This window comes from Castor canadensis, chromosome X (assembly GCF_047511655.1).
Source record: "Castor canadensis chromosome X, mCasCan1.hap1v2, whole genome shotgun sequence".
NCBI lineage: Eukaryota > Metazoa > Chordata > Mammalia > Rodentia > Castoridae > Castor > Castor canadensis.
This window is the reverse complement of record NC_133405.1, coordinates 121,464,377-121,601,408: the sequence shown is the minus strand read 5'-3', so window position 1 is coordinate 121,601,408 and position 137,032 is coordinate 121,464,377. Positions and strand designations below refer to the sequence as shown.

The following is a 137,032-nucleotide window of genomic DNA, read 5'->3' as shown; positions in this document are numbered from 1 at the left end:
GTCAATGTAATTTAGATATTTAGGGCTAGCTCACTGAATTCTTTATACTCCTTCCTTCCTTCCTTTCCTTCCTTCCTTCCTTCCCTCCTCCAATTATTCACTCATTTATTTAACATTGAGTTAATATGCCAGGTTCTATTCTAGACCTGGGGATGGAAAGCAAAATAAAACCCAGACCCTTTTCTCCAGGTTTCCTCAGCCTCTTCAATGCATTATTAATCCAGATAAAACATTAATCCAGACAAAACAGTTTCCTGACATAGAACAGAGTTTCAAGAAACAGGCAACACTGCTAGAAAGGCCTTTGACTTAAGTTAATCTCTTACATAGTGGTTGTGGTATATTTATTAGAACTTACCCATTGTTTCTCAAGTTACTATAAAGACAGCTCAGCTAACTTTCTATCAGATACATTACAGGAATATTTATCAACTGTGACAGGGCGATTGTGAGATATTTCACAATATTTACTGTCAAGTCTCATTCAATAGTGAAATTGTTGCTGAAAATGTTACTTTTGGGAAATGCTATTTTGTCAGGCTGAATTTCTTGTTCTATAACATCTTGTGTTAAATGATGTACCTGAAAATAATAAAAGAATATTCAAAATAAATCTGAATAATTTTTTTGGTGGCACTGGGGTTTGAACTCAGGATCTCATACTTGCTAGGCAGGCACTCTTATCTCTTGAGCCACTCTATCATTCCTTTTTTGTGATGGGTATTTTTGAGATGGGGTCTTGAGAACTATTTTGCCTGGGCTGGCTTTGAACTGAGATCCTCCTGATCTCTGCCTCCTGTGTAGCTAGTATTACAGGTGTGAGCCACTGGTGCCCAGCCAGTAATTTTTCTTTTATCAGTATTAATTACATCTTTTCAAGTGAACATTTTAAAACATCTAATTTTTGAGCAGAAATATTTAAAATATAAATTGTATGATTGTTTAAAACATGAATTACTTTTAAATGGTTGGTTTAGATTAAGAGCATCTTTATTCATCATAAGTTTTCCAGGGATTTGACTTTGAAGTTTTATTTCCTATTTTTATTAGCTATTAGAAAAGAAGAATTATGTATTTAACCATTTTGTTTTTGAGCCAAGATCTTGCTTGTTGTTCAGCTGGTCTCAAATTCCTGAGCTTACGTGATCCTCCTCCTGCTTGATCTTCTCAAGTAGCTGGGACAGTAGGCATGTGCCACTTTACCTGGTTTTTTAACTGTTCTTTTTTTTGGCGGTACTGATGTTTGAACTCAGGGCTTTGTGCTTGCTAGGCAGGCACTCTACCACATAAGCCACATCCCCAACATTTCAACCACACAGAGGCGCCTTGTTTGGGGAAACAGACACTCTTAGTGCAAAGCAAATTATTTATATGATCATTTTGCCTAAACGAAATTTCTGTTAATTGAATGTTATTTCAAAATTTATTAGAGAGGGCTGGCGAAATGATCTCTGCTTCCTGAGTAGCTAAGATTACAGATGTAAGCCACCAGTGCCTGGTTTCTACATTTTATTTTTAAGAATCTGTGTGTTTGATCATAAAAAAGAATTGCATCAGTTATCTATTGCTAATATTATCACAAACTTCGAGGCTTAAAACAAGACATATTATCTCACACTTTCTGTGGGTCAGGAGTCTGAACATGGTTTAGTTAGATGCTCTGTTTCTGGATCTCACAAAGCTTCAAAGCATTGGCTGAGGGCTGGGGGTATAGCTTAGAAGTAGAGCGTGTGCTTAGCATGCATGAAGGCCTGGGTTCAAGCCACAGTACAAAACAAGGAAGGAAGGAAGGAAGGGAGGGAGGGAGGGAAGGAAAGAAAAAAGAGGAAGAAAAGAAGGAAAAGAAGAAAAAATAGGAAGAAGAAAGGGAAAGGAAGAAAGGAAGGAAGGGAAAGAAAAGAAGGAAGGAAGAAAGAAAAGAAGGGAAAGAAAGGGAAAGGAAGAAAGAGAAAGAAAGGTAAGGAAGGAAGGGAAAGAAAAAGAATATGAAGAAAGAAAAGAAAAAGGGAGGAAGGAAGGAAAAGAAGGGAAGGGAAGGGAAAAAGTGAAAGGAAGGAAGAAAAGAAAGAATGAAAAGAGAAATAGAAAGACAAGTAAGGAAAGAAGAAAAGAAAGAAAATGGAAAGAAGGGAAAGAAAAAGACAAAGAGGAAAGAAAGGAAGGAAGGGAGGGAAAGAAAGGAAAAGGAAGGAGTGGAAAGAGAAAAAGAAAGGTAAGGAAAGAAGAGAAAGGAACAAAGAGCGAGGAAAGAAAGAAAAGGAAGGGAGGGAAGGAAGAGGGAAGTGGGGAGGGAGGGAGGGAAGGAGGGAAAAAAGGGAGGAAGGGAATTTTATCTGCTTCCTAGCCCGTGTGGTGGCTGGCAGGCTGCTGCCCTACGGGCCTCAATTTCTCTCTGGCTAACAGCCAGAGGCTACCCCCAGTTCCTTCTATGTGACGCTGTCCTGAGGCACCTCACTTCTATAAAGCCAGCAAGGGAGAAAGTCATCATGCAATCATGTGCGTAATATAATCGTATATATGCAATCATGTACATCCTGTCACTTTTGCCATATGCTACTGATTAGAAACAAGCTATAGTTCCTCCTACTTTCAAGTGGAGGGGACATGAACACCAGAGGGCAGGAATTATGGGGACACCCTAGAGTTTGTCTGACACAAATGTATATATTTTTTCTGGCTCTGACCATTAGTGCCCTAAAAGCAATGCCACTCGGTAATAATAAATACCATTAGTTCTCAAGTTGTAGCTTCTTAATCCATTTCTCATTGAAGCATAGCTGGGCTCTTGAAGGAATGAGTGGTTTATTCCAGGTATGGGGTAGGGGAGAGCCAGAGATATATATTTTTTAATTTATTTTTTATTATCATATGATAGCTGTACATGGGGATACATTGTGATATTTGCATATGTGCTTACATTATATCTTAATTAGATTTACCCCTTCCATCGTTCTCCCTCATCCCTCCTTCTCCACTTCTTAGAACAATTTCAACAAGTTTCATTCTTCTATTTTCATACATGAATACAAAATACATTCACCATCTTCACCCTCATTCACCCTTTCTTTATGCCCTCCACCCTTCCACTGGTACCCACCCCTGGAAAGGACTTGTTTTATCTTCCTGCTCTTCATTTTTTATAGTATATATTGATAGTCCAAGGGGGTTTCACCTTGACATTTTAAAACAAGTATATATTTTGCTTTAATCAGATTAAATTCCCCACTGCTTCTTTCTCTGTCGCCCTGCTCCCCTGTTATTCAATAGCTTATAGTTATATTATATTCATATATAGATGCAGTGTTTCAGTATTTTTCACTCTTTTAACATTCTCTTTCCCTCTCCTGCCTCCTGTAGTCCTCTAGGACAGTTCCACTATTATAATCATCTCTCTCTCTCTCTCTCTCTCCTCTCTTTTTCTCCTCTCTCTCTTTCTCACCTCTCTCTATCTCTCCCTCCCTCCCTTCTTCCCTCCCTCCCTCCCCCTTCTCTGTCTCATACATACATGTATGTATATAAGATCACATATGTATTTATGTTTATATTTATCTTATAGATCTAGCTTTCATATATGAGGGAAAACATGCCACCTTTGGCTTTTTGAACCTGGCTTACTTCACTTAGCATGATGTTCTCCAGTTATTTTCATTTACCTGCAAACAACATGATTTCATTTTTCTTTATGGCCGAATGATACTCCATTGTATAAATACCACATTTTCTTAATTCATGCATCAGTTGTGGGCATCTGGGCTGTTTTCCATAGCTTAGCTATTATGAATAGTGCTGCAATAAACATGGATGTGCAAGTGTCTTTATTGTATCCTGGAGCACATTCTTTCAGGTATATGCCCAGGAATGGTATTGCTGGATCATGTGGTAGTCTAGTTTTAGTTTTTTGAGGAATCTCCATACTGCTTTCCATAGCAGTTGTACTAATATACACTCCTACCAACAGTGTAGAATTATTTTTATTGTGCTAGAAATTGGTAAAGTTCTTAAAGATGAATGGGGTCATATTCCATTGGACATAGTCATGACATTTAGAACAAGTAAAGGCTAATGGTGGTAGTGAAGTGAAACAGATGGAATTTATGAAAAGCCATCATTTAATAATGATGCTCGAAATAGGGAAAGTCTGAAAATGTTTGTCACTATTTCAGAAAGATTGTAAATTAAGTATTAGTGTTAAATGTAGTAATTAATAGTTTAAAAGTAAGCATTTTATCCAACCTTTCCAGTAGAGTCTACCCTTCAAGTAACTGAATAGCCCCAGTAGGTGGGGGAAAACTGCACTTCATAGATGAATGCCAGTTAATAAATGTAGAAGGGATGATAGATTTAGAAAAACATTACTTCTCAAGCTTTGCATGCTTGTCATCATATCAGAGCATGATTATCGACTGGTGTTAAAATGGTTAATGAGGCATACAGACACAGTGGCACACAGTTGTAATCTCAGCACTCAAGAGGTGGAGACAGGGACTGGAAGCATGGTTCAAGTGATAAAGTGCCTGCCTAGCAAGCCTGAGACCCTGAGTTCAAGCCTCAGTACTACCAGAGAGAGAGAGAGAGAGAGAGAGAGAGAGAGAGAGAGAGAGAGAGAGAGAGAGAGAGAGATATGTGTGAAGGCAAGAGGATCACAAGTTCCATGTAGCTCAGTGGTAAAGCATGCTTGCTTAGCATGTGCAAGGCCTGGGTTTGATCCCCCCTCCAAAAAAATAAGATTGATGAGAATGGGATATTTTTTAAATGCAAAAGTGATAATGATAGAGCACTTCTTAGTTTCAGAACAAAAATATCACTATAAACTAAGTTGGGTGCCATGGTTCACACCTGTAATCCCAGCTACCTGGGAGGCTGAGATCAGGAGGTCAACTCAAATCAAATAGTTCAAGAGACCCCATCTCCAAAATAACCAGACCAAAATGGACTGGAGGTGTGGTTCAAGCAGTAGAGCACCTGCCTTTGCAAGCACAAAACCCTGAGTTCAAACCCCAGTCCTACCAAAAGCAATTTATATATATATGTCACTGTAAAGTGACAGATTAGTCACTCATCACCTTGATCTTAAAATCATTAATGGATTAACTGTATATAATGTATCTTCTGAGGTTATTCAACATGAATACTCATCATCTATAGAGCATTCAAACAAAAAAAACAAATTTCAGGGAATAGAATAAACTTCTACCCAAGAGGTAGTATCTAAACAAAAGGTGGCACATTGCTCAGAACAACTATAGACAATTTCTTTGATAGTGAACATCACCACAAAAGGGACAAATAATCAGATGTTATGTGTGATTCTCAAATAAATCCTGGTTTGGACCAGCAAGCATGAAGGGCATTTTTGTGTCATCTGGGAAATTTTTAATAGTGTAGGTATTTGATCAAATGGACAGGGGACAGGTGGAGTTTGGGTATATACTCCAAAGAATCAAAGTCAGCTTGTTATAAAGGTACCTGCACACCCACATTTAAAAAAAATTTTTGTGGGACTGGGATTTGAACTCAGAACTTCATATTGGCAAAGCAGGCAGTCTACCTCTTGAACCACACCTCCAGTTCCACACCCACATTTATCTGGGCACACTACTCACAATAGCTAAGTTATGGAATCAGTCTGGGTGCCCATCAACTGAAGAATGGACAAACAAAATGTGGTACAATACATAATGGAGTTTTATTTTGCTGTAAAGAAGAATGATATTCTGTTATTTGCAGGAAAATGGATAAACTAGAGATCATCCTGTTAAGTAAAATGAGCCAGACTCACAAAGTTGAGTATTGTATGTTTTCTCTCATGTGAATTTTTTTTCTTTTTTGTTTTTCTCACGTGAAATTTTAGGGGGAAAAAAGGCGACATGAAAGTAAAAGGGGGACTATGAAGGATGTGGAAGGGGAAAAGGGGGAGGGGTGGAGAGACAATAAAGGGGATGACTATGATCAAAGTTTGGGTGTATAAAAATGTGATAATGAAACAGATTACTTTGTACAATCAATATATGCTTTGAAAAGAGCCCATACTTCAGAAAAAAAGCAGTTTATATGATAGTATGTACACTGTGATCTATTTTTGCAAAAATACACATACACACACAATAATAGAGGAGGAGATCTGGAAGTGTAAGTGCTTAGGCATTAACAGTGGGAAACTTCTGGGAAGTGAGACTGTGTATTAGTTTCCTACTGCTGCTGTAACAAATTACCAAAAATATAGTAGCTGAAAACAAGACAAATTGATTATCTTACAGTTTTAGAAGTGAGAAGTCGAAAATGAGTCTTTTGGGACTGCAATCAAGGTATCAGCAGGACTAGTTCCATCTGGCAGCTACATCCAGGGGAGATCCATTCCTGGCCTCTTCCAACTTGTAGAAGCTGCTGGCATTCCCTGACTGATATATACTATAATCGCTGTTTCTGTCATTGCATCCTCTCTGTCTCCTGACTCTTATGCTTCTCTTTTGTAAGGAACTTTGTGATTATATCCTGGCAATCTGGATAACCCAGGATAATTGTCCCACCTCAAAATCTTCAATGTAGTCATATCTGCAAAGTCACCCCACTCTTTTTTTTTTGAGACAAGGTCTCGATAGGCCTGAAGCTTTCTATTCTGTCTCAGCCTCCCAAGTGCTCTAAGGAGGTTTGCAAAATCCCTTTTTGTCATGAAAAAGGTTCTAAGGATTAGGTTGTAGATATTTTTAGGGGGTCATTATTCTGTCTACCACAAACTATGTTTTTGCTCTCTTTTTGTACCTGCATTTTTGAATTTTATGTGATGTACATGAATTATTTGAAATGTGTAAGTTCAAGATAGAAAAGTATTGTAGCTTAGGGCTGGGGGGCATGGCTCAAGTGGTAGAATGCTTGCCTAATAACTGTGATGCTCTGAGTTCAAACTCTAGTACAGAAAAAAATATATATATTACATATATATACATATATATATATATAATATATATATATATATAAAACAGCTCAATGTTATAGTTTCAAGTGACCTGAAATATGGGTATTAACTTTTATGTGGCTCAATGTGAAGCTTGAGTGTCACATCCAGACAGTTGTTTTCTTTTTCTTTATACTAAATCAGAAAATTTTAAGTCACACTGATGCATTGCCAGAAATGGCAGCAAGGTTTTGTCAGAAGTTTCTGTATGTTGGATTGAATAAGGACTGATAAACTGAGAAGTCATTTCTTCCATTTGGTATGGCCCCAAACACTAAGTAGATGAAATTTCACAAACAAATTTTGACAATTTGAATGTTTTACATTAGGAGAGTGGGTATCACTGGGGGGCAGGACGTCCTCCACCCAACAAGTGTGCTTTGAAAACATGGGGACTATTTTAGTCATTACAGTGGATCTCCTGGAATTTAGAGGGCAGGAACCAGCAGAGCATGGTGGCTTATGCCTGTAATCCTAGCTACTTGGGAGGCAGAGATCAGGAGGATCATGGTTCGAGGCCAGTCCAGGCAAATATTTTGTGAGACCCTATCTTTTTTTTTTTTTTTCATTTTTCTTTTATTATTCATATGTGCATACAAGGCTTGGTTTATTTCTCCCCCCTGCCCCCACCCCCTCCCTTACCACCCACTCCACCCCCTCCCGCTCCCCCCCTCAATACCCAGCAGAAACTATTTTGCCCTTATCTCTAATTTTGTTGTAGAGAGAGTATAAGCAATAATAGGAAGGAACAAGGGGTTTTGCTGGTTGAGATAAGGATAGCTATACAGGGCATTGACTCACATTGATTTCCTGTGCGTGGGTGTTACCTTCTAGGTTAATTCTTTTTGATCTAACCTTTTCTCTAGTTCCTGGTCCCCTTTTCCTATTGGCCTCAGTTGCTTTAAGGTATCTGCTTTAGTTTCTGTGAGACCCTATCTTGAAAATACCCAACACAAAACAGGGTTGGTGGAGTGCCTCAAGTGCCCACCTGCCTAGCAAGGATGAGGCCCTGAGTTCAAACCCCAGTACCATAAAAAAAAAATAGAGGGCAGGAACCAAGAATGTCATATGTCCTTTAATGCATGTGACATTCCTGCAGAGAAGACTTTTACTACATCTTCCATAATTTTCTAATAACCCCCAAACATTCCTGTATATGAAAAACTGATTTGTAATTATCTGACCCTAAACCTAACCTCATTTTACATGTAAATGCAACATTTTTTTATTTTTATAAAATTTATTTTTTAAAATAAGGAGTGTTTTCACAAATTTGTACATCATTAGAGTGCAGGGCTCCACTTCTTTGTATAATTCCAATTTTAGTATATTGCTGCTGAAGCAAGCATAACTCAAAGTATTTTAGTATGGCTTTAATACACATGGGATTTTCCAGGAATGGAACTACTATGTAAATTGAAAGGAGTGTGTGTTTTCTTTGGAACTTAGTCAAGAATGGCATAATGTTTTAGCAAACCATGCCAATGACATCAATGCCATTTGTGAATTATGCTGGATGTCTGCCATTTTCCCTTCAAAACTCACTCTAGCCTTCGTTACCTGCTCTGTGCCCCCAGGAAGGGACTATATCAACAGGGTTCCTCCCTACAGCTTCTGAAAGGGTTCCCTCAATGGTAAGCATGGGAAGGTGGTCTGGAAATGGGCATCAGGAGGTAGGTCGAGTGTGCACGTCAGTATTGCATTTGAAAATAATGATAATGTATAAGTTTGGGCACAAATAACTGCTTGAAAAGGTAGTTCAGACTCCCATTGTATTTGCTCCTACTTGTTTATTTTTCCTTTAGCCTACACTTATGGGTTTCTGGAAAGTTCCCTATGACTGCTCAGCAGAGAAAAGTACTGGCCTGGTTTGTGCACTGTTACCTGGTATCATCTGAAAGCCCACAGTAGCTGCATTCTAGCCCCTGAAAGACAGTGGTGAAGGGAGATACTCCTAAGGGTGAACCTGTAGGCAGAGTGCATCTTGACCACTTCATGTGGAAGGAGAGATAGCCTATTTTCTCTCCAGGCATAATGATATGGCTGGGAGATACAATCTCCCATGGCCCAGAGTGTCCCCTCCTTGTTCTTTTGGGGTATGCCAAGAATGTGAGGCCCTGACTGCGCTTTACCTGGGCGATTTCCCAGGGCAGCATTGAAGGAGCCGCCTTGAGGGATGAAGTGATATCTCCTCTGGGATAAAGAGCAGGCTTGCTAAAAAAAGATGTTGATTCCTCAAGGCCAATATTTCTTGCCTGTGATGCAATTGTGCACTATGTCCGTAGCATGTACACCCAGGCTCCTTTGCATGGCCCTGTGGGAGTTGGAGACGTGGGGAACCGAGGCAACACACTGATGCCAGTGCTGCTTGCTGTGCCTCTAGCATCCATGAAATGGATAAATAGATTTGTGAAAGGCAAACTCATAAGTGGGGTAATCCCAGATCCCAACAAATATTTGTAATACACTTTACAGTTGGTTTTACAAGCTTTTAGACATTGTGTGATGTACCTGATTTCACACAGAATTATTCCTTTATAGTTTTGGTCTCTTAGGGAAAACTTTGGTCACTTTTGTGTTTAAGTGACTTGTTTTTCCTTTGTTCAGGCAAAAACTCACTGGCAGAGACATCATTACACATCTATTAGAAAAAACAGGTAAGTTGTTAGTGTGTTTTGAGATAGGGTCTCACTATGTAGCTCAGGCTGGCCTCAAATTATTGCCTCAGCCTCTCAAGTGCTGGGATTACAGGTGTGCCCCACCAGGCCTAGCTCCAAAACAAGTAAGTTTTAATGGCTTTGTGAATGTATTTGCAAAGTTTCATAGCATACAATGGTGAATAGGCTGTCAATATAATAAATTGCAAAAAGAAGCATTCATTGTCACTTTTTCTATTCATACTGTAAATGGATGACATTACAGATCTCATATTCCAATTGTTTATAATACTATTTTGCCCCTTTTCATAAGCTTCTGAGATTTGTGTTTCTTTCTCTCAGTTCTGAATAATGGAATTCTAGCCCTTGGGCCAGAAAACTGCAGAGCTTCTTATTGCTATGCAGAAGCCCCAGCACCAGAGTAAAGAGAAGATGATTTTCTGGTCTCTTAAAATGTCCTTGAGAGGCTGAGCATGGTGGTTCGTGCCTATAATCCAAGCTACTCAATGGAGATTGGGAGGATTGTGGTTTGAGGCAGCATGGGCAAAAAAGTTAGTGAGACCCCCATCTCAAAAAACAAGCTGGGGGCTGGTTGGAGTGACTCAAGTGATAGAGTACCTGCCTAGCAAGCATGATGCCCTGAGTTCAAACCTCAGTAGCAGCAAAAAACAAAAAACAAAAAACACGCTGGGTCTGATGGTGCACAGCTGTATTCCCAGCTATGTGGGAGGCAGAGGTAGGAGGATCATAGTTCAAGGTTGACCTGGGCAACAGCATGAGACCCTAACTGAAAAGCCAGCTAAAGCAAAAAGGGCTGGGGATGGGGCTGAAATACTAGAGTGCTTGTCTAGTAAGCTTGAGGCCCTGAGTTCAAACCCCACTACAAGAGAGAGGAGAGGAAAAGAGAGGAGAGAAAAAGGAAAGGAGGAGGAGAAGGAAAAGGAGGAAGAAGAAGATGGGAGAAGAAATTTCTTGAAAATATTATTTCTTGGTACAGTGCTTTCCTAGCAAGTACAAGGTCCTGAGTTCAAGTCCACAAAAAACACATGTTGAATTCAGTGGTTGTGGCTTGTTTTATAAATATAACTTTGGTCTTAAGAAGCCTGTAATTCTTTTTGTGTTACTTAATAGTCTGTTTCCCTGATAATGGCATTTAAGTTGTTATTTGCATATTATAAGAGCTTTGATATTTATGAGTTTGCGTGAGTTAAAAATTTATGTGCACACAAAAACCTGTCTATATATGTTTATAGCAGCCTTATCCATCAAAACAATGAACAACCAAGATGTCCTTCAATGAGTGGATAAGCAATCTGTGGTACTATGCACAATTTAATACTCATCAGCAATAAAAAGGAAATATTTATTGATTCACTCGACAATTAGGTAAAACTTGTTTTTATTGGTAAAATATGTGTAATAAAACATTGACAAGCTGGGTGCTGGTGGCTCACGCCTGTAATCCTAGATACACAGGAGGCAGAGATCAGGAGGATTGCGGTTTGAAGCAAGCCAGGGCAAATAGTTTGTGAAACCTTATCTCCAAAATACTCAACATAAAAGAGGGCTGGTGGAGTGGCTCAAGTGGTAGAACATCTGCTTAGCAAGCATGAGGCTCTGTGTTCAAACCCCAGAGAACCACCAATAAAAAAAAATCGATGAGTCTTACATGAATGCATTTTGCCAACTGAAAGAAGCCAGACCCCAAAGACCCAAATGTGTTCTATGATTCCTCATATATGACATTCTGGAAAGGGCAAGACCATAGGGATGTGTGCTAATTTCTAATTGCTGCAGTAACAAAGTACTACAAACTTAGTGGCTTATAGCAACACATATTTATTCTTTAAGAGTTCTGGAGGCCAGAAGTCTACAGTCAGTTTCATTAGGATAAAGTCAAAGTGTTGTCAGGATTGGATCCTTCTGGAAGTTCCAGAGGGCATTTGTTTCTTTGCCTTTTCTAGCTTTGGAAGCCATGTGCATCCTTAGCGTGTTATTCCTACTTCCCATCATCCTCTTGTTTCCATCCTCACCTCTTCAACTACAACACATGGAGAAAATAAGGGGGAGGTTAAACAAATCCCTAGAATCTAATGTCAATGAAAACACAATTTACTAGACCCTTTGGGATACAGCAAAGGCAGGACTAAAAGAAAAGTTCATAGCTATGAATGCATACATAAAAAAACAGAGGTATGATAAATAAATAACCTAATGATGCACCTCAAGCTCCTAGAAAAATGAGAACAAGTCAAACCCCAAATCAGTAGATGGAAAGAAATAATGAAGATTGGACAGAAACTAATGAAATAGAGACTTAACAAATCACCAAACGCTGTTTGAAAGGGGGAAAGTGGGAGAGGGGCAATGAGAATTTAATGGAGGGGGTACACTTGTTCAAGGTGCACTGTATGTATGTATGGAATTATCACAGCGAAATCCCCTTATATTATTAATGTGTGATAAATCAAAAATAAAAAATTTAAAGTTACATTTGTATGTGTGTGTGTGTGTGTGTGTATTTTGGTGGAACTGGGGTTTGAACTCAGGGCTTCATATTTGCAAGGCAGGCACTCTATAGCTTGAGCCACACCTCCAGCTCAAAAGTAATATAAAATTTTAAAAAGAATCAATAAACAAAAAACTGGTTCCTTGAAAATATAAATGAGATTTTTAAGCCCTTAGTCAAACTAATCAAAAGAATTAATTTGGGAAATACCCAAATTAATAAAATTAGAGATGAAAAAGGGGATGCTACAACAAATACCAATGAAATTCAGAGGATCATTGGGGAAAGTTTCAAAAACTTATATTCTAATAAACTAGAAAATCGAGAAGAAATGGATAAATTTCTAGATGCATTTGACCAACCAAAATTGAACCAAGAGAATATAAACGACTTAAACATCTATAACAAGCAATGAGATTGAAGCAATACTAGTGACTTGCTGGGCTTGGCTCAAATCTGTAACCCTAGCTACTTGGGAGGCTGACATTGGTAGGATTGAGGGTTACAGTCAGCCCAGGCTGTTGCACGTTTTTTGCTTATATGTGGAATCTAGACCTAAAATGATAATGGTAATAATAGTAATAATAATCTTGGGACATGAGTGTAAAAGGGGGACTGCTGGAAGGGGGCGGGGTGGTGAATCAACAGGAGGGTAGAGGGGAAAAGGAGAGGGTACTGGGGGATGAGCAGGATGAATAAGGTATGTTCCATATATATATCGATAGCATAACCAACCCAATACTGTTTGAAAAGGGGGGGCAGAATGTAATAAAGGGGTGAATTATTCAAAGTAGTACACTGTATGCATCTATGGAATTATCACAATGAAACCCCCTTGTACTATTAATGTATGCTAATAAACAGTGAAAAAAACCTATTAAAAAAAGTAATAACCTGTTTAAACAGCAGACAATATGTACCCAAATAAAACTATTACATATCATTAAGTTAACACTTAAGAATCAAGGCAGGGCTGGTGGAGTGGCTCAAGTGGTAGAGAGCCTACCTGGCAAGCGTGAGGCCCTGAGTTCAAACCCCAGTACCATGAAAACAAAATCAAGGCAAATGGATGTCCTATTAACTGCCAGAGCATGGTACAGTTAATAATTTCAAGAGTAGTAACAGTCAATAGTAATCTCCAAAATAGTATCAATTCTGCCATCATTTTCAAGAACATTCAGTTGATTGAAATATTTAGCTAAACCATGATTCTGTGCTCTGATTATTGTAAACATATAATAAACCAGTAAATGCATAATCCATAACCCCTGAAAAATATAACTATAACTACAGCGAAGGGTGAGGGAAAGCTATTGATTGAATAACTGTTTGTTTATTTATTTAGCAGTGTTGGGAATTAAAGATTAAGTAACTGAACAAAAATGTTTCTGCTAGATTATATAAGACTAAAGACAAAAATAATTATACATAAACACCATCCTCTAGGTGGAAGATAGGTATAGAAATACACACATTAGAAGCTAGGTGCCAGTGGCTCATGCCTGTGATCCTAGCTACTCAAGAGGCAGAGATTAGGCAGATTACAGTTCGAAACCAGCCTGGACAAATAGTTTGCAAGACCCTATCTCGAAAAACTCCATCATAAAAAAGGGTTGGCAGAGTGGCTCAAGGTGTAGACCCTGAGTTCAAACCCCAAACTGCCAAAAAAAAAAAGAAAGAAAGAAAGAAAAAGAAATACACATATCAGGCTGGGGTATGGCTCAAGTGGTAGAGCATCTGCCTAGCAAGGGTGAAGTCCTGAGTTCAAACCCCAGTACTGCCAAAAAAAGAAAGAAATACAGATATCCATGTATACATACATAATTGCATTTCCTGGTTCTGACTGACGACCATAGCCTAACAACCCCAGCAGCAATGTCCACCTATCACCCAAATCTCATTCCCAAATACCATTCCCTAATAAATAGAACCAGGGCTTGTTGAAGACATGGCTGGCTGTAGAGATGGGGCAGGAAAAATACAGGATGTGTGTGAAACATCTGGTTGTACCAGAAAGAAAAAACAGGAAGAACCCACATCTGGCTTCTCTAGCCTGTGGCTGGGAGTCATCTGCTATGACATGTAGCCTGACTTTCATGCTCTTGCCATAGGGTGTATCCTTTCCCTGTAATGAGGCAGGGGTCCTGTCAGTGCAGATATATGTTCAATTTTATAAACATTGCACTAGGAAAAGGCATACTGTCTGTTACACAGGTTTCTTTGCAGGAAGCTATTAATGGAGACTTACTAATCCTTCATATTTTCATTTTTTGATTTATTTATATTTGTTTTGTATATTTCTCCTTACATTACTCTTTTTGTTTAAACTGTGCTTTTTGTTTTGACAGGGTCTTGCTTTGTAGCCCAGGCTGGCTTGGAACTCAGCCCAGGCTGGTCTCAAACCTCTATCCTCCCTATCTCCACTTCCCAAATAGCTGGGATTAATAGGTGTGAGCTACCAAACCTAAAATCAAATTCTTAGTGCAATTTGAGAATCTTGCCAGGCGCCAGTGTCTCACTCCTGTAATCCTAGCTACTTGGGAGGCAGAGATCAGGAGGATTGTGGTTTGAAGCCAGTTCTGGGCAAATAGCTCATGAGACCCTATCTTGAAAACACCTAACACAAAAAAAGGGATGACAGAGTGGCTCAAGTGGCAGAGTGCCTACCTAGCAAGCACAAAGCCCCGAGTTCAAGTCCCAGTACGAAAAAGGCAAAAAAGACAAAATAAAAAAGAGAACCTTAATTTTCAATAGGAGAGCAGATTGCATTAAATTTATCATCACTAATATATTTGTTTGGTTACTTGTGTCATACATTTCTATGTTATTTTTAATGCTTTCTTGTCACTTTTTTTTGTGGGACTGTGATTTGAACTCGGGGCTTCTGTTTGCAAAGCAGGTGTTTTACCGCTTGAGCCATACCACCACTCTATTTGCTTTGGTTATTTTGGAGGTGGGGTCAGGCTGGCCTGGAACTGTAATGCTCCAGATCTCAGCCTCCTAAGTAGCTAGGATTACAGGCATGAGCACCTGTGCCCAGTGTCTTGTCACTTTTTAGTTATGATTTTCTTTTAATTTTTGCAGTGCTGGGAATTGAGCCCAGGGCCTTGTGCCTTCCAGGTCATCACTGGACTATTGAGCTACACCTTTCCAGGCACTGATTTTTAAAATTTGGTTTTTCTCACTATTGAGTGCTTGCTTTTGTCTTCTTCAGTTCTTTGGAAGGCATATAAACTCGTTTTAATACTGCTAAATGTGACTGTACAATTTTCAAAAACATTCTGTGGCTTTAGGTAACGTAATGTGCAAGGTTTATTTATTTATTTATTTATTTATTTTGGTGGCACTGGGGTTTGAACTCAGGGCCTCATGCTTGCAAAGTAGGCACTCTACCACTTGAGCCATTTTGCCAGCCATTTTTAAAAATGTTTTTAAGATGGGGGTCTACAGAAGTTGCATAGGCTAATCTTGAACAGGTGCCTCAGCCTCCCAACTAGCTGAAATTATAGGCATGCACCACTGCTCCTGGCATGTACAAGGTATTTTAACTTCAGGAAAGCTATGCTAGGTTCCTATCAAAAGGACTCAGGAGTCAAATCAAAGAAGTTCCCACTAGCCAAAATTGAGGTAATTTTAGCATTAATAAAACTAATTACAGGGCTGGAGCCATGGCTCAAGTGGTAGAGCACTTGCCTGGCAAGTGCAAAGGCCCTGAGTTCAAACCCCAGTACTGCTAAAAATAAATTGCAGTGGATTGAAATATATCAAAATAAGTTTGGAGGCATGAATTTTTAATATTACCATACTTTTTTTAACCTTAAAAAACACTTGGCTGAGATAGATGGCTTACAAATTGGTGAGATGAGGAAATTGGTAGATACACTCCTCAATGAAAAAGGCATTTAACTGGTGAAATTTGTTTTAACAACCATTGCCAGATGTGATTTCACACATCTGTAATCTCAGCACTTGCAAGGCTGAGGCAGGAGGATGGTGAGTTCAAAGCTAGCCTGAGCTATACAGTGAGACCCTGTCAAAAACAATGCAAAACCCAATCATCCTTATGTCTCTGAAATTGTTCCTAAGTACGTACATCAGATGAATATATTCTTATTCAAGAAAATTTGCTACTAAACCTTGGTTAAAACAATGGGAGTCTGTGGCATTTGGGTCACAAACTGCTTCCTACTCCCCCACTTCCAGCTCAGTGTGGTGGAAGCTCTCCTCTGGGAAGATAAGACAAGAACATGAGGCTCATTCTGTTCTTCAGAATTTCAGGGTGGGGCTGTGGTTTCACTCCATCAACATCTTTTATCACAGCAGTGTTACAGAGTTTTATTCCGGCTAACTCCTGGGCAGAAGATTAGATCTCCTTTCCCCCTCCAGCCTCCACCTTAGGGTAGGAGTCCTATTACATGGAGGGTAGGCGGTAATACTAAGTCCTGACCACTCCCACTCCAACTTGCTCACAGGGTGAAGCTTCCACACCAGGAGGAGCAAAACAAGAAGACCAGGGGCTAATTTCCTCACCCCAAGATCCCTCTTGTAAAGCAAGCAAGTCACTCTGGAAGAAGCAGGCCACCATCCTCTGCCCTCCACCCAGCTCAGGTAAGTGGTGCAAATTCTGCCCAGCAGAAGAGGCAGACCAAAGATCAGAAAGCTGTAAGAGGACTAACTTTACTTGTGATAGAGTGTGGGAAAGTTCATGCAAATCTTGATGGTGAGCAGTCAAAAGGCCATTTTAGCTCTGTGATATTAGTAGTATCAAGTGGAATTGGTAGACAGGCTCTAACTTTAATACAGATAACCAAGAAGAGACAGCTATCGGATGCCTGTGGCTTATGTCTGTAATCCTAATTACTCAGGAAGCAGAGATCAGGAAGACCATGGTTCGAAGCCAGCCCCTGGCAAATAGTACTTGAGACCCTATCTTGAAAAAGAAATCACAAAAAAGGGCTGGTGGAGTGGCTCAAGTGGTAAGAGCACGTTAAACCCTGAGTTCAAACTCCAGTTACCTCCCACCGCCCCCCTAAAAAAGAGACAGCTAAGAAATGTCCTGGGGTGGGAGCAAGCCTCAAAGATTGACAACATCCTGCCCCTAAAAAGGGGACTGACTTTAATTGGATCAAACTGTGGAGCAATTTATGCTCCCTTGCAATATCAAAACAGAATAATCAGCTAGAAATTAGTGAAGGCTAACAGCTGGGTATGATACCATTAAAGGCATTACAGGTAAATCAGCTAGAATCTTAACAGGGAAACAGCTCAGCTGTTGCTGGTGCTATGGAGACTGTGATTGTGTGGGAACCAAGACTTTATCGAACTGCCCAGTCAAGTCACTAAACAAATAACAAGCAAATAACAGGCCCTGGAGGTAGAGGAGAATCAGAACCCAGAATTGCTACAACAATCTCTAAAACGCCCAGTTTTCAGCAAAAAGGTACGAGACATGCAAGAAAAATCAAAATGTGATCCATACGTAGGGGGAAAAATGCCTTTGAGGGACTGTCTTAATCTGTTTTCTGTTGCTATACAGAAGAGAACAGATAATTTATAAACAATAGAAGTTTATTTGATTTCCAGTTCTGGAGGTGGGAAGTCCCAAAACTATGGCACCAGCATCTGGTGAGGACCTTCTTACTGCAAAGTAACATGGCAGAGGGCAGCACATGGCAAGACAGAGCAAATGTGTGTCAGCTCAGGTTTCTCTATTCTTATAAAGCCACTGATGTCATCATGGGGACCCCACCCAGGTGAACTTTAATCCTGATTATCTTCCAATGCCTGGCCCCTAAATACCACCAAAACAAATTTGGAATTAAGTTTCCAACACATAAACTAATTTGCACAAAGCACCAAGTAGCACCAAATCCAAGTCAGCCCTGAGAAAGGATGATTTTCTCCTGTCTTAATGGTCACAGGAGTTTTCTCCTTGTCAAACATGTCTATGTGTAGGCAGTGAATACTCCCTGAAGCATGGCGAGTTCTTTCAGCCTGCAGATACAGATCTTTCTCGAGCTTAGGAAAATCTTTTTCTAAAATATGTCACTGTTGCCTCCTGTGGCTAGAACAGCAAGTACCATCTCTGTGCGGGTGCCGTGCTCTCTGCTCCCCTATCTCTCATCTCTCTCCCCACCTTGCATTGCTGGCGCTCCTCAGGCTTGGCCTTGGCTGAATTCAGGTGCTCAGCAGAAGAGCAAGGGGACTAAGCCTTGTGTTGCTCCCAGCCTTCCTGGGCTTCCTGAGGCACGGGGAGGGGTCTGAGCCACTGGCTGTCATGAGCCCGGCCCCTTTTTCCAGGCCACCTGAGGAAGAAGGTTCTGCCATTTCCTGCCTCCCCACCCCCACCTTATCTGTCTAGCAGCAGCGCTGGCCAGTGCTTGCAATGTGTGACTTACAGGTGACACAGACTCCATGCAGGAGAAGCAAAGCTCTGCAGGATCCCAGAAACCCCTACTGCTCAGACCAGTGCGGCCAAGGGCATCCCTGGGTGCTGCTGGAATGCAGATTCTTGGGCTCCATCCTGGACCCTCTGAATTGGAATAACTGTCCTTGCAGCACCTGGGGACATCGTGTGACCTCCAACAGTGCAGAGCTCTGGTCCAGATCACAGCTCAGTTTACCCCTTTTACTCATAATCCAGTTTTTTTCTGCCCACAAAGTCATTCCTCACAGTGAAAAACCCCAACTTCTCACCAGACCAGATCACGGAAGCTCTGACTCTTTTTATATTGCATTTTCATGTGAAATTTCCCCTTAATACAATGATATTGCTAAAAAGCAGGGGCTCTGTTGCCAGGCACCTAGAAATCTTGTATGCACAATCCAGACTTCATTGAAATACTCTGTCAGGCTCCTGCTGTATCCTTGGCTTGTCTCACCTTTGGGAGAATTACGAAACTTCCACGGTTCTGCCAGATGCATCTTCCTGTTTTGTTCTTAATTTGGGGTGTTTATTTCTTTTGCTTGATGTTGTATGCTAAAAGAAATAAATAATGAGAAAACATTTGTGGTTCATTCAAGAACAGGACACAATCCAAATTTATTCCATATGATGTTCTCTGGAGAGGAATTCTTACGTCCTGTAATTAGTGACCACATTTTTTGCCTTAAAGCGTGATGTTAAATTATCACATTCATTTTGGCATATTTATTTAATATATTTTTTTTGAAAAGTCATTTTGTCTTAAAAAAGGAGGCTTTAATCAAAAAGTGGTATAATTTTCAAGAGCTCCTTTGGCAAAAGTTGCTAACTAAAGGGTCATGTAACTTATGCATTAATGCTATATATCGTATGTAAACCAGTGCTATTACAAATTTGGTTTGTGGAGTGATGCCAGTTGACAAGCTCTTTGTTACCTGTCTGCGACATGATAAATACAGAAACTGATAGTGTTTAAAAACTTTTATAACATTTGACCAAGTAATTTTGTCTGCTGCCTCTATTATAAAAAAAAAAACCAAACAAGCCCCCAAACCAAAAAACCAAAAACTGGCTTTGTATTTTTTATGTCACTTAAATTTTAAATTTTTCTAATAATTTGTTATATTTTATAGAAATATCGGTGTACAATAGACTGGAAAAAGCACTCTCTGTGTTTAAGAAATCAAAGTTGATGTAAATAATATGAAAACACACCTTGCTTTGTAACTAGTATGATATAGGTATTGATATACAGATACAGATTTTTTGTGTGTGTGTGGTACTAAGACTTGAACTCAGGGCCTACACCTTGAGCCACTCCACCGGCCCATTTTTGTGAAGGGTTTTTTCGAGATAATGTTATGCAAACTATTTGCCCAGGCTGGCTTGGAGCCATGCTCCTCTTGATCTCTGTCTCCAGAGTAGCTAGGATTATAGATGTGAGCCACTGGCACTCGGCAGATTTATTTTTGAGACTTGTTCTTCCTATGTTACCTAGGTTGCCCTTGATCTCCTGGGTTCAAGCAATTCTCTTGCCTCAGTCTCCTGAGTAGTTGAGATGACACTGGCACATCACTGGGCCCAGCTTTTTCTGTTGAGATGGGATCTTGTGAACTTTTTACCTAGGTTGGTTTGGAACAGCAATCCTCCCAATCTCAGCCTCTGAAGTAGCTAGGATTATAGGTATGAGCCACTAGCGCCTGGCTTTTTAAAAAAAATTGTACTGTGTTTATAAATTTGGAAAATCTGAATTTGGAAATACATCTGCCCTAAGGCTTTTTTGGTTGTCCTTATACATTATCAATACCAATTAAAGAATATAGACCAAAATATCTCATTTATAACAAACCGTTAGCCAGGTGCCGGTGATTCACACCTGTAATCCTAGCTACTCAAGAAGCAGAGATCAGGAGGATCATGGTTCAAAACCAGTCCAGGCAAATAGTTCTCTGTACTCTTTCTTGAAAATACCCCATGTATGTTGAAGGAAAGATGCCCAATATAGAAAAAAAGGGCTGGTAGAGTAACTGAAGTGGTAGACCACTGCCTAGCAAGCATAAGGCTCTGAGTTCCAGCCCCAGTACCACCAAAGCAAAACAAAACCCAAACCTTTAAGATACATTGAAATAAGTCCAACCATGATGTTGGAGAATTTTACTTTTGAGATGGAGTCTTGATGTATTGCCCAGGCTGGCCTCCTGAGTTTGGGATTACAGGCCTGTACCACCATACCCACCTAGAGATGGTCTTTAACCTTTCTGCAGGCACAGCTATGACTGACCTTTTTATACCATAAACTTTTATTGTTTTCATTTTATTTTGTTTTGTTTTTTGAGACAAAGTCTTGTTTATGTTGGACCAGGGCTGACCTTGAACTTGAGATCTTCTTGCCTCAGCCTCCTATGGTCTGCCCGGTATGGTAGTACACTTTGTAATCCCAGCATTTGGGAGGCTGAGGCAGGCGGATTTCAAGTTTGAGGCAAGCCTGGGGTACATAGCAAGAGACTGTCTCACAAAACAAACAAACAAAAAGTTTGACATCTACCTCTAGCAAGAAAGAAATTGGGGCCTGTTGTGTTTCTGTATGTATGAAACGCAACTTCACCAAAAATACTCTTACTACTCATGATGCACTCACTTTTCTATTTTAGTTTCAATTCACCAAATTCATGGTTCTGAAATTTGCCTGAATATTACCTGTAGAACTTTTTATTTATTTATTTGTTTTTCTGAGACAAGGTCTTGTTATGTAGCCCAGGCTGGCTTAGATCTTACTAGGTAGGCCAGGCTGGCCTTGAACTCTCCATCCTGCCTCAGCCTCTCAAGTGCTAGGATTACAGGCATGTACCACCATGCTCAGCCCACACCTGGAGAACTTCTGAAAAATATGCCAGTGTTAGGGGCTCACCCACGTAAAATTAGAGTCTCTGGAAGTGGTCAGGCATTGTGGGAACATGCCTGTAATTCTAGAACTCAGGAGGTCAAGGCAGGAAGATTTCAAGTTCTAGGCCAGCCTGGGGTACATAGCGAGACCCTGTCTTAAGAGACAAACACTCTGGGCTGGCAGAGTAGCTCAAATGGTAGAGCACCTGCCTAGCAAGTGTGAGGCCCTGAGTTCAAGCCCCAGTACTGCCAAAACCAAAAACAACAAAACAAAACAAAACCAGAATTTCTAGAAGTAGGACCTAGTCCTTGGTATTTTTTAAAAGTCCCTCAGGTTATTTTAATTACTTGCAACTTGACATGCAACTTGAAAAAGTACCCTAGACAACGTTCAAAGACAAACAGTTAGGGAGATGATATTTGTAATGTGTATAACAAGCAAAGGATTAATATTCCCAATGTATAAAGTACCTCTACAAATGAATAAGAAAAAGGGTACTCGAACTCGATAGAAACATGAATGAAGATTATTCCAAGGCAATTTCCAGATGAGGAAAACTACCTAATAAAGATTCAAAGATACCCTGAACTTTGCTTGTTACCAAGGAAATGTAAATTGAACAGTTTTGCCATTTCTCACTTATCAGATTGGCAAAAATTAAAAGTATGAGCACATCCAGCATTGAACCAAGTTTACGGTAATGGAATTTCTTATTCTCCTGGGGGATTGAACATCAGTATAGTCATTTTGGGGAGTAAAATTGAAAACCTGCCATACCTAGCAATCTTACTTTTTTTTGTGAGACTGGGGTTTGAACTCAGGACTTCACACTTGCAAAGCAGGAGCTCTACAGCTTGAGTCACTCCTCCCCTAGTCCATTTTGCTGGTTATTTAGGAGATAAGGTCTTGCAAACTATTTGCTCTGGCTGGCCTCAAACAGTGAACCTCCTGATCTCAGCCTCCCAAGTAGCTAGGTGCCACCCAGAGTCTGGATAATCTTACTTTTTGATACTCTAGGAAAAACTCTTTTATTTATTTATTTCTTTGTTTGTTTATTTATTTCGGTGGTGGTACTGGGGTTTGAATTCAGGGCCTCAAGCTAGCTAGGCAGGCGCTCTACCATTTGAGCTACTCTTCTAATCTGGAAAAACTCATGTATGTGTGCAAAGAGTTATATAGAAAGATGTATGAATATTTTTATAAAGCTGTATTAAATGTTTATTGTGTGTATGTGTGTGTGTGTGTGTGGTGCTGGGGCCCAAACCCAAAGTGTCACACATTAAGTGAGCACTCTACCACTGAGCTACACCTTCACACTCTTTTTTTGAGACAAGGTCTCATTATATAGCTCAGGCTGCCTGGAACTCATAATCTCCTGCCTCAGCCTCCCAAGTGCTAGGATTACAGCATGAACCACCACACCAGCTTGTATTTTCCTCCCTTCCCTCCTCCCTCCCTCCCTTCTTTCCTTCTTTCCAGTACTGGGGTTTTAACTCAAGGCCTCTCCTTCAATTGTCATTGGTGTGTGGACCACTTATCTATGTTATCACCTGAGCTTTTGCTTAAACTGCAGATTCCCTATCCCTATCCCATACCTACTCTAGTAATTAGGGTTCCTCAGAGATACAGAGCCAATAATGTATGCATAGGATGAGAGGAGATTTGGTATGGAAATAATCTCATCCAGAAGTCCCCTACAGACACACCCAGAAACAATGTTTGACCAGCTATCTGGTCATCCTTTAGCCCAGTCAAGTTGACACATTACGAGATCACACTTACCAGATAGAAATTCTTAGTGATCTGCATCTTTACCCTTACAATTCTTTTTTTCAGTATTGGAGATTGAACTCAGGGCCTCCTGCTTGCTAGGTAAGCACTGTACCACTTGAGCCACACTTTCAGGGCCTCACAAATTTGAAAACCATTGCTGTTTTCTTCATCATAAATGGTCTAGTTTTATTTATTTCATTGTTTAATTATGCTGATTGTTTTGAAAATAAGCAATATAATATGGTCCATAGACAGTGAGAAAGGAAACCATTAGTATCTGTATTGCTCCATCTATTCTGAAGTCTCTTTGAAATTTGAAGGTAATTTTCTTCTCTGTATATATGTACATATATATTTAAACTTGCTATAAAAAATTTAAAATATATTTTACACAAGGAAATTAATGCAACAAATCCTTTTATGCCTATCATCCAGCTTCAACAACTGCTTATCTTGTTTCGTTCACATCTCCACCCGCTTTACCCTTCAGCCTATTCCATTCCTACCTCCCTCATGTTAATTGAAGGCTGTCTCTGATATTGTATTATTTTATCCAAGAGTATTTTGGTCTTATATCTCTAAATGATAAGGACTCATTTTTAGATATCATTATAACCTCATCATTATACCTAAGTGAATTAGCAATAATTTATTTTTATCAGCAGATATCTAGTGTTGACAACAATCCAGTGAGTGTTTGCATTTCTCCAGTTGTCTCATCAATTTTTCTTGTGGTACTGGGATTTGAACTCAGGGCCTATACCTTGAACCACTCCACCAGCTCTTTTTTGTGATTTTTTTTTTTTTTGAGATAGTCTCACGAATTATTTGCCCAGGCTGGCTTTGAACCATGATCCTCTTGATCGCTGCCCCCTGAGTAGCTAGGATTACAGGCGTGAGCCACCAGCACCTGGCATCATCAATTTTTTTAAAGGTTGTCTGTTTGAATCAAGATTTAAATGAAGTTTATATCTTGCAATGAATTGAAGTGTCTTTTAAGATTTTTCTAATCCATTGGTTTGGTTTCCTCTCTAATTTTTTTCTTATAAACTTATTTGTGGAATAAGAAAGCAGGTTATATGTCCTGTAGAGTTTCCCACCAAGTGGATATTATTGGTCACATCCCTGGGGTTCCATTGATTTATTTCTCTGTCCTCTGTGTTTCCTGTAAACTAGTGGTTTCAGCAAGAGTGTTGATCAAGCTCAGATTTGACTTTTTATTTATTTATCTTTTGGCGAGCAACATTGTGTGTTTCTATCACGAGCCATATATCTGGATGTCCTTCTGCTTGCAGTCACTAATTATTGTTGCCAAGATCTATTGTTAATCCATTAGTGGATTAACACTAATAAATGGTGATAGTTTAATTCTATCAGGCCTTCTTCATGCATTAGTGGAATACTTCTAGGAAAAAAAAAAGAGTTCCCCAATGAAAGATTTGGCTAGTCTGAGGAACAGCTCTTACAGGATAAGGGCTTCATCTTTCCTTTTACTGGTTTTCAAAATAATGAGTGGGTTCTCTAGCATTCTCCAAAGGCAATCATTTGAAAAATTGCAATATAATTTACATACCACCAAAATCACTGTTTTAAGGTACCAGGCATGGTGATACAGGCTTGTAATCTCAGCACTCAGGAGGCAACCCAGGAGGAGATAGATTTTGAGGCCAGCCTGGGCTACATAGTGAGACTCTGTCATAAGAAACCAAGGACTGGCCAGGTGCTAGTGGCTCATGTCTGTGATCCTAGCTACTTGGAGACTGAGATTGAGTCTCAGGAGGATTGAGGTTGGAGGCCAGCTCAGGCAAATAGTTTGTAAGACCCCTGTTTCCAAAGATAACCAGAGCAAAATAGATTGGAGGTGTGGCTAAAGTGGTAGAGCACCTGCTTTGCAAGAGTGAAGCCCTGAGTTCAAACCCCAGTCCCACCAAAACAAAGCAAAAAACAAACAAACAAACAAACAAAAATCCCAAAGGTCTGGGATTGTATCTCAGTGGGAAAGGGTTTACCTAGGCTGAGTTTGATCACTAGCACCAAGGGGGAAAAATTCACTAGTTTCTTGTACTTTTACAAAATCGTTCAACCAACACCACTAGTAGATCATTTGTAAAGTCTCATAAATTCACGAACATATCCATATCAATTATCATTTTTTTGACATTCAAATTTTCTAAAGTGTAACCAGCTGGATTTTTTTTTTTTTTGGTGAGCCTGGAGTTTGAATTCAGGGCTTTGTGCTTGCAAAGCAGGCACTCTAACACTCGAGTCACACCTCTAGTCCATTTTGGTCTGGTTATTTTGGAGATGGGGGTCTCTCCAACTATTTACCTGGGCTGGTCTTGAGTTGCGGGTTTGAACTCAGGGCTCTGTGCTTGCTAGGCAGGTGCTCTACCACTTGAGCAATACCTCCAGTCCTTTTCGTTCTGGCTATTTTGGAGATCGGGTCTGGCTTTATGCCTTGCCCAGCCTGGACAATCCTCCTATTTTAGGCTTCCTGTTGTAGCTGGGATGCCAGACATGCACCACCACACCCAGTTTTTTCTGCTGAGATGGGGTCTCATAACTTTTTTTTTTGCCTCAGATGGCCTGAAACCTAGATCCTCCCAATCTTGGTCTCCCAAGTAGTTAGGATTACAGGCATGAACCACCATGCCTGGCTACCAGATGAACTATTTAAACTGGCTCCTAAGCCCTTTTGACCCACTGCTAGTAAGTTTTGGTACTTTCTTTTCTTGCTTTCTGGTATGAGGTGTTCCTGGCTCATCGTCTACTTTCCTGGTGCAGTCCAAGAGGCAGTCATTCATTTCTCTGAGGAGCCCTGGTTCCTTCAGTGGAAAGTTGTAGAAGCCACAATCTAGGCTCTGAGGGTGCTTCCTGTTACTGTTTGTGCTTTCCAGGCCTGTGTATTTTTTTTTTTTTTTTGCAGTACTGGGGCTTGAACTCAGGGCCTACATCTTGAGCCACTCCACTAGCCCTTTTATGTGATGGGTTTTTTCGAGATAGGGTCTCATGGAACTATTTGCCTGGACTGGCTTCAAACTGCGATCCTCCTGATCTCTGCCTCCTGGGTAGCTAGGATTATAAGCGAGAGACACCAGCACCTGGCTCTGAGTATTGATTTTTACGTCTTTAGCAGAGCTAGTTTGTCTACTGTGTTCTGTGATTTATAATCCATGAGGTAGAATTTGGCCATTGGTGATTTTCAGGAATTAAGCAATGTCATATACAACTAATGACTCATATGAAAAATATTGTTTGAAAATCACCGAATTGTCAGCCACTGTTTATTTTAAAATTGCTTTCCTTGGGGAAGCTGTATAGCTCAAAGACTTAGTTGGAATTAGTTATAGCCAACTGAATTCCTACAGAAGATTCAACTTGCTCATGTTAAGTACAACAAGTATCAGATAAGCAGTTCTTATGATTTTTTTTTTTGTGATACTGGGGCTTGAATTCAGGGCCTACACCTTAAGCCACTCCACCAGCCCTTCTTTGTGATGGGTTTTTTGAGATAGGGTCTGAGGAACTATTTGCCCAGGCTGGCTTTGAACCATGATCTTCATGATCTCTGCTTCCTGAGTAGCTAGGATTACAGGCGGGAGCCACCAGCATGCTTAGATCAATAAAAGTAAGACCTTTCTAGGGAAAGGTAAGTTTTTTTTTTAATCTTTGGGTTATAAAATAATGCATTATCACAACTTTATTCAAAAAGTCCTATGTTTTCTCATAAGCCAATAATTTATTGTTTTTTTCTTTGTATTCCATCAGTGACTGACATATAGTGCAAATCAGCCACTTCTTTTCTGACTAATATTTCTCTGGAAAAATAATTGAAAGGTCTTATATTGCTTCTGGCTCAAGCACCTATAAATATGCCACAGATTTTTAGCGAAGTTATTAAAACATCTTCAAAACCTTGAGTAGATGTTTTTAACTATCTGATATACATTAATAGCACTGAAGGAACAAATAAATTTTAGCACATCATCAAAATTCCTTTGTCTGCTTTAAAACTTGCCATTTTGTATGCATAGCAGATGTTTTTGAAGTGTTTTATTCTTAATCTTCCTGGATAAAATTTAAATGGACACACTTTTAAGATTTTTTTGTTTGTTTTTTGAGACAGGGGCTCTCTAAGTACATGAGGTTGGCTTTGGACTCCCTATGTAGCCCAGGTTGGTCTCAAACTCGCAATCCTCCTGCCTTAGCCTCCTAAGTGCTGGGATTTATAGACACGTACCACCATGTCTTGCTCAAGAATGTTTTCATTTGCGAGGGGGAGCGGGGGTTAAGAAAGTGTAATAGAGGGGATGAATTTAATCAAAGCACATCGTTGGGCTGGCTGAGTGGCTCAAGTGGTAGAGTGCCTGCCTAGCAAGCATGAGTACCTTGGTTCAAACCCCAATACTGCAAAAAAAAAAAAGTACATTGTATGCATGTATGGCAATATCACAAAGAAACCCCTTTCTATAATTAATTTATTCTAAGAAAAGGAAGAGGGCTGGAGGTGTGGCTCAAGCAGTATAGTGCTTGCCTATGAAGCCCCTGAGTTCAAGTGCCAATACTGCTAACAAAAAATATTAAAAAAAAGTTTTTATTCTGATTTTGAGTTCCCCAAGGGCAAGCACTTCCATTTGCCCAGGATGGTGTGGGTCCCTAACAGAAAACAATGATGCAAAGTACCATGCCGAGTGCTTGCCTAGCACCTGTCTAACATGAGCAAGAGGCCCTGAGTTCAAACTCCAGTACCAGGCCCTAAAACCTCAGTGACTAAAAGTATTAAGGCAAGATAGGCAGTAAGTAGATGTCTGCTGCTTAATCATGCAAGGTTTGATTGCCAAATGCTTTTTGTGATCTCAGGTAACCTCAGGTTCTATTGTACTTTCATAAAGTATGTAGTTTTTAATTATAGTATCAAATGATTTTTTATGTCTGCTATTAACACACTTTGCATCTTCACTTTATCATAATATTTAAGTGTACTCCTAGTAAAATAGTTTTTAATCGTTGTCCTTTTAACACTATTTAACAAAGTTGTTTACTGCCTTTTCTAAGTGGATTTGAAGTACAAATTACTGGTGTGTGTGTGTGTGTGTGGTGCTGGGCATCCTCCTCAGTGCTAGGCAAGGGCTCTGCTACACCCCTGCTCACTTTCCCTTTTTTGAAAACTAAAAACAAACAAAAAGTATACATATACGCACACACATATATTTTATTTCATTTGTACAATCATTATAGAATAATCTTTGGTTCTTTTTAATGTTGTTGTTGGACTTTAATAAAGGTTTAAGTAGTATAATAAAACTAGGCTATTCTTACTTTCTTTCCAAAGTTAAGTCTTTTTATGTAGGACAAGTAATGACAATGGGTTCTTTGATCTAAATGATGTGTGATTTTTATTAGCACCACGCTCTAACCAACTGAGCTAACCGGCCACGATGTGTGATTTTTAAAACTGAGAAAGTGTTTTTCCCTTATTCTCCTTCGACATTGTTTTACTTTTTTTTTTTTTTTTTGTGGTATTGGGGTTTGAACTCAGGACCTCATGCAGGCGCTCTACCACTAAGCCACTCCTCCAGCCTTCCTTGGACATTCTTAAGTGATTAATACTGGTAGACTTAGAGGTATTTGATGGTAATAATGGAAAAACTAGTAACAAGAATGTTGACACTAGGGTTTTTGTGTCTTAAATACTGTTTACAGTTGAATGGATGATTTAAGAGACCCCATTCTTGGCATACCTAGTATTACACATTGGATGTCAGTTTTTTTTTAAACTGTAAAGCACAATCTCCCCCCCTTCCCCCCTAAACGCACTTTTTTTTTTCTGTAATGGGGCTTGAACTCAGGACCTACACCTTGAGCCACTCCACCAGCCCTTTTTCCTGATGGCTTTTTTTTCCCGGGCTGGCTTCAAACCACAGTCCTCCTGATTTCTGCCTCCTGAGTTGCTAGATTATAGGCGTGAGCCACCGGAGCCTGGGTTCTTTTTCATTTTCTTGAGACAAGATCTCACTGGGTTGCCAGGCTGATCTTGAACTCTTGGGCTCAAGCTCTTCTGCCTCAGTCTCCAGAACAGCTGGGACACAAGTGCAGGCCAACTGCAGTATTGCTTAGCTTTATTTACTTTCCTGTGAATACACTCCTATCACAACCTGAAGGAATTTTCTATAAACGATGAAGACATGTTGTCATTTATCATATTTGAAAGGAAATTTAGTCACTTGGAAAAAAAATCAAAGCTATAGCTCTGAGAGGAAGATCATCATCTAGGGTTTTCTCAAGAGATTTCTTCTAACACTAGCTTTGTTTTTCCTTTTTAAAAGCATTTCGTGACTGTAAGATGTCTGAGGAAGGGACAATTTGCATTCTGGGAGTTGTGACAGCAACTGCAATACATGGCCTCTGTAAAGAGATTTTGCACCCGTATGCTATTTGCATTATAATTTTTTGTGTTCTTTATTGTTTAAAAACGTAGTTAGTATTTAGTGCTGTGTTTAAGAAGCATAGCAATGTCAGATTCTGGGTAAATGTAAGAGCAGTATTTAACTTTTCCTGGTAACTTTTAAACATAGTTTGAGTTCCAAGTTCAGTAACAGAAATATAGCATAAAAAATTGAACTCAGGAAAACACAAGAAAATATTTTTGAAGTTGATAAATGCTTTGTTGGATCAAATACGTTTTCCCCTTCTCTCCCGCCTTTTTAACTTTAAAAGGCTTGTTTAAGTAGTTTATTAAAAAAAAATCCATACCCTATTCTGCTACTTGTAGCTATTTATGTAATAATGTGGAAAACTCATCATTTATGAATTACAGAAGACTTGTATTTCCTATGCTCCCTGTAAAACGCAGGTATACATAAAATATACCATTAAAAATTTGTTCACTGCACTGTGCGAAACCCGTTTGAAAATGCAATCTTTCCCTCATTACGCTACCCTACTACCAAAATTAATTATTCGACTCCCTGCCTGAAAGCTTATTTATTAAAAAATTAAGGGGCTTGGTGGTTGTTCTAGGGCAACCTTTTCCCCCTCCTCTTGCCCGCACACCCATTTAAACAGGCAAGTCCATTTTCATTTTATTTGAAAGAGTTTTCTTTTTTTTTTTTAAGGGAAGGCAGGGGACGCCGGGGGTTGCTAAATTTATCTTCTTCCCCAGCCACGGGGATGAAGAAAACACATTTACTGCGGGCGGGGGTCTGAGGGCCTGCAAACAACTCGAGCTGGCGCCTCGGCCAGTACGGGCGCGGCGAGGCGGTAGGTCTCTGCGGAGGCCCCGGCCCACGGACATGGTGGGGGGCGACCCGGGCCTCCTGCCTCTCCGCGGGGTCGACAGACCGCGGCCTCGCGCGGGCTTTACGGCCAAGGCGGCGGCAGCGGCGCGTGTGTAGCGGCGGCGGCGGGCGGGAGCGCGGAGGAGGTGGAAAGAAGGGGGGCGCTGTCACGGAGACTCAGGCCGCCGGAGACCCCGCCACAGCGAGGCCACTGGGCTTCCCGGTCGCGGGGCGTAAGCGGCGCCGACCCGGGGCGCCAGGGGGACCCACCGGGCGGAGGAGGGGGCCCATCTACCCTTCCGCATTTTCCTGGGTCTCTCTCCCGGGCGGTGACGTGACGTGCTGACGGCGGGCCCGTGCCGGGGAGCTGGGCCGCTTTTTGTCAGCTCCGAGCTCGGCCCCTCCTCCCTCCCTCCGCCCGCCCCACCAGCCGGAGCCCGGCCCAGTGCTCCAGAGAAAGGCCGGCCTGAAGCACCCGCCACCGTCGCCGACCGCCCGCACTCCCGTCCGGTGAGTCCCGGGTGCCGCCGCGGCCGTGGGGCCTAGTTTGCGGGCGGCGGCCTGGTCCCGGCCTGGTCGGCGGCCCGCGAGGCGCCCTCCCGCGCTAGGCCGGGCGGCGTGGCGTGCGACGCTGAGCAGGCCCTGAGGAGGCCGCAGTTAGGCCCGGGGAGGAGCCCGGCTACCCTGAGCGGCGGCGGAGGCGAGCTCCGTAAGCGGGCGGGGGTTGGGACTGGATTGCCCGGCGGTCCGGGAGGCGGCTGAGGGGTCCTGGGTGGGCGCCGCGGCCGGCCCGGGGCACCGCGCGGGGGCGAGGCCTGGCGAGGAGGCGAAGGCTGCAGGCGTGAGGTGAAGGCCGCAGGCCGGCCGGGCCGATTTTCGCTATGTAAATATCGGCGAGGGGGGGAGGGACGGGGGACAAGATGGCGGCGGCTCGGCGCCTGCTGCAGGGGACGACTGAGGGGGTTGCTGGGAGGGGGAGCCGCCATTTTGAAGGCGGTGTCTGTAGAGAAAATTCCGCTACAGTCCGTGAGGGGGGGTGGGAGAGCGGGCAGCGGCGGCGGCGCCGGTGACGGGCACCGGAGTCCCGGGGCGGCGGCGTGTGCGCGCGAAAGGGCGTGCTCGCTCCCCACAGCGGCCATTGCCCTCGCCGCCATGATGAACGCTCGGGTTCCAGGCGTTCCGCGGCTGCGCCACCTTCCTGCTCTGCCTCCCATAGCCTCGTGACTAGCTGCTGTTTCCGCTGCATTTCAGCTAAGCTGCTGCAGGCGGCTGTCGCCGCCGCGGGACTCGGGAACCATCTCGCCCAACTTCGCCCTGAGGGCGGTCGGGGAGGGTGGCACCAGTGGGACCCTGGAAGTTTTATTTTTGCTTAAGTAAAGTCATCCATGCCGCTTAGTGTGACCTCGATGCGGTTATTCCGCGCCAATCATTGTCTCCTTGAGTATCTGAATAAAGAAACAAAAATTGATGGGAAAGTTCCCACCGTTTTTTTTTGACCAATAGGGAAAAAAATTGCACAGCACGAAAGCGGAAGAATAAAACACTTGAAAGAGTCTTTTATTCATTTATGTGGAAACAACTTTCTTAATTACTGTTGCAGTCTTTACTGTTTTTGAGGCAGGAAGTTGTTTGCTTGAAGGCCAATATAATGTGATGTACCTGTCAGGACATTTAGATTCTTTATTCGTGACATTTTAAGGCGGAGTTCCACCCCTAAAGTAGTGTTGATTGCACACGGTACAAGTTTCCTGCTTACGGAGCCCAGGGTTGGTGCATCGTGCTAGGTGCTAAGAAAGGTTAACGAGGTTCTTGTGCACGGGGCTGCACGAAGTTCGTCGTTGGCGTTCGGAGGTAAATGAGGCAAGGTGAAATGCACTGAGTGCTGCGGCCGAGGTACATCCAGTTACCTTTTGGAGCATCAGGAGAGGGTTCCTGGAGTAGGTGGCATTTTGCGGTTGCAAATGCAGGACGTTGTTGGGTGGGGTCGGGGGTGGGCAAAGGGCATTTCAAGGGTGAAGCTTCTTCAGCAAACAGCAAGTGTTTACAGTGGGGCTGAAGTGGATGGTCCAGGTAGGGGAGTGGGGAATTCTGACAAGAAAAGGGACTTGGCGGAAGCGTTTGCCAACCAGCAGTAGGGGCTCAAGCACCCCGTGGAGGCGGCGGCAAGGACGTCCTCAGCCAGTACACTGATGGCACACCACGCTGCGCTTCATAGTCACTTGGCACTTCCGTCGGACTGGGACAAGTTTCACATTGAAGAAATAACCTAGAGAGTTAGGTTGACCAGTGTTTTCACTGTCACGACAGTTAACTAGAATGTTCGGAAGTAAAGCAGATTTTGTTACTTTAGTAATAAAATTTCTACCCAAATTTCTCACACCAGAGCTGGCGGAGGTGGAGTGACTCAAGTGGTAGAACACCTGCCCTAGCAAGCATGAGGTACTGAGTTCAAGCCCCAGTACCACCAAAAAATTTCTCACCCCCAAATAACTGTAGCTATTGTTACTTCTATTGTAAACAAAGAGGAGTTTCTAACATTTCATTTACCACGGTTGGAAATTATAGGACTGGTGCTATAGGACTAGGAAATTATAGGAGTACTTGACGAAAATGAGAAAACGAACCTGTAAGTTCCCGTTGTCGTTTTTTAAGAAGTCAGTTTTGAAAAGTAGGCTGGAAGAGTAATTATTAAAAGGACAGTGGCCTTCACATGCCTTTGCAATCTGTGTTCTTCCCCCCTGTTGAAAGTAACCACTGTTTTGTTGGAGTGCTTGTTTGCTAAGCCAAGCCTTTTTGCTTGTGTTTTGTTAATATTTGACTATCAAGATGCACATGTGCGGAATGCGTTTCCTACAATTTTGTATGCAACCTATGAGTTATGTAGGTTTTAAGTTGTTCATTTTTCTTGACCGCAGCAGGCCAGAGCAGCGACATCTGCAAAAGGACAGTTTATTTAAAAGGCCATAGCATAGGAAAGTCTGAGAAACAGCGTGGGTGAGGCTGCCTAGAAGCAAGTTGCTCAGGTGGCTGCACTTGTAGAAGTGTTAGGGGTAAACATACCTTCGGAAAACGAGGTGCTTTTATAGTTTATCAGCTGGAAAAGACATAAGAGAGCTATAAAGAAGCTCTTTTAAAAAGCTAAACAGTACAGCAACAGTGATGTTCGAGGTGAAGATTAAACTGAACTCAGGTTGTATTATTTCGAAGGTATCAGACAGAAGTGGTTAAATACAACATTTTGTTTTGAATGCTTTTTTCTTTCTTTTGATGATACTGGGGTTTGAACTCAAGGCTTAACATGCTCTACTGCTTGAGCTATGCCTCCAGCACAAAAATTATTTTTTATCTGAAAGGGCAGACCTTGATGATCTGGAAAACCGACTGCTAGAACACCTTGTTACCATCCATCTTGAATAAATGAGATGGTAGTTTTTGATTTGTGTATTTTTCAGGTAGACACCAATTTCCTTTTTCAAAAAACACATTCATGGTTGTTTAAAAGTTTTTTTCATATTGCTTGTGTTTCAGTGCCCACTGGCTTTTTTTTTTTTTTTTTTTTTGACACAGGGTCTTAACTTACCAAACTCAGGCTGGTCTCAAACTTGAGATCCTCCAACCTCAGCCTTCTTGTGCTGGGATCACAGGTATGCATCTCTGTTCTTGCCTACCATTACTTAATCTTCTACTTAACTGAGAAGGCTAAATGGCCATGCCATGTAAACAGTTCAGTTTCCCTACTTTGCACATGATGCAATCCCTCTGTTTCTGACTAGGTTGCGCTAGGCATCTTTTTTTATTTTATTTATTTATTTTTTGGCGGTATGGTTCTTGAACTCAGGGCCTCATGTGCTTGCTACACAGATGCTCTTCAGAGCCCTTACCGCTTGACAAACTCCTCCAGCCTTGACTAGACAGCTCTGCCTACACTTCCCACCCTGCCTTTGGGACAAGGTTTGTCAGTGATACTGTCTCTTGCATCTTTACCCTTGAATTCTGCTGGTGCCTTTCCTTCTCCTTGTAAATATTACTCAGTTTGTTCATCTTACAAAAACCTCTCCTGTCTCTTCTTTTCTTTCACCAGTACTTTCATTTCTTTTTGATGCTCTTACTCCTAAATCCAATTATTTCCCAAATTGGGAAACTTAAGACAACATGCTAACAGCTGTGTCATACAAAAGTGTTCTGTGTTTCACAAACTCCGTGCCTTCTCTGTTTTCTATGGTGGGATTTCCCTCAAGGTTAATCCTGTAGCCTTTTCTTTCTCTGGAAGTTCTCCCTTCACCTAGGTGTGTCTTACCTTGTGCACTGTCTCTTGAGTTTCTTGTCCAGCATTTGCTGTTGCCCACTGGCAGTATCTACGTGCAAACTGGGTAAACTGTCTCAACATGGATGGAACCAGATTTTTCTGGCACATAGTAGATGCCCAACACTATTTACAGAAAACCTTTTTTTCCTTTTCTTCTTTTTTAAAGCTGAGAACCCCCTAAAAACAATTCCTGTTTCTTGTTTTCTTTCCGTTAAATGGCAATGTCCCATAGAGCAATGGGATGTCTTCAGTTTAGCATTAAATCTATGGTATTTTAACTGTATGTTTTTATTTTTGTCTTTTCTAAGGTGTGAATATAAACGCAGATTCTCATTTGTCTTTGTCCCCAAGCAGTACCTGGCATATGATCATTGTCTCTACAAACAGTTATCTCAGTTATTGGGTGTAGTTGAATAGTTTCCAGCTCTTCAAAATCAATTATCTAGTCAGTGTGTTCTTGACCAAGGAGTATTCATATTACACCACACTTCTCATTAGGGCTGCAGGTCAAACCCAGGCCCAAGTTACCTCCCTCCCGGACACCTCTTATCTCATTGGAATGTGGCCAGCCTGTTATTCCTGCCAAATTGTTTTTCTAAACATTTTATAAAATCCAGATATCTTATAAACTGTATTTTATTCAAAAGGTTAAAGAAGCTGTGACCTTGGAGTATACAGCCATTAGGCTTTTAAAAATTTAAGTTTTAAATTATGAAATATTTAAAAATTACTGAAAAGTACACCGAGATTTAACAAATCTTAATATTTTGTAATGTGTTTGCTTCATATCTTTGTTTAATGAAATAAAATCTCGTAGATCCAGTTAAGGGTTCCCCCTTATCCCTTTGCTGTGCTGGAAGTTAGCACTGTCCTAATACACGTCTTAAACCAATATCAATTATTGCTTTGTGTGTTTTAATGTTATGTGAGCAGTATTATAATGTGTGCATCATATTACATATTCACTGAACAGTGTTTATGATATATGTGGATCTAGTTCATTGGTTTTCAAAGTGTGCTGTAAGGGTTCCTGAGGAGCCCGAATATCTTATAGGAGGTCCATGAGGTCAAAACTTTTCATAATACTGTTATTTGCCATTTTCACCACATTCCTCTGTACACTGTACAAGTCCTACACACAGGCTGTATGGCAGTGGTACCATAATAGATTAAATGCAGAAACATTTATGAGGCTCCTCTATTAAGCCAGACATTAAAGAAATTTGCAAAAATGTAAAACATTATCACTCTTCACTATTTTTTTTTTAAAACTAGTTAGTTAAAAATAAATGTTACTCATGTTTATATATAGGGTTTCTTCTTTGTTTGTTTTGGTGGTACTTAGGTTTATACTCAGGAAAGTTTTGTGCTTTTTGGTAGGCATTCACTCCAATGCCTCCAGCAATTTATTTATTTATTTTTTTTTGGCAATGCTGGGGTTTGAACTCAGAGCCTCAGGCTTGCTAGGCAGGCGCTCTACCACTTCAGCCACTCCACTCAGCCAGCTATATAGTAGGTTTTTTTTTTTTTTTTTAAATTAATGCTTTTTAAACGTCTCAGTTTACTCTTTTCTCTCATTCTTTCTGACAGGGTCTCCTTATGTAGCCTACTCTGGCCTCAAACGCAAGATCCTCCGGCCTCCTCCTACCCACCAGTGTTGGAATTGTAGATTTCACACCCAGCTCTCTTTTAAAATTTTTAATTTGATATGTATGAGCCTTATAAAAAACTCTTCGTGGTTCTTAATTTTCAAAAGCTTAAAGGACTCCTGAGACCCAGAAGTTTAAAAACTACTGATCTAGTTCATTCTTTTTTTTTCTTTTTTTTTTTTGCAGTGTTGGGGATCAAACTCAGGGCCTCACACATGCTAGGCAAGCACTCTACCAATATTATTTGTATTTTAATGTATAAATACATGTAAATGTATGGTGGTTTATTTATCTATTCCTGTGGAGAGACCATTAGGCTGTTTGTAGTTTTTAGCAATTTCATACAGTGCTGTTCTGAATATCCTTATAAAGGGTTCTTCTCTTTGGGATTATAGAAGTAGAATTGCTACATTGAAGATGTCTGTACATTTTCAGTTTTACTAGGAATTGCCAAAATGCCAAATTGTATTCCATTTGACACTCCCACCAGCTGTGTATGAGCCTGTTTTTGCAGATAACTGCCAAAAGATTAGATTTTGCAATTTTTCCCATCTGTTGGGTTTAAATGTGATCTCTTTGCTGTTTTCATTTTGCATTTCTTAGATTACTATTGGTGTTGACCTTTTTATTTCACATATTTTGGCCATTTGAGTTTTCTGTTAATTGCTTATACATATCCTTGATTCAAATTGGATTATTGCCTTTTTCTTAATAGTATTCTCTCTCTTTTTTTTTTTTTTTTGGTGGCACTGGGGTTTGAACTCAGGGCCTCATGCTTGCTAGGCAGGCACTCTACTACTTGAGTTTCTCAGCCAGCTCAGCCTTTCTCTTAGTGGTTTATGGGTATTTTCATATTCTGGATTTGTGGTTATATATACTGAAAATATCTTCCTAGTCTGTGGCTTGTCTTTCAGCTTTTAGCTTTGTTCATGGAACACTTTTTACTGCTTGAGCCACTCCACCAGCCCTCATGGAACACTTTTTGTACAGGAGGTCTTGTTATGGTAGCCAGTTTTCTTTTTTTTTTCCATTTTGTGCCTTGTGTTTTCCTGTGTCTTCAAGAAATTCATTTACTCTGAGGTAATAATACTGTGCTTTTTCATATTTAGGTTATTAATTCATCTGGAGTTTTTTTTCTTCATTGTGTGACAAAGAAATCTAATCTTTTAGTGCTCCTCCCTTTCTCCTTCTTTTCTTCTCTTTTTCCCTCCCTTCCTCCCTCACTTTCTTCCTCCCTTCTTGCCTTCCTCTATCTTTTGATAGACTAGTTCTCAAATTTAGATGGAGATGCACAAGGCCAAATATGGCAGAGACAGTCTTGAAAAAAAGACCTATACAACTATATATCAAAGCTTATTAAAACAGTGGGTGCAAAACCATATTGACCAATGGAATAGAGTCTGAAAGCATTCATATCTATATATGGATTCATATATTAAATGAGAATTAAAGGAGAATTGATCCCACATATTCAAGAGCAAGCTTGGTTTCTCTACATGTTACTCTTAGTGGGAGTTTCTATTCTTAGATACAATAAAGTTTGTCGAAAGTCTTTTTTTTTTTTTTTTTTTTTTTTTGGTGATACTGGAGTTTGAACTCAGGGCTTCACACTTGGTAGGCAGGTGCTATACTGCTTGAGCCACTCTTCCAGCCCAAGAAAGTGTTCATTTTCAAGTGTATTTTGCAGTAACACATTTTATGAATTCATACTGATAGTTTTTCAGTTGATTCTCTTAGATTTCCTAGATATATCATATGTAAATAAGTTTAATTTCTTTTAGATAATAGTGTCATACATTTTCTTTTTCTTTTTCTTTTCAGAACTGGGTATTGAACTCAAGGCCTCAAACTTGCTAGTCAAACCCTCTACCGCTTGTGTGCCATGCCCTTAGTCCTTTTGCTTTCCGTTTGTTTTTCAGATAGTGTCTTGTGCTTTTGCTTGGGCTGGCCTTGGAACATGACCCTCCTACTTCTGCCTCCCAAGTAGCTGGGACCCCAGGTGTGTACCACCATGCCTGGCTACATTTTATTTTCTTACGTAATTGCATTGGTTAGTAGTTCTCATACAGTCTTAAGCAGTGATAATGTTAATAGGCATTTTTGTCTTAATTTTGACTTTAGAGGGAATATTTCTTGTGTTTTACTTTAGGTTTAGTATATATCTTTTTATTATAAAGTATAGTGACATCATTTTCATATCCCAGAACATACTTGTTCTAACATGACTGGTTTAAGATTGCTTATACTTGTGTATTTTTAAAGCAGATTTATTGAGGTAAAGCTATTATTAAATCTATCCTTTAACAATGTACGATGCAGTGGTCTTTTATTCGATTCAGAATTATACAACCGTTCCACTAATTTTAGAACATTTTCATTACTTCTCAAAGAGACTCTGGACCTATTAGCAACCATTCCCCTCTCTTTTCTCCTTCCTCTCAACCCCTAGTAATCCCTAATCTTTCTGTCTATGTAGATTTGCTTATTCTTGACAACTCATAAAATTGGGTCCTAAAATTTGTAGTCTTTTGTATCTGGTTTCTTTCACTTAGCATGTTTTCAAGAGTCATCTATGTTGTGGCAAGTGTCAGGACTTCATTCATATTTACTGCATTTTTAAACTTCAGATAATTTCATTTCCAATTTGAGTAGTTCTAAATAAGAAAATAGATGTTGAGGCCTGGCATAGTGGTATATGCCTATAATCCCAGCTACACAGGAGGTGGAGATCAGGATGTGGTTTGAGGCCAGTCTGTGCAAAAAGTAAATGAGACCCCATCTCAGTCAATAAACTGGGTGTTTGGGTAAAGTACTTGGGAGGCTTTAGGAGGATCCTGGTCTGAGGCCAGCCTGAGGTAAAAGACCCTACCTGAAAAATAAAGTAAAAAAGGGCTGAAGGCATGGCTCAAGCAGAAGAACATCTGTCTGTCTAGTGCAAAGCCCTGAGTTCAAACCCCAGTCATACCCCCCAAAAATTATTTTTGCGAAGTTTCGTTTTAAATGGTAAACTAGTTTTGTAAAAGGAATTGAAAAAGCTGTTTTTGTGTTTTGGCATAGTGCAGATAGCTTTGGGAAAATCCTGAAGCTTTTTGAAAGGGTAACATTAGATTCTCTCTCTCTTTCTCTTTCTCTCTTTCATGCTAATTGGCTTTTCTCTGTCTCACAGGGCTAATGCTGGTAATTTACATATTCCCTAAATGTGCTAGCATAGAATTGTAGATGGTTTTCTTGTGAATTTTTTGTTTTTCTATATATTACTTTTTTTCCCCTTCTTTTCAATTACGTATGTTTTCTCAGTTTCCTAGTTGAGTAGTATTTTATTGTCTCCCCAATCTCCTGAATTTCTTTTTTTATTTTGGTGGTACTGGAGTTTGAACTCGGGGCCTCACGCTTGCTAGGCAGGTGCTCTACCACTTGAGTCACTCTACCAGCCCTCCCCAGTCTCCTGGAAAAAGCTGAGTTTGGAAGTTGTTTCAGCTGGCTGCCTAGCTTTGCATTTGGGAAATGATCATGAAATTAAAAATGCTGGTTGTCAGTCTGGAGCATGTCTTGGTCTTGTGAGAAGCAGGTGAACCCAGCCGGTTCTTTTTGTTTGTTTATAATGACTCAAGGATTTATTAAGTTACATGTGCAAAACATATTGCTAATTGCATTAGCAAAAGAAAAATGCTCCACAATTCTGCATCTGCCAACTTAAAGAAATTGTTCTAGTTGTTGAAAGGGCCAATGTTATATTCTTGCTGGTATTTAAGATGTATGTAGGCGCCTGCCTAGCAAGTGCAAGACTCTGAGTTCAAACCCTAGTAACACCAAAATGTATGTAGACCATTGTTAGTGTGAGCACTGCACTTATAGAATCACACAGCTCCAAAATAGCATATTTAGGAAAAACTATTGTTTTGTGTAGGTGAGGTATAGCGTATTGGATGAGTTAAGTTATAGTGTTGGTGATCTGGCAGGTAATGATGTTAAGACGGTTCGCAGTTTATGAATATTTAAAATGTTTTAAAAACTGTAAAGCTGCAACATACAATTTTACACCTAATTACCAGAAAACTAAGGAAAGACTAGCTTGATTAACATGAAAGTGAGAATACATTAATCTAAAAAAAACCAAAAAAAATCCAAAATTCTAATGAATTATTAAAGAGTTCTTAATACAAGGAGACATATTACTCATTGAGAGGGGGTTTGGTTAGAAAAGCACTTACCAAGTCAACAGGTAGGAGAGTGACCAGTTTAGAGATGAATTAAATGCCCAGTTTTGGAAAAAAATGGCAGGTGCAAGCAAAAGAAAAAGTGTAAGAAACCAGTCTCTGATAATCCTGATCTTCCTCAGCCTTGCACTGCATTCCACGCAGATTAACCTATTAAAAGTTTTATCTGAGACAGTATTATTTCACATATTCCATGTGCGATGTATTCTAAGTTAATTTCCGTATTATGTCAAAGCACCATCTCCATTTCACATGACATTAAAGTGTTTGCCACACTCCAATACATCTGCAACCAAAGGCAGAATACTTCATTAGAGGAAACCTGTGAATGGGACTTCTGTTTAAAATGTCTGCAAAAGCTAATAAGCTACTTTTAAAAGGAAATTCACTTCAAAGTCAAAAAGAGTGCAAAGTGTTGAGTTATACTCATTCCTTTATATGCTATATGGTAGAATGTTACGTAATAAAATGGATCGATAAATTACTGCTTGCCTTTAATCAAGGAGGCTGTACTGCTTTATGCGAAAACAAGTTACAAGTGAACTTAAAGACAAGTCTTAAAGACAAAAGCCTTGCAAACAGTGTAGTGTTCTTAGTGCATGTATACAACTAAAGTTCAGAGGGTGTTTTGGTAGCTCTTAATCTGAGCAGAATAGGGGCTTTGGAACAATAAGGCGTTTAGGTTTGTCATTTTAAGGCAAAATTTTAATAAGTTGTGAAAGTTTGGACTTTTAGAGTTTAAACAAAATCTTGAAATTACCAATTGGCTCAGAATGGTTTTATGGAAAAACTATAATCTGTAGCAAAAACTTGGCAATGAATATTTGAGTGAAGCAAATATTGGAACAAAAGTTCCAAGTGGAACAGAGCAAGGACAGGGCTCTGATAATTTCAACAGTGCACGTTTTCTCTTCCTCTTCTAAACACTGGTGGACAACATTGTTTGAAAATAAAATACTCTCTTCTTAGGGCATGGGAGTTAACAGCTATTAGATTAATATTATTGCATCTTCCCAGATAATTGATCTGTTAAATGTTGATACAGTTGTAAGCTTCTACTACTATTGCGCAAGCGCACAATACTCTTTCTTTCTTCCTCCCAAAATCACATTGAGAAGGAAATATAAAAATAAATCCAGAGAAATAAGAAAACCTGAGAGAGCTGTATTGATCATTAGAATATGGTGAATTTCGGACTGAATAAAGCAATTTGGAATCAGTTAATGGCAAAACCCAAGAGAATATTAGGGAATCTGTGTGACCTTATAAGAAAATAGGAAGCACCCTGCAAAAATTGGCATCCTGCAATGTCAAAACAGGGATGTCCTGGGAGAAAAGAGCAAGTCATGGGTCCATACACCAGTAAACTGCAGAAAGCTAGGCTATTTCCCTATCACTGTACATGTCTCTAGTCATTTTCCATCTGGAAAAAATACATTAAATTCACCTCTCTGAATGTACATTTGCACATAACAATCCCAGAGTGGGTGCTGTTGTAAGCAAGGTAAGGGCAGTGTTTTAGGCAGCTTGCAGCTGTCCTGCAGGCTGTTGAACCGCCAGCTCCTGGAAGAAGGAATACTTGCCCACCATTAAAGGAAAGCGTGGCTGGTTCCATAGTTTTTTCCACTTCTGTGGACTCATGCTAGACAGGACTCCTATGACTAGACAGTGACTCCTGTGGTCAGAACTGTGGTTCATTGCTGGGATTCTCACTAGGCGAGGAAATTCACTCCATAGAGTATAACTCTAGTCTAGACCATCATCTATAGATGTGAGTGGGCACCCAGAGGATCCCTGCTTCTGAGGTAAACCAGCAATTTGAAGGAGAGGCACCAAATGCAACCCACTGAATAATGATACACCAGAGGAGGCAGTTTTATGTAGGGTACAGCATAAACATTAGAATGTCAAAATGGGAAGATGTTGTGTCCCCCCCCCAAAAAAAAAGATTGCTGTGAAAAAGAAACTAAGTTTATTTTGGAATTAAATAGGATCATTTAAATAAAAATTTAAGTACATGGGGGTGAAGATCAAATTGGCTAACCTAGAAAAGTTAGTAGAAAGGCAAAGATAGAAATTTTGAGCCGGGCATTGATGGCTCACACCTATAATCCTGGCTACTCAGGAGGCAGAGATCGGGTGGATTGCAGTTTGAAGCCAGTCCAGGCACAAATAGTTAGTGAGACCCTATCTCAAATACCCATCACAAAAAGGGCTGGTGGAGTGACTCAAGGTGAAGGCCCTGCGTTCAAGCCCCAGTACCACAAAAAGTGGCACAAAAAAAAATTATGAGAGAAAACTTAAAGCAACATAGAAGCCACAGTTAAGAGTCCTTACATCCTGTAATAGAAATTCTAATGAGAATGAAGAAATTGGAAATTGTTCTAAGTTCAAGAAGTGCTCAAGAGCCCCAAGTGGTGGTGCGCATCTGTAATCCCAGCTACTTTGTAGGTGGAGGCAGGTGCATGAAGTTTGAGGTCAGCCCAGGCAAAGTTAGAGACACCCTATCTCAAAAATAAAACTTAAAGAGCTGGGGGCATGGCTCAGTGGGGCCCTGAGTTCAATCCCCAGTACTGCCTGTTTGAACTCAGGGCCTCAGGTAGATGCTTTACCACTTGAATCATGCCTCCAGCCCATCAAGACTTTTGATTGGAGGGCCCATTGATTCTGCATGTGAGCAGAAAAGCTGTTTTATATATATATATATATATATATATATAATATGTATATGTATTTTTTTTTATGTGGACAGTGGTTTGAACTCAGGGCCTCAAGCTTGCTAGTAGGCAGGTGGTCATACCGCCTGAATCACTCCACCAGCAAAGAGAGCTGTTAGAGTTGTAGCAGTGAAAGTAAAGAGGATATGATAGACTTAAGAGTGACTGTCTTTCAAATGAATTTAAGGGCTGACATGGTAAGAGAAGCAAAATACTACTTCAGATTTGAAAATGAGATATCTGGAGAAATGATGGTTAACTTTAAACAACATGGAAAAAAATCAGGAAAGAAACATAAGAGGGAATATATTAATTAGGCTTTAAATCTAAATTTTCACCATTTCCAGTTTCCCCCTAAGAAAAATTCTTTATAGAAAGATTTTCTTTTGTTTGCCATTCCTGCAGCTTGAGCAGTTCCATCTACCATGAATAATAAAATTTGTTTCTGAGCGTGACTTAGGGAGAGGAATTAGAGTTGAGCTATAAAATTAAAAGAAATCTAGCTTTGGGGAGACCACAAGCAGAAAAGTGATTTTTGTATGCATACATATTAGCTACAAAAAGCAAAACAAATACATAAGAATCCTGTTAATTTGCCCGTAAGGGTGATCACGGAAGTAAGTGTCTAGGCATAATGAAACAAAAACAAGTAGGTTATTCAAAATTCCTAATTTGAGATAGATAAACTGCTATCGCTATACCTGTTAACTTGCTACAGTATTTTTACTGCTTTATTTTAAAGAGTGGGAGGAAGTTTTTGAGAATTTCTTGGGTTCCTTCCAACCCAGTATTTTGCTTAAAACTTCATTTTTCCAGAACTATGTGTTTTTCAGAACCTTTTTTTTTAGGATCATGGCTCTTGGAACCATGAATATTTTACCAAGTTTGAGGTGATAGTGGAATCTTGGAAGTACGTTTTTTGTTTTTGTTTTTTTTTTCCCTTTGGACTGGGGTTTGAACTCAGGGCTTCAGGCTTGCAAACAGGCGTTCTACCACTTGAGCCAAACACCCAGTCCATCTGGTTCTGGTTATTTTGGAGATGGGTGTCTCTCAGACTCTGTGCTTGGGCTGGCCTTGATCCATGATTCTCCCTGTCTCAGCCTCCAAGTAGCTAGGATTACAGGTATGAAACACTGGCTTCCGGCCCCAGAAGTATTTTGAGAGCATTTGATAACAGTACTAAATGTTAGCGCTTGTTCACTCATATTCTTTGATTCTTGGTGCTCTGAATCATTCTGCTTATTTGTCTGATCTCTGGCCTTGGTTCCTGCTGCGAAGGCAGGGACACTCCGGTTACATTGTCAGCCTATCTTCTTCCGCCTGTACTTTATCACAGCAATTTTGACAAGTCCCCTGAGTAGTTTCCATTCTGACAATTCGGCTTCATTTTGATTGTCAGAGGAAATTAGCAGTTCTAACCCCAGAGGGGTGACAAAGTTGAGAAATAGTCATTTTTGCTCAGAAGAACAAATATGTTTTATTTGAGTTTTTATAGTGACAAAATAAAAGTGAAAATAACCAGTCAAAATGATTTCTAAACAATTACTGGTCATTCAAATTGAGGTAAGGTGAGCGGACCCCATTCCATGTAGGCCAGGATATGTTAGGAAATGTATAGGATGTTAAAAGGAAGGGAGTAACAGCACATAATTCTGTCTTGGTATATTGAGTTAATATTGTAGAGCCCCCTGAATATTGGGGAGCCACTCAAGTTCAGAGCTGGAGGGTGCTGTGATCAAAGCAGAACAGCAGGAGGATTAATCTGCAGATGCAGGAATACTCAGTTCTTGGCACCAGCGCTCACTTGTGTAGGCGTGGCAGAAAGGAGCAAGGTCACTTGAGCCGCTATTTTCATGCCCCAGGGATCAGGAAGTACGAAGCTGAGAGGAACTAGTAAGACTGGAGATAATAAGAACTGGGGCAGATTCCTGAGAAGTCAGAGAAGCAGTGGGTAGGATCTGCACCCTGAATGAACGTAAGTGGGGAAGAAGGAAAATGCCAGAGTGTCTATATCCAGAGAAAGCTGGGTTTTATCCACATGAAATACTCAGCAGACCGTCTGGCGTTAGGTCCTACCCTGAGTATATGGATTTGGGGACTGTGCAAATGATAGTTGAAACCATGGGAAAAGAGAAAGTACCAGAGGAGGGCTGAGTGCATAGGTCTAGGCAAAAGCTGGGGTGAGGGGATGCAGAGTAGCTAGCAGTTCCAGAGGATTGGAAGAACTAGCATGTGACTTAAAGACACAGGAAGGAGCAAACTTCAGAATCCAAGGGTATTGATTATTTGTCAGATTCTAATAGAAAAGCCAAGGGGAGGATAAAAGGCCAAGAAAAGGAGTTTTTCTGCCAGTTGAGGATTTTTAGAGCTGCTGAGATTGTTTTTTGTTTGTTTTTATTTTGGTGGTACTGGGGTTTGAACTTTGCTTTTCGCTCTACTACTTGAGCCATGCCTCTAGCCCAGCATTGGGTTTATGTAGGGAAATTTGAGGGGTGGGGGATTTAAGTACCTTAACGAATCCCCTTTATTGCCTTTTAAGTTTCATTTCATAATTCCATTTTTAAAAGGGGAAAATAATTTTATAGCTAGAGGTGATTTTGATAGGGGAAGGGCAATGCCAGCTTATGTTGTATACTTTCTGTTTTTCGTGGCTGAACAATTTTTTGAAAGTCTATTGATCATTATTTGCTTTTATTTGAAGCAGTTTGAATAAATCACATGGCTTTCTTGAAATTAATAGACTATCACTGCTGACATGTTGAAAATCCATTTGTTTATTATATAAATGTTGAGTTTTTCATGGATGTTTCTCTAAGGATAATGTATATTTAATTTAGTATATGAAATAAGGCATAAATAACCGTAATATATGGCAAGTAAGTACAATAAGAGAATAAAGTGCTATGAAAATTCAGAGGAGTGAGAAATAATTTTCTTTGTGTGTGTGCGCCTCTGTCTCTCTCTCTCTCTCTCTCTCTCTCTCTCACAAAGGGAAGGAGATTTAGGTGTTTCTGAAAGAAGAAACCCTGAGCCAATGCAGGTTTGGGGTCATCATCTTTTCTTTTTTTGGTGGGACTGGAGTTTGAACTTAGGGCTTTGCACTTGCAAACAGGTGCTCTGCAGGCTTGAGCCATGACCAGTCCATTTTGCTCTGATTATTTGCTCTGTCTGGCCTTGAAATGCTATCCTTCCAATCTCAGCCTCCCAAGTAGCTAGAATTACAAGCATGAGCCACCGCACCTGGCTTCTTCCTTCTCCTCCTCCTCCTCTTTTTTTTTTTATTTTAATTTTTATTAGCATATATTCATTGTATAGGAAAGATATATTGTGACAATTTCAAATTCCGAATAGCCTTACATTGTTTTTTTTTTCCCTTTTTTTTTCTTTTATTATTCATATGTGCATACAAGGCTTGGTTCATTTCTCCCCCCTGCCCCCACCCCCTCCCTTACCACCCACTCCGCCCCCTCCCTGTCCTCCCCACCCCCTCAATACCCAGCAGAAACTATTTTGCCCTTATTTCTAATTTTCCTTACATTGTTTATTGGTTAGATCACCCCCACTATTTACCTTCCCACACCCCTCCTCTTCCACCTCTCCCCCCTCAAAAATATGGAATGCTTCATGAATTTGTGTGTTATCCTTGTGCAGGGGACATGCTAATCTTCTTTGTATAGTTCCAATTTTAGTATATGTGCTGTCAAAGTGAGCACTCGTCTTTTTTTGAGATAGGTTCTGGCACATAGACCAGGGCTTCGAGCTTGCAATCCTCCTGCCTCAACCTCCTGAGTGCTGGGATTACAGGTGTGCTACCATACCCAGCCAGAGTTAGGGATTTTATGGGGTCTTTAGGCATGTTTGCTGGCCAAAGTGTGTGTGTGTGTATATGTGTGTGTGCACGTGTGCATATGTGTGGTGTTGGGAGGTGCTTGAAGGTAAGTTGGGGAGGTAGTGATGAAAATTTACTTTGGAGCCAGAACTTAGAAGATGGCAGGACCTTGTACATTCTTTGGAAGCATTAACATTTTTAACAGAGCAATAAGGTCACCTAGCTGATGCTTTAAGAAAATGGCTTGTATTTCTGGTACTTGAAATTTTAACAAGAAACGTAGTACTTATGTCAGGAAAAAAAAAAAGTACAGGTTAAAAGAAAGGTGCACCCAAAGTTCTGTTTAGGTTGAATTAGAGTGAAAAAGAGATAGGGAAACCAATGAGGAGGTTTATGTAATACTTATAGCATGAGCATCACAATCCCTGATGTCTGATCTTTTGAAACAATAATTACTATTAAGTAGTACATTATACTATTGGTTAAAGTACTTTTTGCTGTAAATTTTTGGCTAAAGTAGAAAAGGGAGAATTAAGATCATTGGGTCTTGCATAATCTCAAGGCATGCTTGGCGTGTTGGTCCATGCCTGTAATTCCAGCACTCAGGAGATAGAAAGCAGGAGGATTGTGAGTTCAAGGTCAACTTCGAGGCAAAAAGCCATTGGTAAGCCTCCCATCCCTGTTTGTCTACTTTGTTTCTCAGGGCATTCATTTGATTCTCTTAATTTTTTTATTTGTAAATTTTATCTCACTAGTCTAAGCCAAAGTTGGAAAATGACCTTCCTCAGTTACTGTGTTCCAGCCACCTGGACTGAGGGAGGGGAAGGAGGGAGGGAGAGAGAGAGCAAGAGAAAAGGACAAAGACAGGGAGAGGGAAAGAGTGATTTTTGCTCATCATTTCGGATTGTAAGGTATAGGACTATAATTTTATTTTGCCCAAAGATGAACTTATAAAAACAAAAATGAAATAGAAAAAGAAAAAAAATGATGAACTTATTTTTACCATTTTATAGCTAGTGCCAATTACCTATGGCCAAGAGAATATAAGTACACTGTGGGGATTTAACTTTTCTAGATCACCTGATTAAGAGAGGTCATTGTAAGTTAGGCTGAAATTTCAAATTGTAGTGTTTACTTATTCAATTTGGATTTTTACCATTGTTCAATTTACTGGTTGAAAGATAGCAGACTATATTAAATTTAAAGAAATAATACGAAAATTGTGCAGAAATTTTCTACCATAAGCTACAGAATGTGTTTAAGTCGAACCTTAACAAAGTCTTGTGGGAGTGTGAGATATACAGGCTGAGATGAAAATGCTGGGAACTGTTCTCTGTCTTATTCTGGGTGGTATTATGGAGGTTTATGTAGGTGTTAAAATTCATCAAGATGTGTGTATTTGATGTATGGAAGCAGTATTTCAATTTAAAAAAAAAGTCTAGGCAAAGGTGACCCTTTTGGCTTTATTTTTATTTTTATTTTTTGTGACAGTACTGGGGCTTGAACTCAGGGCCTTGCACTTGCTAGGCAGGCACTGTACCACTTGAGTCACACCCCCAGCCCATTATACATGTTTATGTTTTTGATAGATGTTCATCTGGTATATAACTGGAGTGCCTCAGAAATGAATATATGATATTTTAATACATGATATGAAAAATTAATGCTTAGTTTGCTTTTTCCCTTGCTTTAGGAGCTGTGACTGATGAGAATAGAAGGCCATGGATGAAGATGGACTTGAATTACAACCACAAGAGCCAAACTCATTTTTTGATGCAACAGGTATAACTACTTGGATTGTTTCACTTTTTATCTACTGTATTTGGAGTTGTCATGTGGACAAATTGCTAGACTCTCTCAGATTGATAGTCACAGTTAGGTATCTTATTAGTCCTCTCCTTAAAAGTTTGTCTCCTTCACAACTAGTTTTCATATTCTTGTCAGTTTAGATTGAGCATTCCTAACCTGAAAATCTGAAATGCTCCAAAATGCTCCAAAATCCAAAGTTTTTGAGTGCTAACATGACACCCCAAGTAAAAAGAAATTTCCACACCTGACCTCATGTAATGGATTGAAGTCAGAGCACAGGTACACTAAAAATATCATATAAAATTACCTTCAAGCTACGTGTATAAGGCATATATGAAACATAAATGAATTTCATGTTTAGACTTTGGTTCCATCTGAAAATACCCCAAATCCAAAACACTTCTGTCCTTAAGCATTTTGGGTAAGGAATACTCAACCTGCAACAACAGTAATATCAAAACCTTAGTGGTTTCTTCACTTAATCTCATTTTGCCCTGTTACCCCACTGAGTTCTGTTGGTTGTCACTTTGAAAATGTTCCTTGTTTACATCTGTTGCTCTTCATTCTATTTCTGTCACATAGATAGGCTCCGTCATCTCACTCTTACTCTGTGATAACTTTCATATTATTTTCCTTACCCTAAGTCTCTTATCTAGCCCACTGATCAGAGTACTCATCATAACATGTGAATCATGTCATTTCTTTGTTCTGTGTTACCCATCAGATAAAGAATAACCCAAGGTCCTCCACATCCTGACCCTGTCCTGCTTTTACAACCCTCTCTCAGAAGTTCCCATAAGGAGCCTTTTGCTTCAGGAAGATAGTCTCAACCTCACTCCCCAAAGTGTACAAGGATAATTGTATTCATGAGGTTTTAAAATGTGAAAAAAAATACAATTTTGGATTACCTATGGTTCTAGTTTACATAACATTATAAAGTGATTGCATTTGGTTTTATAATATAAAATGGTTTTATATCACACTAGCCTAGCTGTCTTTACAAATAAAAATGTTACTGAGTTTTCCATCAGACTTTAAATGATCAGATTATAGTATGTTAAAGGAGTAACTATCAGAAATTAAATTAGTGACTTTTAATTTTAAATTTTTCTTTATAAGTCTAGTTGGGGAGGGTATGTGTTTTTGTACAACTTAGAATAGTCTTTCAAGTTTGATAATGGTGAATGAAAAGTTTATAGTTCTTTATTGGAACATGAAGTATAATGTACTTGAAAGAGAGACTAAGCTCTTAAGAGAAAAATATGCAGTATTTATTTGCTTAATCTTGCCACAAGAACCTAGGTCATGGACTAAGTGGTAGATTGAAAAGCTATTGCATTTAAGTCCTGATTGTTAACGCTTACGTATTTGTTTATCTTTGAGCAAGTCACTTAATACTCCAGGGCCTCCGTTTTCATATGTCATAATAATAATGAAACCTCTCATTACAGTTTTTCAGAACACTTCCCATATATTCCCATTTGATCATCACCACAGTCCTGTGAGGTATGCATGGCAGATATTACTGTCCTCATTTTCCTGATGAGGAAACTGAAACTCAGAGGTTAAATTACTTGCCCAAGGTCACAAAACTATTAAGTATATAAGCCTCCTGATTTAGATTTTGTAGCCAGTACTCTTGCCACTAAATATGTTCATCTTAGTGTAGAAGTTATATAGAAATTAAAGTGAGCATATTCTTTTTATTATTTCTAGAAGTAATTATGGTGAATATTAACTAACTTTAAAGACTTTCTATATAATTTTAGTTTTTTTGCATCACTGGGGTTTGAACTCAGGGCCTCATGCTTGCTAGGCAGGCACTCTTAGTGCTTGAACCACTCCACAGCAATTTTTAGTATTCTTTGGCCCTTGACCATTTCTGTTTGTTAACAAAGCCATGTGTTTCTTTTGAGTGCCTGGCCATAGATACAGTCATTGAGTAAGGCACCTGCTCAGACTTAGCCTGCTGTGAGTCACAACCAGAAGTACTAACTGAATAGCTTTTCAGTAAGACTTTCATAAAGCATTCTTTGCTGTTCTCTGTACCAGCAGTCAAGATATTGGATTTGTTTTTTTTTCTTCTTCTTCTTCTTCTTTTTTTTTTTTTTTGTTAAGGATATATGATTTCTGTTCCATTTGTGGCATTCAGAGTAACAGTTATTGAGCACTGTACATTGTGCAAATTGTGATCTTGGTTAAGTCATTTAATCTCATTGGGTTACAATTGATTCAGTTCTCTACCTTCATTCCTTAACTGCAGAATGGACTCCAATGAGGTTTCCCATATTGTGAACAACTGCCTTTGGGGGTGGGGTCTCGGGACAGGGAGGAGGCTAGATGGAGTTGAGTACTCTAGTGAAGTTAGGACAGGCCCACTCTGACTACTCTCACCCTCTACTGCCCCAACGCAGCTGCACTTGTGTTCATTTTATCTATCCACAGAGATAGATATCCTCAACCAATTGTCTTTCTTCCTAAACTGTGACCTTCTATCCTTCTTTTCATTTGTGTACTGATCTTTTTATGTGTTATAATCAGCGGTTGACTTAAGTTTCTGTAGTTCTAGATGGAGGATGTTGGTGGTGACTTATACCAGAACAAACGGTGAAGGATGTGAAGGAAGAAAGGGAAAAAATGGAAAGGAAGTAAAAGAAATACATGGAGAAATGGCAAGAGGAAAAAACATGAGTTGAGAAGAGGGAGATAGAGCAGATAGGAAAAAAAAAAAAAAGAAAAACACACACAATGAAGGAAAATAGTATTTTTGCCACCTGAAGTTATATTTAATTTTTATGATTGTCCTTGAAGTATGTATGAATATGAGTTTTAGTGTGACTAGAATTTTATTGTCATGAATGTATTTCTTTTATGACTGCCTCAATTACTTTATTCTAGTATTTCTTTATTTATTAATCTTTATTTACTAATTGATTTGGGATGAGTACACATAAGTTGTGTTAAAAGTCTTTCTAATATTCAAAAATAGGTTTCCTTTTTATTTCTTTAATCTACCTTAATATTTGAGAAAACTGAGCTAGCCTATTGTCCTAGTAGAAATTAAATAATATTTACACTAGTTGAGACAGTCATGCATTCCTACCTGAAATTTGTCACTTTAATCTTTTTGTTTTTAAAGGAGCTAGTGCTACACACATGGATGGTGATCAAATTGTTGTGGAAGTACAAGAAACTGTTTTTGTGTCAGATGTTGTGGATTCAGACATAACTGTGCATAACTTTGTTCCTGATGATCCAGACTCAGTTGTAATCCAAGATGTTATTGAGGACGTTGTTATAGAAGATGTTCAGTGCCCAGATATCATGGAAGAAGCAGATGTATCTGAAACAGTCATCATTCCTGAGCAAGTGCTGGACTCAGATGTAACTGAAGAAGTTTCTTTAACACATTGCACAGTCCCAGATGATGTCTTAGGTTCTGACATTACTTCAGCCTCTATGTCTATGCCAGAACATGTCTTGACAAGTGAATCTATACATGTGACTGATGTTGGACATGTTGAACATGTGGTTCATGATAGTGTAGTAGAAGCAGAAATCGTCACTGATCCTCTGACCACCGATGTAGTTTCAGAAGAAGTACTGGTAGCAGACTGTGCCTCTGAAGCAGTCATAGATGCCAATGGGATCCCTGTGGACCAGCAGGATGATGACAAAAACAACTGTGAGGACTACCTTATGATTTCCTGTAAGTCTTGGGGTATGGTGATTGTAAGAAATATTTTTGAGGCTGCTTTTCCTAACTTAACATCAGATGTTTGACTGAATGTTGACAAAATTAAAATAAAGCTCATAGACTTACTCAATTTTAGTTTTAGTTTGGAGCCTGTAAGATAACTCAAAATTAAGAAATTTGAAATGGTGCAGAGTAAAGACTTATTTCTATATAAAGACACAATAAAAATTTCTGCAGTCTAGAAAGACACAGTCTATAAGGAATGGAACTGAACTTTGTGAAGTCATGAAGGATGTAATGAGGCTGTTACCTGTATTAGAATTAGGAACTCTCTTGAAACTTAAAAAGGAGTTCAACTTGGAAAAATGCATGACCAAACTACTTATATTGTTTTATGCTTATAGGTACAGGAAACACCATTGGACAGAGAAAACCTGAAGTAAACACTTAATGTTCTTGGATGCACAGTACTGCTTATGTAATACTTATGCACTTACTATAGTTATATGTAAAATACTAGTTATATAATGACACAGAAAAGAACTCTGGCATAGTACTGAAACATTTCACGTATGATGAATTCATACTAGATTATTGAAGAAAAGTAAGATGTTTTGGAACATACCTCTAAATGTTTAACTTGGCATCTGGGAGGACAGTCATATCTTCTTACAATATTTTTCTTGGCACCACTTTTCAGATATAAAATTATAGATTGGATAGACCTAGACTACAGTTCTGACCCACTATGGAAATCCTTATTCTTTAAGGAGCTAAACTTCAAATAAAGATTCATAGGGTCTTAAATTGGAATTTGGGGATTCCAAGAAGGAATCCTTCAGGTACCAGTTCCATAGCACTCTATTGAACAGTAGGACTAAGATCCTAAAAGTCCTTCAGGGAACTCTGCCCTGGGACTGAACACAATAACTCCATTGCATGCGGCTTGGATCGACTAAGTTGTGTTGTTTTAAGTACACTTGTCTGACAGCTTCAATTTTACCCATCTTGGTAACCAGGCATACCCTCTTCTTTAGCACCGCAATTTTTTTTTTTTCCTTCAGCACAGATATTTAAGTGATTTAAGTGAGCCAGAGGCAAAAAGAGCCATGACTAAAAGTCTTCATAGCTATTGGCCAAGAGAGATAATGAGCTGACCGTTTATTTTAACCTTGAAAGTAAAATTGTCTATGATATTTTTCACTACCTATACACAGAACAGTAAAAAGTTTAACAGCAAAGTATTTATTTGATGCCTTCTGTCTTTATGAAATGTACTAGCAAGTTGTGTTAATATTGTACTCAGCCCGTCTCATTCATTTGCACAGCATTGGGAACATTATGTGTATTTACCTTAAACATAAACAAATCCCTGAGAGTGTCCTGTATTTGGATTGTGATGTATAGACTCAAGCTAACTTAGCTGCCTGTTTTTTTTCACACTTTTTGAAAAATCTGTGAAGAACATAGTAAGTTAAGGATCTTCAACTTGGAAAATGTACAGGATGTGAAACTAGGGTGCTATGCTAAAAATACATGTATGATAGCTTAACTGGCAACAAAAAATACAGACTATTTATACATTTACAAGAGTATTTGCTTGTGTATAGGGACTTAATATAGCATTGCAGTCTATCAGCACTTTAGGAAATACCTTTTAAAAGTTACTGAGATTTTTAAAATGAAAGAATTCTTTGTAAGGAGGAAGAAAATACTTTCATTCAACATTATATTTATTGGACCCCTATGTGTCAGACATTGTTGTGGGTAATGCAGATATGCACTACATAAGAAAATACATAAAACCATTGTCCCTAGGGGACTAATAGTCAGTTACTGTAGGAAACAGAGGTTGCAGAGGTGTCATTGAATTCTTGTGAGAGGAAATGGAGTAGCTGACCTTTGAATTCAAGGGTGAGTTTCCGTTTTACAAGCTGAAGAAGGGCATGGTGGGAGGAAGACATTCCAGGTATAACTGGTACAGTATGTGAAAAAAAAGGGTGGGGGGAGGGGTTCCTTGGCTTTTACTGAGAATGATGGGAACCTCAGGATGCACTTAAATGTTTGTGTCTGTATTGTTTAGTTCCTTAGAATAAGTTTCTAGAAATAGAATTACTATTTATACACATTTATAAGTTTTATTATATTGCTTCAGTATTTTGTTTAATGTAGTTCCCCTCACCAAGTTTGAGTCTTTTCATTTCCCTACACTCTAACCATCATGTTGTATTATTTTCCTTTTTAGTTTTTTCTAGTCTTATAAGGGAACATATGATACAGCCTGTTTCGATTTTTTAAAATTTATTTTTAGGAAGGTAATTCTGGTAGCAGTAAGGAGTAAGAATAGATGAGGAAGAGAGTCTGCCTAGTAAGTGTGAGTCCCTGAGTTCAAATCCCAGAAGAAGGGTTGAGGAGGAGGAAGAATATCCCAGGGTGTCAGAGTGGTGGTACATGCCTGTAATTCCAGCACTCAGAAGGCTGAGTTAGGAGGATGTCTACTTTAACATCAGTCTGGACTATACAGTGAGACCCTGTCTCAACAAACAAAACGAAATGGTGACTTAAGCGGTAAAGTGCCTGTCTCCAAGGCCCTCGATTCAATCTCCAGTACTGCCAAAAACAAACCAAAAGAATACCCCAAGACCTTAACTCACGAGATTAGGAAGTAAAATGGGTGAGATTTGGTGAAAGATAAAACACGTGGAGATTTTGGGGAGAAATAATACAAGGATGGCCCTAAGACTTCTACCTTGGAAAACTGGATGTCTAGGCATAATAATTACCCAAGAGGAGGAGTAGATTTGGTGGGGAAAAAATGATTTAGGAAGTGTTGAAAGTTTGAATTGCTTGCTGGTGACAATCTGGTGGGTGTTCTTTCTAGGCAGTTGAAAATATGAATTTGGTGCTTTCGAGAGAGGTGTGGCCAGAGGAGAAACTGGTCACAATGGAATATACGAAGCATCCTGTGTCGTGAAATGAATGGTGGTCCCCAGAGAGTCCTTGTAGAAAAAAGAGTGTCTTGTCAAGTATGGATCTTTTGGGTATTTAAGAGATAGACAGAAGAGGGGAAGAGGAGGAGACAGACTTTTACAGTATTTTCAGTCAACACTGTCGAGGATGTAGAGAACTCCTAGAAGTCTTAGCTACTGGTAAGAAAACAGGCTCGTTTTGCTGGGCAAATAGGGAGTTATTGGCATCTATATTAGAATAGTTTTGGTAAAGCATGGGTGAGTAGATAGGAGATGGAAGAGATGAGCTGTAATGGATTGAGAAGTTAATGGAAGTGGAGTTGGTGAAGCAGTTCGTGTAAATTGCCATTTTAGTCAGCGAAGGGACAGAGGCAAGAGTACTGCTGGCTGGCTGGCTGGATGGTGAATGTGTGTCAGACACAGCTTTGGGCAGAGCCAGCCTGAAAGATTGAGACAGGAATGGCTAACAGATGGTTGCAGAGAAGGGGAAGGGACTGACTGGATGGCTGTTGTTAGGTGAGTCTTAAGCAGGGAGAGTGAGTTCCCTTCTCAGATTATAGGAGGGTTGTTAAGAATAAGGCCCCTCTCCAGGGACAGAAGGTCAAAGGACTGTTTGAATATTGCTAGCTATTTTCTCTGTGAAGCGGGTTCATTGCCAATATAGAACGACTGCAGAAGTTGTAGAAAGCTGAAGGATTGTGGTAAAGGGTTGAGAAGCTTTGTTTGATGGGATAGATCATGGCAGAAAGATGATTGCTGAGTCTTTTTTTTTGGCCATTACTGGGGTTTGAACTCAGGTTCTCGTGCTTACAAGGCAGGTGCTCTACCATGAGTCACTCTATAAGCCCAAAACTGGGAGTCTTAAGTTTGTAAATGAGACACAGTATTTAGTATAAAGTGCTCTTTTTATATAACTACTGCCAGATTTTCTAGTGCAAGACTGGTCCAAGGCTAGGGGAAACACAGAGTTGGCTTTGTCCCAGTTTATGAGAGCTAGAAGGTCTGGTGAAGGGCTGAAGAGGAGGAAGCACTCTGGCTTCTCTCTGTGCCTTTTTTTTTTTTTTTTTTTGGTGGTACTGTAAATTGCCATTTTGGACAGGGACAGAGGGCCTCTCACGCTTGCTAGGCAGGCGCTCTGCTGCTTGAGCCACTTCCCCAGCCCCTTACTATGGTTTTTGCCCTTTATGTCTTCCAAACTTGTTTGCTAAAGGGTAGAAGACATGGCTTTGGCTTGACCTTTAACCGCACACTAGCCTTTTGCCTTTATTACTCTTTTAGGAACTTCAGCCCTTCAGAGAAGTCATTTTAAAAAAAGGAAAAAGTTGGTTTAGTAATGACTAACACAGCATACTAGGTTCTTGTATTATAGAACCAGGACTAATAAAACTTGCATTGAAAATATTACTTATTATACTTATTTTTCTTTCAGGTCCCGAGTTTCTGCTAATTTATATAGATTTTAATGTTCCAGAAAAAAGTTAATATGGCTCGATATAAACTGCTATCATAGTGTATTTTAGTATGGTTTATACATATTTTATATATAAACATTTTAATGTGATCATTTATTCCTTTTCAAGTAAAGTATCTACATCGAACTTCAAAGAATGTAGAGGTACATTTAAACAAATACACACACACTCTCTCTCTCTCTCACATACACACACACACACACACACACACACTCTCATGTTCTCCTATTTTGCTATAATGAAATGATTTGATTGTTTTAAAATTGGATTTAGAGATAGTGACTTCTGGTAGTATTTTTTGTCTTTATTATCTGAACTTTTTTTCTCCCCTCCCCATCATCATCTCTTTCCCTTTCAAAGTAATAATCATATTAAGCAATCTAATTTACTATTGGTTTTGGAATCAAACCAATAGCATTCTTTGGAATTAATTAGCATTTCTTTTGTTTCTACCTCCCAGCAACAGTACTTTTTTTATGCTGCATTTTAACTTAAAACTTACATTGACTTCAGAAGTTTAAGATTAACAAGGGTTTTTGTGGTAAATGTATAGAAGAATTATGGCCTGATTTCATCCTTGATGGAGAGTGCTAAGATGCCATTATTAGCAGACAACTTTAATACTTTTCATAATGTGATGAGAGATGAATCTCTGAGTTCCTGTGATATTTAGTCAACAATTTGTAAGTCAAAGAATATAAACAGATGTCTGAATACTCTGTCTCTAAAAATTTCAGTAAATCATTGGAACTAAGAGCCTGATAAACAGCTTTTATAATATCTTTAGTGTCCATCTTGGCAGATTTCTTTTTTTTTATTGTAGTAGTACTGGGGTTTGAACTCAGGGCCTCACGCTTGTTAGACAGGCACTCTACCACTTGAGCCACTCCACCAGCCCTGTTTTATGTTGAGTATTTTTTAGATAGGGTCTCACGAACTATTTGCCCAGGCTGGCTTCGAACCTCAATCCTTCTGATGTCTGTCTCCTAAGTAGCTAGGATTATAGGAACGAGCCACTGGTGCCCAGCTTGGCAGATTTCTTGGCCCTCTGAAGGTCTCATTTAAAACAATGGTGAAGTAGTCCTCATCTTTATAATGTCATAGTAGTGTATACAAATGCTCTTTGTCACTGGTAAGCTGCCTTTGAGGTTAGGATGACCTCCTTATTTAGTCTTTGTGGACTAGATGTTATAATTGCTTCTAAATTAAGTTGTATATTGTTCAGGACAGGACGTGTCCACTGTGCCATAGCTGCTTACAGATCTTCCCCATCAAATAATGCAAATTATGTGTGAAATAGATTTTTTTTTAAGAATCAACTTTTTCTACTATTAGTATATTATAGTTGTACAGAGGGTAGTACATTGTGACATTTACATAAGTGCTTAAAATATGTATGCCTTAATTAGATTTACCCCCTTAGATGTTTGTTGAATTAGTGGATATATGAATGTTATAGCTGAAAGTCTGTGGACATCATGCCTCATCCAAGGTTTCAGCAATACATTTCTTCCCTACTAGTAGCTATTGGCTTTTGCTAGATTCTGGTCAGGCTAGATATGGTGGTATTGCTTCATGGACCTTAGGAGTTTTCCGGCTGTCTAAGAGGTTGGAGTGTTTGAGTCATCTACTTGTTACTCAGGTTGCTTCTTAGTTCTTTAATGTGAGTCTGCTGCCAGAGTGTCCCAAAAATCTTTGCAAGTGGTCTTCAGCCTCCTGGAGTTTCACTTTGCAGCTGCATAATCACAACACCATATTGTGAAACCTCAGTTTGTGCAATAGGGAATGCTGGAGAAGATCTGGCCATGAGTTAGGAACTGCCTTTCAACATCTGCAGGCAAGCCAGTATTCTTTGAGTACTTCTGATACTAACATATGTGGTCAGTGGGATGTCAGTCTTGGTTTTGTTGACATATCCTGTGTCTTTAAATTAGTGCAGTTAAGTAGAAGATAGACAGGAGTTAGGTGTTGCTTTCTAATCCTAGATTTAATTTTTAAGTGTCGAAATAAATTTTTTTATTAATAGTAGCTTTATCAAGATAATACTTTACATATCATACAATTCACTCATTTAAAGTGTGTGATTCAGTGATTTTTAGTGTATATAAAGTTGTATAACCATTGCTACCATCAATTTTAGAAAATTTTCATCACACTCCCTTTAGCGGTCATTCCCATCGACCCTGTTCATCTCCTCCAAACCTTTGTAACCACTAATCTACTCTTTGTCTTGATGTATTTGCAAATGGAATGCTATAAGATGTAGTCTTTTGTGATTGGCTTCTTTCATTTAGTGTGATGTTTTCAAGGTTCATACAGGTTATGGCATGTACTTCATTCCTTTTAATACTTGATAATATTCCATTGTATGGATATATTACATTTTAGTCTGTCAGTTGATGATTATTTGAATTGGTTCCACCTTTGGGGTATTATGAATATAGTATGAACATGTGTACAAGTTTTGGTGAGAAAACATTTTTATTTATATATATGGGAGTGGAAAGACTGGGTTTTTAACCTTTTAAGGAACTACCAGATTGTTTTTTAAAAGTGGCTACACCATTTTACATTCTTACCCACAGTGTATGGGGTTTCCAGTCACTCCATGTCCTCTCCAGCACTTGTCATTAGCGCTGTCTCTCTCTCCTTTTTTTTTTCCTTTTCTTTTCTTGTGGTGGTGGTGGTGTGGAAATGGAGTCCAAGGCCTTGCATAGGGTCTCACAAACTATTTGCCCAGGCTGGCTTCAAACCATGATCCTGCTGATCGCTGCCTTCTGAGTGGCTAGGATTACAGGCATGAGTCACTGGCTCCCGGCTACCCTTGGTGTTTTGAAGCAGGGTCTCGTTATAGAGCTCAGGAAGGCCTTGAACTTACTGTGTAACCTGGGTTAGCCTCAAAGTCATGATCCTTCTGCCTTTCCTGCCAAGTGCTGGGTGTACCATTAGACCAGGCTATTATCTGGTTTTGAGCATAGCCATCCTATGGGTGTGAAGTGGTATCTCATTGTGGTTTGGGTTTGCATTTCCCTGCTGTCTAGTGATGTTGAACATCTTTTCATGTGCTTATTGGTCATTTGTATTTATTTGAGGAAACATCTATTCAGATCCTTTGCCCATTTTTTTTTCATTTTTCTTTTATTATTCATATGTACATACAAGGCTTGGTTCATTTCTCCCCCCTGCCCCCACCCCCTCCCTTACCACCCACTCCGCCCCCTCCCTCTCCCCCCCCCAATACCCAGCAGAAACTATTTTGCCCTTATTTCTAATTTTGTTGTAGAGAGAGTATAAGCAATAATAGGAAGGAACAAGGGTTTTTGCTGGTTGAGATAAGGATAGCTATACAGGGCATTGACTCACATTGATTTCCTGTGCGTGGGTGTTACCTTCTAGGTTAATTCTTTTTGATCTAACCTTTTCTCTAGTACCTGTTCCCCTTTTCCTATTGGCCTCAGTTGCTTTAAGGTATCTGCTTTAGTTTCTCTGCGTTAAGGGCAACAAATGCTAGCTAGTTTTTTAGGTGTCTTACCTATCCTCACCCCTCCCTTGTGTGCTCTCGCTTTTATCATGTGCTCATAGTCCAATCCCCTTGTTGTGTTTGCCCTTGATCTAATGTCCACATATGAGGGAGAACATACGATTTTTGGTTTTTTGAGCCAGGCTAACCTCACTCAGAATGATGTTCTCCAATTCCATCCATTCCTTTGCCCATTTTTAATTATTTAATTAATTTTGGTGGGACTGGGGTTTGAACTCAGGACTTCATGTTTGAAAAGCAGGTGCTCTATCCCATTGAGCCATGCCTCCAGTCTATTTTGCTCTGGTTATTTGGAGATGGGGGTCTCAAAAACTATTTGCCCATCATAATCCTTCCAATCCCAGCCTCTCAAGTAGCTAGGATTACAGGAATGAGCCACTGGTGCCTGGCTCCTTTGTCCATTTTTTAAAGTTATTTGTCTTTTTATTATTGAGTTGAAAGAGTTCTTTATATAGGCTAGATACAAGTGCCTTATAAGATGTATCACTTGAAAATATTTTTTCCCATTTTGTCAGTTGTCTCCATTTTTTTCGGTAGTGCCCTATGATGCTCAAAACTTTAAAACTTTTTTTTTTTTTTTTTTTGGTGGTGGTGCTAGGAATTGAACTTAGGGCTTCTCACTTGCTAGGCAAGCACTGTACTGTTTGAACCGTGTCCCTAGTCCTTTTATTTTTTTTAATTTCTTTTTTAGATAGTCTTGCACTAACTGCCTGGGCCAGCTTTGGACCATGATCCTCCTACCTCTGCCTCTCAAGTAGCTGTAATTATAGGTGTGCCCCACCATGCCCAGTTTGCTTTTGAGATAGGGTCTTATTATCTTTACCCTGGGCTGGTCTTAAACATTGATCCTCCAGTCTCCCCATCCTGAGTAGCTGGGATTACAGGTGTGAGCCACCATGCTTTTTTTTTCTCCTCTCCTTTTTAAAGTTCTCCCATCCACCAAGGACCTTCCTTCTCCACAAAAGTTTTAATTTTGATGTAGTTCAGTTTATCCGTACATTTTGTTGTTGTCATTTCTTGTGCTTTGGTGTCACATTTAAGAGACTGTTGCCTAATCTAACTCCTGAAGATTTACGCCTATGTTTTTTTCTGTGAATTTTATGGTATTAGCTATTACACTGGCCTTACTTGCATATTGGGTAAGGGGGGAAGCTCAGCCCTGAATGTGGGCAGCACCATCCTATAGGTTGGGGGCCTGGATGGAATTAAAGGGGGAAAAGGAGACATCCCAGAAGGCAGGCATTCTCTGCTTCCTGGCTTCCATGAGTGAGCTGCCTGCTCTGCCACACCCTCCCACTGTGATGGACTGAAACCTCTGAAACAGTGAGCTAAAATAACTCCTTCTGTGAAGTTGTTTTGTTGGGTATTTTCTCAAAGAAACAAAACATCTAACACAATTTCCATTATTTAAAATTTTTTTTTTTTTTGCGATACTGAGGTTTGAACTCAGGGCCTCATGCTTGCAAGGCAGATGCTGTATCACTTGAGCCCCTCACCAGCCCTTTTTTTTGTATGTATGTTGGGTATTTTCAAGATAGTGTGTCATGAACTATTTTGCCCGGGTCTGGCTTTGAACCACGATCCTTCTAACCTTAGTAGCTAGAATTACAGGCGTGAACCACTACTACCCTGCTCAATTATCACATCTTTAAAAAAATAAATAATTTGGGATGAATAGAATGTTTAGTAGGTGGCTGAGGAGAGAGGAAAGGCAGGGTGATGTGAAATATCATTGAGTGTTCAAAGACTTAGCTTACTGTTCGGGTTGCAGATGTCTTTGGTGAGAGAGTGGAGGAAATGGTGAGAACTAAGATTGGCAAAATGGACAGGACTTCCCCCCTCCCCCCCAAAAAAGGCCCTTAAATGCACTAAGAAGCCTACTTTACTATTACCCTGACCTTTATAGCCTGCTGTTGAAGGTTTAGGCAGATTAATGATAATGTGTTTAGATTTATAATTTGGAAAGATAATGGCAATGTTGAGGGCAGATACAAGTTAAGTGAAATCAGAAACACAATAGCACATTTGGGGAGGTTATTGTAGGCCACGTAAGGAGCAGATGATAATAGTTTAAAATACGGTTTTATCAATAGAGTTTGGCAGAACCAAATTCATAACATATTTAGGAAGTAGAATTTGGATTAAATTTAGGATTGAGGAAGAAGGGTTTGAAGCTCACTCCCTAGTTTCTGGTTTATGCAGCTGGGCAGATGGCAAAGCCATTACCAGAAGAGCAACATTGGACATGCTGAAGACCTTGCTGTAGGGTTGTTGCATACAGCTGTTCACTGCCCAACTACAGTGTAAATGGATACCTGCACATGGTGCATGTGATAGCCCTGACCACCCACTTTAGGTATTTTTGACCAGTTGGTCTTATGTTCACTCCAATTTAAGCAGGACGTTAGTCATCCAAACCTGTATGTTTAAAGCATAAACTCTAATGATCAACAAATCTAAAACTGAATTGATTCTATGAGCCATTAGCACAGAAGAGAGTAAAATATTTATTCCTTTCCATGGTTTAATTACTGGATGCCTGTTTATCTTACCATTATTTTTATGTACATACCTTACCAGTTTCTTGTTTCTTTTCCTTTTTTTTGGTGGCACTGGGGTTTTGAACGCAAGGCCTCACACTTGCTAGGCAGGTACTCTTACCACAGGAGCCACTCTGCCAGCCTTAGATAGGGTCTCTCGAACTATTTGCCTAGGCTGGCTTCGAACCGTGACCCTACTGATCTCTGCCCCCTGAGTAGCTAGGATTACAGGCTTGAGCCACTGGTGTCCAGCTTCCAGTTTGGTTTTTTAAACCATTTGGTAAAACAGCATAAAATTTTGGAATTCAGCATTGCAGAATGGCTAAATTGAGCTAATTAACATATGCATTACCTTACATACTTAATTTTTTGTGGTGAGAACATTAAATCTCCCTTAGTGATTTTCAAGGATACAGTACATCATTTTAAAGTTTAGTTACCGTAAACATATTTTTAGTTTTTCAGTTTATGAATTGTTCATCTCTGGGATTTATTTATTTATTTCGGTGTCTTGAACCCAGGGCCTCACACATGCTAGGCAAGTCCGCTAACACTAAACTATAGCCCTACCCCTTAAACATCTTTTTAAAGGCCTGTTCTGATAAAATTCATAGAGTGGTTTCTGTTATTCCATGCAGAATTATTTAGGTCACATGGTGTAGCTCAGTAGTAGAATGCTTATCAGGCATGTTCCAGACCCTGGGTTTAATCTCCAGCACTGAAGAAAAAAATAAGGAATAAATTTATTCTGTAGGTATTCAGATTTATTTAGAAATTATCACTAAAATGAATGAATTAGGAGTTATCAGTATAACGTTCATTCTGGGTGTTCGTTGGATTTATACCAAGAATAAAGTACTCAAGGCAAAGATGTTTCAGTTTCCCCCTTCTCCCACCAAAAATGAAATTGGAAAAATATCTATATCTTGAAAGCATTATAAGCAGTTGGAGCTTCAGACTGGCCTTGTCATTAACAATTACTGTTTATCTGCTGTGTCCTACTCAGAATTGGCCATCACCTTGCCCTTTGAGCAGATATGAGATAGAAGGAGAGGAAGGGAGGGAAAGATAAAGATAGATACTTGATGATTGATAGATAGATAGATAGATACTGGAGCAGCAAAGAGGGAATCTTCATAAAGAAGCAGGTAGCTGTAGGGAGGCAGATGAGTGGTTGGTGGGGTGAGATAGTTAGTGAATTTTCTCAGTGAAGTAAGAAGTGAGGTCAGAAGCAGGGAGCGGGGATGGGGTGGTAGTATTAGAGATTTGAAAGGAAAGGAGAGGGGAATCTGGAAAAGAGGAGAAGGGGAGAGTAGTACCAGATCATAGATTCAAAGTGAAACCATAAGCAGTGTGTGTGTCTGTATTTTCAAATGGATTTAGCTACATAGGTGCTAGTGCAGAGGCAAAGAGGCAGCTTGCCAAGTTTGTGGTTCTGCCACGCCAGTGTGATGAAAGAGGGGTAAGACCAAAGGGAATTGAGAGTATGTGTGAAGGAATGGGATCATCTGCAGAACTGAATTTGTTTTGCTCTTGTTCAGATAAATTCTAATGTAATAACTTTTGTTTAAAAATACCATGCTATCCTGTCCAATTTTTGTCAAAAAAATCTGTTCATTCTTTCTTTCATCCTTTTGTGTGTAAATGCATGAGAAATGTCTAATGATCTCTTATGTTCTCTTGATGGTTCCAGAGGTGGTGGGATTTTGAGCACATTTTAATTTCCTTTATACATTTTTAGTACTTTTCTTAAATAATAAGTTGTGTAATTACATCCACAAGCTATCTTTTTTATTTTTAAACAAAATTGAAGAAGCATAAAGGAGTAGAAATAAAAAATGTATTCCTTAAGTCAAGGGCATATGGGGTATTGCTGAGGGGAGACAGGACCCAAGGCAGAGGCAGTTTGGTCAGGTGGATTGCTAGACTATGCTACGTCGTCGTCTTTTACTTGGAAGGAAATGGGTCTCTCTTCTGCACTAGAGAGAAAGGTCAGGATCTTGCTTCAGGAAGGCCAGCTGAGGGTATTGTCAGGGGTGTTTTGGTGGGAACCCTGGGGAAGGGAAGATCCACTAAAGGGCAATTATTTTGTTCCTTGGGGGAAGGTAAGTAAACTTTACAGTCTGGTCTTGAGAAATTAGGCAGTTTAGCAAATGGGGAGACTACCAAGAACTGGTATGGAAAAACAGAGAATGGTAAAGATACCTTTTTTATTACATAAATTTAGGCAAAATGCAATTCCAATGCAAATCTAATACTATATGTATAAATTATGCAAAATTTATGGTGAAATTCAACTAGAAGCTTCGGGAGGTGAGAATAAGAAAACAGTATCTCCTATTTCATGAAGCCATTAAAGAGTAAATGGTACGCTTTAAGGCCTCAGAGTCGTGAATGGCATGAGGTATATGTTCAGTAAGTGTTACCATTATCCATCAGGACCATCCATTCCTTGTTAGGTTTGCCATGACGTGATATTCTCCGTATAAGAACCAGTTAGTTCAGTCCTGCCTTTTTAAAATAGTTAGATCAGCATTCTCTTAACAATTTGAAGTAGTGTGTTCCCTCCACCCTGCCCCATAAGTTTTCTTTACCAGAAATGACTGGGTTTACTGAAATCTTAATGAAGTATATTTTTACATATCATAGTATCTACTATTATTGCAAATAATCACCCCCATTTTCCGTCTCCAGGGCGTTTTACTGAAGCTTCCTTGAAGCAGTATAGTAGTTTTGCTATTATTATTGAGATTGTTGATAAGTAAAGTTTCAGTTCAGTTTTGAGGTTTAAGATGCTGCCTGGGATGTAAAGATTATTACATAAGTCTTGGGGAAACCCCATTGCCAGTTTCACTTTAGAGTAGAAAAAGATGGAAAAGAAATTTACCAACATGGAATTTCTGGCTGGTGGGATTACTGGTAATTTTTTTTAAACACTAAGTCTTACACAATGAGCATACATTTCTTTAAAAATCAGAGAAAAAAAATAAAGGTCTGGGTTCTAAAGACAGGCACACACCCATTGTCCCCCAACCTCAGTAGCTTACTGATTTTGGGCAAGTCACATACCATTCATTTCAGAACCTTTTTTTCTTTATCTGGAAAAGATGAGAAACAAATGAAATAAAAAAAAAAAACCTGTAGAAACACTAAGGAAAAAAGATGAGAAACATGAAATAAAAAAACCTGTAGAAACACTAAGGAAATTGCAAAATGCCGTGCAAATGGTAGTTATTATTAGAAGTAGTCTTAATTTCCAGAAATTATACTCTTCTATTTTGGAGAGGCCTTATTCTAAAGTTCTAGTTCTTCATTACCACATTAGAAGAAGGCACTTATGTAGAAATCATACATATGATGACTCAATTTTATTGAAGCCTTCTTTGTCTGATTTTAGAAATACATTTTTAATGGTAGCTTTAAAATCACAGTGAAATTCTGAGTACTTAGGGCCATCAAAGTGTTCTTTTTTAAAAATCACTTCTGTAATATTTCATATTCAGAATAATGTTATAGGTTGAGTTAGTGGAGCCAGTTCTCAAGGTGAAAATCTGAAGGTGAATTCTACTTTTGTCTAATAATAAAATAGCTTTGCTTGTCAGGTAAATTAGTATATTTGAATTGTGTTTTCCCACACATTTATGAAGGGAAACAGGTCTTTTACTCTAGGTTATAGGTAAATTTGTGACATTTTACAAGCTCAAAAATTTCATTTTCTTCCAATCATTAAGGGTTTCATAATGGTACTGACAAACTAATGTATGCAAAAACAGCACGCCTGGCCTTGTTTTTTGTAAACACAAGGACATTTGGTTTTCCAATACCTGTTAGGATTAGTTTTGACAAACCTTGCTAAAAGTTTAGGCCAGCTTCATCAATATCAAACTGTTCAGAGATGAGTTCTCTGGTAATATTACTAACTTATTCTGGACTCTTCTGCCTAATTTTGGTGAGCTCTTCATTCTTCTGATGCTACCCCCAATTTGAAATTCTGAAATAACCTTGGTTTAGTTAAGCTGGGTATGTCATAAAAATCCTTTAGTCCTTGAGATCTTAAAGTCATTAACTACCTAGGAAGAAAGATCCTTTTCTACATTTCTTTCCCCAGTCACTCATAAATCAAAACCCCCAGAGTTATCCTTGGTTCCTTTGATACATTCTGCTTTTAGTTGGGCACCAAGTCCTGTTCATCTTAGTTCCAAGACAGGCATTGTCCAGCCCTCTTCCCCATTTGTACTACCTCTGTTCTGTTTCAAGGCTTTGTCATCTGTCACCTGCCACCACTAAACTCACAAGTGGTCTCCCTGCTTTGAGTCTTGATCCCTTTGGATCCACCAAAGGCCAGCAGGACAGTATAACAAAAATGGGCATCTGACCTAGTCACTGTTCTGCTTAAATGTCTCCCATCTCCCACAGCAGATCTTCTCAAACCTCTGATCAGAATTCTAAGGGTCTTTTATGAGCTGGGTTTGGCTTAGCATTCAGCCACATGTCCTGCGTCATGCTTTGCCCCCAATCTCATCATGCCATTTCTTGTGTCTCTACCTTTGTTCCTCCTTTGTCCTTTACCTAAAATAAGTGCCCTTCTCTTTCTCTCAGCCAGAGTGAGATTTCTTTTCTTTGTTTCCATGGCAGCTATAAGTGCACAGAGAGACATTTTCAGTTCCTTTCTGACTCTAATCCTCTTCATGTTCTGTATCAATTTGTTACTAAAGATTGCATTAGAGTTCAGCTTTAATATCATCTTGCAATGTGTGTAAACAAGCTTTTACTTTTTCTCCATAAATGACCTTCATTTTAACTTACTTTAAATAATGTAATGGGGGGAGGAGGGGGAAAGGGGGGAGAAATGACCCAAACATTGTATGCACATATGAATAAAAGAAAAAAAATAATGTAAGAAAGGTAAACTAATTTAGCAAATATATTTTTAAGTAACATGTTTGGTTTGAAGCTGAATGTATATTAAGTGCAGTTTGCTGTGACAGTGTCATATGTAGAACAAGACAAGCTAGCGGTGTACTCAGTTATAGAGTGCTTGCCTGACATGCATGAGGCCTTGAGATTCATCACCAGCACCAACCCCCCCAAAATAAAAAAAAAAACAAAAACCAGAGAGACCAAAATAACTGCTTTCAGTGGCTCAGGGTTTGGGATTCTTGGCACTTTGCATTTGAAGCAAGCTGATTACATTCTATCATTTTTATGCTTATAAATGACAAATGAGAAAGGTTTGGGAGTTTAGGTATGCTATGTGGCAGCTCTACCCCACCCCCTCCAGCCTCCACCCCGTGCTGGGGTTTGAACTCAGTGCCTCAAGCTTGCTAGGCAGGCACTCTAACCACTGAACCATACCTCCAGCCCTTTTTGTTTTAGTTATTTTTCAGTTAGGGTCTTACACAAAGATCATCCTGCCTATGTTTTCTGGGGCTACAGGTATGTACCACTGTGTCTGGCTTATTTTGTTGAGATGGGAGTCTTACTAACTTTTTGCTCAGGCTGGCCTGGAATCACGGTCCACCTGATCTCTTCCTCCTGAGTAGCTGGGATTACAGGCATGAGCCACCACTTCTGGGTCTGTACAGTGATGTGGATGGTCTTGATTTTCAGTAAGTGAAAAGCCAAGTTGATAAATTGTTGGTTTTGGAAATTCCATATTTATCTTGATTTATGTAAGAATTTTGATAGGAAGAATTTTGATTAGATACAGGCACTTTTGGAACCTGATGATAGGACTTTGCAGAAGTATCACTTCAAAGATGTTGCAATATGAGTTCTGTCTTGGTTTTGTGATTGTAAATTACACAAGAGATGACTAGGAACTAAAAACATTACAGTGGTCAAAACCACCACCACCTAGCCTTGGTTGCAGTACTAATTCTGCCTGCTTGAGTCATGAACACATCCATCTGGTTTCCATTAAAGGAAAGCATCTTTAGATAGTTAAAACTACTCACTGAGTTTGCAGAAGTCACAGTTGCCTTTGCCAGTTGCCATGCTATTCTCCAAATGCCAGAAGTTGGCAAACTCTGATTGAGACTTAGGTGGCTTGAGAGTTGAATTCTATGTGACTCCAAATAACCTCTAAACCTCAGTTTGCTCTGTTGTAAAATGTTGATAAAACTGTACCACCTACTTTATAGGGTTGTTGTAAGTACTAAATCATACTTCAGTCACTTAATAAATAGCTGTATTATTACTACATTTAAAATAATCATCTGTCTACTTTGCTGCTCTCCCACTAGACTGTAAACTTCTGGAGTCCATCACTTTTTCATATTTATGTCTCCTAATTTTTTTTTTTTGGTCAGTATTGGGGTTTGAACACAAGACCTCACACTTGCTAGGCAAGTGCTCTACCACTTGAAGAACCACTCCACCAGCCTGTTTTCTTTGTGTGTGTGCTGGGTAGTTTTGAAATAGGGTCTCACTTTTTGCCCACGCTGGCCCCGAACTGAGACCCTCCAGATCTCTGCCTCCTGAGTAGCTAGGATTTATAGATGTGAGCCACTGGCCTAGCCACTTAGCCAAGTCTTAATATACTGTTGTGATCCACTGTTTGTTGAATTGAGTAAACATAAATGTCCAACCTAAAGGAAAGTATATATCTAGCAGGGGAACACCAGAAAGGGAATTAAAAGGAAAAGGGGGAAATGGAAAGGCTTTTTGGGGCTATGGAGGACAAGGTAAACGAGCCTTCTTTTCTAGTCCTCACTCCTGCTTGGGCTTGGACTATGTCAGATAGACCAGTTGTTCCTAGAGTAGAGAGAACATTCCTTTAGTGTCCTAGGTGATGAGTTTTCATTAATCTTTGCCACATTTTTGTGCTAGAGATGCTAATAAGTGATGTGTAATATAAGGTTACATTATATGGGGATTGTATTTTTGGTTTTTACTCAGATCCAGAGTTTTAAAGACATCATTTTCTTGTGTTTTATTTTCTAGATCTTATGCATAACAGCACACTTATTTCTTTGGCTATGTTTACACAGCTTTGAAAAATGTAATGTTCAGTATGTATCCCGACTTTGTACTACTGGAAATAATATGCACCTCCATTTTCTTTTTTCGTTTCCTTTTAACATAACCCAGGCATTAAGGAGGGCAGTGGGTATATGACAATTTGTTTGAGTTCACATATTGCTACATTTGCTATCAAGGACCTAGCCTCATTACTGTCATAAAAAAAGGTGTGTGTATGTGTGGTTGTAAGTTTAAGCAGACTGAATTAGAATTTCCACTGGCTGTCTCATTGCTGTGTACCTTTTGGCAATCGTGTTTTGTTTATATTTAGATATATTATGCTGGTGGAAATAGATCAAGAATAATAACTAGGAAGGAGTGCTTGTAAAATATTTATATGAAGGCTTTTTAATTTTTACGACTAGGCTATTGTTTGAACATCATTTTAGGTATTAAAAGAATGTATTTAATGTAGGAATGCTTTTACATATAGGCTAATTTTATTCTTCCTATTAACTTATAGTTTTCTAGGCTACCAGAGGTTTTGTCTGTATAGTAGTTTCTGCTTTAATATCTGATTCCATTTTAAGAAATCTTTAGAAATGTATTTATTGAGCCTTCTGTTGGTCTAGGTAAATTCATCCAGTTTTACGTGAGTCATGTTAGAGATTGTTTGTATAAAAGGACTTTTTTTTTCTCCTTTTGGCAGTGCTTGGTAGGCAGGTACTCTGCCACATAGGCCATAGTCCCAGATCTGTAAAAAGGACTTTTGAAAGCAGTAATCTTTTATTTAAGTATTTCCTATTAGTATTTGTGATATATTTCCTGCCTGTTTAGTGGATGATGCTGGCAAAATAGAACATGACGGTTCATCTGAAATGACCATGGACGCAGAATCAGAAATCGATCCTTGTAAAGTGGATGGCACTTGTCCTGAAGTTATCAAGGTGTACATTTTTAAAGCTGACCCTGGAGAAGATGACTTGGGTAAGAGAAAACAATATTTTACATCCTGGTCAAATATAACCTGATTGTTTCTGGGTCATGTAGATTGAAAACTTTTGAAATCTTTTCTGAAGATGATTTTTAAATAAGAATTCTAATGTAGCAACAGAAACGTATGTAAAAAGGAAGAAGTAGGAATGAAATTTTCAAATAAATGCTTGGAGCCATCTTCTCTGATAGGTGGAACCGTAGACATTGTGGAGAGTGAGCCTGAGAATGACCATGGAGTGGAAGTGCTGGATCAGAATAACAGTATTCGTGTTCCAAGGGAAAAGATGGTTTATATGACTGTCAATGACTCTCAGCAAGAAGACGAAGATTTAAGTAAGTAGGTGGCCTTTTTGTGGGAGAACATTTTATGTTTCTATAGCTCTCCTCTCTTTTTTTAAACGACCAGTATTTGACGGAAACAAGTAGCATCATTTTAGAGAATATTATGCTGCCATTTTCCAAGGAAAACCAGTTATTCTTTATGTATGTTTAGAATGTTGCATTCAAATCAGATATGGTGCTAGCAAAGAAGTGAATAATTCATTCAACAAATATTTATTAAGTGCTTACCTTGTGAATGCTAGGTTCTGGCTATGTAATACTTGGACCCTCTTTCCATTTGCTTATTTACTGACTTGAAATAAAAGTATCTTTCCTGTGATCTCTGTAAACCTGGTCAGAAAAGTTCGTATAATTTTCTGCTTAGATGTTGCTGAAATCGCTGATGAAGTTTATATGGAAGTGATCGTGGGTGAGGAGGATGCAGCAGCGGCAGCGGCAGCAGCTGCTGCTGTACATGAACAGCAAATGGATGACAGTGAAATCAAAACCTTCATGCCAATCGCATGGGCAGCAGCTTATGGTATGTCATAGAGCAGCTCTTTGGATTGAGTTGATTCTTGAACATTAATTTGTGATTGAAAAACAGTTTCTGTGGTCTTAGATTTCAGAAATCTAAATACCAGTACCTTGTAAGGATTATTTGATTTAAACAAGAGTAGAGGAACATTATAAAGTCTGCTTTTTGTCTTTACTTTTAACAGGAATTTCATTTGTGTGTATATTATGTAAAAGGAAGTACTGCAAGAAGTACATAGGCTTTCAACCTGAAACTTTTCATCTTGATTATATCTGGCCCATGACTTTACAATTTTGGGAGACAACAAGAGAGTCCACGGGGAAAATGCTGACATATGTTTTTAGCTTTGGAAGCTAGGCATTTCCTACCATCTTGGCTATAATTAACGTGCTCATAAAACCCATTACCTAGAATGGGGAATATTTGTCATTCATGAGTATCATGACTTACTTTTCATTGTCATAGTTAATAAAGAATTCCTAATTCTTTATAATTCATAATTCTGTATAATTTTGTTTTTTAATGCGCATTGTTAGGTAATAATTCTGATGGAATTGAAAACCGGAATGGCACTGCAAGTGCCCTCTTGCACATAGATGAGTCTGCTGGCCTCGGCAGACTGGCTAAACAAAAACCAAAGAAAAGGAGAAGACCTGATTCCAGGCAGTACCAAACAGGTGAGGGCTCACGAGTTCCACAGCGCAGCGTGCTCTGCAAGCTCTCAGAGGAAACTCTATGTGTATCCATAGGGATGGTGTGATGGCATTTTAGCTGCTAGACCACATGTAGCTTTTGTGTTACCGAATTTGAAAATATAATTTTCAGAATTCAGTGATATTCATGAATGATTTCCTCGGATAAAAAGAAACAGGAAATGGATGAAAAAAATTCAAAACTTGAATGATTTTTACGTGAAAATGAGTCCTTTGTTATAAGCATTAACTTAAAAAATTAGTATATTTAAACAATCTAATTATGTGGACATAAAGCAGGTGTAATTTGTAGAGCAGGTTAAGCATTTCAGGTCCTATGACATATTCTGCCTCTTTTAATTAATTTTTGATGGTACTGGGGTTTGAGCTTAGGGCTTCGTGCTTGCTAGGTGGGTACTCTACCACTCGAGGCATTCCCCCAACTCTTTTTGCTTTAGATTATTTTTTGCCCAGGGCTGGCTGGACAAGGCCCTCTTACCTACAATCTCAGGTGTCACTTAGATGACAGGCGCATACCACCACATCCAGCTTATTTTGTTGACATGGAGATTATGTTAACTTTTTGCTGGGCTGGCAATCCTCCTGATCTCCATCTCCCAAGTAGCTGGGATTGTAGTCTTGAGCCACCCAGCCTAGCCCCTATATTCTACATATTCTTGTAAGCTTATTTGTATATTAAAAACTTTATAGCTATATTTAAGCCTTTTTTTGCATTTCTTGGGGTTTGAACTCAAGAGTCTTATGCTTGCTAGGTAGATATGCTACCTTTTGAGCCACACCCCCAGCTGTATTTACGCTTTCCTGTAAATTAACATATAGTATGTTTTCTTAAATAGCCAAAGTAGGAACTTTAATTACTAAACTTGTAGAGAATTTCCCCTTAGATTTCTAAATTGATAAGTCTCTAATCACTAGTTGATAGAAGTTAAATGTTTATTCATTCATTTTGTTAAACTGGAGAGAATGAGGTTGGTGCTGTCTTACTAAGTGGTTTCCACACCAGGTTCTCATGACCATTTGAAAAATGATTAAAGCAATATTCAGTTGCAAATTGCTTTGGCCAGTAGTGTTTAGAACACACACTAAATTTTTAAAGAAACCAAAACAGAACTTGGTTTGATAACTCATGCTCTTCTCTTTTCCTTCCTTAGCAATAATTATTGGCCCTGATGGACATCCCTTGACAGTCTACCCTTGCATGATATGTGGGAAGAAGTTTAAGTCGAGAGGTTTCTTGAAAAGGCACATGAAAAACCACCCTGAACACCTTGCCAAGAAGAAGTACCGCTGTACTGACTGTGATTACACTACCAATAAGAAGATAAGTTTACACAATCACCTGGAGAGCCACAAGCTGACCAGCAAGGCAGAGAAGGCGATTGAATGCGATGAGTGTGGGAAGCATTTCTCTCACACGGGGGCTTTGTTTACTCACAAAATGGTGCATAAGGAAAAAGGAGCCAACAAAATGCACAAGTGTAAATTCTGTGAATATGAGACAGCTGAACAAGGGTTATTGAATCGCCACCTCTTGGCGGTCCACAGCAAGAACTTTCCCCATATTTGTGTAGAATGTGGTAAAGGTTTCCGTCACCCATCAGAGCTCAAAAAGCACATGCGAATCCATACTGGGGAGAAACCGTACCAATGCCAGTACTGCGAATATAGGTCTGCAGACTCTTCTAACTTGAAAACGCACGTAAAAACTAAGCATAGTAAAGAAATGCCATTTAAGTGTGACATTTGTCTTCTGACTTTCTCAGATACCAAAGAGGTGCAGCAACATGCTCTTATCCACCAAGAGAGCAAAACACATCAGTGTTTGCATTGTGACCATAAGAGTTCGAACTCAAGCGATTTGAAGCGACACATAATTTCAGTTCACACTAAGGACTACCCCCATAAGTGTGACATGTGCGATAAAGGCTTTCACCGGCCTTCAGAACTCAAGAAACATGTGGCTGCCCACAAGGGTAAAAAAATGCACCAGTGTAGACATTGTGACTTTAAGATTGCAGATCCATTTGTGCTAAGTCGCCATATTCTCTCGGTTCACACAAAGGACCTTCCGTTTAGATGTAAGAGATGTAGAAAGGGATTTCGGCAACAAAATGAGCTTAAAAAGCATATGAAGACACACAGTGGCCGGAAAGTTTATCAATGTGAGTACTGTGAGTATAGCACTACAGATGCCTCAGGCTTTAAACGGCATGTTATCTCCATTCATACAAAAGACTATCCTCACCGGTGTGAATACTGCAAGAAAGGGTTCCGAAGACCCTCAGAAAAGAACCAGCACATAATGCGACATCATAAAGAAGTGAGCTTGCCCTAACAATACTTCTACAGACGTGTAGAGAAACTGGCCTTGAAGCAGAATATTCATCTAAAAGCCAATCAGTCTTGTTCACATACAATACTGTATATTGATTTATGCTGTGTACAAATAGAATTATTCTTCTAGTTGACTTTTTTTTTTTACATTTTGTTCAATAGTGTGTTCTGAATTCTATTCAGTTTGTTTAATAAATGGGGAAAAGCAGCAGTTAGCTTGTTGCTTGTAATAAAGTAATCCCTGATTCTATTCTGAATTTTTCTATCTTAGGAGTTTTATATTTATTTAAATAATTACCTTGCTTACCTTGATGGTACTCTTCTAAGACCATTGAACTTAAGGTAACTTTAGATTGGTAACTCTGAAAGTATTCATGTTGACTTTTTTCTCCCCCATAAATTTCTCACAATAAAATTGTCAGAGACCTCTAATATGAATGGGTGATTTTACAGCTAGGTCTAATGATCATAACATGGAGGTCATTTGCTTGTCTTGCTTAATATTTTCAGGCCATATGACAATGAAAGTTTGCATTTGAGCTTTTGTGTCCCTGGCATTGCTGAATAAAGACTAGTGGCTGGGTTCGTGTTTACTTTTCATTTTGTTTAGCAGACAAAATATTCTTTTTGGTTTCTGTTGGACTATTTACATCTTTCGTCAGTGTAGCAAACTTTAGAAAACTTTATTGGAAAATTTTACTCAATTCTGTTGTATTTTGATTATTCTGTCTGTGCTGCTTTGTCTTGGAATGGTTGTGTGTTACAAATGACACTTAACTGAGGACTGCATTTTGGAATCTCCTAGAGGTAATTCGTGACTCATAGGATCTTCTGCAACTTTATATATGTAAATGTACCCTGAATTATATATATACATATATATGTAACATGTATCTGTGTGTATTGCTTATTTTACATATATACACACAACTCCCAGTAGTAGTTGTTTAAAAACTGTAATGAAACTATTAAATTTACAATAACATGAAAGATCCAGGGATGCATGAGAGAGCATTTTGTTAGTCTTGCTCTTCAGAGAGACTACTCAGGTGAAGAATTAGAGGGAAAAATAAGGACACTAGTATTTTTAAAGAGTAAAGGTATTTTCTTTTAAATATCTTTGGTAATTGAAAAATAATCAAAAAATAGAGGTTAAGATGTTTATAGATAGAACGTTTTCATAGTTTCAGCTCCATGCCTTTATATTTTTCTGAAAAGCTAATGAGTATCCAGATGTGAGTCCCTCATTTCTCTCTGAGATGCCTGAGAGAGAACTCTTATCTCAACAAGGGAGGGGGACAGAGAGAGTGTGATGGCTCCATGGACCAGAGAACGGGTGCTAATTATGACTTAAAATTGGCAAGTTCAGCCTGCTCTGTTATTTCTTCAACAGTTAGTTAGTAAGCTTAGAAAATTTACCACTCAAGTTGGCTTGGATTAGGAGATAAAGGTGTGTTCCAAGTGCATAAGGAAAATCTGAGGCCTTATTTGGAACCTCACCAAATCTTTCAGTTTCACTTTTCTTTGAGAATTGGCAGTTTCCAACATACAGGTATGCATCAGTCATAAATTTATAAAATGAACTTGGTTAATTAGAGTTTGATTATGTTAAGATAACTCTTGGAGAACAGAAACAGTTCTTGGGGTCCCTGGAATTGCCTGTCAGCACACATACTTGGCACATCAAGGGAGATTTAGAAATTTCTTCCTACTCGATAGCTGCCTTGCCACCTCATTATGGTGCTCCATCCCCTTTGTGCCGTTAGGTTTTTACCTTTCATCTTTCTCTTTGCCATCAATATTTGTATTCCAGAGTTATATTTTTAGGGTTAGATATCTCTGTTTGGTGTTTGGCAAGCCTCTGAAGTGCTAGATTGATCTGGTCTAGTTCTAAAACAAGTGCTTTAGGCTGGTATGAACTCTAATCTAATGCCAGTCAAAGCCAAGGCGTGGTTCCCTATTCTGTACCATAGGGAATTCCTGTACCGTTTTAGCCTCTCCTAACGTGCTTTTAAAAAAAAGTAACTGAACAATTGTGTGATTTATTGCCCTGCTATTCTTGAAACCTCTGTCTGTTTTTTTGTGAGAACCTTTGAAATTTCCCTTAATTTTTATCTTCCCCAGAAATAACATAATACACCTAAATGTGGAAATTTACTAATTTTAAAACATCCTATAAAATTAATACAGAAAATACTGATTGGGTCATTTAACTATATTTTTTTAAATAAACTGAAAGATAAAGAACACAATACTTTACATACTTTATATATTTCTCTTTACATAATCTGGAATCATACACAGTTCTTTTCTTTTTAAAGCACAATATTGAAGCCTTTAAAAGGTATTTAAGGGTTTGGTCAAGTGAATATAAAATGTATTTGTCTGTATAAAGAGAAAATGAAATTGTAGTCACTGTTATGTACTGACATTAGTTACAACCTAGTTTTAATTCTTAAAACAATTTTGATTAGCAAAGCTAAAAATGGATGTTTCAGTTAAATGTTTTAAAGAGGTACAGATTTTTACAAGGACATAATATAAGTTATTGTTCTGTAGAAATACCTATTAAATATTGTATGTCCCTCCCTCTGTACACTTTGTAAAAAAAGTAAAATACATAAAAAGAAAATCATATAGGGATGTGTGACATTATTGTAATTGTGTACTTGAGAATAACGTGCAAAAATAAAGTTCAGAATATTTTCCTGTTAATGAATGTTTAGTTTATTTGATACCAGTACTAAGTTAATGCTTTTTCTTCAGAAAAAAACTGTACAGTTTTTTGTAAACCTAATAAACATCAAAAGCAGAGGATTATTTTCACATCCCCATTTCTTAATTCCTTTTATGCAGCAGTGGAATGCAAAAGGTTTGATTGCTTTGAATTTTGCGATTTGGATGCAAATACTGATAATATTTCAGTCCCGTGAATTTGCAAGTAATATTTAGAGAAGTGAAGTGGTGGCTGGCGAGTGCTTTGATGGGCATGGCCTTGCAATTCAGTTTTTTCTTTTATCTTCATAAAGGATTTGTTTTATTAGCATCTTCAATTCCCCTGAGATAAATTACCCATGCATAAAGTGGATTTTGAGAGCACTTAAAGTTCATTTCAGTATCAATCTATCACACATCCAATCAGTGGGGACTGTCACCACTTCCACTGCAAAAGCCCTGCCTTTGAGTTAGCCCTTTGTGCCCAATTTGGAGGGTTCCAGTAGACACTTACCATGCTAGAGGATGGTCATTGTCATGGTGAAAATCAGAAGCTAAGTAGAAGTTCTGAGAACTGAGTAAAAAAAGAGATTTGTATCACTTTGATTTTCAAAATGAGACTGCAGTTCAGCTGTAAGAACAGTTTTTGGCCTAATGGTTGGAACAGTAATCAGAACTTGAAGAAATGATCAAGAGAACGTGGCGAGCATCACTGTCCAGAACCACAGCGTGCTGAAAACTTTAGTTGTAGTAGACCACCTGACAAATGACGTCTGTCTGTCTGTGGTCCCACCCAGTCCCACAACATGCTTCCCTGTTCTCTAGGAATGTCAGTGTTAACTATTTCCAGCAGATTCTAGGATTCATGTAAGAAAAGGCATGGCCAATCAAAGTCTTAAAAGAGGCAGTGGTTTTCAAAGTATGGCTTAGTCACATGGCAAATTCTCAGCCCCACCTCAGTCCCCACTGAATTGGGAAAACTGATCTATTTTAACACGTTCCCCTGGTGATTATGTTGCATGCTCAGGTTTGGAAAACATTGTTTTAGAGCACTTGAGGAAGTTAAGAACGTTACTGGTGTAGCATTTGTGGCAGACAAGAAAATCACAAAAAGCATCCAGAAATGGACAGTGAGGGTAAAATAGGACCCAGAGAGTTTCCACCTTTGGCTTCCTCCTTAAAGTGTGAGCCTGCCAGGCAATAGATGCGTCAATCCTTTAGTGCACGTGTAAATAGACTACACTTCGAAAATTTCACATGGCCTTCCAGAGTTGCATTCCTCAGAGGTAAATAGAATTCAGAGGAAGATTTGGTAAGAAAAAGAGAAGGGCTGAAAATGGTACGTGCATGTGTGTGTGTGTGTGCATGTGTGCACGTGCGTCGGAGAATGTTTAATTGGCCCAGTTTTACTTAAGTAACTCATCCAAAAAACATTTTGCCACATTCTGCAGCTTCTTAGATAGGTCATAATTAAGTTTGCCCAGTGGATTTTGTTTGATCTTTTGTTTCGTGTATGTATTGTATGCTTTTTTCATGAAATCTTGGATTTGTTTCTTGGATGTATTATTCCTGTTATTTTTGACATCTTTGCTATTGTAAATAAATTCCTATTTTGTTTTAAGTTACCCTGCTGGAGTGTTGGCTATAGACAAGGCATGCATGCACACACATGTGCACAGCACAGTGCACACAGAAATGAGGAGACTTGGATTACACAGTTAAGACATCCTCAGCTTGTAACAAGCTGAAAGTGCTTTGACGCCTTCAGGAGTTCACAGTTCTCATACTGAGGAGACCATCACTGTTGTCTGCACAGCATCTATACCAACTTGGATTTTAAAATCATTTTGTGACTTCTGTGGGGGAAATTTAGTCCATCTAGCTTGAGGTCAAAAACATAGACTTTTTCTTGGGTTTTCCCATTTCATTATCTCCCATGTTACTTGTCTTGGTATTGGTGCACACAAAGGATTTGCCATTATAGTGACCTGCCGATATTGTAAAGCCACTAGGATGCCTTGCTACCAAAACCCTACTTAAGGATTCTAGGTGGCATTTGGCTATGTGAGTCACCACAGAAATATCTATAAGCATGTTGGCTAAAGTTACATAATGAACTAGACTTCTATTAATTATTTAGCTTTTGTTGGAAAGAGACACAAGAGACCACCAGTTGAGCTGATTATAATTCTGAGTTGGGACACCCAGAGGCTGAAATAAGTCTATTTCCAATTTGTTTCCCCCCAGTGTAGCCCTTGCTTGATGAAGCTGGTTATGGGGCCCACCTTCCACTCCTTTGCGAGACACAGAGAGACTGGTTGATCCCTACCAAAGAAACAGAGCATCATCCCCTTCTCTGCCTCCCCCACCACCATGGCCATCCTTCCAAACTGGGATGTAGGGAAAGGTAGAAAAGAGTTCCCTTGTACCATCCTAGTAGTCCAGGATTGCCCTCTGGCATTAGCACACTAGCAAAAGAAGTTTCCCCCTTTAGCCTTGTGTGTGTGTGTATCCATTTTTCCTCTATTGATTTATACTGCTTCCTCTGGAGGTGGTGGTTGTGATAGATGTTCAAAGGTTTAGTTCCTACCTCTCCCAAAATAGCATACTTTGGTTGTTCTTTAGAAAAATGATTTTTTGGTGATACGGTGGTTTGAACTCAGGGTCTTACACTTGCTAGGCAGGCGCTCTACCACTTGAGCCACTCCACCAGCCCTGTTTTGTGTTAGGTATTTTCGAGATAGGTCTCAAGAACTATATGCTCAGTCTGGCTTCAAACCACAATCCTCCTGATCTCTGCCTCCTGGGCAGCTAGGGTTTATAGGTGTGAGCCACCAACGCCCGCTCAGGGGAAAAAAAAAAGTATATATATCACCATTCAAAGATGGAGGTATGGGGTTGGAGGTGTGGCTCAAGCAGTAGAGCACCTGCATAGCAAGCACAAAGCCCTGACTTCAAACCCCAGTATCATCCAAAAAAAAAAAAAATCACTCACAATGCCACCTTTATTAAAGAGATTTTTTTTCTTCTTAGTTTAGTCCCTACACATAAACCCTTTATCTATTTATTTATTTGTGGGACTGGCGTCTGAACTCTACCACTTGAGCAATACCTCCAGTCTGTTTTGCTCTGGTTATTTTTTGGAAATGGAGTCTTGTGAACTATTTGCCAGGGCTGGTTTAGAACCTGATCCTTCTGATCTCAGCCTCCCAAGTAGCTAGGATTACATTTGTGAGCCACTGGCACCAGCTCATACATTTTCTTCTGACTTGTAACCACAGCTTTGATTTTATTTCATAATCAGCAACCTTCCTTTCTTCTCTTTCCCTTCCTCCCTTCCTTCCTCCCTACCTCCCTCCCTCTCTTCCTCCCTCCCTCCCTCATTCCCTCAATCCCTCATTCCCACTCCCTCTTTCCCTTCTTCCTTTCGCTCTTCCTTTCTTTCTCTCCTCTCTTTCCCTCTCCCCCTCCCCCTCTCCCTCTTCCCCTCTCCCTCCCACACCTTAGATAGAGTCTTTTATGTAGCCCAGGCTGTCCTCAGACTCACGATACTCCTGCCTCAGCCTCCTAAGTGCTGGTTATTATAGGCATGAATCACTACACCTAGGTAATAGTGATTTTCTTTTCAAACATCAATGTATTTCTGAATCTAATGATTGCCTTTAATCAGTTTTTAAGAATACACATTCTTTTTGGAGAGAATATGGAAAACTCAGAATGATACAAAGAAGAAAGTAAAATATTTTCCCCCTCCATCCCATTATCTAGAACATTTTTATCCTTTAAAAATGCCTTTACTGAGTATAAATTTTATTAGATTTTATTTTCAATTGCAAAATACATGTTATTGAAACAAACGTTATACAATAAAAAAATAAGCATAAAACCAAGCTGGTTTCCTCAAGAGAATCAGTCAACAGGCTGTAGCCCTTCCCTCTGTGCTCATTAAACCTGTGCACACAGATAACCTAAAGAAAGCGAGAGAGGGCTTCAGGGGGAGACTTCAAATATTTGAGCAAAATGAGATCATGCATCTTTACAAATTAACATATCCATTCCTCTGGGACAGTAGGCCAAGCTCAATTTCATTCTCTTTAATAGCTGAGTAACTTTCCATAGATTCAACTTACCATAACTCAGTCCCCCTTTGATGGACATTTAAGTTATTTTCAGGTTTTTGCCACTACAGGAATGCTGGAGTAACTGCCCTTGTACACATAGTCCTTATGTACTTGTGTTTTGATATCTGTAGAAGAAAATCCCCCCAAGATGTGATTGCCAAATGAAAGGTTAAGTGCTATTTTAAAAAATGTCACTAGATATTTCCAGATTATTTTCTGCTAGAATGTAAATTCTAGGAATGCAGAGTTTGTGTCTGTTCTGTTCATTGCTCTTCACATAGAATAGAGTGACGTGTAGTAGGTGCTGAAGAAATAGTTGTTGGATGTTGAAAGTTTCCAGGGGTAAAGCAATTCACACTCCCACAGCAATCTATGGTAGGGTCTGTTCCCCTCTTAGTTACCCAGGCCGGACTCAAAGTTGCAATTGTCCTTCTTCAGCCTCTTGAATCACTGGGATTACAGGTAGGCACCACCACATCTGTCTAACAGCCCTGTATGTTATCTCTCTGATAAATTTCCCTTTCAAATCCTGCACCCCATTTTCTATTTGAAGTCTTTCTTGTCTTTTGTAAGGCATGTTGACTTTCTAATACATTTTGTAGCCTGATTTATCTTGTTATGTAATATTTTGATATATAAAGATCTTTACTATCCATGTGTTCAAATGTGTTTATGTATTTTCTTTATAATTTCTGTAGTTTTTTTTTTTGTAAGAGTAGGGTTTGAACTCAGGGCTTCACACTTGTAAAACATGGTTTGAGCCATGCCTCTTGTCCATTTTGCTCTGGTTATTTTGGAGATGGGGTCTTGTGTACTATTTGCCCTGGCTGGCCTTGAACCAACCGAGATTCTCCCAATCTTAGCCTCCCAAGTAGCTAGGCATACAGATGTGAGCCACCAGTGCCCAGCTGATTTCTGGAGTTTCTTATCCTGCTTAGCAAGTTTTTTTTAATACCCCAAGGTCCTACACACATACATGCCTAAGTTGTTTGGTAGGGGGTCTTGTTTCTGTTTTCTCTTGGATAGAGCACCAATTATTACAATGTTGTTTATGAAGTAAGTAGTCATCCTTTACCTCCATGAACTGAAATGAATAGGTGGCAGCACCTATGTTTCCTTGCATTCATTTCTGGCATTTGTATTTTACTGTGTCAGTACCAGGTTGTTTTGCTCATACTACTCATGGTGAATTTAATATCTAGAAGACAAGCCCACCACCTTCTGTTCTATTCTTTTTCATCATTTTCTTGACATGTATTCTTCCATAAGAATAATTTTACCAAGTTGCCCTTAAAAAAGGATTTTTTAATTCAAATTGCATGAATTTTAATATTCAATTGAGTCTGACATTTTCATCATAGTGTCCTCAAATCTATGTTTCTCCATTTATTCTAGTTTTGTTTTATATTCATGAAATATTAGTGCTTTTCATCAAAGTCACTACTTTGCATAACTACATGATAAGTTTTGTAGCTACCTGCATACTGTTAAAGTGTAAAGGCAAGCTGTTGATTCCTGTACACATCTTTATGTAGCTAGTGAAACTACCACCTTGCCTTCCCAATTCTAATAGTGCTTTAGGAGTCTTTTGAATTTCTATGTGTGCCATCATGTCAGAAAAAGATGTCAATTATCCCTTTTTTGCTGCTTATATCAGCTAGAACTCCTAAAATGATGCCAACATAAACTACAACAGCCCTTTCTTTGTTACTCCTGATTTTGATGGCAATACTTCAGTATTAACCATTTCATATTGGTATTAGAAAATAGCATTCACCGAGGTTAGTTTCCTTCCATCGTCATCATAAGTAATTATCGTCATTGTTGTTTTGAGCCAGGGTCTTGCTATGTGCTCAGGTTGACCTTGAGCTCACTGTGTAGGCAGGGCTGGCTTCAGATTTTCCAAATTCCCTGCTCAGCCTCTACAGTACATGCACCTTCATGTCTGGCTCCTTCTACTATTATTTTACTTGGAGATTTTAGTAGGAATGGCCAGTATTATCAAGTGTCTTTTAGCCACCTATTGATGTAAATACTTGGTATTCTTTTTCTGATTGTTGATGTAATAAGAACATTGAATTAGATGGACAGGTTTTTCTAAAGTTAAGCCATATACACATTTCTAGGATAAAAGTACTCTAGGCAATTTTTATTGTTTTTTAAAATATATATTGCTTAAATTGGCTAGCATTTTATTTACAATTTTATATCTAAGTTCATAATCCTGATGTTTTCACATCTTTGCACTATCAGGTTTGATTATTAATGTAACTATATCTAGCTACATAAGATAAACTTGGAAACTTGTTTTTTTGAGCCAAGGTCTCCCTATGTATCTCAGGCTAGCCTCAAACTCGTGATCCTTCTGCCTCAGTGCTGGGGTTACAGATGTGTACCACCATACCCAGCTACTTGGAAAATTTTCTAATCTGGAATAGTTTAAAAACAAGAGGCATTATCTGATTTTTTTTTTGGTGGTATGGAGTTTGAACTCAGGGCCTCACATTTGCTAGGCAGGTGCTGTACCATTTGAGCCATGCCAGCAACCTTTTTTATGTTGAGTATTTTCCAGATAGGTCTCTAGAACTCTTTGCCCAGCCTGGCTTTGAACCACGATCCTCCTGATCTCTGTCTCCTGAGTAGCTAGGATTACAGGTGTGAGCCACCAGTGCTGGCCATTATCTGATTTTTTAAAAGATTAGATAGAACTTGGTTGTGAAAGCATTTGAGTCTGATGGCTCTTTATAAATGGTAGGTGTTTACTTTTCTGATTTCTTCTGCATTAGTTGATCTACCAGTTTTTCTTCTTAAATATTGGGATCTAGATTTCCCTTGGAAATCATCATTTTCTCTAGATCAGTACTTCTCATATATTAGTGAGCAGCTGCCTCTCTGGGGGATGTTGTGGAAATGTTCATTCTGATACAGCAGATGTGTCAGTCAGCTTTCTTCTACTGTGCCTGAGATAAATAAACTCCAAAAGAGAAAAGGTTAACTTTGGCTCACAGTTCTGAGATTCCAGTCTGATTGGTTGACCTTGTTGCTTTTAGGCCTATAACAAGGCAGTACATCATGGTGGTATGATGGTAACTCTTGATTGTCAACCTGATTGGATTGGAAGTTGCCAAGGAGATCAGTAAAGCACACCTCTGGATGTGTTTGTGACCATATCTCCAGAGATGATTAGATCATGAGTCTTTGACCCAATCAATGATGTAATCTATTGATGGATTCAAAATTTGAATGGACTATTGGGAGGTGGTAGAAAGTGTGGAAGGTGGTCCTGGTTGGAGGAAGTAGGCCACTTTGAAGAGCATATCTTGCCCTGGACCTTCCAGTCTTCACTCTGCTTCCTGGCAGCCATGAGTTAAACAGTTCTACTCTACCATGCCTACCCCACTATGATGGATTCAAACCTCTGAAAGCATGAGCTAAAATAAACTTTCCCTCCATTTAAGATGTTTGTATCAGTCAGTCTGGAAGAGTAGCAATAAAGCTAACTAACTCAGTGGAAGTGCTGGTGGAGCAAGATCACTTACCTCATGGCCAGGGAACAAAAGAGAAGACAAGGAAGGGTCTTTTGTCCCACTATCGCCTTGGACGGCATGCTCTCAGGGACCTTAAGATCTCCCAGTAGGCCCCACTCCTTAAAGGTCCACCATCTCCTAATAGTGCTATGCTGGGGACCAAGCATTTAACACATTGACCTGGAAGGACACTTATCCAAATCATAGAGGTGGGGCCTGTGATTCTGAATTTCTTACAAGCTTCCTGGTGATGCTGATGCTGCTGGCTGGGAGCACATGGTCGAAGCCCTCTAAGAATTTAATGGTTCTCAATTTCAGTTGAACATTAGAGTCACTGGGCCAGCCTTTGAACTTCTCAGTGCCGGGGCCACACACTAGGAATGAGACTGAGACATCAGTAATTTTTCAAGCACTTCAGGTGATTACAAAGTGTAGCCAAAGTGGAGAACCACCATTTGTAATTTATTGCCATAATGATGCAAACAATATTCTCTCATTTATTATTCTCTTATTTTAGTCTTGAATTTCTGGTTCTTTCTTCCCTCCCTTTTTTCCTTCCTTCCTTCCTCTCTTCTTTCTTTGGGACTGGGTTTTGAACTCAGGGTCTACACCTTGAGCCACTCCACCAGCCCTTTTTTTGTGATGGGTTTTCTTGAGGTAGTTCTCCCTGAACTATTTACTGGGCTGGCTCCAAACCTCAATCCTCCTGATCTCTGCCTTCTGAGTAGCTAGGATTACAGGTGTGAGCCACCAGCGCCCGGCTCTCATGTTTCTTTAAACAAGCCTTCAGAGGTTTAGCTATTTTCTAAGTGTTATCAAAGAAACTGCTCTTAGTTTTGTCCTTTCTATTTTTTTGGATTTCTGTTAATTAAATTTCCTCTTTTCTTATTACTAATTTTCTTTTATTGCTTTTTTCCTGGCTTATTTTGTTTACAATTAATTAATATTTCTTATGTTTCATACTTCATTTATTTTCATTTCTTTTTAAAGGAGATCCTGGAAAGCTGTACATTTGTTTTTTTGGTGGTATTGGGGTTTGAACCCAGGGCCTCAAGTTTACTAGGCAGGCGCTCTACCACTTGAGCCACTCCACCAGCCCTGTACATTTCTTTTGGTGTATAACTTTAGTTGTGTCCCATTGCATATGAGTTGTTCTTTTTCATAACTCTAGATAGTTTTGCATATCAGTTTTGATTCCTTCTTTACAATAGTGTTAAATTCCAAGTAGTAAAAATTTTTATTAATTTTTTAGTGTTGATTTCTGGGTTTTTGGTTTGGGCTCAAAGTATGGCCTGTACATTATTATTATTATTATTTTGTGGTACTGGGGATCAAAACCTCTGCATTATTTTGAATGTTTTCTTTTTTGGGCAAGGCATGATAAATTTTTTTGGAAAAACAACACAGACATATTAGTATATTGTGTGTATTCCCATTTGTAGATGTAAACTTGCAGATAAAATTGAGCTTGATTATATTATCCAAATTCTCTAAATTCTTGCTATTTTTGACTACTTCACTTTTTAAAAATTTTGTTGTTGTTGTTGCTGTTATTTTTGAGACAGAGTCTCACTATGTAGCTTAACCTGCCCTCGACCTTTCTGTCTATCCCAGTCTAGCTTCAAACTCATGATCCTTCTGCTTCAGTGCTGGGATTACAGTGTGTGTCACCAAGCCTGAATGACTTTTTTTTTTTAGTTTTTGAAAAAAAATAGGAAAGTATTCGTTATAATAAAGCCCCACTTCTTTATTTGGTTCATGATTCTGGAGGCTGGGAAGTACAAGATCGAGGAGCCATAGCTGGTGAGGGCCTTCTTGCTTTATAACATGGTGGAGGGTATCCCAGGGTGAGAGAGAAAGAGAGACAGAGACTAGAGAGAGGGATGGTGGGAGGCAAGGGAGAGAGAGAGAGAGAGGAAAAGGGAGAGATAGAGACGAGAGAGAGAGAGAGAGAGAGAGAGAGAGAGAGAGAGAGAGAGAGAGAGAGAACAGGAGTGCCAAACTCATAATAACTAGCTCTCTCTAACCCTCTGCTGTGATAACGTTAATTCATTCATAAGGGCAGAGCCCTCATGACCTAATCATCTCTTAAAGGTCCCACTTCCTCATACTGTTAGAATGGAATTAAATTCAGCAGGAGTTTTGGAGGGGACATTCAAGCCATAGCACTTTCCTCACAGTTCCTGTCTGAGTCACCACGTTTTGCTAAGCCTCTTAGCTGTTCAGCTGCTGCTTTAAAATCAGCAAATGCCTGGAAGGGAAAAGCAGAACTGGCTTTTGTTCTCATCTTTGTGTGTTTCTCATCACTTATGGTGATTCTCAAGTCTTCATCGTGTTGGTAGCTGTCTGGTACTTTCAAATGGTTTCTAAACAATATCTTCTTTGTGTCTGTGTGTACTTAGTTGGGAGAATTGGTAGGCAAGAAGTTAGTCCGTTCTTGTTTCATTTTAAATTTTTTGTTTTACTTCATCAAAATGTTTGAAAGCTGCATTCTATTGTTCTGTAATTGTCATTTGCACAGTTGGTGTAGCGTTAGTTCTAAATTTACACAAACACAGTGTTCCCCACCATCCATTTCGCCATCACAATGCCATTTTTTAGCTCTATTTTGAGTCCACATTTGATGGTTAGATTTTAGTCATGAAAGTTTTTCCCTGGGGTACTCTTTCCCTTGTTCCAAGTGGCTTGATTTCCTTCCAAGTCCGTTTGTGCAGCTGCTGTGCTTGAGTTATTCCCTACTGTTTCCTGGTTACATTTACCGTTTCTTCTCTTTCTTTCCTGCTTGCTTTTTTTTTTGTGGTACTGGGGTTTGAACTCAGGGCCTCCACCTTGCTAGGCAGGCGCTTTACCAATTGAGCCATACCCCAGCTCTGTTCTCACTCTTGACGATTGAAGCTTCATTATTCTATGTTTTATGGTATTTGGAAATACTGATGAAAATTGAAAGGGTAATCTTTTCTACCTTTTTTGAAGCACGGTACTTTTCTTCTTTGGAGACTTTAAGGATCTTAAAAAAAATGTTGGCATTCTAATACTTCGCTTTAGTAAGTCCAGGTGTGTATGTATTATAAATTTTTATTAGGAAATATTCATCATACAGGGGGATTCGTAGTGACAATGCCGATTAGACTTCTATTGTACATTATTTACAATATAATATACCCCTCAGCAGGTATATATTTTAAAATTTATCATCTTCCTTAAATTTGAATGACTCTTTTTTTTTGAGGAGGCTCCAACATGGGGGATCGCCGACTACTTTTTTAAGTGTTTGCAGTAAAGATGACGTTGAGACTAGTACTGAAATTGGGGGAACCTTCTCCTGGCCAGACTTCTTCCTTATACTGAGCAACATTGTGATAGAGGGTTAGGGTCTTCTGTCTAAGATCAGGCAAGCCCATCTTCCAGTTTTTGAGAAGACATCCCAAACAGGGAGCCGACTGGGTGTTGCCAGAATGACAACAGTCCCTTGGGAGAGGGTTTCACTGAGTGGTCTCCCTGTAAGGGTCACCACAATTGTTAGGTCTGGGGGCTTCAGCCAGTGCACAGGGTGTGAAAGAATTCACCAAAAGTCAGAGTAGACAGGAGGGAAGCAAAGATTTAGTCACTTTTCAAGGAAGAAAAGGAACCAAACATCAAGGCTGGTGTGGCCTTGAATATTTAAACATAAAAACTGGTGTCTTTTTTTTCACCTCTGGGGAATTTTCATCTCATTTTAAAAATTATTTTCTTTAGCTTCCCTGCAACTCCCATTACATCAGTGCCAATACTTCTGGATCTGTCCTTGTTCTCTTCACTTTTCTTTTGCATTTTAATCTCTTTTGTTTCTTTTTCGCACCGTGTTCCAAGAAAATCATTCAGAAACATTTCTTCTCCAGCTAGAGTTTTTGATATTCAAAATTTTATTTTTCAATCTGTAATTGGTTTGTTCTTAACAGCCACTTCTTGTTTTAGGAATGTAATAGCCTCTCTCATTTTTCTCTGCATATTAATTATAATTAATTTAAAGTCATCTTCTATTTGCTACATTTACCCTTAGTAATTTTCATATAAGTCAGGGCCTTATGTGATTCATTTGTAACAAGGCATCCATCCAAAGAAATCTAGGTCAGCAGCTAAAACTCATGACAAGTAATTTGTACTTTTACTTCATCTCTTGAGAAGAGCCAAAGAGGAAATGCATTTTTAATTCCTACCTAACATCTGAAATATTCCTTCTCCCCACTGCTGCTTTCCGTCTACATCTTACAGCACTGGCAATCGATCTCGGAAAATCTCTCCCACTATTCCTTTTCCAGCCCCTCCACAAACCCCCTTTAACATCTAGTCCTTTCCGTCCCTACAGCTTCTCCCCCCTCCCCTTTGTCCATTTTCTTCTTTTTGGAATCTCCAGGTTACTTACTTTTTTAACCTTTTTTTTTTTTTTTGGTGGTATTGGGGTTTGAACTCAGGGCCTCACACTTGCTAGGCAGGCACTCTGCCACTTGAGCCACTCCACCAGCTCTATTTGCTTTTTTTTTTTAAATTCTTTTTTGGGTGGATTTTTTTTTTTTTGATTCTCCATGACAAAGGAAACCTAGGAGTTGTAACGTGAAGAATCTTTCTCTCTGGGTGGCTTATGCCTGTAATTCTAGATACTCAGGAGGCAGCGATCAGGAGAACCACAGTTCGAAGTCTGTCTGAGTAAATAGTTTGTGAGACCCTATCTTGAAAAACCCACCACAAAGAAAGGGCTGGTGGAGTGGGTCAAGCAGTAAGAATGCCTGCCTAGCAAGTGTGAGGCCCTGAGTTCAAACCCCTGTGCCACCAAAAAAAAAAAAAAAAAAAGAAGAAGAAGAAAAGAATCTTCTTTAGAAAGTGAACATAGTGAGGGAAGGTTGTAAATACCCATACCACAAAATTTTTGTCTCTTACACTTTTCCTAAGGAAGTATTTCAAAATTTCTCTATATAGAATTCCAGTACTTGATAGTGGTACCCACTGATAACTTCTCCAGTTCAATCTTTATGCTTTTCTTTTTGGGATGAGTTTCATTACTGTTTTGGCATCTTGGAGGCCCTGCTAAACTGATCCTGATCAAATTCACCATGATTTCTTGTCACAAACTTTAGAGCCAGGAAGTGGCAGACACTCCTGCTTTCTGTCCTGTGCAATGTCACAATAAAGGTCTGTTTATCAAATAGATAGGCTGCTGTGAGATGGCCTTTCTTTACAACCTGAAGTAAACCCAATGCATATAGACCCTCTCAGTATTTTAGGTTTCATTTCATATTTGTCTGGGCTTCCAAAACAAAATGCCAGGACACAAGTGGCCAAAAACTTACTGCCACTCTCTTGTAACTCATCCTGTTTAACTAAAAGCAAATTTCTGGGTGCAGTCTTCCAACTGAACTCTTGGGAAGGGGGTGTTAATTCAGGTTTCATATTCTGCCTATCCAGACCATTGGGACTGTACTCATCTCATCCCTAGTCCAATTTGTTGTTGTTGTTGTTATTGGTTGATTTTTTGTTTTTGTTTGTTTTGGTACTAGGGATTGAATTTAGTGCCTCATGCTAGTCTCAAGAGCTCTACCACTTGAGCCACGCCTCCAGCCCTTTTTTGCTTTAGCTATTTTCAGATAGGGTCTTGCACTTTTGCCCAGGCTGGCCTTGTACTGCAGTCCTTCCACTTCTACCTCCTGCATAGCTGGGACCATGGGTATGGACCACCATGCCCAGCTTATTTTAATTTTTTTGAGACAAGGTCTTGCTCTGTAGCCTACGCTAGTCTTGAACTTGCAATCTTCCTGCCTCAGCCTCCCGAATGCTGGGATTCCAAGCATGTGCCACCATCCCTGGCTTTAATTTGTATTTTGTATTTTGAATTACTCCTCTCCTCCTAGATCTATACCAGACTCCTCTGTCTGAGCCTTAGCATTTAATTTTGCCTTTGGAGAACAGAGATGGATGAATATATGTTAACTCCAAATGGGGGTTATGGGTCCTTAATCTAGGTCAGAGGTTCTCAACTCTAGCTGACATCAGAGTCACCTGGGGTATTTTATGGACTGGGGTTTGAACTCAGGGCCTACACTTTGAGTCACTCCACCAGCCCTTTTTTGTGATGTGTTTTTCCGAGATAAGGTCTTGCAAACTATTTGCCCTGGCTGGCCTCGAACCGTGATCCTCTTGATCTCTCCCTCTTGAGTAGCTAGGATTACAAGCGTGAGCCATGAGTGCCTGGCTTACCTGGGGTCTTTTAAAAGTTCCTCTGCTCAGGAGTCTGCTCAAGCCAACTGAACACGAATCTGTAAGTGAGAAGCCCAGGCGCTAATATTTTTACAAAGCTCCCCAGGTACCACAGGTTTAGAACCATTGCTCCTGGTGCTTCTGGCCCTTGTGAACCTGCAGCCTTCTTTCCAGTAAATCTCACTGGAAGAGCTGTTCCAGTCTGAGGAAACAGGAAGTGCCCTTTCTCCTCTTCACCAACATGCGCTGATAAAGTAGGCTTGTGGATCGCAGAGTTGTCCATGTTCTCTCCGTGAACAACTTCGACATGAGCATCATTTAACTGACCATCATTTAGTTGATGCCTGGTTCTTTGGGCTTCCACCCTTGTACCATTTCATTGGCATCTCTAGTCACAGATCAGTGTTTTGATCTGGTGCCTTAAAAGCTGTTTCTCACTAACTTACTATATTTCAGGTAAGCCTATATTGTTTCTTCTCCTCCTCTCCCTCTTCTTCCCCCTCCTCCTCCCTCTCTCCTTCTTCTTTCTTTTCCTCTCCTCCTCCTCCTCTTCTTCTCCTTCTCCTTCTTCTTCCTGTGCTATGGATGGAATCCAGGGCCTTGGGCTTAGCAGGCAAGCACTATAGCTGTGAGCTACAGCCCCAGCCATATGGTTCTTTACTTCATTATCCATGCCATACAGAGTCTCAAGAAGAACTTGGAAGATTGTCGCCTTGTCCATTCAAGTCATCTTGTGCACCTGTGTCCAGTCCTTTAGCTAGTACAGAGCAACCTTCTTTTTTGACCTTTAATTAAAGTTCTTTATTCTCATCATCCACTACTGTGATTTAGAAATACAAGGCACTCAAATTTATACTTAATAGAAACCATAAAATATGTATTTGGAACTGTAAACTTTACAGTTTTCAAGGGTATATAGAAAAAAATATTTACCAAAGTTGACAATATGTTGGCCCATGAAGCAAATCTCAACAAACTTGTTGGACTGAACTCATGCAGAAACTTTTCTCTGGCCACAGTGGAAATGAGATAAGTATCACTAATAGTAAAACAACTGCAAAATCCCAACATGATTGAAAGTTAGGTAGTATGCAGAGTAACCTTCTTGAACAAGTTCCCTCACATCTATGCCCTTACATTCCTTGGTCTTCTTATCACTTTCTGTGCCTCTTGGTGTTCCTGTCTCTTATTCTGTTACAGGCTCTCAGTTACACTGTATGCCATCCAGACCCCCTCTGGATGGAGGGGAGGGAAAGAAAGCTTTAGATCTAAACGTGGAAGTGCACAGTTGAAGAGTTCAGGGTGCTGTGACCTGTGGGTGGAATAGTTGCAAAGAACTTGCTCTTGGTATATATTTTGGGCCCAGTTATTCTGAAAGAGAGTTCATGCTTCCTTTTTGGATTTTGATTTCATTTTTTGGCTGTATTTTTATCTTTAATTTATTATTGTTATTATTTTGTTTTTTTGAGATAAGGTCTCGAAATGTAGCCCAGGCTGGCCTGGAACTCATGATCCTCCTGCTTCAGCTTCATGAGTGCTGGGATTATAAGCCTGTATCACCATGCCCAGTTTTAATTACCTCTTTTTTTTTTAAAAGCCTCTTCTATGATCTCAACCTTGAGATGTGGCAGGTTCCTCAAGGTGGACTGTAAAGGGAAAAACTCACAAACAAAGCTCTCTCTTCCAAAACAGCAGAGGCAGCTCTGGTATTTCTTGTGTTGGTTGAGCTTGGTGCTCATCTAATGGCAATGGTTCCCTCAGATTTTCCATGATTCTCGTCTGTATTTGACAGCTCCTGCTTGTGTGGCTGTGGATGTCGGCTCAGATTGAGGAATTTGTTTTGAGGATGATGGGGCCGAGGCAGAGTGGGAGGTGTTTGGCTGCCTCTGACTTTTGAGGATTATTGGTTCCTTAGGCAGTTTTAGGCAGACACTAAGTGTTGCACTGTTGACTGCTCAGCCCAAGCACCTGCAGAGAGAGAGAAAGAGAGGAGAAAGAAGAGAAGAGAAGAGGACAGGGGCACAGGGAGAGGGAGATCTCCACAAATAGTCTTCAAAAGATTGCTCTATGACTCTATCAAGCTCCTTATGTTCATTGCTTCCAGACTTTTCCAGCCCTTTCCTTAATCCTCTCTTGGGTTTATTTGGACAAACTTATCCTGTCATATACATAATATATGACTTTTTTGCGGTACTAGGATTTGAACTCAGGGCTTCATACTTGCTAGGCAGGTGTTCTTACTGCATAAGCCACTCCACCAGCCCTGTTTTGTGCTGGATATTTTTGGGATAGGGTCTTGAGAAAACTATTTTGCCCAGGCTGGCTTTGAACCATGATCCTCCTGGTCTCTGCTTCCTGAGTAGTTAGGATTATAGATGTGAGCCACTGGCACCTGACTATATTTTTCCTTCAAGACTTCTTCAAAATTTCTGGTTTGCAATGTTTGGTTTTTTAGTGGTGTTGTACATAATTTAATTTTTCCTGTTATTTCAGGCATTTGGAAAGGATTTAGGTACATGTGATCAGTTTGCATTTTTATCTAAATGCCAGGAGGCTGCCTGGAAAGGGAGTAAGCTCCCCATCATTATAGGCTTTGTGTTTAAGTAGAGGGGAAATAGAAAATGTTCAAGTAGGTGGAAGGAAATTGTTCTATGTCAATGAATTTCAAAAAATTTTCACTGTGACCTATAAGAAGAAATATATTTTGCACGGAAACTCATTCACGATTCACACATCACATATACATGTGACTGAGACAGGGTTTCATTATACAATGTCTATCCTATGTGTGATAAATTGTGATTTTTCTATCGTGTTTCATTAAGTCACTTATTTAAATATGACATCAAAAGCACAGAAAAAAGAGATTAATTGGGCTTCATGAAATTAAAAACTTTTGTGTTAAAGGATACTATCAAGAGACTGAATCGACGCCCCACAAAATGAGAAGAAATATTTGCAAATGGCATACCAGAGGAGAGTTTAATATCCAAAATATATAAAGGATTCCTGCAACTCAACAACAAAAAAGCAAACAACCCAATTTAAGAGTGGACAATTGCTGGGTGCTGGTGGCTCACTCCTGTAATCCTAGCTACTTGGGAGGCAGAGATCAAGAGGATCATGGTTCAAAGCCAGCCTGGACAAATAGTTCTTGAGACCCCATCTTGAAAATACCCAACACAAAAAGGGGCTGGCGGGGTGGCTCAAGTGGTAAAGCGCCTGCCTAGCAAGTGGGAAGCCCTGAGTTCAAACCCCAGTACTGCCACAACAACAAAAAAGTGGGCAATGACTTAAATAGGTATTTTCCAAAGAAGACATAACAAATAGCCAACAAGCACCTGGAAAGATGTTTAACATTAGTCATTAGGGAAATGCAAGTCAAACCCACAATGAGATACTGCTTCCTACCCACCAAGGCAGCTATTATCCAAAAAATGGAAAGTAACAAATGTTGCAAAGGATGTACAGAAGTTGGAGCCCTCAAGCACTGCTGGTAGGAATGTGAAATGGTGCAACTGGTGTGGAAAACATTTTGGTGGTGCCCAAAAAGTTAAAGATTAAGGATAGAATCATCATATGATCCAATGATTCCACTGTTGGGTAGATATTCCAAAGCATTGAAAACAGGGACTCAATCATATATTTGTATACCAATATTGCTAGCAGCGATACTCACAATAGCCACAGGTAGACGCAATCCAAATGATCACAAAAGGATAAATGGATAAACAAAATGTATTTCCAATATAGTAGAATGTTATTAAGTCAAAGTAATGAAGTTCTGATGCACAGCACAGCACGGGCTAACCTTGAAAACATTATGTTGAATGGGCAAATTCATAGAGACCAAAAGTAAATTACAGGTTACTAGGGGCTGGGGGGAAGGGAGAATGGGAAATTCTTTGTGTTTGGGAGGATGAAAATGTTCTGAAAATAGATAGTGATGAAGGTTAAAAAACATGTACGTAATATTTGAATGTACACAATACCAATGAATTGTACACTAAAAATGATAAATATTGTGGTATTTGTATTCTACCAAAATAAAAGCTGTGATTAAAAAAAACCACTTATCTAAGCTGGGTACCAGTGGTTCATGCCTGTAATCCTAGCTACTTAGGAAGTTGAGATCGGGAGGATCATGGTTCAAGGCCAGCCTAGGCAAATAGTTTGTGAGACTCTATCTCCAAAATAACCAGAGCAAAATGGAGTGGAGGTGTGACTCAAGAGGTGGAGTGCCTGCTTTGCAAGTGCAAAGTCCTGAGTTCAAACCCCAGTCCCACCAAAAACAAAAAACAAAAAACAAAAAAAAAGAAAAGAAAAAAAAGAAAATTGCAGTAATCATTCAGATTGGAGCAGACTTACATTCTTTTTCTTTTGCTGTAATCATTCAGCATGGTATCTGTAGTAGTTCCCTATTCAGCAGAATGTTTATTCCCAGGGTCTGGGTAGTAAAGTGACCTACTATTATTATGTTGGAGTCTAGTGAGCTTTTTTGTTTTCTTTTGGTGGTACTGGAGTTTGAATTCAGGGCCTCACACTTGCTAGGCAGGTGCTCTGCCACTTGAGTCACTCCACCAGCCCTTTTTTTGTGTTGGGTTTTTTTTCCAGATAGGGTCTCACTTTGGGGCTGGCTTTGAACTGCAATCCTCCTGATCTCTGCCTCCTGAGTATCTAGGATTACAGGTGTGAGCCACCAGCACCTAGCTCTTGTGTTGTGATCTATATATTTTTTTTTGTTATTTGTCAGCAGTGTTTGCTTTATGAAATTCGGTGCACCTGTGTTGAATGCATATATATTTACAATTGTTATCTCTTCCTGCTGGATTTTCCCTTTTATCAATTTGAAGTGGTCTTCTTTTTTTCTTTTCTAATTTTTTTGAAATCTGTTTTGTTGGGTAGGAGTATGGCTATTCCTGCTTGCTTTGGGGCAACATTTGCTTAGAAGATCTTTTTCTATTAAGTCTATGTTTGTCTTTGCCAGTGAGGTACATTTCTTGTAGACAAAAAAATGTCCAGGTCTCGTTTGTTAATCCAGTACTCCAGTCTATGTCTTTTGATTGAAGAATTGAGACCATTAATAGTCAGAGTTATTATTGAAAGATATATAGTAATTCTTGTCATTTCATTGGTTTTGTAGTGCTTGATTTTCCTTTTTTCCTCATTTGCTTATCTACTTGTCTAGGGAGATTTATTCTGTCATATATTTTTGTGGTTGTGTTTAGCTTCCTTTTCTGTGTGTAGGATTCCTTTAAGTATCCTTTGTAGCACTGGTTTAATGTTCATGAATTGCTTTAGCTTTTGTTTATCATGGAAGGTTTTTATTTGTGCTTCAATTTAGGAAGTGTATCTTTGCTGGGTAGAGTAATCAAGGTTGGCAGTTATCTTCTTTCAAGGGTTGAAATATATCACTCCTTTGTTGAAATATCTGCTGTTATTCTCATGGGTTTGCCTTTATAGGTGATGTGGTTCTTCTCTCTTGTAGCTTTCAACATTCTTTCCTCATTCTGTATGCTTAAGGTTTTAGCTATAATCTGACATGGGAAGGTTCTTTTCTGGTCTTGTCTTGTTTGGAGTCCTAAAATCCTCCTGTATCTGAATGAACATCTCTTTCTCATGATTTGGGAAGTTTTCTGCTGTTATTTTATAGAATGTGTTTCCTATGCCTTTGACTTGCATCTCTTCTCCTTTTCTATACACATTGTTTGTAGGTTTGGTCTTTCAGTGGTTTCCCAGAAGTCTTGCATGTTCCATTCATGCTTCTTTAGTTTTTTACTTTATCTTCATTTGCTTGTTCGAACATATCTACCTTGTCTTCACGCCCTGATGACATTCTGTCCTCAGTTTGATCCAGTCTACTGGAGAGACTTTCAATTGTGTTTTTAATTTGACTTATTGAACTTTTCATTTCTAGAATTTCAATTTGTTTTTCTTCAGAATTCCTATGTTTATTGAATTCTTCTTTCATGTCCTTCAATGTCTTCTTTTTTTTTCTGCAATGTCTTCTTTATTTCATTCAGTTCTTTCTTTGAGTTTTCTTGGCATTCACTCAATTTACTTGTTTCTTTAATTTCAGTGATCAGTCTTAAAATCATTTAAAAAAATCCTTTGAGATTTCATCCACCTCACTGTCATTAATGTTTGTTACTGTTAAGAAGAGTTTTGGATGAGTCATGTTGTCTTGTTTTTGTTTTTTATTTCTTGCATTTTTGCATTGGAATTTGTGTACTGGAGGACAGTCATTGGTTGGAAGTTTTAATCATCTGTAGTCTTTCAGGTGAAATACTTTATAGTTTTGGGTTTGTTTTTTTTTTTTGGTGGCACTGGGGTTTGAACTCAGGGCTTCATGCTTGCTAGGCAGGTACTTTTACTGCTTGAACCATTCCACCAGCCTGAGTTGAAATATTTTCAATGTTCAGATAGGACTCTGGACTGACTCAGTTGAGGTAGTATTTCTCACTACTGGAAAGGCAGTATGGCTTAGTAGCCAAACATCTGCCCTTGTGCTCAGGGCACAAGCCCTGATTCCCAGCATTGGTCAGATTGAGGAGAGTCATCAGGAGACTCTTGTATAAGTGTCAGTTATCTAATTCCAGGCTGCTTTTATTATAGAAGCTTCCCTTCTTTGTGTACTGGGACACTGCTGGCTGCAGGGATCTTAATAGCCTGTGGATCAGGCAAGTTCCCACTTGTTCAACATGTCCCTCAGTTTGTGTCCCCAGGGGCAGCAAGGATCCAAGCTTCAGAGTAACCCCCAAATGTATCAGAGAGTATGGGGGAGTCAACAGAGATAGAGAACTGAGGTCTGTACTCGCCAGGGGACAACTGAGGGACCTAGTCACTCTGCCTGCTGGTATCAATGCTTACAGACCCCATCCAGCAGTTCACTTCTCTGTGGGGAGGAGGAAGCTGTGGAAGTCTCATGACTCAGAGGTTCTAGACTCAGGGCCCTCAGTCCTGCCTGTCAACTAACACATACCAGCATGCAGCTCCTGAAGGTGGATCTCACTGCTTTCAGACCCTGCTCAGCAGTTTACCCCCACTCGTGGGGAAGCAGGCTGTGGTAATTATATTTTGTTTTTGAGACAGGGTGTTGCTTAGTCCAGGTTTGCCTCAAACTGTGATCCTCCTGCCTCTGCCTCCTGAGTTATGTCTGATCACAAATATGTACCGCCATTTCTTTTTTTTGGTATTGGGGCTTGAACTCAGGACCTGCACCTTGAACCACTCCACCAACCCATTTCTGTGAAGGGATATTTTTTGAGATAGGGTCTTGAGAACTATTTGCCTGGGCTGGCTTCAAACTACAATCCTCCAGATCTCTGCCTTCTGAGTAGCTAGGATTATAGAAGTGAGTCACCGGCGCTCAGCTTTGAGCCATTAAGTTTTAGACTCATTTCTTATGCAGCTATTGTAGATAATAGATTCAGGGATCAAGGCCTGCTCTCTAATTTTGACAGATTTTCAAAAGTTCCAGAAGTTTCTTGTTGAATTTAGCTTCATAAGCCTCAGTAAAGACTTTCCACTGTGTCTACATGTATGGTCTGTTAGACCTTGCCTTTTGGGAGGAGTATTTTTGGAAGCTTCTGGGGCCACTCATAGTCTGTGTCCCTGTCATAAAGGCAGGTCTTTATCATACAGTGTGCAAACGAGCATTTTACTGTTAAGTATACTTTCCAGAGTAGTGTACATTATTTTTATAATTAATTTTTAGTTGTAAGAACATAACTTTTGAACATAACTTTTGAACATTCTTCTTTTGAAATAAGTATGTTATAAATAGAGTCCTCTTTGACAGTAACCTGATCTAGGTCCCTCTCCTCCCCACTTCTCTTCTCCTCACCCTCAATTATGAATTTAGAGTAAATCTTTCCAGACCCAAAGCAAATTACATAAACACACATGTGTTTATTTTTGACAAATATGATACTCTCTTGCCATATCACTCACTTTTTTTCACTCCTTCTTGCTTTTTTCCACTTAACCATCTCATCTACTTTTGAAAATCCCTGTTGATACATGTGGATCTAGTTCTTAACCATAAGATGAAAACACCACACTTTATTTTCTCTTTTCCTACGTTCTACATAATGCTGCAGTGTACATATCCCGCCTATCTGTGCCAGATAGGTGTGTTTCTCTAGGGCAGACACCTAAGAGAGAAAATGGTGGGTCATATAATACGCACATTTTGAGTCTTAGAAACACTGCCTAATGGCTTGCCAAAATGGTTGCTCCACTTTACACTTCCTGAAGTAATGAAAGCGCCTGTTAGCACTAAACCTTACCAGAATGTCATATTTTCCAGTCTAGTAGGTGAAAAATGATTTCTTGTTGTTTTAGTTTGCATTCCCCTGGTTATGCAAATCTTTTAATATATCCATTGGCAGGTCCTCTCGTTTTTATTAGGGCTCCCATAAGAGGAGTTTTGTGAGCATGTGTGTGTGTGTGTGTGTGTGTGTGTGTGTGTGTGTGTGTGGTGGGGCAGGGAGTGGATTTGAGCCTCTGTGCCAACTACTCAGGGGAGTGGCATTCCAGTTCTGAGAACATCAGCTGCCCAGTGCTGATAGCTGTGGGAGAGCTTGTGAGAAATTAAGCTCACATACAGCCTTTCCTTCTGGAGTGGTGAAGAGCCACTGGTTTCAGCACTGGAGTTATTTTGTACACTAACTGCTCATATCTTTACAGTAGTACTGAGTGAAGGCCAAGACAAGGGCTAGGATGTTGGCTTGCCTAATTGTCTCTGATCAATGCAAGATAGGTTGGGGACAGGGCTGGAACTCAGGGAGCTCCCTTGGGTGAAAGACAATGAAAGACTATTGGATGCCTAAATATAGACCCTTAGGAATTAAAGTTGGGAACACCCCACACCAGCAAGGCAAGAGAAAATCAGATTGGATAACAGGGGAGGAAAGTCTTCTAACGGGTTGCAAAAATACTCTTGCTGAACCTCAAATTTTCTTCCATGTCAAATATGTATGTTTATGTATTTTAAAGAATTTCTCATCCCTTTGACTCTGATCATAAAGATGGGTAAACTTGCTATGCAGACCATAGATTACAGCATTGCAATGGAATTAGAAGAGGAACAAATCTGATCCAAACAGATCTTTATCTCAGAGCTGCATGCAGAAACTGAGGAGACTTTGGGAAGTCTAAGTATATTTTATGTTGTAAAGGAGAATTCACATTATTTTAGACAACCGGAATTTTGGAAATGTATGTATGGGAAGATTGGTCCAAAGAGATGGACTGCTTTGTGGGGGCGGAGGTTACCATTTGATGTTAATTCATCCTTCCTGAGAACACGCATGATTACTTCTGGGCAATTCCCAAGGTGTATGCAATCTTGGTGGAATGATAAATCAAGGCTTTGGCAGAACTCCCACTGTAGAAACTAAAGAGGCCCCTGAAGACACCATCTGCCAGATTCTTCCTCTAATCTTTGCAACAGAGCCAAGGTGCCAGCATGTTGCCTAAAGTATGTGAGGGTGACTCACTCTTCTGGAACTTTTAATCCTTTAATCCTAAATGGAGTGAAGCAAGTCTGTTCATTCCAGAGGCAGTGCTGGGAAAGACTGGCCGGCTCTCCCAGCTACAGAGACGCTCTGGAGCACCCTGAGTCTGTTTCGTTCCATTGCATGAATGCACTGCAAGTCATTTTTTTCTCTATTGACATCTGGGGGCTATCTCAAAAGCTGCTGCTACAAGCATTCTTGCACTTCTCTTTTGGTGCACATATTCACACATTTGCCTTGGCCACGTACCCAGGAGGAGAGTTGTTGGGTTGTAGTTGTAACAGAGATTACCACATGCATCTTTGATTTATTAAAGTCTGAGTAATTGGCATTTTTGCTTACTTCCCAGACAATGCAGGGACCCTAGAACATTCTGGGCTTTTTTTTTTCATTTGCAGTTTTTTATGTCACTGTAGTCATGTATATTAAGCATCGCAGATATGACTGTATTGTATGGTCACTATTCATTTAGATCTGCCAATATACTTACAATTTCACTTGGTCTTCATTCTTTCTTGCAAATACAAACCTTCTTCTGGGATCATTTTCCTTTGCCTGAATGACACTTTTTAGTATTTCCTGTAAGGAAATTTGCTAGTGATGAATTCTGTCAGTTTTTTGTCTGAAAATATTTTTATTTCCCTTTCGTTTTTGAGGATATTTCCATCAAATATAAAATTTGGGAAAGGCAGTTATTTTTTCCTCAACACTTTGAAGATCCCATTTTATTTCCTCCGAAATTGTTCTGTGGTTCTGTTGGGAAATCTGCTGTCAGTCTTACTACTCCTTTGAGGCAATTGCCTTTTTTGTGTGTCTTCTTTTAATACTTGTTTTCTTTTTGGTTTTTTGGCAGTACTAGAGTTTGAACTCAAGGCCTTATGCTTGCTAGGCAGGTGCTCTACCACTTGGGCCGCTCAGCCAGCCCTATTTTGTATTGGGTATTTTTGAGATAGGGTCTTGAAAACTGCCCAAGCTGGCTTCGAACTGCAATTCTCTTGATCTCTACCTCTTGAGTAGCTAGGATTATAAGCATGAGCCACTGGTGCCTGGCAGTATTTGTTTCCTTGACTTTTGTTGTCAGTAGTTTGACCATGATCTGCCTACGTGTGGTTTTATTCGTATTTATCCTGCTGCACATTGATAGCGATTCTTGAATATATAGCTTATATAGTTCATAGCTTTGGAAAATTGCCAGTCTATCTTCTCAAATACTGTTCGGTCCCATTTGGTCTCTTTCCTCCTGGGAGTCTGATTACTCTTTTGGTAGATCTGGTCATTGAAACTTATGTCCCTTATACTGTTTTCTGTATTTTCTTTTTTTTTTTCCCTCTCTACTTTGCCACGGATTTTTCTCCTGGCCTACCTTCCAATTCACCAGTTATCTTAGTTGGGTACAATACAGTTGTTCTTCAATATCCACAGAACATTGATTCCTGGACTCTGTTGGATGCCAAGTCCCTAATGGAAACTGGCACAGCGCTTTGCGAAGATCCTTACTATCTCTAGGTTTCTTTTTTTTTTTGCGGTACTAGAGTTTGAACACAGGGCCTACATCTTAAGCCACTCTACCAGCCCTTTTTTGTGATTTTTTTTTTTTTGAGATAGGGTCTCACGAACTATTTGCTGGGGCTGGCTTTGAACTGCGATCCTTCTGATCTTTGTCTCTTGTGTAGCTAGGCTTACAGGTGTGAGCTCCAGTGCCCAGCTTAGATTTCTTAGAATACCTAATACAATGTAAATGTCATGTAAGTGGTTGTTACACTGTATTGTTTTGGGAATAATGATAAGAAGAAAAAGCCTATGTATATTCAGTACAGACACAATTTTTTTCAAATATTTTCAATCTGCAGTTGGTTGAATCCAAGGCTTTGGAACATACAGATATGGAGGGCTGACTATATGCTGTTAAACCCATCAACAAAGTTCTTAATTTCATTTAATTTGTTCTAGATTCTCATTTCATTCACTCATAGTTTTGATTTTTTGGTCAAGTTTTTAAATCTTTTCTTTCAACTCTTTGAACATACTAACTTTAGTTATTTTTCAATTGGAACCTAATAATTTATTATCTATCTCTCCTGTGGGTCTATTTCTATTGTCTAATTTTCTTCTCCTTTATTCTTGGCGCATAATTTCAGTAAGTATATGTTGTTAGGCGGCTGTCATTTTCTTTCAGCTCACTGAAATTATCTTTCCGCTTTCTTTAGGACTTCTTTACTTTTGTTGAGATGTCCACTGTCAGCTCATTTCTTCTTTATAAGTAATATAGCTTTCATTTATGAATGCTTTAAAAATTATTTTTGTAGTTTTTTTTCTTGCAATTTCAATATTGTGTGTTAGGGCTGGGGAGAGTAGGGAGGAGAAAAGGTTATATTTCTAACCTAGTTATAGTTAGATAGGAGTAAGAAGTTCTGCTGGGCTATTGCACAGGATCTCGCTACGTATCTTAGGCTGGCCTCAAATTTACCCTCCTCCTGCCCCAGCCGACTGCTGGGATTACAGTTGTGAGTACCACAACCAGCCAGTCAGTCCTATTGTTAATATCTTATATTACTATAGTATATTTGTTGCAATTAATGGACCAATATTGATATTATTAACTAAATTCCTTACTTTATTCTTCTTTAATTGGCTCCCTCTAGCATCTTTTCTCTGTTCCAATATCCAGTCCAGGATTCCACATTGCAGGTAGTCATATCTTCTTGCCTTCTCTGGACTGTGACAGTTTCTCAACTTTATTTTTGGTGAACTTGACTGTTTTGAGGAGTCCTGATCATGTGTGATATTTTCTTATCACACCTCCAGTCTCAGATTGGAGGTTTTTGAGAAGAAAGCCCACAGAGGTGAAGTGCCTCTCATCACATCGTGTCATTAATGTGACATCACTGATGATGTTAACCTTGATCACCTGGACAAGGTACTGCTTTCCAGCTTTCTCCACTTAAAGCTCCCTCCACCCATTTCAATACTATAATTTTTGGAAGCAAGACTCTAAACACAACCCACACTTAACGAGTGGGGAGTTAAGTGTCATCTTGAGTGGGGCATCTATGTAAATGATATAGAATTATTCCATATGGGAGATTTGTCTGTTCTCACCCATTTGTTTATTTTTCAATTATTTATGTCACCATGAACTCACGAATATTTATTTTATACTTCAGATTATAATTCAATACTACATTATTTATTTTGTTTTTGTGAATGTTGTTATTAGTATATGGTAGTTATACAGGGGATTTTCTTGTGGCATTTCCATATATAAATATATTGTACCCCAGTTTGGTTCATCCCCTCCATTATTCTCCCTCTTCCCCCACTCCCCTTCTTAAAATGACTTTGACAGATTTCAATGTTTCATAATCTTATATGTGTGGAAAGTATCTCAACCATTTTCACCCTCTTTACCCTCTTTATTTACCCTCCCCCTTCTGTTAGTGCCCTCCCCTTAACAAGACCTGTTTTACATTCCTGTCCTTCATTGCTTAAGTGTCTGTTCATGGTTCACTTGGTATTTTACCTGTAACTATGTTGTACTTTAATCAGTCTTACTGCCTACATTATTTATTTTGTTTTTCCTTCCCAGTTTTTTCAGCTTGGCCATCAGTAGTTCTCCTGGGTTTTCTGCTGGATCTCTTTGACATACCCTATCACTGCATTTTTGAAGCACCCCCTTAAAAAGTGAGCACGTCAAGATGCTCCATACACATCATACAGTTTTTGTGTCCCAGTCCTAGAATCAACCATTTCTCCAAGTGAGATGGGAGTTCATAGGCAAAAAGGAACAATATATCAAAAGGAGCCAGAGAATAAGTGCAGCACCATGTCCTGGTACATTTTGCCAAACATCCTGCTCCACCATTATCCTGGAATAATGGTTGACCATGGTTGAGGCTACTTCTTTGTACAGTGGCCAGTAGTTCCAAAGTAGGGACTTTCACAACCCTATAGGTTATCCAGAAGCCTTGTTTATATCTCATTATCGTTGTGGTTTGGTGCACATACCTCCTCCCCCACCACAGTCATGTTGGCTCTGAGGATGCCTTATTAGGTACAAATCACTTCCTGCCTGCCCATTTTTTTGAAAACTCCACAATTATATAGCATAATCATTAAACTTTATCCACAAAAGTGCCTAAGACCTGGGGGCTTATGCCACTCGACTCCTTCACTGAGTTGCTTACCTCCAAGTTCCTTTTGCTTCAGTACAGCTAGCTTTCTTCTTTTTTTAGAATAACAAAAATCATTTTACTAAAGTATAAGATTTACAGACTTTTCGAAACAAGCCATACAACATAGTCACAAGCTGTTTTTGAAGGGAGGACTCTACACTGGACAGCAAAGTCACAATGTTATCAGTGAGGGTTGTGATGTTTGCTTAATGTTACCATTTTCGGTCAAACAATCAAGCTTGTTTGCTTGATATTTTGGCAAGTCTGTTTCTGCAGATGTTTTCTCAAGTGCTTCTTACTCTGGTGCCTTTGTTTTCCTGTATGTTTGGTTATCTTGTACTTATTCTGGTCACTGTACTTAAAACATTATTTTGGAGATTCACTGAAACCTAAGATAAAGCTATTTTCCTCCAAGAAACATTTTGCATTTGCCTGGTCTTTGGGGACTACTCCCAGTGGGGTCTACTTTAAATCAAGAACATGGGCTGGGACCACAGCTCAAGAGGTACAGTGTCTGCCTTGTCCTGATTCACTGTTGTAAAGCATGAGCAGAGGCTAGATGTGTCACCTGGATTGTTGCAAAATGTTTAAAAGCAGTGGCTTGCTGGGCACTGGTGGCTCACACCTGTAATCCTAGCTACTAAGGAGGCAGAGATCAGGAGGATCGCAGTTTGAGGTCAGCCTGGGTAAATAGTTTGCAAGAACTTATCTCAAAAAAGCCCATCACAAAAATAGGGCTGGTGGAGTGGCTCAAGGTGAAGGCCCTGAGTTCAAACCCCAGTACTGCAAAAAAAAAAAAAAAAAAAAAAGCAGTGGCTCCACTTACCCCATCGTAGTTTAAGTATAAAGGACTGTGAATGAAGGTAGTTGTCAGCTGCAGGAGTATGGGTGTTTTAATTTTACTTTTTAGAGGAAAAGGAGCTTTATTTTAATTTTATGGACTCATTTCTCCTCTTTTTATGGGGATCAAATTGTATAGGTTAAAAGCAGCTAAGCAGTTCTTTAAATATGCTCTCTAGCCAAGTCTAACTTTATTTAGATGCCTCGTAAAGTACAAGGCCCTGAGTTCAAACCCCAGTAATGTCAAAACCAAATCGTGTATACAACTCTAATTTCCCTTAACTACCCAGACAATGTGAACCTGAGCTGCAAGGGCCAGCTTCACAGTCACAAAATTGTTTCCTTTCCTCCCTCTCCCCTCCTCTAAATATCACCAAGCCACTGGGATCCCAACTTAACATGGGGGAAGTTCTGTTTCTTGACCTTGGGCAAGCCATGTTATTGTTTTATCCTAATTTCCCCCATTAATCCCCTAAAATTGAAGCACAAATGTTCCTTTATTAGGAAATTGCTTTGGGGGGTTAAAGTGGTTTTGTGCCTCGAAACCCTGTTTCTATCTGTAGGCTCCTGCTTTCTCTTGGAAGTTAGCCTGGTGTTTACTTTTTAATGCTTTTAAGATCTAAAAATTTTATATCCACATATTCAGTTGTTTTTAGTGGGATGGTCGGTATAAATAATATAGCCCATCTTTCCTAGAAATAGCTCTTTCAATTTAGGGACACTATCTTTCTTCAGTTCCGGAAAGTTCTCACACATTATTTCCTTAGATATTGCTACCTCCTGATTGTTTCTAGTTTGTCTCTCTGGAACTTTCATTAAGTATGTTTTGATTCCCCTCTATCTTTATCCCCCTAATCTTAATTACTTTTTCATATTTTAAGTCTATTTATCACTGTGCTGTCCCTGAATGACTTCCTCAGTTCTAGCTTCTAAATCACCCATTCTCTCTTTGTGTCATTCTCTTATCTCCTTTTGTTGTCAGTTTGTTCTCATTCCCCACCCTATTCTGCTTTGTGCTGCAACACAAGGAACTGCAATCCCATGGTTCCTTCTGGGTAGGTTTGGCTAATGAGGGGTTTTGTCAGGTGACCTGAGGGAGGCATAGGGCAGAAACTAAGGTATTCTCTCCCTGTGTCTCTGCTTTGGATGGTGTCTCTGGAGGTGGCTTTGTCACTTCTGTGCCTCCGTCTCTTATAGCTATACCTTCCATGGCCACTGTTTCTTATGTAGTCCTAGTTCTTGTCAGATAACGGTAAATCCTGGGTTCTGGTAACACAATCTCCCTTTGCTGTCCCTGCAGTCGTAAGGATGGTGGCAGCTTCCTGTTGCACTTAATTTCTGGTATGCTTCACCATCTCCTCTTGGCTTCTTGGTTTCTCTAACATATTTCTTGTATAAAGTTCCCTCTGGTTGGAATTTTCTAGAGAGATGTTTCTTTTTTGACTGAACCCTGACTTATTTTGCATCTAAAATAACTGATTGCAGTGATTTAAAAAAATTTTCCAAGAGTCTCATCTGTTCTTGATTTATAACCACCTGCTTTTGTTTGTTGATTTTTTTGTTTGTTGGTTTTAAATGCACTTATTTAAAAATCATTTTCAGATTGCTCTATTATTTCTGTCTTCTTTTATGTGAATCTTTCTATATGTTGGGTATGGTGTCATTCACATATGGTGGGTTTCCGTGGCTTTTGTAATTTTGTTGTTGCTATATGGAGGTTTTCTTTTTCCTTCTTTTCTCTTGTTCACTTCCCCTGGAAAATGGTTTAATTGTTGCTTTATCCAAAATTCAGTAGCTCAGAAACATATCACAGTCCCAAACCAGGAACTCTGATTATTTTGGAGATGGGGTCTCAAGAACTATTTGTCTGGGCTGGCCTCAAACCACAATCCTCCTAATCTCAGCCTCCCAAGTAGATAGGATAACAGATGTGAACTGCCTATTTTTATTTTCATTTATTTATTTTGGTGGTACTGGGGATGGAACTCAGGGCCTGGAGCTTGCTTGGCAGGCACTTGAACTATGCTCAGACCCCTTTTTTGGCTTTTGTTTGTTTTTGACAGGGCCTCAAACTTTTGCCCCAGCTGGCCTCTGACCATGATCCTCCTACCTCTGCCTCCCAAGTAGCTGGGATTTCTGGCACATCCATGGTCCATGATTTAAAAAAAATCATGTTCCAGAGTATTTTCTTAAATAGTCTATTATTTTTACATATTTGAAACAGAGTGAGGAAAGTTTAGCATAGATGCACCTGAGTCAACATAATACTTAAATACAAGATTTTGTTAAATTTTGATACTTCAAGTGTGTGTGGGGTCTGTGGAGTTTGTTTTAAGTGCACACTCTCAAGTCCACCTGAGACTTGCTCTTCAGAAAAATCCCCAGATTACTTGCATACACATTAAAGTTTGTGGAGCACTAGACTAAGTTTGGTCCATTTGTTTCTGAATGACCAACCTGAATGAAATTATGGCTTCTGAGAACTTGTAGTTTCCTTCCTCCCTCTCCTATCTGTTCTATGTTGATATATCTTGAATTTTAGTTACAGTTTGGTATTTTTAAAGACTGTGATTTTTATAAGCAATAATTTAAATTTATCCTGTCTTTTTCCCTTCCTTTCTTTTTCTTTTCCTCCCTCCCTCTCTCCCTCCCTTCCTTCCTTTCCTTTCCAGTGCTGGGAATTGAATGAAGGAGCTCATATATGTTAGGCAAGCACTTCACCACTGTGCTGCAGTCCCAAGCCCACTACCCTGTTCTTGAAGGGCAATGTTAATGGATAGAGAGTTTGCAGTTCAAAGATAACTTCCCTTCAGTGCTTTGCAAACATTATTCTATTATCTTCTTGCATCCCTAAAAATAAAACAAAATACTTCTTTTTATTATGAAAATTTAAAATCATACAGAAAAGTACAAGGAATAATATAATGAATCCCCAAGCATCCATCATTTGACGTCATAATTATCATTATTTTTGCATCCATTTTGCTGATTGGAAATCTCATGTCAGTTCAGTTTTCAATTTTTTCCGGCCTTTTTGTTCTGGTAACTTTTAGGTAGCTCCTCATTCTTTGTATTCTGAAATTTTACCATCGTATCTAGATGTGAGTTTTGTTTTTTTTTTAATCCTGATTAGCTCTCAGTGGTCTCTCTCAATCTAATGTCTTGTGTTATGGTTCATTTCTGGGAATTTCTTGACTATTATTTTTTCTAATATTGCTTCAATTATCTCCTGGAAATCCTTTTAGAGGACTCTTGCAACTACTGAATCTTTTCTTTGTGTATCCTTATAATTTTCATCATTCTTCTAGTCCCTTTGTTTCTTTGTGCTATGTTCTGGAAAATTGTCTCAAAGTAACCTTTCATCATTCAGCTGTGTATAATCTGCTATTCACTGATAGTGCTTTTCTCCTAAATGTTTTACATTTCATTGTTACAGTGCTTTATTGTGTATATCTCTCCTCTAAGAAAATTCTCCTATGTGCATCCTGATTGGAGATAGTTTTCCAGTGGGCCTAATTGGCAGAGGACTTTGCCACACAGGAGCATTTTGGCTGCAGTGTGAGCCCCGACCTTTCAGTGGTGAGGGCTACCATCTTTCTTCAGTGAGAAGCTTAGTTGTAACTGACAGAATTTACCAGTTACTTTAAACAGAAAAGGAATTTTATTTTTACTTCTTACTGAGGAATGGAGTCAAGTACTTAAAGTACACGACTGCATTATATACCTTGATTAACTTTTACACAGACATCCACTTGTGTAATCACCTCCAAGATCAAATACAGATTATCCCCAGCCTTCCAGAAATTCTTTGTGTCTTTTTCCTGTCAGTATTCATCTCTGCCTCTCATTAGAAGTAACTATTTCCTCTGGCTTCTATCACTACTGATCAGTTTTCCTGTTTTTGAACATTATATACATGGAATTATGTATCACAGTTTATATATCCATTCTCCTATTTGTAAACACTTTTCCACTTTTTAATTATACTGAATAAAGCTTCATGAACATTCTTGTTTATGTCTTTTTGTCTTTGCTTTTGGTAGGACTGGGGTTTAAACTTAGGGCTTCAGGCTTGCAAAGCAGGCGCTCTACTGCTTGAGCCACAACTCCAGTCTTCTTGTTTATGTCTTTTGGTGTACATGTGCATTTATTTCCCTTGGGTAGAAACCGAGGAAAGAGATCATTGCGTCATCAAGTGGGCATATGTTTAACTTCAGCATATACAGTCAAACCCCAATACTGCCAAAAAAAAAAATCAGATGACTGTAGCTGTGTGGATTTATTTCCAGGTTTTTTATTCTATTCTGTTGGTCTCTTTGTCTATTTTTGTGCCAACACCAGGCTGTTTTTGTTATTATGGCTTTGTAGAATAATTTGAAGTCTGGTATGATATCTTCAGCATTACTCATTTTGCCCAGGATTACTTTTGCTATGCTGGGTTTTTTATGTTTCCATATGAATTTTAGGATTGCTTTTTCTATTTCCGTGAAGAGTGACAAGAGGATTTTGATGGGCATTGCACTGAATCTGTAGACTGCTTTTGGTAGTATAGCCATTTTCACAGTATTACTTCTGCCAACCCATGAGCATAGGAGGTCCTTCCATCTTCTGGTATCTTCTACTCATGAAAGGAAATAATTACCAGAATGAAGAAACAACTCACAGAATGGAACAAAATCTTTGCCAGCTATTTGTTGGATAAAGGATTAACACCCAGAGTATACAAAGAGCTTAAAAAATGAAACACCAAAAGTACAAATAGGAAAATGAATTGAACAGACAGTCCTCAGAAGTAGTACTAATGGCTAAAAAATACATGGAGATGGTCAACTCCTCAGCCATAAAGGAAATGCAAATTAAAACAACACTAAAATTCCATCTCATCCCAGTCAGAATGGATATCATGAAGTAACTAAATAAATGCTGGTGAGAATGCAGGGAAAAAGGAACCTTCATACCCTTTGGTAGGAATGTAAGTTAGTGCAACCAGTATGGAAATCAGTATGGAGGTTCCTCAAAAAACTAAAAATAGAACTGCCATATGATCCAGCATTTCCACTCGTCCACTCTTGGGCATATATCTGAAGGAGTGCAAATCAATATATGAAAGAGACCTTCACATACTATTCACAGTAGCCAAGCTTTGGAATCAGCCTAGGTTCCTGACAACCAATGAATGGATAATGAAAGACATATATAAAAACATACATATATATATGAACATAGTATATATACATATATATACACATATACACATACACACACATATATGAAGATAGTATAATAAAACCCACCAAATGCTATTTGAAAAAGGGAAGAGGAGGAAGGGGGCTAAGGGAGTAGGAGGTGAATTTGTTCAAAGTACACTGTATGTGCCTATGGCAATATCATAACGAACCCCCCTTGTACAATTAGTGTATGATAATTTAAAAATCATTTAAGATAATACTGTGATGTTGGGCTGGGGATGTAGCTTAGTGGTGGAACATTTGCCTCGCATGTGTCATGCCCTGGGTTCAATTCCCACCAATGCAAAATAATAACAATACTGTGATGTTATTATTCATTTGGCACTAGAAATTTTACTTTAGAGATTATAATCTTTAAAAGAAATAATTTCTCCCAGTTTATCATACAAAGGCACTTATTGCTTTATTAATTATAACTACTGAAAGCTATAAATAGCTCGAGCTTAGAAGACAGTGGAATGACTAATTTGTGATATGATAATAAACTTTGAAGATTTTCTATTCTTTTTCTTTTTTTGGCAGTACTGAGGTTTGAACTCAGGACCTTACCTGAGCTATAGCTGCAGTCCTTTTTGCTGTAGGTATTTTTTGAATAGAGTCTTGTGTTTATGTCTGGACCAGCCTGGGCTGTAATCCTCCTATTTACACCTCCTGCATAGCTTGGATGACAGGCACACACTATACCCAGCTTGTATTGGTTGAGATGGCTGGCCTTGAGCCACTATCCTCCCGATCTCTGCCTCCAGAGTAGCAAAGATTATAGATGTGAGCCTTGGTGCCAAACTAAACTAACATTTTCTGAGATAGTATTAATCCCAAATATGAATTCTCAAGGTCTTCATCTGTTTATGTCCATTCAGAACATGTGTCCAGTTTGCCTTGAAAAATATGGTAACTGTGACTACATAATTTTATTATGATGGAATATTATAAAAAATAAGGACTATATGTTCTACTACGCTAATACATGGAGAATAGGTACAAAATGTTTTTATGAAAAAAGCAAAATATGAGTCTAAATATACTACTTAAAGCTGCACAGTCAGTGTTTGACCTAATACCAAGGGTCCTAAAAAGGTTTCTTTTGCCTTTTGGTTTGTGAAGTTGTTCAGAATAGAAAAATATAAGGAAATTCCCTTTAAAAAATGTTTGTATTAACTTCACAGCTTGTGAAAAGCTTGCCCAATAGGTGGCAGTACTGCATAAGAGCAGATAGAACCTATCCCAGGCTGCCTTCGAGAGGTATTTCTTAAACTTTGGTGGACATTGCAATGACCTTGAGAAAACACAGCTTGTTGGGCCTACACTCAGTTTCTGATTTAGTATGTGTCTTAGCCTGTTATTGCTGCTATAACAAAATACCTGACACTGGGTAATTTATAAAGAAGAAGAAATTCATTTCTCACAACTCTGGCAAAAAGGCTGGGAAATATAGCATCAAGGCACTGGCAGGTTCAGTGTCTCCACCACCTCTGAAAGGTCCCACTTCTCAATACCACCACAGTGAAGATTAAGTTTAAACAGGAATTTTTTTTGTTTTTTTTTATTGCTTTATTATTCATATGTGCATACAAAGCTTGGGTCATTTTTCCCCCCTGCCCCCACCCCCTCCCTTACCACCCACTCCGCCCCCTTCTTCTCCTCCCCACCCCCTCAATACCCAGCAGAAACTATTTTGCCCTTATCTCTAATTTTGTCGAAGAGAGAGTATAAGCAATAATAGGAAGGAAGAAGGGTTTTGCTGGTTGAGATAAGGATAGCTATACAGGGAGTTGACTCACATTAATTTTAAACAGGACTTTTTTTGCTGGGGTTTGAACTCAGGGCCTACACCTTGAGCCACTCCACCAGCCCTTTCTTGTCATGGGTTTTTTTTCAAGATAAGGTCTCGAACACTATTTGCCTGGGCTGGCTTTGAATAGCCCACTAGCACCCCACTAAACATGATTTCTTTCTTTCTTTCTTTCTTCCTTTTTTTTTTTTTTTTTACAAGACTGGGGTTTGAACTTGGGGCTTCATGCTTGCAATGCAGATGCTCTACCACTTGAGCCATACCTCCAGATGTTTTGCTCTGATTATTTTGGAGATAGGATCTCACGATCTATTTGCCTGGGCTGTCTTGGAATGGTGATTCTCCCAATCTCAGACTCCCAAGTAGCTAGGGTTATAGACGTGAGCCACTGGTGCTTGACTAAACATGGTTTTTTTTTTTTTTTGAGGTGGGGTCTTTTTATGTAGTTCATACTAGTCTTGAACTCTCAATTCTTCTGTGTCACCCTCCTGAGTGTTGGGATTACAGGTGTGCACCACCAGTCCTGGCCTCAACATGAATTTTGGAGGGAACACATTCAAACCAGAACAGTAGGTTTTGGGTATGGTCTGAGAATTTGCATTTCCATATTGATGCTGCTGGTGGTGGGGACCACACATGTGAGTAGCACAGCCTTCTCACACAGAATCAGACTCTCTGACTCTGACTCAGAGTACAGAAAGGACATTTTTCCTCCTTTTTTTTTTTTTTGGTTGGTGTGACTGGGGTTTGAACTGAGGGCTATGTGCTTGCAAAGGAGGTGCTCTTCTGCTTTAGCCACACCTCCAGTTCATTTTGCTCAGCTACTTTGGAGATAGGGTCTCAAGAACTATTTGCCTGGGCTGGCCTCAAACTGCAATCCTCCTGATCTCAGCCTCGCAATTAGCTAGGATTACATGTATGAGCCACTGCACTGGCTTCTTCCTTCCTTCATTGCATTCCCCTGACCTATCGCTCTGGCATGTCCACCCTTGTTAATAGATGAGCTGGGGTAGTAACTCAGAGATGGGGACACCTTGAAAACAAATGTTTCTTCCTGGCCTGCTTGACCTTCTACATCTCATCTTCCATTTGAAGGGAACACATGGGCAAGGTGGAGGAAATGTCTGTTATCTACTGCTTCCTGAGGCACCGATAGACCTCGTAATGGTGTCCAACTCTGGCCAACATGGGCCAATTACCAGTATCCCTAGTCCTGACTTGGTGTACTCTTTGTCTGCTTTGGGGGTACTTCCTGTCTTGCTGCAAGCATGTTGAGGTGCTTTGCACTCTGCCTCTCCCTCCTTTCTGTGAACACTGACCTCACCCTGAACTTAAGCCGATGATTCAGCTCACTTCTTGGCTCTGCGTATCTTTTGTTGTAACTACTGAATAAGGGCTTGCACCCAACTTATAGAAATTCAAGCAAACTTTAGCACTAGATTTTTTAAAACTCTCTCCTCAAACTTTCAACCTCTCCTTTCTTATCTACACTCTCCAAGCTGAGCTTGACCTTGCTTCCCATTGCATTAGATGAATGACTCTTATGCCTGTGGCCAAGAACAAGAACAGTCCCTGTGCCTTTGGGCTGGGTTCTGTCCCTCTCAACGACAAGGCTGTGACAATCCTCCCTTTTCTACTGCATCACTGGTTTGCTCCTCCTTACTGGACCGCTCCATCAGTATACTGCTGTGTCTCCTATGTTAAATACTGATGGTCCTTGCTTGCTTCTGTCTCCAGTTCCCTATTGAAACTTCTCTAGTCACAGAAGACCCCTATGTTGCTCTTTCCACCCATGTTTTTGAGTAAATGTTCTTGGCTCCATGTTCCAGGTATGAACAGAATTCAACCACTTGCCTTGATCGTCCTTCCTGTGCCTCATTGCTGCTGTGTTGACCCAAGTCACCTGGATTACTGAAATAGTCTCCTGACGAGTCTCTTTGATCCTGCCCGTGCCCACCTCCAGTCCACTCTCACTATAGTGGCCAATAATATTGTCAAGACAGAAGTCAAATCATGTCATTCCTTTGTTGAATCTCTCCCCTTCCTTTGCTGCAGTGTAATGCTCAAGTCCTTATTAAGACCTACAAGGCAAGCACACACCTGTATTGCTAGCTATTCTGGAGGTGGAGGTAGGAAGATCATAGTCCAAGGGCAAAATGAGGAGACCCTATTTGAAAAACAAACTAAAAGCAGAAAGACTGAGGTGTGGTGCAGTGGTACAGCACTTGCCTAGCAAGTGTGAGGAAAATGAACAAAAAGACCTACAAGGCTCCACATGGTCTGTTCCCAAGAATTCTGCTCTCATCCTGCGACATGTCAAGACTTTTGCACTGGCTTCTCTCTCTATCTGGATTTCTCTCTCCTAGATATTTATTTGCATGGCTCACTCATTTTCTGCAGATGTTTTTTTCTTTTTCTCAAAAGCCAACTTCTCAGTAGACCTTGAGCAAAGCAGATTACTTCCATAATGTGGGTGGGCCTCATTCAATCAGTTGAAGGCCTTAAGAGAAAAATACTGAGGCCCTCAGAGGAAGAATGAATTCCACTGCAAACTTCCTTCCAAACTGAGCTGCAACATCAACTCTTCCCTGGGTCTCCAGCCTGCCCAGCTGCCCTGCGGATTTCAAAATCACATGAGCCAATTCCTTAACTCAATCTCCCCTCCCCCACTGGCTCTAGTTCTCTGGAGAGCCCTGATTAAAGCTGGCTAACTCATCTAGAGTTCCAACACCCTTCCCTTGACATTAGGAAATAGGTCTGTCAGAGTCACAGTCAGGGTGGACAGAGATGCTGAGGAATTTGATTATTTTTTTTTTTACCATGAGGAGTTAACTACAGACTAGTACACAGATACTATAGAGAATCAAAGGTGCATAAAATCAGCCCTGGCCTCAATGAGCCTCCACTCTAGTCCGGAAGCCAAAATCTACACCCACAACCCAGATAATTACTGGTGGCGGACAGTAGTGATATTGGAGACATCTCCACAAACCAAGCACAGCACCCACTTCTCTGTGAAGTGGTGAGTTCAGAAGCAATTGGTAGATGTGGAGGTGGCAAGAGTGCAAATGACTTGGGGTGAGAGACATTTCTTGTGATGACCTGGGCTGGACCTACCTCACTCAGGACAGCAGGAGAGTCCAGCTGCATCTGTCTCCAGCTGTGTGGAGGGAGGTTTTCTTTCAGTGAGTGCCCTGGACTGACGCAAAAAAGCAGCCAGGGAAAACCAAAGACATTTAGGAATAGAGCCTGGAAGTGCTGGGTCCAGGTGTCCATACTTTGTGAAACATATCTACTGCCCCTTTTCTGGTCCTGGGGGTCTCAACATTGCCAGAGGGCTCATCCCAGCTGGATTCCCTGAAGATGATGGAGGGTCATAGCCTCTCACGCCCCCTCTTATGACTTTTAGATCGTCTTCTCCACTGACTATGGCTCCCCAACCTGTCAGGCAGACTGCCTAGCCCGTTTTCAGGTTGCCAGGACTTATTTTCCTCCAATAAGACTCCTCCTTTCAGAACACAAGCTTATTTATATCACACTTTCTCCCTCTATTTCGAGAATTATCTTTCTTAAGGTGGCTAAGGTGATAGATGACAGAGTCTGAAACCCAAGATTATCCTTTGACATTATGCTGCGTGTGTCTTCTCCGTCCTCCTTTCTCTGGTGCTCCTCTGATGTTTTGTGTCCTTCCCTGGGTTTCCTGCAGCCTTTCTTGCTACAATAAAGCACACATTGCTTCTAAGAGCCTGCTGTGAATTGGCCTCATGTGTCATCCCTTTTCCAAGAACAGCAATGTTTCAAAATTTGGCTCCAGAGGGGAAAAATCGATTTTCCACAGGGCGAAGGCTTGGGCTTAAGATTCACACGGCATACATTTTCAAAATAACTGCTTTATTGAGATATAATTAATACAAGATACAATCCACCCACTCAAAGGGTACAATTCAATGTCTTTTGTATATTCACCGATATGTGCAATCTTCACAACAGTCAATTTTAGAACATTTTGCATCATCTTAAAAAGAAACCCTTTATTTTTCAGTTGTCACCCACTTAGCCACCCCATCCCCATCCTTCCCAGCCCTAAGCAACCCTAATGTATGGATTGGTTTATTATGGACATTCCGTACAAATGGAAGCACGCAATATGCAGTCTTTTGTGCCCGATTTTCACTTAGCACATTTTCAAGTTGCGTCCACATTGTAGCACATGTTTGTACTTCATTCCTTTTTACAGCCAAATAGCATTCCATTACAAGGATGTGCCACATTTTGCTTTTTCATTCATACATTAATAAGTATTTGAATTGTTTTTGCTTTTGGCTAATGTAGTTAGTGTTGCTATGAGCATTCATTCATGTATAAGTTTTTGTGTGGACTTTTTTTTTTTGGCAGTATTGGGGTTTGAACTCAGGGCTTCAAGCCAGTTCTGGACATGGTTTCATCTTATTGTTTAAATGAAGAGCACTCTGCTCAACCCTGTGTTCACAGACTGTGGGAGAAGTCGCTTACTGCCTGCTTGCTGGCTCAGAGTCATCCCTGTAGGACAATGGCTGTTCATTACGTCCCTTTGCTGACAGGCTGTGAGTATGTACCTCACAGTTCTGGATCAATACCTCTGTCGTGTGTGAACCTCTTCCATCCAGCTTCCTATTTTTTTTTTCATGAAACGGGAAAAAAATTGTCAGAATTAGGCATAAAGCATTGATGAGTGTGTATGTAGCTCAATAAATACTTGTTAAATAAATGAGTGGATAAGTGATTGGTATGTTTGATGATCACTTAGGGGTTTCTTTCATGGACCAAAGTCCACGAGACCCTTGAAGTTCATTTTGGTGGCTTAGGCCTCTGCTTCCACCAGGGACAGTGTGTTCCAGAGAATTTTTTTTTAAATATCCTTATTAGTGATGTGATAGTTGTACAGAGGGTTTTGCTGTGATATTTCCATATACACATATATTGTACCTCAGTTTGGTTCATTCCCTTGATTATTCTCCCTCTTCCCCCACTCCCCTTCCTAAAATGACTTCGACAGGTTTCAGTGTTCTATATTCATGCATGTGTAGGAAGTACCTCAACCATATTCACCCTCTTTTACCTTCCTCCTCCCACTATTACCCTCTCCTCAACATGACCTGTATTACATTCTGTCCTTCATTGTTTAGCTGTCTGTTTATTGTTCAGTGGGATCTTGCCTTGGTATTTTACCTGTAAACACACTGTACTTTAATCAGTTAACCCCTCTATTACTCTTCCTCACCCTTTTCCCCTCCCCGTGTTGTTCCACAGTTTTCAGTGCATTTCGTTCCGACACAGATGTAATGTATTTCATCACGTAGTGTAAAGTGATAGTGATGAATTAATATTCTCTACCATTCCTTCTTTTTCTCCTTCCTTAGTCTCCTCCAACAGTCCCACTTGTGGAAACACGTTCTCTATATATTTATATGTATATATGATAATGCCTGTATTTGTGTTGGATCTATCTTTGCTCCAGTGAGTTGGGGTTGGCCGAGAATGGCTTTCAGAAAAGTTCTTGGCATTATGCTTCCATTGTTTTGCAAAAAGGGGAAGAAGTATAAAACATTAAAAAGGCAGTTTGGGACCAGGAATCAAGAGACCAGGATTCTGTAGATCAGCCAATAGCTCTCCACTTCTTTGTCTTGTCTTTGTCTTGTCTCTGTCTTTGTCTTCTAGTTTTTAAGAAAGTAGAGTGAATTCATAGTTCTTAACTTTGGAGTTTGATGGAAGAAATCAGCTCTCTCTCCTTAGTAATGCACGTCTACACAAAAATCCATGTCTGATTTCCCTGGTCTCTCTGTAACCCATCCCCAGATCCCAGATCCTCAAATGAAGACCCTAATACCATACCCCAGACAATCAGCATGGTTGCATTTTTTTTTGGTGGTGGTACTGGGGTTTAAACTCAGGGCCTCATGCTTGCTAGACAGGCACTCCACCATTTGAATCACTCCACCTGCCCTTTTTTGTGTTGGATATTTTGAGATCCTATCTTGATTTTTGCCCAGTCTAACCTTGAACCACCATCCTCCTGATATCTGCCTCCTGAATAGCCAGGATTACAGGCGTGAGTCACTGACGTTCAGTATTGCCTGCATTTTGAATGATGGGAACTTCAGAAACTGTGATTTCTGATTTAGGGAAGATTTGAAGAGTGGAGAGTCATTCTCAGAGCCTTTAAATTATACACTTCAGAAACTATTCCGAAAGTCTATCCTAGCTAAGATATTTTAAGATTAAAATGTAGACTAGGATTACCTACTATGAGCCCAGTTGTTGTCTTTCAAAGGTAATTTTTACATAATAAACACCTCATCTTTAAATAGTCATCATATAATAAGCTAGTTTACCTATTGTTTCTAAAAAAAAAAATCAAATAATTAACTTACTTTTAAGGGAGTAGTTTTCAGAGACAATTCCAAGACAAATAAATAAGGGACTGTGAAGATGATTGAGTGGATCTCAACTCAATTTCTCTGTCCTTTATCCATCCCTCCCAACCTCTGCCACCATCCGTCCCAGTGTCCCCAGTGCTCCACACTTGACCTTGACCCATCAAGAGCTTCTTCCAAGTTCATAGACCCAGTACTGCCCAAGATTTTATGGTGCCCCACTCATTGGGCACTGAGGTTCACCACAGAGGTTTGGCAAACCAATTGGTTTGGTTAACCAATCAGGTTTGACTTACGATCTCATTCAGGCAACCTTGACCTCAGCTTATGGGATGCATTCAATTTTAGGATGGTACTCCTTGAAAGCTAGCAAGAGTCATTTCCAAGGCCTGTCAGGAGAACTGAATTTATTTGGGGAAGAGTAAAGAAAGGCACCGGATAAATGTAGAACTTGCACTTTAAAACCCAAACCAGCAAATGGAAGGCACAGCTCCTCTCTTTGGACCCTGGGAGTGAAGACAAGAAAACAAAGTACCTGTGACTGGAGCAATTCCTCGGAAATCAGCATTATAAAATGGAATATTGTGGAATTCAATAGAAATGTACATTGTAGCCATTGGGAACCAGGTGACTTCATCACAGCTAATGTTATTACAGAGAATATAAAAGGAATTAATGATTCACTATTTCGTTACTTGCCTCCCTTCCCCCAACACCTTTTCTTTTGCTTTAACAAACCGGTCTGGTGCCAACTGCGACATCAGTTTAGTAATGACTTTAAGCACCATTTATGCTGCTATCATGGCAATTTAAATTGTCACTTTCTATTAAAAGGTCTACCTCAGAATGGTTTTAAGTGAAAGCGTTCCACACTGACAGTGCAATTAAACAAGAAAAAAAAATCCTTTCTTGGGATGTCAGCGCAAACGCATTTTAAATAGTGGTTCAGCAGCGCCTTGCTAATTTAAACTACAGTATTGCTTTCTATTAAAGAATAGAAACTGATTTGGGCTTTTTTCCCCTCCTTGTACTGTGTGACAGTTTGAATTGGCACTGTGTCCCAGTCAAAGCCCTGATGTGTCAATGGGGTCCCTGAACCTAAAGTATCCCCTCCCAAGGCAGGCATTAAACAGAAATAATTTCTCCATGTGAAGGAAGCAGCACCTTTCACAGCATTTGCTTTTAAGATTGCCCTTTTCTGATCCAGTGCTTTTTCGCAACTGTGGTCTCACTTGCTCATCAGGGAGAGGATTGTGAGTTACAGGGGAACTGCTTTATCAAGGTGACAACTTCTTGATTCAAAGATGGACAATGAACTCTAGAGAAAATTTAGTTCAGAAAATAATTTTGAGTACAGGTGTGCCTCTCTCTCTGTCTCCCTCTTCCTCTCTCCCTATCTCCCTCTCTCCCTCTTCCCTCTCTCCCAAGGTGTTGATACATTCCCCAACCTCTTCTTTAATTCAGCTGAGGAAAGATATTTCAGGCATTTTCATCTTTGAATGCATTTTAACACAAACGTGGTAACGGAGCACAAATGTTGACGGTGCCAGTACAAAATAACACGTTTGATCCGCCCCATGTGTCTTCTGGACTCCTATAGCCCCAATAGTCCATAATTCCCATGCATTCGGCTTAGGTAGATTTCAGCTATCAGAGAGAATAACACAATTACATTCCTAGGTATAGGTGCCTTAAATTAGAAGTTGAAGAATATTTGAACAGTAGGAGTGGCTGGCACTTTATTTTAATGATCTTGATGTGTTTCCAGGCTCTCTGACAGAATCTCATGTCATGAGCAATAGCCCTGCTCTGCAGTACATTAGGCTTGCCAGAAGTAATCAAGGCATAACATTCAAGTTGCTTCTGTTATGTTCTCAATTGATACCATGATTGCTCTGAAGGACATGGAGACAGCATTTTGAGAAAAGTGTCCCAACGATGGGTGTCGAGATGCAGTTTTTTATGTCTACACTTCTAACTTCACCATATTCCACATTTGACTGCCAGGGAAAAGATGATCGATGGAAACCCAGCCCTCGAAAGAATAATACATAAGTTGCTGGGATCGAAACTCATTTTATTTTACAAATTAGGTAAACTTTCTTCGAGTTCCATTTTCATCGTCTTCTTTTCTGTTAACATAGCAGATGCTGTATTTAACCCTAGGGCAGCTGGAAATAGAAAAAAAACATGGCCTGCTGATTTAGGGACTGATGGGGGCCAGGAAAGGGTCACCTCAAAAAGAAGTATTACTTCTTGAAAAGCAGACATACAGGGGAGAAGAGAGAGCCAGAGAAACTTTCTTTGGAACAAAGCACATAGAAAGTGGCCAAAAAAACCAAGAAAAATCTGGAGAGGGACATATCAAAGGGAATGTAGGGCAGGTTTTAGTTTTGCTTTTGTTGTACTGGTTTAAAACAACAGACATTTATTCTGTTGCTTTAGAAGTTTGAAGTGAAGGTGTCAGCAGGGCTGAAAGTTCTGGAAGAAATTCCTTGCTTGCTAGGAATTTCTAGGTAGGGTAGACACCCTAGCTCTGGTGCCTACCAGCAGTCCTACACCTCCCTTGGCTTGTACCTGCAATACTCCAAATGTGGCCTCTGTCTGCACATGGCCACTCTCTCTCTCTCTCTCTCTCTCTCTCTCTCTGTGTGTGTGTGTGTGTGTGTGTGTGTGTGTGTGTCTGTGTTTCTTGTCTTTTTTTTTCTGGTTCTGAGGATGGAACCTTGCCTCGTGTATGCTAGGCGCATGTATGCTAGGCGAGTGCTCTGCCACTGAGCTACATCCCAGTCCCAGACTGTAGTTTTCTCCTCTCCCTCCTTCCTGCCTTCCCTTCTTTCTTTCTTTCTTTTTGAGACAGGGTCTTTCCCTGTAGTTCAGGCTGTCATGGAACTTGTGCTCCTCCTGCTTCTAAGTCCCAAGTGCTGAGATTACAGATGTGTACAACCACACCCAACTTGTAGTTTTCTTTGTATGCTATAGGCTGAGCCTTTGAAGACCTGTTAAGATAGAAATTTTTGCTCGAGCTACCTGCTCACTCTGCCTGGCATGTACACAATACCAAGGTTACTTAGGAGCCAAAGGCTTCCTGTTGCCTCTCTTACACCGATTCTGCAGTGCCTTTGCCCAAGTACTGAAGAAATTGAAGAGCAAAGTGGCAAAATGAAAATTGACCTTTTAGGCAAGACATATGTATGGAACATTATACTAAAGTAACGTCTGTGGAAATAAGCAATTTGATGAAAGCTTCATTTGTATGTTTTGGAGTTAAAGAGGTTTCTCCTTGGTACCACCAGCCCTGCTGTGGTTTTCTTTTTTTGGGGGGGTATGGTACTAGGGTTTGGGGATTGAACCCATTAGATATGCTAGTGGTTAGGCAGGTGCTCTACCACTTCAGCCATGCCCCTAACCTCTTTGTTTTTATGTTTTTGAGACCAGGTCTCACTCTACCTTTTGCCTGGGCTGGTCTTGAACTGGAGCTCCTCCTGCCTCCACTTCCCCCAATAACTGAGGTTACAGGCATATATCACCACACCTGGCCATGTTATGTGTGCTGACAGAATAAAAAAGGCCTGCTCCCTGCTATTTAGGAGAATCTCAGTTGCTTCCCCCCATCTTTTATTCTGCCAGAATACATTACAATAAAATTTATTGTCTTAGCCATTTTAAGTATACAGTTCAGTGTTACTAAATACATTCACATTGGGCCAGCATGGGGGTACATGCCTGTAATCCCAGATTTGGGGAATCTGGGGTAGGAGGATTGTGAGTTCCTGGCCAGCCTGAACTACATAGCAAGACTCTGTCTCAACAAAATACATTCACATTGTTGTGCAGCCATCACCACTGTCCACTTCCAGCTCCACAACTCTTTATCTTGTGAAATTGACACTCTGTACCCACTAAGCAACAACTCCCCATTACTCCAGCCTGACAGGTACCCTCTGATATCTATGTCAATGAATTTGACTACTCTAGGGACTTCATATAAATGGAATTATGGTATATATCTTTTTGTGACCAACTTACTACACTTAGTGTAGTGTCCTCCAGATTCACCTATATTGTGGCATGTGTCATAATTTTCTTCTTTTTAAAGGCTGAATAACATTCCCAAGTTGTTTTTACAGTCTTCATTTGTTTTTTTTTTTTTGTTTGCAAGTATTTTATTGAGAATTTTTGCATCTATGTTCATCAAGAAAATTGTGCTATAATTCCTTTTATTGACTTCTCCTTAACTGGTTTTGGTATCAGGGTACCTGTTTCATAGAATGGGTTTGGTAGTGCTCCTTCCCTTCCCATTTCAGGGAACTAGTTTGGGAAGCATTGGGGTTAGTTCCTCTTTAAAGGTCTGGTAGAAGTCAGCAGTGAATCCATTCAGTCCTGGGCTTTTCTTTGTTGGGAGACTATTGCTGCTTCAATCTTATTGCTTATTTATATACCCCTTGCAGTTTTCAATATGCTTTCCCTGCTCAGTATGCCTAATATTTTAACTATAATATGATGTGGGAAGGCTCTTTTCTGGTCTTGTCTGTTTTGAGTCCTAAAAGCCTCCTATCCTGGATGAATACCTCTTTTTCAAGATTTGGGAAGTTTTCAGCTATTATTTTACTGAACATGTTTTCTATACCTTTAGCTTGCTCCTCCTTTCCTTCTATGCCCATGATTTGTAAGTTTGATCTTTTAATAGTTTCCCAGAAGTCTTGCATGTTTCATTCATACTTCTTTGTTTTTATCTTTCCTTCATCTGCATATTTTAGCACATCTGCCTTGTCTTTAAGCCCTGATATTCTGTCTCCAATTTGATCCAGTCTACAGGAGAGACTTTCAACTATGTTTTTTATTTTACTTACTGAACTTTTCGTTTCCAGAATTTCATATTGATTTTTTCAGAATCTCTATATCTTTATTGAATTCTTCTTTCATGTCCTGCATTGTCTTCTTTTTTCATTCAGCTCTTTATTTGAGTTTTCTTGGAATTCATTCTGGCATTTATTTGTGTCCTCTTTAATTTCAGTGATCATTCTTATAATCATTTTTTAAAGAATACATTTTATGAGATTCTATCCACTTCCATTAGTGTTTGTTACTATGGAGTTCTTGAATTTTGGAGAGGTCATGTTGTCTTTTTTTTTTCTTCAGATTTCTTTTCTTTTCTTTTTTTTTGTGCATTGGGATTTGCACATCTGAGGCCAAGTTGTTGGTTGGAGGTTTTAATTACCTACTCTTTTTCATTTTCTGTTTTTTTAAAGTGGTATTTATTTTCCATCCACCTTCTTTTGATTTTACTGAAAAACAGCTTCCTGCCCATTCAGTAGCCTGAGCAGTGGGAGCTGTAGACCAGTTCTCAGTAGGGGTTAGGAGCTCTAGTCTTCACTAGGGAACTGCTGGATAGGCACAGACAGTACTCACACACCTTCAGACCAGTCTATGACCTCAGGCTGAGTAGCAGTGAACTAAGGAGCTGGCTCAGTTCATTTGTCCTGAAGTTCATCCTTGGTTATAGCCTTTTCAGCTGTAGCCTGCTCTTCCTTTTCAATTTCTTCAGGATCTTTGTAGAAGTAAAGATTGGGGGCCTGATGTTCATGCACAGAACTTCCCAGCACATCAGACTTAATGAGGTTGCACAGGGTGGCAATGTCCACACAGCGCAGAGGAGAATCTGCATTACACAGAGCAATTGATGGTAGGCTAGCTGACATAAGATACCTCTGTGAGAGGCTAGTCATCAGCCCTGGGATCAGTCACCACCAGAAGCCACAGCTCTAGGAAGGCTTCCTGGATCTAGTTAGTGAAGTGGCCAGCAATTAGAGTGGCTCCAGTGGCAACACCAAACTTCAGCATGGCCTGCTGGCCAGTATTCCTGGAGGACATGACACTGACATCAGCAGGATTTTCAGTGGCAACAATGACATGAGTTGTGAGTAGGAGCTTATCCCAGGTCATCCTCAGATTTAAGACATAGATACCATCACTTTTCCTTTTGTAGATGCACTGTTCTATCTGGCAATCAAGGTTGGTGCCACCTAAGTGGATTTCTGCTGCAAAGAATTTGAGGACATCTCCTTCATTTGCAGGACATCAAGGCCTCCAGACATTACGTTAAAGTTTCCTTTTAAGTTACAACAAGAATCAAGAACAAGAACATATGGACCCCTCCCTGGGTAGCGAGAAAAAAAGCTCGCCTATTGTTTTTTAGCTGAAATACTCTCAATGTTCAGGCAGGACAGTGTAGTGGCCGAGGTGAAGTGCTATTTCTCACCACTGGATTGGGTTTATGGCTCAGGAGCCAAGCACTGGCTCCACGTGCTCAAGGCACTGGGCCTGATCCCTAGCACTGCTCAGACTGAGATGAACTAGCTGCAGTCTCTTGTAGAATCAAGGGTTGGTTGTCCACTTCTGGGCTGTGTTCACTATAAAAGCTCCCCTTTTTTGTGTACTGGGTGCCACTGCTGGCTGCAGGGAAATTTATAGCCTATGGGCTAGCAGGTTCCCACTTGCTTCACAAGGATTCCATTTTGTGTCCCCGGGGCTGCAAGCCTCCAAGCCTCGGGGTGATTCCTAAATGCATGAGCAACTGGGGGAAGCAAACAGAGCACTGAGTTCTGTACTGGGTGGCAGAGAATGGAGGTACCTACTCGCTCTGCCTGCTGCCCTCGGTGCTTTCCCAGCCCATCCAATATTTCACCTTCCTGTGGGGAGGGAGAGCCTGTGGAAGTCTCGTGATTCAGGGGGTCTGGGCTTAGGGCCCTTAGCCCTGCCTGGCAGCAAACACATGCTGGGATGCAGTTCCCAGGTGTGTCTAAGTGCTTTCAGTCCCCGCCCCACAGTTCATGTCCCTGTGGAGAAGAGGAGGCTATGGATATCATGTGATTTAGAAGGTGTGTGCTCAGGGCTCTGGCCCACCTAGCAGCCAAAACACACAGTCAGGAGGTAGGCCCTGGAGGTCAAATTCTATGCCAGCCACAGGCTTGATGTTTTGTTTCCACATGAGCCTTAGGTGATGGGATTTCTGGTCAGAGAGGGTGGGACCGCTGACCACCATTCCCTTCACTGTCAGAGTTTCTGGCTGTTTGATGTTCTCTGTGGGGCCACATCACACCCTCTCTCCACAACCACCCAGACACTGCAGCAGGGTGTCCCAAGACTCCCTGAGCCAAGAGTGTTCCTTGTTTCAAGTCCACAGAGTATCTCCATCTTAAACAATAGGCCCTTTCTCAAGATGGCATCGTGGTATTGCCTTCTGTGATAAGCGGAGTTACAGAATGTCTTTCTTCACCTAGCCTAGCCTTCCACACCAGAGCAGTCAGCATCTTATACCACCCTCCTCCCCCACACACCTTGTACTGGGTTTAAGGTTTGCAGAAGGCAGGGGATTAATTTGCAGCTAATATTGTTGCAAGTCTGTTGCTATGGTCCTTTGTCTTACCTTGTAACAGCATCTTTAACTTCCCCTCCCCCCCAGGGAGCCAGGGACAGGCTTGGAGCTGTTCGCTGCTTTTCTCTGTTGCTTAGGTTTCTCCATGCTTCTGTGCTGCTGCCCTGCCCCCTTTTTCATGACTCCTGATGCTCTTCCTCCCTTTCTGCCTTCAGAATATTCTTAATCTGTCTTGCAGTATGTAGTATTCATTTGTCTTGTTAGCATGCTCTGTCCTTGCCTTCAGAGAGAGAACACTGTGGCACCTGACAATAGATTCTTTGGAGTCAGCAATCATATGATATTAATTTTAGTTTGGTTCTTGACGCATGATGTTTGGTGGATGGCGAACTAGCAGCTAAGACATGCAGAAACAGATGCCAAGTGACTCTTCTGGGCAGGACCTTGTGAGAGGCTCATCTGAACATGGGGTCACTGATGGCTCCATTCTGACTTTCTGTCTTAAAGTTGCAGAATTTGGTGATACTGTTGCTGGCACCGGTGCAGCCTGTGACCAGAAGACTTCCAAATTCTTTGTCCTGCGTGGAAGAATCCATGACAGGACACGTGGGTGTAAATGGAATTTATTAAAAGCTAGGGGAGGGAAATACAAAAGAGAGCATGATGGAGCCCAGGTGGAATCTGGACACAGAAAGAACGTACTTCTCTTCTTCAGATGCTTTTAAAACCTATGCTAACCTATGGGAAGAGAGGAACCAGGTCATTTCTATCCAATAATCAATGAGTGGGGAGGGGAATGGGTGGTTCTTGGGCCAGGTGAGGTTGGTCCATGAGCCAAAGCATGGTTAATCTGAGAGGTAATATTAAATTTCTATGAGGCCCGAACTTTCCCTAATTTTAGCCTGCCTCACTACAGCTCTAGAGAGCTGATTTCTGGTAGCATATGAGAGATTCTTTTTTTTTTTTAATAACACCTTTATTGAGACATAATTCAATACCATATAATTTACCCAGTTAAAGCATGCCATTCGGCCTTCTGGGCTAAGATGGTGGACTAGATGCTCCCCTCATGAGACTCTATGAATGAAGATGACATGAGGATGGCAAAGGAGAGACTGTATTCCAAAGAGAGAAAGAGAGGAAGAGCATTGGCAATACCGAAAGAGGTGACAGCTGAAAAGCCATGGAGAAAAAGAAAGGCTACACAGAGAAAAGTAGGAACAGCCCACAGCTCCAAATTTGGCTCCTGGGTGGTGGTGGAGCTGAAGCCACAACCACAAAGTAAACTAGGCAGTCCTGGTGATAAGAGATTGGCAGTCCTTGCCACAGGATAGGCTCACAAGCCTTAAAATCAGGGATCTGGTGTGACAGTGACTCCTACTGCATGGCAGGCCAGCATTGGACAAGAAATCTATTGTTTTTTCACTCTCCCTATCTCAGAGAGCTACAGCTGGGTGTCATCTGGAGGGAGGAGTATTGTTTTGAGACTGAGTTACTTGGCGGACTTAAAAACAAGGCATAATCACAAGTCAGACACCTTCCCACCCTGTCTGGATGGAACATAGCCATAAGAGGGAATCCTGGGGAGGGTGGGTCAGATACCCACCCACTGAGAAGCTTGGGCAGTAGGGAGCTTGGTTTGTGAAAGGCACAGTGGTTGGTGGCTCTGATTCTGTAGTGAGGAGTGAGTCCCATCACCAGTGGATCACCACAGAAACTCTGAACTCTGAGCCCAAGCCTGTGGCCTGTGGATTGCATGGCCTCTAGAGCTCTGAGCATACAATTCAGATATCTGCACACACATGTTTATCACAGCGCTATTCACAGTTGCCAAGTTATGGAATTGGCCTAGGTGTTCATCAACAGATGAACAGGTAAAGAGAATGTGGTATATATATATACACACAATGGAGTATTATTCAGCCATAAAGAAGCAAAATGATGTCATTTGCAGAAAATTGGATGGAACTGGAGATCATAATGTTAAGTGAAGTAAACCAGATTCAGAAAGACAAATACTACATGTTTTCTCTCCTATGTGGAATCTTGGAATCTAGGTTTAAAGAAATAAAAAGACATGAAGATAAAAGGGGGACATTTTGGGGGAGAAACCAGTGAGAGGAGAGAGGGGGAAAAGAGAAGGTGATGGTGGATGAATATGATTGCAGTACCTGAATACATGTATGAAAGTATTGTAATGAAACCCATTTAAAAATTATAAAAAAATGAGGGGGATAAGAAAGAGTACTAAAGGGGGAGAATATGATCAAAGTACAATATATGCATTTATGGAAAAATCACAATGAAACCCCTCACTTCGTACAATTTAAATGTGCTAATAAAAATAAAGTATAAAGCTCCTAGACACCATCAATAGCTATAGCAAGGTAGCAGGATATAAAATCAACATAGAAAAATCATTAGCATTTCTATACACTAACAATGAGCAAACTGAGAAAGAATATATGAAAACAATTCCATTTACAATAGCCTCAAAAAAATCAAATACCTAGGTGTAAACCTATAAAAGATGTTCTCCCTCATATGCGGACATTAGATCAAGGGCAAACACAACAAGGGGATTGGACTTTGAGCACATGATAAAAGCGAGAGCACACAAGGGAGGTATGAGGATAGGTAAGACACCTAAAAAACTAGATAGCATTTGTTGTCCTCAATGCAGAGAAACTAAAGCAGATATTTTAAAGCAACTGAGGCCAATAGGAGAAGGGGACCAGGAACTAGAGAAAAGGTTAGTTTGGGAAGAATTAACTTAGAATGTAACACACATGCACAGGAAATCAATGAGAGTCAACTCCCTGTATCGCTATCCTTATCTCAACTATCAAAACCCTTGGTCCTTCCTGTTATTGCTTATACTCTTTCTTCAACAAAATTAGAGATAAGGGCAAAATAGTTTCTGCTTGGTAGCGAGGGGGTAGAGGGGGAGAGGGAGGGGGCGGGGGTAAGGGAGGGGGTGGGAGGAAGTGGGAGAAATGACCCAAACATTGTATGCACATATGAATAAAATAAAAATTAAAAAAAAAGTATATAATTCAATGATGTTTAGTATATCCAGACTTGTGCAACCAAAACCACAGTCAAATTTAGAACATTTTTGTCCTCTCTTAAAGAAACCCATATCTTTTAGCATTGACTCCCAGTCTCCCCTTTCTTTCAGTCTCCTTTTGTGTCTGGCTTTTTCACTTACCATAAGTAGTACTTCACTCCTTTTCATGACTAAATGATATACCCTCATATGGCCATACCATGTTTTGTATATCCATTTATCATTTGATGGATGCTATGGGTTGAGTTGTGTCCTCCTCAGAAAAAAAGATATATTGAAGCCAGTGCTGGTGTCTCACACCTGTCTGTAATCATAGCTACTTGGTGTATTCGATTTTTTTTGGCAGTATTGGGGTTTGAACTCAGGGATTTGTGCTTGCTAGGCAGGCAATTTACATGCCCCCAGCCCCAAACCATAGCTACTTGGAAGGCTGAGATCAGAAAGGATCACGGTTCAAGGCCAGCTTGGGCAAATAGTTCAAGAGATCCCCATCTTCAAAATAACCAGAGCAAAATGGACTACAGGCATGGCTGAAGCTGTAGAGTGTCTGCTTTGTAAGTGTGAAGTCCTGAGTTCAAACCTCGTCCCACCAAAAAAAGATTCTCAGACTGTGACTTAATTTGTTGCAGATGTGATTAGATAAGATAGTATTGAAGAAGGATGGGCTCTTAATCCAATATGACTAGTGTCCTTAGAAGAAGAGGAAAAGCAACACAGAAACAGAGAAGGCCATGTGATGACAGAGCAGAGATTAGAGCGATGTAGTCACAGGCCACAGAGCTCCAAGGCTTGCCAGCCACCACTAGAAATAGAAAGAGCTGAGGAAGGATTTTCTCCTTTCTCAGAGGGAATGTGGCTATGGTACACCTTCATTTCAGACTTCAAGCCTTCAGAATTGTGAGAGGATAGATCTCTTGTGTTTTCAGCCACCCAGTTTTTGTTACAGCAGCCTGAGGAAGCTAATACAATTGGCACTTGAGTTGCTTCTAATGGAGACTCAGTTTTAATATGTGTACATCTGAAATAATGTACACAGTTGGGCCGAGTCAAGCTCATTATCTTGGTTAATTCACACAAGAAGCAGGTTTAACTCTTTCCAGTTTGTCCACCTGAAACCTACAGAAGATGGCATGGGACCAAGCACAGAGGAAACCCATGTCTTCTGATTCCAGAATGCCAAGAAACAGTAGCAGAAGGGACACATAGGTAAGATAGTACATTTTCCTCTGAGAAAGCAATCATAGCAGTGACAGTAGCTGGCAGTGATCATTTTCTTCAGGCCAGGCACTGTGTTCAGCATTTTTTTCACAAGTGGCAGGCACTGCTAGTTGCCTACACATATATTTTCTTTCTTATCAAGAGAAACGCAAGCTACCAGGGTTGCAATGATTCCAGTGAAAATTATATTCCACAGCCTTTATTGCAGGCAAGTGGTAGCCTGTGGCACAGCTGGAGGCAATTGAATTTATGTGGAAGTTACTGTGGTTTGCCAATGTGGTAGTGATAGTTAGCTGTACCTCGCTCACCCAGGATTCATGCTTCCCTTTCATGACATAGAGATGGTGCTGGGAAGAACTGCCTCTTCAGGGCTCATGCTTCCCTTGCAGCTATGTGGACCCACGTGACTAAAGTCTGGCCAATAAAATGTGGACAAAATATAGTACCCCCCTACCATCAATTGACCTTGGCAAGGGTGAGAAATAAACTTCCCTCCACTGATGGCTTGTTTGTTATAGCACGTAGCCTACCTTGACATCTGGGAAAGACTTTTCTTTCTTGTTTCAGTCACCAACACTCCTTCCCTTTCCCCATTAGGAATAAGGGCATGATGGCTGAAGCTGCAGTAGCTGTAATGGCATAGTGAGGGAAAGATCTCGGGAACCACACAGACCCCAGTTCTGAAATCCTTGAGTCCCTTAAACAAGGCTAGTGTCTATCCATCTCAAGACTTCTTGGTGATGAGAAAACACTCCCCTGACCCCCCGGGCTGCAGCAGCCACTATGTGGTCTGAGATTCTGTTGCTCATAACCAAGCCCAGTCCCTCACACCTTTCTTCCTTTCTTCCTTCCTTCCCCTCTCCCTCTCTTTCTTTGTTTTTTGGTCATAATGGGGTTTAAACTCAGGCCCTTGTGCTTACTAGTCAGGTGCTCTACCATTTGAGCACACCTCCAGCCACTCCATTATTTCAAGTGTATCTCACCCAACCCCTCACAGGCACGAATTGCTAGCATCCTATTTTGTGGTAAGAAATTAAATTTTTTTTGAAGCTCATGCAGCTAATTAAGAGGCAGAAACTAGGGTTTGAATCATTGGACTAAAAAGTCAGAATATTAATCATTAATGTTGCTTTTTTCGTTTTGTTTTGTTTGAGACAGAATCTTCCAATATAGCCCAGGTGGCCTGGAATTCACAATCCTCCTGCCTTAGCCTCCCGAGGGCTGGGATTACAGGCGTGTACCATTACATATTGCTGTCTTGGCTGAATGTGCCTATTCATCTTGTGTGACATCATTCCACAAAAACTTAAAATTCTATACCCAAATTCAAACACTTATTTGTTTTAATTCAAATATATTAATGGATCTGTTCAAGCATCAGTCAGTATTGGAGGAGAATGCTTCATAAAACTGATCATGAAGACAGAGGAACAGGCTGCTTCATCAAGGCAACATTTAGTCAGAAATACATCATCTCTGAACTTGCCATATTATCAATTAAGTAAGATTGATCACATAACAAAAGAACCTCTCGGTGGCTGAGCCATTTGGTTTTAAAAGGCAACAACTTAAAACAATCCATCAAGCTCTCAGACTTAATATATGCGTATTCTTTTCTTAATGCAATTCTCCCCTTAGAAATAGTGTATCATGCTTTGATGTTTAAAATATACTTCGTTCCTTGATCGAACAAATTCTTTGCAACATAAAACTGTTTCTCCCTTGTCTTCTTTCTCTCTCACAGGATGCCAGTTGAACACTTCGAGTTCTCCTCTGGATGTAAACTCATTGTAAGGAAAACACAGCCAGGAAGGTGTGAGAGTAAACATACCGTGGTAGATAAATTGACTCCCCTAGCGGATATATTTAAAGCTAGGAATTGTCCCTCCAAACTCCCTTATCCTTATCCATGCCTCCCTTTTCAAGGTGACAACCCTGGATTGGCTACAGGGGACTGTCCAGGGTTGAGCACTTAACAGAGATCAGTCTCTTTCCTGAGAAATCTAGAGATTTGTTTCTCTGAGATTCAAGCTTCATCTGGGGCCTAGGACAGCAGAGATGTGACAGCTCAGAAACAGTGGGTGACAGGTGTGTGGAAATCTGATCTGCAGAGAAGTAAACAGTTGCGCTGATACAAAGCAGGAGGGGTGGGTTCCCTCACTTCCCAGCAAGTTGAATTCAAATTTAGTCTCCCCTGTACTTGCTAGGCAAGGCAAATCCTCTAGCACTTGAGCCACACCCCCAGCCCTTTTTACTTGAGTTTGTTTTTCAGATCGGAACTCCCACTAATTTTGCCTGGCTGGCCTTGGACCGCCATCCTCCTCCCTCCATCTCCTGATTAGCTGAGATTATAGGCACGCACCATCAAGCTGTGCTGAATTTTAGTCTTTCTGAGTTTCCATCATGAAGGCTCTGTAAATCTTGTTTTGGTTATGTTAATTTAAGTTGATTTTGGTACTTGTGACCACACCCTAATTAATACACATTCTGAGAGTGACTTGAGTGGCAAATGTGTCAAAGATACTTAAAGGACATAGCAGATGTGTTAAGTAAACCTGACATTTCTTTTTATCAAAATCTACAACCAACCCTAATCATTCAGAGTGGTGTTGCCTCAGAAATGGGTTATTCAGTCCCTCCCTTCTACTCCTCTCCCAGTTTTTCATTTATTGGCTCAACAAATATTTAATGTGTTCCTGCAATCAGCTAGGCATACTATCTAGGGCTGGTATGTAACTGTAAGAGGAAGCCTGTTTCCCCATGGAACTTCAGTTGCAGTGGGGGAAGACAGAAAATAAACAAAGGAATAGGTAAATTAAGCAGCTACTGGAGAGGAAATAAATATCATGGCAGAGATAAAATAGTCAGGTAAGACCTCTTTGAAAAGTGACCCTTCACTATTCACAATAGCCAAGTTATGGAAACAGCCAAGATGCCCCACCACTGACGAATGGATTAAGAAAATGTGGTATCTATACACAATGGAATTTTATGCAGCCATGAAGAAGAACGAAATGTTATCATTTGCTGGTAAATGGATGGAATTGGAGAACATCATTCTGAGTGAGGTTAGCCTGGCCCAAAAGACCAAAAATCGTATGTTCTCCCTCATATTCGGACATTAGATCAAGGGCAAACACAACAAGGGGATTGGACTTTGATCACATGATAGAAGCGAGAGCACACAAGGGAGGGGTGAGGATAGGTAAGACACTTAAAAAACTAGCTAGCATTTGTTGCCCTTAACGCAGAGAAACTAAAGCAGATACCTTAAAAGCAACTGAGGCCAATAGGAAAAGGGGACCAGGAACTAGAGAAAAGGTTAGATCAAAAAGAATTAACCTAGAAGGTAACACCCATGCACAGGAAATCAATGTGAGTCAATGCCCTGTATAGCTATCCTTATCTCAACCAGCAAAAACCCTTGTTCCTTCCTGTTATTGCTTATACTCTCTCTACAACAAAATTAGAGATAAGAGCAAAATAGTTTCTGCTGGGTATTGAGGGGGTGGGGGGGAGAGGGAGGGGGCGGAGTGGGTGGTAAGGGAGGGGGTGGGGGCAGGGGGGAGAAATGACCCAAGCCTTGTATGCACATATGAATAAGAAAAAAAAAAAGAAAAGTGACCCTTAAGCTGAGGCTGGCAGAGTAAGAGGGACCCAGTGATGCAAGATACCAGTAAAAGGGTGTTGCAGGCCAAGTGAGCAGCCAGAGGAAAGGCCCTGAGCAGGGCAGAGCCTGTCATGCTTCTGGAAGGGGCATCCAGCCAGTAGGACTGGAGCTGGAGAGGGAGAGGAGGGGGAGAGGGGCACAGCCATGCTTTGGATGCAAGCAGCAGCCTCGAGGCCCAGGATGTTTGACTCCACTAGAAATGAGAAGCTATTGAAAGGGTTTCAGCAGTGAAGTGGTTCATAAACCACCATATTAAAAAGATCCCTCTAGCCGGGCATGATGGTGCACGCCTGTAATCCCAGCACTCAGGAGGCAGAAGCAGGAAGATCATGAGCTTGAGGCTAAGACACTGTCTGGAATAAAACAAAACAATAAATAAATAAGTAGGTAAAAGGATCTCTCTGACTTCCGGGAACAAGGCTAATGCAGGTGGGAGGCAGTGGTAGTTTTGAGATGGGAGGTGAGAGGAGAGTAGAACAGGCAGGTGGCGGGGCATGGGGATGGTGGGAAGTGGGCAAATATGAGTTATGTGCTGGAGATTGAGTTGATGGTTTGTTGGGGGAAGGAAAGACTTAGGGATGTGGCCATTATTGGCTTATCCAGAGGATAGATTTGGGGGCCATTCCTGAAATGGAACATCCTGGACAAAGACCTGTTTGGCAAATTGGGGTATTAAGTTTCCTCATAAGGGAACTATGCTACTTTCCCTTGATGTAGGGTGAGGAGAGATAGATGAGAGAGAGAGAGAGAGAGAGAGAGAGAGAGAGAGAGAGAGAGAGAGAGAGAGAGAGAGACAACAGAAGTGAGTATAAGGTTTCCCAAAGATCATTTGTCATGGGTTAATTATCTCTGACAGGAGAACAAACTCCACTTAAAAGGCAAGTAATTATAACTTGAGTTGGCTTACAGCAGCGTGTGTGCCCCCCAAATCACGTGCCAGTTTTGAAGGTTGTCTATGGCTGTGATTGTCTAATGCTGGCTGCACCTTGCAATCACTTGGGGAGCAGTTTAAAAACATCACTGCTCAGGCATCACCCTGGACCAATGAACCAAAATCTCTGGAACTAGTGTCCAGTTACCAGTAATGGGTTTTTTTTTTCTCCCTAAAGCTCTCTTTAGATTACTCCCATGGAGAGCTGTGGCATGAAAACCGTTGGTAAAAAGCAATTTAGACATAGCTCGTGACATTTAATAATGGCCATTTTGATCAGCTGTTAGCCTTCAAGCAATGATTCTAAACTAAGCAATATCTTGAACCAAGAAAAGGCACAATTTGTCTTGGTTTTCTTGAGTGTTTTTTCATAACACAAAGTATTAAATGTGTCCATCATTCAATGCCAGGTTTTCATAAGGAAATCTCCCTAAACAAAACTCACCAGCCAATTCTTGTCCAAACTGCTTGGTCAGTCACTTAATGTATAACTTTTCAGCAGATGGAGTTTGGAACTGAAGCCATCGCCAGCCGTGAAAAATATCCTTGCTTTACTCACTGCTGTGTCAAATGGCAGCTCCTGGTCTGGCTGTTTGGAACATTTGGTGGCTTGCTAAGCTAGCTGTTTTCACGGTCGGCATTTCACACAGCTTGGCTTAGGTCAGAAGCAACGTAAATGGGAACCCTGAAATCGCTGAAGTATGAAATTTCCTGATTAAGGAAATGAGAGGAAATAAGTCATTAACTATCACCTACACACAGTGCCCCAAATTGGGAAGTTCTTTTTTTCTTTCTTCAGGAAAATGAAATGCAGAAGATGCTGCCGTTACAGTTTCCTGAAATAAGATGACAGATCCAAGGATGAACATTTAACAGCTGTTTTGGAACTGGTTCTGGGAATAAACAAAAAGTCGTGTATGGTTTCGCCACACTTAAAAAGCACAGGATCTCTGTGATTTGTACCCGGCCTATAGCATGCAAGAGGAGCCAAAGAAACCAGGCCAAGAAAAGACAATGACAAAAGGAAGGTTTAATCATCATGACGGCTGCAATTAGAATTGAATGTAAACTTGAGAAGAGGAATTGCTTCACTCTGGTGA

General features: G+C 39.9%; 1 protein-coding gene, 1 non-coding gene and 1 pseudogene across 8 annotated transcripts; 1 reads left to right on the top strand and 2 right to left on the bottom strand.

Annotated features, from left to right (window-relative positions):
• Window positions 1-16,707: 16,707 nt before the first annotated feature.
• On the top strand, window positions 16,708-77,907 carry Zfx (zinc finger protein X-linked). Of its 7 annotated transcripts, none has more exons than XM_074063680.1 (8): window positions 16,708-16,726; window positions 48,888-48,976; window positions 52,143-52,712; window positions 71,023-71,172; window positions 71,371-71,514; window positions 71,888-72,043; window positions 72,577-72,717; window positions 73,905-77,907. In XM_074063680.1, the coding sequence occupies exons 2-8, from the start codon at window positions 48,916-48,918 to the stop codon at window positions 75,086-75,088; spliced, it is 2,406 nt and encodes an 801-aa protein (XP_073919781.1). In that variant the 5' UTR covers window positions 16,708-16,726; window positions 48,888-48,915; the 3' UTR covers window positions 75,089-77,907. The 7 variants fall into 7 exon arrangements, with proteins under 7 accessions (XP_073919781.1, XP_020036104.2, XP_020036086.2 ...); XM_020180515.2 differs by lacking the exon at window positions 16,708-16,726 and adding an exon at window positions 30,412-30,459; XM_020180497.2 differs by lacking the exon at window positions 16,708-16,726 and adding an exon at window positions 30,658-30,986.
• Window positions 46,972-47,078, bottom strand: LOC141420020 (U6 spliceosomal RNA). Its single transcript, XR_012444727.1, has one exon. It is a non-coding gene; the product is annotated as a U6 spliceosomal RNA (small nuclear RNA).
• Window positions 77,908-122,765: 44,858 nt separating the features above from the next.
• Window positions 122,766-125,763, bottom strand: LOC109697068 (small ribosomal subunit protein uS2 pseudogene; annotated as a pseudogene).
• Between the last annotated feature and the right edge of the window lie 11,269 nt (window positions 125,764-137,032).

What these genes read in the sequence shown, in the direction of transcription:
- Zfx (XM_074063680.1), top strand. Translation starts at nt 48,916, where the DNA reads ATGGATGAAGATGGACTTGAATTACAACCACAAGAGCCAAACTCATTT. An exon ending in CCCTGGAGAAGATGACTTGG is followed by an intron (nt 71,173 to 71,370) that starts GTAAGAGAAAAC and finishes CTTCTCTGATAG; the next exon opens with GTGGAACCGTAGACATTGTG. An exon ending in TTCCAGGCAGTACCAAACAG is followed by an intron (nt 72,718 to 73,904) that starts GTGAGGGCTCAC and finishes TTCCTTCCTTAG; the next exon opens with CAATAATTATTGGCCCTGAT.